The sequence below is a fragment of the Saccostrea cucullata genome, unplaced genomic scaffold (assembly GCF_032062105.1).
Source record: "Saccostrea cucullata isolate Sc308-1 unplaced genomic scaffold, CSIRO_AGI_Scuc_v1 ctg175, whole genome shotgun sequence".
Classification (NCBI taxonomy): domain Eukaryota; kingdom Metazoa; phylum Mollusca; class Bivalvia; order Ostreida; family Ostreidae; genus Saccostrea; species Saccostrea cuccullata.
Window position 1 is genome coordinate 439,019 of NW_026934326.1, and position 144,179 is coordinate 583,197.

The 144,179-nt window shown below is 35.1% G+C and overlaps 8 protein-coding genes and 1 long non-coding RNA gene across 9 annotated transcripts in view; 6 read left to right on the forward strand and 3 right to left on the reverse strand.

Annotated features, from left to right (window-relative positions):
- Positions 1–2,717: 2,717 nt before the first annotated feature.
- Positions 2,718–37,629, forward strand: LOC134240515 (laminin subunit alpha-like). Its single transcript, XM_062722616.1, has 73 exons — positions 2,718–3,279; positions 4,648–4,884; positions 9,198–9,368; positions 9,517–9,730; positions 9,843–9,961; positions 10,234–10,324; positions 10,416–10,512; positions 10,750–10,925; positions 11,043–11,186; positions 11,354–11,491; positions 11,717–11,851; positions 11,971–12,108; positions 12,272–12,448; positions 13,603–13,761; positions 13,878–13,977; positions 14,143–14,299; positions 14,533–14,799; positions 15,009–15,103; positions 15,375–15,543; positions 15,718–15,878; positions 16,012–16,123; positions 16,292–16,374; positions 16,971–17,109; positions 17,383–17,515; positions 17,672–17,817; positions 18,013–18,128; positions 18,404–18,609; positions 18,738–18,871; positions 19,012–19,082; positions 19,202–19,349; positions 19,710–19,850; positions 19,985–20,140; positions 20,941–21,039; positions 21,197–21,280; positions 21,435–21,556; positions 22,040–22,232; positions 22,371–22,484; positions 22,701–22,819; positions 23,017–23,100; positions 24,440–24,651; positions 24,828–24,928; positions 25,043–25,223; positions 25,384–25,521; positions 25,731–25,882; positions 26,112–26,216; positions 26,316–26,427; positions 26,752–26,922; positions 27,233–27,429; positions 27,685–27,801; positions 27,938–28,095; positions 28,240–28,378; positions 28,660–28,753; positions 28,964–29,080; positions 29,454–29,639; positions 29,849–30,003; positions 30,173–30,343; positions 30,571–30,698; positions 31,079–31,235; positions 31,428–31,552; positions 31,727–32,067; positions 32,332–32,425; positions 32,634–32,751; positions 32,886–33,032; positions 33,229–33,374; positions 33,543–33,719; positions 33,853–33,977; positions 34,605–34,770; positions 35,104–35,464; positions 35,617–35,770; positions 35,931–36,067; positions 36,264–36,363; positions 36,478–36,600; positions 36,819–37,629. Exons 1-73 carry the CDS (start codon positions 2,905–2,907, stop codon positions 36,977–36,979), a joined length of 10,986 nt encoding a protein of 3,661 aa, XP_062578600.1. The 5' UTR covers positions 2,718–2,904; the 3' UTR covers positions 36,980–37,629.
- Positions 37,630–39,870: 2,241 nt separating this feature from the next.
- On the reverse strand, positions 39,871–42,581 carry LOC134240530 (cilia- and flagella-associated protein 95-like). The gene is made up of 5 exons (XM_062722629.1): positions 42,445–42,581; positions 41,573–41,678; positions 41,324–41,448; positions 40,376–40,508; positions 39,871–40,140 (listed from the first exon to the last, which is right to left on the reverse strand). Exons 1-5 carry the CDS (start codon positions 42,537–42,539, stop codon positions 39,952–39,954), a joined length of 648 nt encoding a protein of 215 aa, XP_062578613.1. The 5' UTR covers positions 42,540–42,581; the 3' UTR covers positions 39,871–39,951.
- A 20-nt stretch (positions 42,582–42,601) lies between these two features.
- Positions 42,602–48,944, forward strand: LOC134240508 (uncharacterized). The gene is made up of 2 exons (XM_062722602.1): positions 42,602–42,669; positions 47,897–48,944. Exon 2 carries the CDS (start codon positions 47,905–47,907, stop codon positions 48,445–48,447), a length of 543 nt encoding a protein of 180 aa, XP_062578586.1. The 5' UTR covers positions 42,602–42,669; positions 47,897–47,904; the 3' UTR covers positions 48,448–48,944.
- A 7,718-nt stretch (positions 48,945–56,662) lies between these two features.
- Positions 56,663–63,968, forward strand: LOC134240531 (uncharacterized). The gene is made up of 3 exons (XR_009986463.1): positions 56,663–56,996; positions 63,355–63,540; positions 63,893–63,968. It is a non-coding gene; the product is annotated as an uncharacterized LOC134240531 (long non-coding RNA).
- A 42-nt stretch (positions 63,969–64,010) lies between these two features.
- On the forward strand, positions 64,011–73,343 carry LOC134240532 (arrestin domain-containing protein 3-like). Its single transcript, XM_062722630.1, has 7 exons — positions 64,011–64,322; positions 68,126–68,248; positions 70,563–70,795; positions 71,078–71,257; positions 71,347–71,547; positions 71,661–71,772; positions 72,330–73,343. Exons 1-7 carry the CDS (start codon positions 64,211–64,213, stop codon positions 72,878–72,880), a joined length of 1,512 nt encoding a protein of 503 aa, XP_062578614.1. The 5' UTR covers positions 64,011–64,210; the 3' UTR covers positions 72,881–73,343.
- A 1,305-nt stretch (positions 73,344–74,648) lies between these two features.
- On the forward strand, positions 74,649–76,692 carry LOC134240533 (uncharacterized). Its single transcript, XM_062722631.1, has 2 exons — positions 74,649–74,706; positions 74,917–76,692. The coding sequence occupies exon 2, from the start codon at positions 75,288–75,290 to the stop codon at positions 76,356–76,358; it is 1,071 nt and encodes a 356-aa protein (XP_062578615.1). The 5' UTR covers positions 74,649–74,706; positions 74,917–75,287; the 3' UTR covers positions 76,359–76,692.
- Positions 76,693–85,958: 9,266 nt separating this feature from the next.
- On the reverse strand, positions 85,959–90,484 carry LOC134240509 (uncharacterized). Its single transcript, XM_062722603.1, has 2 exons — positions 89,819–90,484; positions 85,959–88,235 (listed from the first exon to the last, which is right to left on the reverse strand). The coding sequence occupies exons 1-2, from the start codon at positions 90,177–90,179 to the stop codon at positions 86,107–86,109; spliced, it is 2,490 nt and encodes an 829-aa protein (XP_062578587.1). The 5' UTR covers positions 90,180–90,484; the 3' UTR covers positions 85,959–86,106.
- Positions 90,485–92,659: 2,175 nt separating this feature from the next.
- Positions 92,660–113,837, reverse strand: LOC134240510 (uncharacterized). Its single transcript, XM_062722605.1, is given in 10 exon segments — positions 92,660–94,765; positions 99,276–99,450; positions 99,672–100,049; positions 101,290–101,355; positions 101,443–101,769; positions 102,672–103,007; positions 103,088–103,179; positions 103,269–103,384; positions 103,607–103,819; positions 113,641–113,837. Coding segments are annotated over 10 exon segments (3,543 nt in total). The 5' UTR covers positions 113,788–113,837; the 3' UTR covers positions 92,660–93,072.
- A 28,403-nt stretch (positions 113,838–142,240) lies between these two features.
- Positions 142,241–144,179, forward strand: part of LOC134240517 (translation initiation factor eIF-2B subunit gamma-like) — a 7,769-nt gene continuing 5,830 nt past the window's right edge. The window contains exons 1-3 of the mRNA XM_062722618.1: positions 142,241–142,421; positions 142,551–142,706; positions 142,972–143,126. Coding sequence (XP_062578602.1) covers positions 142,559–142,706; positions 142,972–143,126 — 303 coding nt within the window. The 5' untranslated portion in view covers positions 142,241–142,421; positions 142,551–142,558. The remainder of the gene's footprint in view (positions 142,422–142,550; positions 142,707–142,971; positions 143,127–144,179) is intronic.

Genomic DNA, 144,179 nt, shown 5'->3' on the forward strand with positions numbered 1-144,179 from the left:
ATAGGGGAAAAAAACCACTAAATTTAACATGAATCATAGTGTTTCTTTAATGGCGTGGTATATACTAGTATCTATAGAACAACCAGATTAACCTTTTTTTTTAAATTAAAAGTTTACAATTATAAAGATAACTTGATTTAAATTGACATCTTTCTTACAGTAATTTCTATTATTTTTATTTTATTCAGCTCAATACTATACAAGGTTATTTGAAATCTTGGATACGGACTTGTAAAAAAGTTGAAATCTGTACCCCTTGCAGGTACAACAAGCAAATTCAAAGAATTGTGTTCCCCCGCTTTCGGTGTCTTTTTGGGTGAGATGTCATTTTTTTAATGACATTTTGTGTCTAATATGAACGCCCTATCATAAATCATCTATTCAGAAATTATCACTGAACTCCAAGGTCAAAGTGTTAACGTTCTTGGTATCAAATGAAAAGTCTTCTCAAAAGGATTACATATGTGAAGTATGAAAGCCCTAGCCCTTACCATTCAAAAGTTAAGGTCAAGGTTAAAGTTTTCTCATAAGTACTAAAATCTCCAAGGTCAAGGTCAAAAGGTCAAGTTTGTTGGTATTAAATGAAAGGTCTCGCCACAAGGAATACATATGTGAAATATGAAAGTCCTAGTATCTACTGTTCAAAAGTTGTGGCCAAGGTCAAAGTTTTTTAAAAGTAGGTCAAACTCCAAGGTCAAGGTCTAAGGGGCAAAGTTCTTGGTATTCAATGAAAGGTCTTCTCACAAGAATTATATATATGAAGTATGAAAGCCCTAGCCCTTACCATTAAAATGTTATGGTCAAAGTTAAAGTTTTTTCATAAGTACGGAAATCTCCAAGGTCAAGGTCAAAAGGTCAAAGTTGTTACATGTAGTATCCAATAAAAGGTCTTGCTACAAAAAATACAGATGTGAAATATGAAAGTCCTAGTACCTACCATTCAAAAGTTATGGCCAAAGTAAAAGTTTGGAATTTTTGTGTAAAAGTGAGTCAAACTACAAGGTCAAAAGGTCAAATTTGGTGGTAATCAAAGAAAGGTCTTGTCACAAGGAATACACATATGAAATATGAAAGTCATAGCTCCACTAAATCAAAAGTTATGGGCAAGTTACAGTTTTTGTGACGGACGGACAGACTGACGGACAGCTAGACAGACGGACAGACGAATGAGATTATATGTCCCCTCGCTTTCGCGAAAGCGGGGGACAAAAATATGTACCCAATGCCCATGCATTAGCGTAGTGAGAGTGATTTGTAATATCCAGAACTCAACAGGTGCGCACTTGCTATAGCCAAATCATTCCAGAAAACACGGTTTCTTTATAGGAAGGTCAATGTTTTAGCCTGAATAAAAAAAAATTAAATAAGCGAAAACACACTTGCGCAAAATGTGACTCTTTGACGAGAGGAATACTCACCCGTCAAAGTTTGTGCTTTACCAATACAAAAGTTCTAAATATTGTGCTAACATACTCACAGTATTTTTGGTATACATTTATGTGGATGACTTTCAAAGCTTCATACTAATGACTTTTCATATACCAATAAAACATAGATCCGTTTTTTCGAGGAGGGGTCATCGCTTTCGGGGGGGGGGGGGGTTCCAATGTCAATTTTACTTGGTTTTTTATAAACTGCAAATTCCAAACTCTATAGTGTATTGATCCGCGCATGTATATTGATCATATTCGGCCATGTATAACTTGCGCTTTTGCTTGATATCGAGTCTTTTCATGTCAAATCATTATCATAGAAAAAGTACTTAATATCACGTAATAAATATTTATTCTTTTATAGTCCATTCTTGGAAAAATGAAATGATGTAGTTGTTTCTGTATCCAAGATATATGGTTCCACAACTTACAAGTTTACATTCAGTGTAAGGAAGATGCAAAATATACGAAATGCAAAGTAGCCAGGATTGCATTGCATGCATTAAGACTGTCTGGTACTTCGTTTTCCAGAAAAATTTATACCTTACCAATGCTTTAAGGTAGTAATTTTTAACATATACACAACATGTCGAAAATATCAGTTACACACCCAGGTCAGACTGTCATTTGGAACTATCAATTAACTTTTATACGTTTTACTCAATGCAATAGAGGCTGAGTTAATATGCGATATTATGCTCGGCTTGATGTACTGTGATATGTTTTTCATAAAATGTAATTTATTTCATATAATTATAGTTTGACCGATGTGCCATGATCTACGTAATACATACGTTATATATATCTTTTTCTGTTTTTGTTTATTTAAATTTTGTTCCACGGTGAGGAAATGTTGCATATAGTGTTTGACTCAGAGATAAATGTATTTATTAAGCTCAACGAAGGTCTTCAGAAAGGTATACATAATATCGACTAAAACATTTACTTTCCTTACCTTTAATGCTCGATACTTTGAGATTTAACTAAAACACGAATTGAGGATTTTTGAGATTAGTTTGAAGGACAATTTCTTATCCATGCAGCGGACCATGTCACTATGATATGTCGATCATCTCTTCTTAGTCCATAACTTTTTTAATGATCCAATAAATAGCCCTAGCTGTAGCATTTATTCCTATCTAGAGTTTCCAGTGTCAGGTAACATTAATGTCTCTTGCAAAAAAATTGTTATTGTAAGACATTATCTTTTGAGAAGTTTCGTACACAACTTAACCTATGGCGCTCTCTAGACGAATTTAACTTTAGTACAGAAAAATTACAAGTGCATTAGTGTTTGACATTAGCATACACCCCACTTTGTGCACGTTCAAACTGAATGGAATGTTCCACTTAGGTCGTTCCGCGTGACTGGGGGAGTGAATTTGGCGCTACCTATTAATAGAATGGGATACCCCATTAGTCTGCAAGATAAGTGTTTGCCCAGTCTGTGAAACTGATTAGTTTGCGAAAAATGGCGGCAGGGAGAGCGTATCTCCTGGTTGTGCCGATTTTATTATTTTATCAAAAAATTACAAAAGGGGAAGTTTTAACCCCTCCCTACTTTAACCTCGCCCAGGAAAGGAGGATATATGCCAGTTCAACGTGTGGGGAGGAGGGACAGGAGTTGTACTGTCGTCTGACAGGGGCCAGCTCAGAAAATGGGTTCGCTGACCCTTACAGGGAAATAATCCAGGGACAGTATTGTGACGTGTGTGACCCCAGCATCCGCGAGCATCGCCACCCCCCGGAGTATGCTATCGACGGGACGGAGCGATGGTGGCAGAGCCCGCCTCTGTCCCGGGGGATGGAATATAACCAAGTCAACCTCACTATCGACCTAGGACAGGTAATAAGCCTTTGTACATTATGCAACGTATTTATTTTTTTATTAATTATTTTTTTTTATTTTTTAAAAATGCTGAATTAGGTCAAGTTTTAGTGAACAAGTGCATGGATGTAAAAGTCTTTGATAACATCGCTTCAGGCGCTGTAGCGATCTGGCAGCTCTGCTAAATCTGTTACCTTGACAACCAGAGATAAGGTGGTTTTGGCAGAAGCCGTGTTATCAGTGGGATAGATTAGTATGTATACAAGCTCTCGGCTAATACTGACAAGAGTGACTCTATATGAGCCTTGTATAACCACTCATTACTGACAATTGTACTCAGGTTCACCTAGTCTCACCACAAACTCAAAGTGTGAAATGAACACCTCTCAGTCCTAAATGTCACACCGTGGGGGTCTCACTTGAGTTAATGTAATTAACACTGACCCCACACATTATCCCACTGTAAAATGGGTTTATGATTTGTTTTCCTTTGATGTGTGATTATCTATTCATTGATTGAAATATAAATAAAATCTTACATAAGAAGTCCTTGTTTGAGAATTAAATGGCCCTCAAGTCTGAAGTATGTGTTTGTTTAACTTTGTGAAATGTCACAGTATGTTTAAAGGGATTACACGGTAGTCCATTGTTCAAATAGATGGAATTTTATGTGGCATCTTACATTACAACCTACATGTACAATGAACTAGAAAATGAAGAGAATTCTTCAGATTTACGGCATATTATGACATTATATTTTTGATAAAATGCTTCATTAAATGAATTGTTATAATGATACTCTTAAAAAAATGCCAATTAACCTACAAGCATCTGCTGATACAACCTTCTTTAAAAATTGTTAGGTATAGTTGTATCAAAATTCTATTTAATGTTTATAAGAATTGTTTTCCAGACATTTATATAAAATTATATAGAGGGATTAATGAAAGTCATTTCCACTTTGAAAATAACCACTTGTCAATTTCAAGGCCTAGCTGTGAGGAATACAATCTACAACATTTGTTATCTGAGCAGAGAGTTGCTCCCAAAGCCTAGCTGTTCTTAATAATTTGAAATAATGCAAACTACTTTATCCTTATTGCAAGGTTCTGCATAATGCACACTATGAATTTGATGCAACACTTGAATATATACATAATAAATATGTAAGGAGATATTGTAACTATTAATATAGGCAAAGGCAGAGAAAATAGGCAAGTCTGTATGATCAACATAATTGTATTCATTACTTGTGAATGTTCAAAATTAAAAAGCACTGTATTCCTACAATTATATGAGTTTTAACGGGTCCAGTTTTAACTGTTATCATGATTATTGCAGATTGTATCAAGATTTGAGTTTGACATAATCTGTACATATTTTCAGGAATTCCATGTTGCCTATGTGTTCATTAAGATGGCTAACTCCCCCCGCCCGGGGGTGTGGGCTCTGGAGAGGTCTACAGACTTTGGCCAGTCCTGGCGAGCCTGGCAGTATTTTGCGGACACACCCAGTGACTGTATGAAGTTTTTCGGAGTACCTGCTGACCAAGAAATCTATTCTGATGATGCTGTCATCTGCTCCACGGAATTCTCCAAGATCGTTCCTCTGGAAAATGGAGAGGTAACTGCTGAGGGAGTTTTATTTTTGCTTATTTAAAAAGATATTGTTTGGAATAAGGTTCACAAGTTGTTATCAAGCCAAAATCCCTTATCTGGCCACTTCAGACAAATGATTTTGATAATATTACAATGGTAGAGGGCTATACACAGTGTAATAGGCTTTGCTTGCTGCCCAATCCTATTCACTTTTTGTGAAAAAAATGATGTATAAAAAAAATCAAATATAAGAATGTGGGAGGATGATTGGGGGGGGGGGGTGTTCACGGTTATTCAAGCTCAGTAAAAAGCCCCGATAAAACTTCCTATTTTCACACAATAAATGCTACAGCTTGTCCTACAAACTTTCACAGCTGTGTTCACAGTGTGTGGAAAATGTATGATTAAGTCGAGACTTATTTTCCTTGAGAAGTGTGGTAAATAGAGAGGGGCCTTGTGTTATGATAAGTAAGAAATGCCAGAGATTATACAGAACAGCTGTGTGTCAGATTCATTCGTGTAAAACATTCCAGCCACTTCTTCAACATCTTGTACTACACAATGCCCTGGTTGTGTGTGTCAGTCAGCTGAATGGGGACGCTGTACCCCTGGTCACCTGGTGCAGTAGTTACAGACCAGTTAACTGACCGGGGTCTGTGTGTCACTGAGACCAGTCTACATATACAGCTTAATTATTAACCACACATCATGACCTTCCAGTGTGAGCTACTTATGTCTGAATCAGTGAAGGGTACGCGTCTTAAATATCACCCTTCTGTGTATCACCTCCCTAACAATGCAGTAGAATTTAAATACTTTCCTAAATAGCTGGGAGGAATTTGACATTAAAGCTCCAATGAAGTTGAGGACAAAGCATTGATTGATAAATAAGGATCCTTTAACAGTTAAAGCGGTAGACTTGATTATAGTCTCTGTACTGTATATGTAACTGAGTCGTAAGCCATTTTGTGTGATTGGGAGATAAGGCAGAAGTGCTTGATCCCAACTTGATCCCAATTGAAGATCCCCAGATAAAGAATTTAATTTTCCCATTTATCATCTGTGTTAACTACAGGGATATAGTCAATTACATCTCCAAATAATAAATTACAATTTAGTTTTACCTTCAATTAAATTCCAATCAATGAAATAATGATTCTTATTCATAAGTGTAATTCATTTAATGGCAGTTACTTTATATTTTATGTAGATACATGTAATTTCTTTAAATTACAAATTACTTTTCTCTATCATTAATATGACCCCCCAAATATGTTTCAATTTATTAGGGTCCATTTATTATGCAAATTGAGATATTTACACTTTCTGAGGCTGTGTTTGTACTTTTATGTAAATGACAAGTTTGTATTATCAGCAGGGTTCGACACTAACATTTTTAGGCTTTGGTCCAGCCAGACTAGTGCTTCTTTACTTTTACTAGTCCGCGGGCAATTTTATTAGTCCGTCAAAAATAAAAATAAATAGAATTAATGTTGCAATGTACTTTTTATACATTTTTGAAATTAAAACAAAGCATTTACATGAAATGTTTTATACCAAGAATTCGTTGATATCGCGCAATCAGGAACTACGATCGTATTCCCAATCTCATTCGTTTTTCTCTATACATGATTACACATCATCTAAACATCCGACATCTCTATTTATGTGTCATACTAAATCATGATCACTAAAATGTTTAATTTCATACCAGTGAGACCTAATATTAAGCGCTGAATTGACTCAAATTACCTAGCTTCCCGCCAAGAAGCTAGAAAGCTAAAAAATATTGCCATAATTGGTTTTTCCAGTGAAAGTTGTCAAAAAATTTGAACATCGGTAAATTCTTTTTTTTTCCCAAGAAAACTTTATTAGTCTGTTCGTACTAATTAGCTACAATTTTTATTAGTCCGAATGAAAATGTATTAGTCTGAGACTAATGGACTAACGTTAATGTCGAACCCTGATGAGGGCCTTAAAAATCTTTCAGTACCTGGAACTATTACCTAGCTGAAATCAGGGTTGTACGACCCAAATATCAGAGGGAAAAAGATCAATAACATTCACCATCAAAATCACTTCTATTTTAGAGAAAGTACCACATGTTTCTGTTCATCTTTTTGAAAACTCTGATTTATTCACCACAAACAAAATACTCCTGGTACTGCTTTTTCAGTAATGTATTATACATTTTATACAAAGTGATAATACAGGTACATGTACAATTCAGACAGAAAATAAATTAAACAAATGACAAAGTTGTAAATATATCAAGAAGGACAGAGAAGCATCATTAATTTTAACATCGAGCATATAATTTTTTCTCTTAGGATTTTTTAATTTTAAGTTGACATTAACTTAATCATGTTAATGTACTTCATCCTACTTAAGTAAATTTTTTATATAAACATAAATAATATTAAATATAAATAATAAAATGTCTTTCTTTTATGTATCATGTATAAAATCAGGTATCTCATGAGTCTCTATGCTTAAAGTGATTATTTGAACTATTGAGCTGATTTAAGTTAAATGTTACTTTTAAGTTATCATGGTTATAAAGCAGACAAATTTTTGTTGAATTTAACATGGTTCAGAATTGGTTCTCACATGTTTACATGTTGTGTAATGTAGTATTTGAGCACATTCTAGCTTAGGGAGGGTGTGTGATAAGAGGGGGAGTTGGAGACTACCGGTTTGGTAATCCTCTTACAGAGAGGTGTTAGTACTGATAAGACTTTAATGTACGTATCTACTGTGATTTAGTAGTCTGTCTGCAGCTGCTCATGATGTAATAATCTCTGATTAAAAAAATAGATTCTTTTGATATAATCATTCATTCTCAGAAAAAAAATGTATGGTTGAAAAAACATTAGTTGAAGAAGTTTATTTCTTTCTGAAAGCTGGTTAGAATGTGCATATCAATTTCTGCTACAATTGATTCACTATATTATATATATATATCCTCAATGTTTTTAAAAAAGCACCAGATTTAGCAGTCAATGCTACACTGGTTTCTTATCCATTGTACTATCTATGTTATAGACTGCATTTCATTTCAAGAATTTTTTGAAATTTTTTATTTCCGACATTTTAAAATTTACATCTCCAACATTTTTCAGGTAGTATGATTTTTTGCAAAATTCCAGAAATGAAATGCTGTGCTGCAGCCTGCGATGAAATCATGTTTAAGGGGGCCGACTATAGTTTTATTGTGTGAAAACTACAATAGCGAAACTCTTCATTTTTATACCATTTATAACTTACATTAACTTCAGTGTACATGCAAAGTTTGGGGGAAATCTACCGTCCAGGTATTTTTGAGGGGCCCTCTCAAAATACAGGTACATTTACTATAGGATTATATAGGAAAATGCCAATTTTTAGCACTTTAAAGCAAATTATACGAATACTACAATAGACATTTTGTTCAATCTATAATATTTGATGGGTAATACTATATTATACCATATATGTAAGAAACACAAAATTCTACCTTCTTGTTATCAGAGGGGGCATCTCAAAATGCAAAAAAATAGCAAATTTTACTATTTTTATAGAGTATTACAAAATATGACGTACACAATGGATTCCCATGAAAACATAATAAAAATATTGGAGATATTCTCAAATTTCTTTGTTTTAAATTTCAAGAGCGTATGTTTATTACTTTTTCTTTAATAATATTTTTATTACCCCTTTCTTTAAGAGCTACAGATAATCATAACCTCAAAAACACACTGCAACGACGTCAACATACTTATCAATTGCAAAATCGGTTTAAAAAATCAGTTATATCAAATTGTAACTACATTTTTATACCTATCGTTTCTTAATTTTGTTTGATTTTAATAATTAAGCGAAAAAAGTTGCATTAAAACAGTAAATATGCTTCATTTTACTATGATGCGCGAAATATTGCGCAATGGAAACTGTAGTCGGCCCCCTTAATTACTATCACAGTGTCAGATTTGGAATAATAATGAATTTTGTCCATCAGCTTTGAAAAAGGATGAGTTACAAGCTTTGAAAAAGAGTTGTACATGTACTTCATCATATCTATGGCAAGCCAAGATTTTCAATCTCCAACAAAAACTAAGATTCATTTCCTTAAATATTTACCCTAAGGAGTATACAGCAAGGGATCTTTAACCTATGTGTTCTTTCAGAAAACATTTTTCTGAGACCACAATTTTAAGTTCAACCTGTCTTAAAACAGGGACAGTGTTGCTGAGGAGCCAGTATATTCTTGTTATGATTCGTAATTATACAACAATAGGCTTACGCACATAGAAAAATATAAGCTATGTGGTAAACCTGTGTTTTATTTGTCTACAGATTGTGGTGTCCCTTATAAACAACCGCCCTAATGCCCAGAACTTCACCTACGCCAACCAGCTACAACAATGGACGAAAGCGACCAACGTCCGACTCAAGCTGCTGAGGACTAAGACATTACTGGGGCATTTAATGGCTGTAGCTAGACAGGACCCCACCGTCACTCGCAGGGTAATAAACCATACAAAATTCTGTACTTGTCAAAGTCCATGGAAAAATTTACTTAAGAGATTGAAGACTTTATCAATACATGTTTTACAGAAATAAGATACACTGAAATGCAGGAAAATGTGAGTGAGGCTTTCTGTTTTTTTTTCAGTATTTCTACAGCATAAAGGATATTTCCATCGGGGGTAGATGTGTGTGTAATGGCCATGCCAACACGTGTGATAGGAGTGACTCCAGCAACCCTAACCTACTGGTGTGTGCCTGCCAGCACAATACGTGCGGAAACCAGTGCGACTCCTGCTGCCCTGGGTTTGTACAGAAGAAATGGAAACCTGCCCGGGCTGACAAAATCTTCATGTGTGAACGTAAGACATTTCATACCTTTCATGAGTAGCAATAACACAATAGTTTCTGAAATAATGCTTAAATTGTGAAAAATTTAAATTGTTTTGAATTGTTGTCATTTTTGTTGTCCAGGTTGCCAGTGTTACGGCCATTCTACGGAGTGTGTGTACGACGAGGAAGTAGATCGCCTCGGTCTTAGTGTTGACACGTACGGTAACTACGAGGGAGGCGGAGTCTGTCAGAACTGTCAGGTCAGCGGACATTTCCATTGCTTGTTATTTTTGTTAATAACCATTCATTAAATTTTTTTAAATGTTAATTTACCATATTCTATTGAATATGAAATCTTAATGAAAGATTTTGAAGTTATTTGAAAAAAACTCAACTTTTGTTGTATTTAAGGCAACATGTTAGTTTGAATTCTGTTTACAGACCAAGTTGTGAAATTAATAAAAACAGCTCTATTGAAAAAGAATTAGATGAGTCAAAATGTTGGTTTGATGATCTGATCTTTTATTTACAGCATAATACATACGGTGTGAACTGTGATAAATGTGTAGCTGGCTACTACAGACCTTATGGTGTGGCAAAGAATGACACTAATGCTTGTAGACGTAAGTGTTAAGACAAATGTCATAATGCTTTCATACATCAGTGGTTGTTAGTAGATGTGTAATGATGACCTCTTTCACCTTTAACCTTCAGCCTGTCAATGTGACCTGAATGTGTCCACTGGTGAGTGTGAGGAGGGGTCAGGGCGATGTCTTTGTCGAGTGGAGTACACCGGCCTCAATTGTGACAGGTTAGTGACGACATTTCAATTACTGTGCTGTCAGTATGTAAAATAAATCGGCATGTTAAAGGAGAGATAAGCTGAAGTTGAATAATTAACCATTGAATAAAATTGACATCTGTCACACAGGTATATTTGTCTTTACATAAGAACAAAATAATTCAAAGGAAGTAAGCTTTTAGGATTATGCTTAACATGTATGTTTTAGTACAAGGTAAACATACTTACTTGTATACTTTAATCTAGATGTGCCCCTGGGTATGAGGGCTACCCCACTTGTGTCCCCTGTCAGTGTCACATGAACGGTACAGAGGGCGCTGTCTGCTCCGTGGATGGCCTCCCTTGTCCTTGTAAGGAGAATTATGCTGGAAACCGCTGTGACATGTGTGCCTCTGGATACTACAACTTCCCAGAATGCACTCGTAAGTTTACTTCCTGTCATTATCCAAGATTGATAGACTAGTTACTAATCTGAATTTTTTAACTGATGAGAACATTGACTCTCAGCTGACTTTGAGTACATTTTCCTCCATTTTTAGCCTGTCAGTGTGATACGACCAATGGAGGCTCCATTGACAATAACTGTGATGTGGAGACTGGGCAATGTACCTGTCAATCTAACTTCGCCGGCAAGGAGTGCAACCAGTGTGCCCATGGCTACTACAATTACCCAGCATGCACTGGTAAAGATCATAAAGTTTTATGATGACATTGATTTATTTTTTATTGAGAATTTTCTTTGTCATAAACATTTAAACATGTAAGTAAGAAATTGTTAGATGCATTGGAGTATAGGTTTGTCTGACTATACATGTATATCTGCTGCATTGAGGTTTCTGTGTATTTGTAGTGTGTGACTGTGACCCCTCGGGAACCTCTGAGGAGATCTGTGATAAAGAGACCGGTCAATGTTTGTGTAAGGAGAGCTTCCAGTACCCTCGCTGTGATCGCTGTGCCCCCGGATATTACAACTACCCCACTTGTCAAGGTCAGTCTTATTACAAGGTCAAATGTTGTTTAAAGTGAAGTTAAATAATGTGATAATTGATGTTTTGTGAATCTAGCTGTTGATTTTATTTTGATACCATTCATATTAATTATAATCACAAAAAAGTAAAGTAAGATTTAGAAAATCCAGGTGGAATGTAAAACAAAGCTACTATGTAGACAGTGTCACTGCTTTGTTTACATATCTGACCTATTTATATCGTAGAGTGTCAGTGTGCTGAGCCGGGCTCTATAGAGAAAGTGTGTCGTGCTGATGGACAGTGTCCGTGTCGCGCCAACTTTGGAGGACGGACGTGCAGCCGGTGTCACCCTGGCTTCTTCAGATACCCCGACTGTTCACGTATGTATCTGATATCAATTTAATAGAGCATGAAGCTGTACTTAGATGAAATTAATTTCAAGTTTTGATTTATTGTATTTTAATTCCAAAGTACTTATTTGGTTAATGTTTTTTTCCAGCCTGTAACTGTGACCGTTATGGTTCATTTGGTGAGACTTGTGAACAGCTGACTGGTCAGTGTGAGTGTCGGGCCACATTTGACGGTTTGAGCTGCAGCAAGTGTAAGGAGGGCTTCTACAATTACCCCATGTGTGAAGGTAAAAAAAAATGTTATTGTTTTAAGAAGATACTTGTAACATTATGGGTATCTTCATATACGTTTTATGGTGAGCATGTGGCTTTATACAAAGGTTAAGATCTCATGAAGGTATAATTGATTTTGTTCACTACGGATCCAGATGCAATGTTTTGTTTTTGCAGAGTGTAACTGTAATCCTGCGGGGGCTAAGCAGATCCCTGGGTACCCCCTGGGAGGGTGTGGAGAGGTCATCAAAGGTCAGCTGTGTGAGTGTAAGGAACGCGTGATGGGGAGGATATGTGACCAGTGTATGCCGGGATATTACAACCTGGACAGAAACAATCCTCTGGGATGTGATGGTAAGATTATTACATAGAAACAACCCTCTAGGATGTGATGGTAACATATTTTGTTTTCAGCATTTTTTTGCATGGAAGAACTTTGTCTATGTTATCTCCCATTTATAATGCTCCTGTTATGCTCTGGTTACAGTGGCAGGTCTAAACATGTGTCTATTATCTCCCATTTATAATGCTCCTGTTATGCTCTGGTTACAGTGGCAGGTCTAAACATGTGTCTATTATCTCCCATTTATAATGCTCCTGTTATGCTCTGGTTACAGTGGCAGGTCTTAACGTGTGTCTGTTATCTCCCATTTATAATGCTCCTGTTATGCTCTGGTTACAGTGGCAGGTCTAAACATGTGTCTATTATCTCCCATTTATAATGCTCCTGTTATGCTCTGGTTACAGTGGCAGGTCTAAACATGTGTCTATTATCTCCCATTTATAATGCTCCTGTTATGCTCTGGTTACAGTGGCAGGTCTAAACATGTGTCTGTTATCTCCCATTTATAATGCTCCTGTTATGCTCTGGTTACAGTGGCAGTTAATATGTGTCTGTTATCTCCCATTTACGCTATGTTCATCAATTTGTAGGAAGTAGAAAGTAAAAATAAGCTTGGTAATTAAAAATCTGCCCATATAAGCAGCGTTAATGCTCCTGTTATGCTCTGGTTACAGTGGCAGTTAATATGTGTCTGTTATCTCCCATTTATAATGCTCCTGTTATGCTCTGGTTACAGTGGCAGTTAATATGTGTCTGTTATCTCCCATTTATAATGCTCCTGTTATGCTCTGGTTACAGTGGCAGGTCTAAACATGTGTCTGTTATCTCCTGATATGCTCTGGGTACAGTGACAGGTCTACATATGTCTCTATTATCCCCCTTTATAATGCTCCTGATATGCTCTGGATACAGTGGCAGTTAATATGTGTCTGTCATTTCTCTACAGAATGCTCCTGTTATGCTCCGGGTACAGTGGCAGGTCTACATATGTCTCTATTATCCCCCTTTATAATGCTCCTGATATGCTCTGGATACAGTGGCAGTTAATATGTGTCTGTCATTTCTCTACAGAATGCTCCTGTTATGCTCCGGGTACAGTGGCAGGTCTAAACATGTGTTTCATCGGTGACTCAGTGGTTACAGAGAATGGCTATTAATACTACAGAATGCTCCTGTTATGCTCCGGGTACAGTGGCAGGTCTAAACATGTGTCACTCAGGTACTGGTCAGTGTACCTGTAAACTGGACGTGGTTGGACGACGATGTGACACGTGTGCCAGTGGATTCTTTGGACTGTCAGACGCCAATCCATTTGGCTGCACAGGTAGGCAAACTTAGCAAAATTATTAGTCTCCTTCCCCAGTCATTAATGCCCATTTGTAAGAAAGCTGAATTTATTACTTTAATTTTGTAAATGAATTGTATCATTAAATATTTTAGAGTGTGACTGTGACAGTGGTGGATCCATCAATTTGAGGTGTGAGCAGAGAACAGGACAGTGTCCTTGTAAACCACGAGTCGGGGGACGCAGATGTGACATGTAAGTCTAGGCTGTCTAGGCTTTGAGAAGTATCCTTATCAAGTAGAAACATTTGGCAATTACTACTTTGCAAAGTTTAGCATATACATTCAAATGTAAAGTTTGCATAATTTCTATGGAGCAGAGTTATGAGGTAGTTGGCATTTTTGGTCCTATTTTATTCAGACCTGAGAAGAACCACTTTTACCCCACCCTCCAGCAGTTTAAGTATGAGATCGAGGATGGAATGACTCCTGAGGGTTCCAGAATCAGATATGGTTTTGATGAGACTTATTTCCCAAACTTCTCCTGGAGAGGATACGCAATTCTCACAGCTATCCAGGTCAGTACAAGATTTACACACGTAATATACATGTAGGTAGATAAAAAAGCATTGTTTCTTTTGTCAGTAGATATAAAACTTAATATGAGTCAACACAAGGAGATTGGATGCAGACTCAGAATAATTTTATCATCAAAATATAGAAAGAAGCATGGATTCTTTAACTCAGAATGTATTGTAGAAGTTATGCTTAATTTGTGATAAAAACACTTCAGTTGTACTATCTTTCTTAGCCTGAAGTGGAAATGGACATTCAAATAAAGAAGCCGAGTTTGTACCGCCTGATCCTCCGCTACGTGAACGTTAACGACAAGGTGCTGCGTGGACAGGTGATGTTAAAACCCCAGAACCCGACGGACGTGACTCAGAACAGCGAGGTCTTCTTCCAGGTGGCCACAGATCCGATGTTTGTCACGGTGGGGAGTGGGCGGGACTACGAGTTTGTCCTCAATCCCGGTCGCTGGAAAGTATCCATCAGTTCTCCCGACATCCTGCTCCTGGTAAGTTGGCTATCGTGTCTGTCAGATGGGTAATTATGTTTATGGAATAAGGTTGTACATTCTTTTTACTGAGAGGCTACATTTACAGGAAAGGCAGGTCAAATTTTAAATAAATCTGTGTTGTAACTGATCTAGAAATGATATGGGATATGTAAAGTAAATTTTTGTTAATACTATAATACTTTATATTTTGATCTCATTGTTTATAGGACTACATGGTGCTGGTACCAGATGCGTACTATGAAGCCACAGTTTTACAAGAGAAAGTGACCCGCCCCTGTAGTATCCCCGGGGATCAGGGACCGTAAGTTTCAGATTGATTCAAAACTTATACATGTGTATTTTTATACACAAAAAAGTGAAATAGGTCTTTAAAAAAGAAAAATGTCATCATCACATGTAATGAGACCGAAGAAAAGTTATATTTTCCTTTGACTTCAGTTTCAGGTGCTCTGAATTGTTGTTTTATCAAAATAGCATGTGTACACAAGTATGAAATATTTGAAGATGTTTTGGACTAACATGGCTTATTTTCTGAGATTGTATAAACTAATATGACTCACTACTGTTTACAGGTGTGTAGTGTATGATTACCCTAACCTAGAGAAGTTCCCGAGTGTGATTGGAGGTAATGGATTTGTGATAGATCGTAATGGCAGTCGCTTCCCTACTCAGGTTTTCCCCAACCAGATCATTCTGGACGAGTTAGGAATCCCCACCCTGGCCCAGCTCGACAACACTCAGGTAAAAACAACACAGTATCCAACGAGGCATTTGATTTTATCACTGAAACTTCAAAATGACAGAAAGTCATGCTATCCAAACTTGAGGAATCATAGAAGACCTATTTATTGCTCAAGTTTATATGACAGTACATGATTAAACAGCATTTTACATTGAAAATTCCTGTTTTTACAGAGGGAGTTGAACCTGAACCTGACCGTGCCCCGCCCTGGGGATTACGTGCTCGTGTTTAATTACTTTGCCCTGTCCAACAGAACACAGGAGTTAGACGTTATTGCTAATGTTGATGGAACGACCACCACTGGAACTGTTCTCTTGTACAGCTGTAAATACAGGTAAAACGAATTATAACACTGTCCATTAAAAACAGCTGATAATGCTACCTACATTGTATTTCCATGAGAGTTCTTTGTTTATTAGGAATTAAGCTGTTGAACATTCACTAATTTAAATTTTTTTTTGTTACAGTGTGCTGTGTAGACAGGTGATGAAGAATATTGATGACATGCCCTCAGTTATAAGTGTTAATGACGTCGTACAAATCCAGGTCACCGGCGATGAAAACATTGATGTCGCCATTGTAAGTTTTATATTGTACTTTAGGTTCTTCTTTGATTTTTATGAATTTAACCATGAGAAATATCTTTCTGTGACTTTTGTGAACAAGTGACACATACATGTATTTCCTCTCTCTTTGTATGATTTTATGTTTTATAACCTCATGTGATGATTGTTCCTCTGCCTGTAGGGTTCTGTGGTTGCCATTCCTTATGATGAGTGGTCGCTAGGATACATCCGACCCAGCATCATCTGTATCCGCATTAATGGAATGTAAGTATACAGGCAACTTGTCTATATCCACAGTACATACCTATATTCTTATACACTGTACATGTATATAGAAAACTGAACTTAAGGTTCATAAACCCTCTGCTCACTCATATAAAATTTTTCTTTAGCTTTTATGATTTTCCAAGGGAAATGTATATGCTGAATAAAATACAAACATTTATAGCATGGCTTGCGGGGCAAAATTTGACAAAAAAGGCACTTCAACTTGAGAAATTTATAAGGGAATAATAGACATTTGTGTCATTAAGAGTTATCTCTCTTATCAGAGTATCAGTGTACCTTAATCTAGACATCCTGACAATACTGGACAAGTTTATCATCAAGTACTAGTGTTATTAAAAAAAAATTATTAATGAACATAGTAAAAGAAAAACTAATAAAACTGGACTCAGCTTTGGCTCTTTGTGGAATATCGGTATATTAATTTAAAATTAGGTTCAGTAGAATTTACATACAATGTATTACCGTAATAATTAACCGAAATATTTAAGTTTAAGTGACAAGTCTTTGTTACTTACTTCATGGATGATGGGTTAGTGAGCAATAAAACATTAACTACATGTACATTTATGTAGATGTGTGACCTCTGGATACACAATTCCTTCTGGTGGAGTTAGACTGGACTTTGAAGATCCTCCAAATGATAATTTGGTCGCCACCACATTACCTAACTACATTACTGATACTGGACTCATAGAACTCAACAACACCAATGTAAGTCTCTCACATAAATAGAACTCAACAACAGCGATGTAATTTGTGTTACGTAAAGCTCAATAACAGCGATGTAATTTGTGTTACATAAAGCTCAAGTCTGTCACATAAATAGTTTCAATTTTCTTTGAGAAGATACTGACTGGTCATCAATAGTCAAAGAAGTCTTAAAAGATTTACGTTATTTTTAATGACAATGAATTGACTGTTATTACTTTTTTGTGAAATTACTTATGGGATTATGTGGTGAGAGTTGTGTGATTATTTTGGTAGAGAATTGTGGAGCTGAATGGAATCATCAGACACCCAGGGCAGTATGTGATCTTTGTTCACTTTTACATGCCATCAGAGGCAGGGGCTGACCTTCCTGTGACCTTGCAGACAGACGGGTTCCCTCCAATCTCAGGTACAGATAGCAGCCGATGCTGTATCATTCTTATCATTGGAAAATCTCATGGCAAGCTTTTGAGATTGAAAAGATTTGTTAAATTTAAAGAGTCTTATGAGTGTTTGTGATTGACAATGGTAGTTTTTAGATGTTATTTTGAGGTGTTGATTGTAGGAACCTTCAAGCCGCGGTTTTGTCCCACGGTGTCCGGATGCCGTAGTCAGATTGTGTTTGACGGAACCGTTAGGAACGTCATCTCACTGCAGCCAGGAAACTTCTCCATCTTGTTCAACAATACCATGGGTCGAAATGTCCTGCTGGTCAGTTCTCCGATTGTTTTTATGGCACCTGTTATATAACTTACCTGTATATATTGGACTATTTCTTGATAGTGCTCGTTATAACTTACCTGTACATCTTCTCTAGGACTACCTGATGGTACCTGTAATATCTTACCTGTATATTTATGTAGGACTTCTTCATGGTAGTGTTTACCTTTATGTTTTTGTCTCTAGGACTACCTGATGGTGGTACCTGTACAGCAGTTCTCTCCATCAGATTTGAACCTGCAGCGCATTGACAACTCGGCCAAGTTCCTACAGTGGTGTGTCGGGCCAGGATTTGTCCTTGTGTATGTAAATATACAATGTATATGGATTGATCCCATGTTTTTATATCCCAGTATAGCACAGATATTTTACTTAATATGAGTCTGACCTGAAATTAATACAGCAAGTATAATAACCAAAAGTGTATTTTTATCATAAAGTATTCCCTGGAAAATTAAATATATCAATTTCAAAGTTAATTGTGAGTCATCCTTTTCAACTAATGTATTATGAATTTTGTGATAATGCTTTGGAGTTTGTAGTGATAATGACATGATGTGCATTGTACATTTTACAGCAATGACACCGAGTTCTGTCGTTCTGGAGTCTACACGATTACGACAGACTTTAACAATGGTGGACTGGCTTGTGGCTGTGACACGGACGGGTCGCTAAGCTTCGAGTGTTCTAACTTTGGAGGACAGTGTCAATGTCGGGACAATGTGATTGGTCAGAAGTGTACACAATGTCGCGAGGGCTACTACGGGTTCCCACGTTGTAAACGTAAGGAGTTTTCCTCATTCTTTAGACAGAATTTCTTGAAGATTTTCATATGAAGTACACATATGATTTTATTAAATGATATTCTTTATCTATGCAGTATTTAATAAGCAATAAATGTCTGATTTCAGCTTGTAACAACTGTCCATATGGTATGTGTAACCCGGTGACTGGAGATTGCATGTGCCCCCCTCGAGTGATGGGGGAAAGGTGTAATACCTGTGTGCCTGCTACCTACGGTTTTGATCCTCTAGTTGGATGCACTGTAAGTTGTTACCAATCTTCAAGAAGACCATTAGGTTTATAGAGTAAAAACTATGATAGAAATTCAATTTTTACATAAAATTTGAAATCCTCTATTTGTTTGCATTTTTTATAAATATGCTGATAATTTGCTGCTGACAGGACTGTAAGTGTAATGCTGAGGGAGTTCTGAATGAGGACATGAACTGTGATCAGACCACGGGCCAGTGCACGTAAGTCACCTCGACATCCAGAGACACCAATTCATTTGTTCACAACCTGTTTTAAGAGCATGTTCATCAATATTATTGTCTTTCTATGTTACTATGGAGTTTTTTGATTTGTCTTGTAGATGTAAGGACAATGTGGGAGGCCGTAAGTGTGATTATTGTCTGGCCGGCTTTTACTCCTTCCCGAACTGTGCTGAATGTAGTAACTGTGATAGCAAGGGAACCCAGGAGCAGATCTGTGACACAAGCAATGGAGCGTGTCTCTGTAAGGTAAGCTATATATAGTAACACTTTAGATAGTAACACTACACTTGACCCAGGAACAGATCTGTGACACAAGCAGTGGAGCATGTCTCTGCAAGGTTAGCTATATATAGTAACATAACCCCTCTAGCTTTAGATTGACCCAGTAGCAGATATGTGAAGTAAGTAGTGGAGCTACAGTATATATAGTTACACAACATTCAGACTTCTTTGGAACTTGAGATGCATCTCAGCAAGTTATTTATAGTAACGTCTCAAAGGTTAAAAATCTTTATCATCAGAGAATGTGAAGTGAATATAGGAATTGTATACACATACATATATCAGAGTTTTTGTGTTACTTAAGCTTTTTGTTGGTATTTGCAGGAGAATGTAGCGGCCCCTGATTGTAGTAGTTGTGAGTCTGGCAGCTTTTACCTGGATCCACGGAACCCTAAAGGCTGTACCAGGTGTTTCTGTTTCGGGACAACAACCCGCTGTGACAGCTCTGTATTTGTCTGGGCCCAGGTATCAGTTATAGTCAGAAAATAAGAAACCACTGGATTTTTTTTCACTAAACAAAGAGTGTGGTGAAGTTTTTCATAATGATTTTGTTATTGAATTGTCAGATATATATCCGAGATAATTATATATTTCTGCAGCACCAAGACATGCTGGGTTGGGATGTAACTAACACTGCGGAGGAGTCCCTGAGGGAGTCCCAGACAATTATAGCTGTCCTGGAGGCGGACACCAAAATCACGGACCCTAATCAGGCCATGTACTGGATAGCCTCGGACTCCTACCTTGGGGATCAGGTCAGTCGGCAAATCAGTGCTCTAGTTCTCTGTATATTGTCTAATGACACTGTAAATACAAGTATCTGTCAGCAAAATAAAATCTCAAAAACCATATGGTTTAATTTGTTTAAAAAAGAAATTGTGGATGATTGAAACTTAAGTGTAAGTTTAACTTTCCTTTTTAGCTCACCTGAGCCGAAGGCTCAAGTGAGCTTTTCTGATCACATTTTGTGCGGCGTCCGTCTGTCTGTCCGTCTGTCTGTCTGTAAACTTTTCACATTTTCGACTTCTTTCAAGAACTGCTGGGCCAATTTCAACCAAACTTGCCACAAAGCATCCTTGGGTGAAGGGGATTCAAGTTTGTTCAAATGAAGGGCCATGCCCTCATTCAAGGGGAGATAATTGGGAATTAATAAAAATTTGGTGGTATGTTTTAAAAATCATCTTCTCAAGAACCACTGTGCCAGGAAAGCTGAAACTTAAGTGGAAGCATCATGGGGTAGTGTAGATTTAAGTTTGTTCAAATCATGACCCCCAGGGGTAGGGCGGGGCCAAAATGGCAGACCAAAGTTTGACATAGAAATATACAGGAAAATTCTTCAAAAATCATCTTCTCAAGAATAGCAAATCCATGATTGGTCATGGGACTACTTTTGGATTTAAACTTTTCAATAATAAACCAATTTCTACTTTTCCTAGCCACAGTGCTCAGGTGAGCGATGTGGCCCATGGGCTTCTTGTTTTTTTTGCCTGATCATTTCCATACTAATTAAGTTCAGTGATTATGTGTATTGAACACCAGGTAACAACTTTTACAGGTGAAATCGTACGGAGGTAAGCTTCAGTTTAAGGTGTACTATGTCACTCCCAGAGGAAATGAGACCAGGCTCCCCAGTGGACCAGACGTCATCCTGAAGGTAAGAAAAAAACAACCATATACTCAAAAAATTTAAGTCAATGAAGATGACTGTTCAATGATTTTCTGGATATTATTGAACTATTGTAGATAGATAAGCTCTTTTTGTTAACTTATTTGTAAGGAATGTAGAGCATTATGTGAGGTTGTAATTGTAGGGAGGGAATATGACTCTGCACCACCGATACTCTGACATCCCAGAGGCCACCACCACCAAACCTGTGGAGATCCGACTTAATGAGGTGAGCTTATTCTTCTATTGAGCTTCTCTGGGTAGAGTACTAAGTGATCGTGTATCTGTTAATTATCGTAAGTATGTGTTGCCCAGTTTTACTGTTTATGTCTTTAAAATCACAGAAACTTAATATCACTATATTATTTATACTATGTTTGCAGTATAACTTTGTCCGAGCTGAGGATGGACTTGGGGTATCCAGGGAAACCTTTATGATGGTCCTGGTGGATGTCACAGCTCTACACATCCGGGCCAACTACTTCACCCCCACCACAGAGGCCAGGTAAACCCCCCCCCCCCAAACAACTACTTCAACCCCACCACAGAGGCCAGGTAACTCTCCCCCCCAAACAACTACTCCCTCCCACCACGGAGGCCAGGTAAGTCTGACCCCCCCAAACAACTACTTCACCCCCACCATGGAGGCCAGGTAACACCCCCTCAAACAACTACTTCACCCCCACCACAGAGGCCAGGTAAACCCCCCCCCCAAACAACTACTTCACCCCCACCATGTAGGCCAGGTAAGTCTGACCCCCTGTACAAAAATAATAGAACTGACTCTACTGCTGAGTGCCCTATAAAGGGTGTAGTATTACAAGTTGGAAGCATTTTATTCCTTGAAATGTATTGCCTTTAATTGAGTGTTCTCTTTTAAAAGGGTTTTATAATGTTAATAAATGATTTCATGCCTTAAAATTGTACATAGCTTATATGTTCCATGATTTTAACAGATCTTGTCATGTTTCCTGATTTTGATTTACAGGCTGATGGACGTTCAGTTAGACCAGGCTGTGGAGAGACAGGAGGAAGGGACGACGGATGAGGACGGAGGAGATGGAGGATTTTTTGGATTCTTTTTTGGTGGAAGCGATCAAACCACTCCTGCGCCGGCCCCCCTGGCCCGCAGCGTGGAGCAGTGTCAGTGTCCAATGGGATATGTAGGCTCCAGTTGTCAGGTAAGACATGATGTAATATTTTAAAAAAATGTTTTATATAAGTGAAATCTAAAATTTCAAGGATCTTTCTATCATTATGTTAATTACATGCATTATTTATTGTAAATTATGGACATTTTTTGTGTTGTACCATTGTAGGACTGTGCCCCAGGGTACTACCGTTCCTCTAAGACTCCGTACCTCGGCGTGTGTATTCCGTGTAATTGTAATGGTCACTCAGACACTTGTGACAAAGAGACAGGGGAATGTCAGGTTTGTCTAGATTACCAGATTACCATGTAGATACATGTACTGTAAATGACTTTTTTTAAGCAAGAACTTTATTTTTGCACAGCCACACAAATGAAAAATTACTTCACTAAGACATGGTAACTATTCTCTCACAAAAATAAGGTAGGGCAAAAATATAGTGATCTCCAGTTAAATATTCACAGGATTGGAGACTTAAGTTGTTGTTTTTTTTTGCAGAGTTGCCGAGATAATACAATGGGGAAACATTGTGGAGAATGTTTACCTGGTTACTATGGTGATCCTATGACAGGTGGTTGTCAGATTTGTAGCTGTCCAATGCCCATCGAGAGCAACAAGTGAGTACCATTCTTCACATTGTGACCTGCAACACAATCTCATTTCTATGTAGCGAAGTTTCCATCCTAATTTTGATAAGTCTTTTAGGTTAAAACTAGAGAAGTAAAAAAGATTATGTGATTAAAGATTATTTTATATGATACTTTACAGCTTTGCCACTGGTTGTAATGTGTATGTTTTATTTGATGTTTTACAGCTTTGCCACTGGTTGTAATGTGTATGAGGGCACGGTGTACTCCTGTGACTGTCTGCCGGGCTACACAGGCTCACGCTGTGAACAGTGAGTTAACTCCTCAGTCTACCATTCTATAAAAATTAAAAAGATACAGCTATGCATCATATTCTGCTTTCATACATGCCAACTTTCCCGATTTAGGCGGGATCCTCCCGATTTTACCCTTTCATCCCGCTTTCCCGATCGTGAGAGAAAAATTGCCCCAATTTCCCGATTTGAAAAAAAAATCACCAAAATTTCCGATTTTATAAGTTTCCCTACCGCTGAATTTTGACAATCGGGATAACAATGTCAGACTTGTTTATTCAATGCAAGTTTCACTGTTTATTTAACCAGGTGTTAATCATGTTAATTAGCCACAGGAAATCACTTCACGCTTGAACACACGCAGTTGTCCACGTACAAGTAGCTTATAGCTTGGGGATTATCTTGACAGTTTTAAGGGGTATGCAAGGTGAAACACATAGATTACCGTGATAATTGTTAGTTCTTTAATGAAAAACATAAATTAAAGACAATAAAATACAAATCAAACCATGAAATCGGAATCCAAAGAGATCGTTTTTTGAAAATGAAAGTAGAAAACTACAAAGCATAACTGCTGATTTTATCTACCTATCATGAAAAATATTGTAAAGTTTGCCAGTCAAAATATTATGAAAAAATTAAGATGAAACAATCAATTAGAATTTCTTTCCCCTCCCTTCTCCCAAAAGTAATATGTTAGGTATGTGCATAATACCCACATGACACCATCAAGCCTGACAAATTTCATGACCGTAAAAAAAAAAAAAAATTCTCTTTTGGATAGGTGGTATAAATTTCTGTAAATTTAATATCTTATTAGAATTTCTAATTAATTGAAATATAAATATAAAATCTCAAAAATGTTTCCAGAAACAGGACTTTACAGTATCAAAACCTCATATATTATTTAGCCTTTGAAAAAAAATAAAATGATTTAAAAGTTGTACAATTTTCAATTTTTCACTAAATAAAATATGTGTCCTGGTAGAAAAAAATGTTGTTTATATATGTAACTAAATACCCCTTCTTTAGTGAGAGAGGCACCTGTTTTAGAAAAAAATATTTCAATTTTGGAAAGAAATTAAAACATTATTTTTTGTGTTAAATTAATCCTTAAGTTGTATTGATAAGTGATATTAATATTATAAATTAAAAAAAAAGATCATTTCATATCATTTAATTTCACGACAAAATGTAGCAAATTTAAATCTTTGAAAATTGTCGTCACGCGCTAAATCCCCCATGGGAATTTTCAAAAGTTGGCATGTATGTGCTTTTAAAATCCATGTTAAAAAATAGAGGAATATGCTGGAAACAGCTCCCTTGATTTTAACTTTTTATAATTCCTACAATTAAGGTGTGCCCCTGGTTACTATGGTGACCCGACCGTTGAAGGCGAGGTGTGTCGTCCGTGCCAGTGCTCGGGTAACATTGACATGTCTGACCCCGAGGCCTGTAGTCTGTCTACAGGGGAGTGTCTAAAGTGTCTAAACAACACCATGGGGCCGGCGTGTGCCTACTGCCAGGACTGGTACCACGGCGACGCTGTCAACCTCAAAAACTGTCAAGGTCAGGCGTCTTCTTAGTTAAATGTTACACACAGTTTATGAATTCCACTTCTATGGTTCCCATTTTTACGTAGATTAAGTATGTACTGATTTGTGTTGTAGCTTGTACTGATTTGTTTTGTAGCTTGTACTGATTTGTTTTGTAACTTGTACTGATTTCAGTGATTTGTGTTGTAGCTTGTACTTGTGATCAGTGTGGCTCCTCGTCGTGTGACAGGGACACGGGGACTTGTCAATGTCTGCCCAATGTAGAGGGCCCCGACTGTGACAGGTGTAAGGTCAGTGTCTCAGGCTCTACTGGAGAAATCAGTTGTCAGTTTTAATTCTGATCTGTGTTGTATGTAAGGATACCTGTGTAATAATCACCTGAGATTCTGTATTTATCTACACAGGCTGACACGTTTGGATTTGACAGCTGTGCTGGCTGTCAGGAGTGTAACTGTGGTGCGGCCTCAGTGAGCTCTCAGTGTGATGACGTCACGGGTCAGTGCACATGTCAACCCGGGACAGATGGGCGGTATTGTGATCAGTGTAGTGAGGGGTACTGGAACTACACCGCAGCAGGATGCCAGGGTAAGGGCTGAAAAATAAACTTAGTTGGGAATAATTCATTCATTTAGTAAACAACCTGTGATTTACAATGTTAAAAAAAATTGTCCTCACTCAAAATAGATAAATTTGTATTAATGTTATTTCTACACCTTTCTTTATGACTGACCTTTGATATTGATAGCTTGTCAGTGTGAAGAAGATGGGGCCATTACCTGTGACAGGGTGACAGGTAGATGTCAGTGTTTACCTGGGGTTACAGGAGATAGGTGTGACAGGTGTTTACCCAGGTATATCCTCGTGGCCAACAAAGGATGTCAAGGTCAGTATACATCAGGAATCTGTAAATGGATGTAACCCCCCCCCCCCCCCCCCCCCAAGAGTTACAAAAATCTCATCTGACACAGACCCCCCATCTACAAATCTGTAAAAATGATGTATCCCTTGCCCCCTATCTTGAGTTTCAAGATTTTAAAAAATATATATATATGTATATGATTAAAAAAAATTTAATGAGTGCTGTATTTACAGCCTGTGACAACTGTATTCATATTCTGCTGGATGATGTGGAGGCCCTCCAGAGAAATATCACTGGCCTGTCCTCTACCCTGGAATCCGTGTCTGTAGGGATGACCGCTAACAATCGACTAGAGGAGATCAACCAGGCAGCCATCAACCTCAGGGTAAACATCATCAAACTTGTGTTCTTCTACCCAAAAATTAAAGGGAACAATTTTTTTTTCATGACATTGAACAACTTTTTCATGTCAGTGTCACTAACTTTTAAATTATTGGATTCCAGCAATTTGACTCTTTTTGAGGGTTCAGATTAAGCACTGTATATCAGCTATCCAGTATAACATAAGTAGATTAACTCAGTATTTTCAGATACACATGTTATATATTTTACAGCCCGAGGTGGATGCTCTGTTAGCAGGACCACAGGACGTCTCTTTGGATCCACTGTCCATAGAACTGACCGCTATACAAGCTCTGGCCGACAATGGAAAGCTCAAGGTGAAATCACAATATGGCTGTGTGGAGTAACAAAAAAGTTTATAGCTATGTGTATTTGCACAGTTTGTTCATGTATTATAATTTTGTTTTTTCCTTCAGTCTGACAGATTGATAACACAGGGACAGTTTCTGACCGATGAGACGGTGCAGCTTGTCTCCGCGGCGAACGACATCGAGGCCAAGACGACGGAGGTCAAACGGGAGACAGATGGTAAGTATTCATAGACAGAGGTATCAAGTCTCTGGCTCAGTGGCATTGCTTGTACCTAAAGAGGCAGGGAACCAAATTAAGCTCTTTGATTAGTTCTATGGCGTTTGCTTCTCTGTTGGAGTTCTGGGTCTTACTTTGAATTGATTTGACCCCAAATTGTTCTATTTGGATCCCACCACTGTAACTTTTCATGCTTATCCTGTAATGTTTCAACTTTTTAAACGGCAGAAAATATACCCTTTCCCTGACTGCTTGAGTTTTATTTGAACCTTTTGTACCATCATGCATTGTAAAACATTTGTTTTTATTTGTATGGTTATTTAGATGTTGTCCAGTATGCCCAGAACATCCTGAGGCAGATCCTTGAAGGAATCAAGGTCACCAACATTGAAACCATCATCCAGGACTCCATGAGAATCCTAGAAAAGATAAACTCCAGGAATTTTACCGGTAACACTGAGGAGTGCAATACAGAGGAAGATTTAGCCAGAGAGTGTAAGTTCATCTTTATATAGAGTGGGTCAATATTATCTTGCCTTCTGTAGGTAGAACATACAGTAAAACACACTTGTTATGAACATGCTTATATTGAATTGACACTTACAGCCACATGATTTCCATTCCCTGTGGCTTTATATATATTGTGAACTTAACATACAATGTATATGATGAATTACGTGTATGATTAAACAAAATTGATTGTTCCAGGTGTTTCATTATAAGCATATTTTAATGTACTCCATGATGATAAAAAAGATATTTTTTGATTAAAATCATGTTTTACCTGTGAGAAACCTATTTTCAGTGCTGGCTAAGATGCGTTTCCTGTTTGCGTCTGGACAAAGACAATCCAATGAAACAGCAGAGACACTTAAAGAGGTCAAGGACATTAGTATGAGGTTGTACGACCTTCAGAGTAAAACCCAGAACTCGGACAGAGAGGCTGACGCCGCAGAGGAACTGATCAAAGAACTCAACCAGGAAACTCTCAGCTTACTACAGGTATCTGTATATCACAGGGCAATTAGTATCATACTTGTTTAAGTTAAACTTGAAATTACATATTTCAAATCAGTTTGAAAATTTTGCAGGTTTTAGCCAAAATATCAATTGCACACATATTTACATACATGTATATAAATAATCATTGTTTACGAATTTTTTGAACATTATACATGTATATTAATAATATGAATGAAATGCATGGTATGGTTACTTACTGGAAGTTACATTAATTATAATAATTGATGACGTTAGATTCGACTGGGAGGCATAGATATGTCCAATAAGGACATCAAAATTTTACATTCCATGTCTGACGGACTTCTGGCGGACGCGAGGAATGCCCTGGACAAATCTAGGAAGGAGGCCAGTGTAAGTGACCAGTGGAATCTGTAGAACAAAAATCTAAATTGCCTTATGATACCTTTTCAATTCTGTGAACTAAATTAATAGCCATTTTCATACTTGACATGACATAAAGAATTAAAAAATAACCCTTGTTTTGTAGAAGGCAGAGGTTCATGCTTCTCAGATTGATAATGCTGTGGTGACGATGAGGGAATTTGTTGGAAATTTGAGCAATGGCCTTGAGGAAGCCATTACCAAGGTCAACGAGAGTCAGGAACATGCCCAGGCTCTGTCAGATCAAGCCCACTTCCTAGAAAAGTAAGGCATTGGACATCAGTATGTTTGGATGGGAAAATTCGTCTAAGGGAATTTTAAATGTTTTGATTACTACTTTCTTTGTGAATGTGAACAGTCAATATATTTAAATAATGTATAACAATTTCTACATTTTTTGGATTTCAGTATTTACACAGACACCAGGGAAACCTCTGCCAATGCACTGAGTGCAGCAAGTGCCTTCCAACAGATTGTGGACGCCATTGATGATGCCAACAATGCCTCCAGTACGGCCCTAGACGCCGCCAATAAGGCCCTGGGCAAGGTAAGAGTACAAACTTTAGATAGTTACCCTCTAATGAAGTCCTGGGACTGAAATTGAAATAGATAACCTTTAATAAATCCCTGGTCAAGGTTAGAATACAAATAAATGCTTTCTAATGAAGCCCAGGGAATGAACTTCCAATGAGGCCCTGAGCATGTTGGAGAAAAAAAATACACATGCTAAATAAATGCATTTTCATGAAGCTATAAGCAAGGTCAGGGAAAAACCTACTAGATCAATTTATGTGTTATGACTTTGACATTAAGTGTATTTTTTTGTAGTCCAATGGAGTTGGTGAGAATTCAGAGAACTCGAAGAATATCAGCATTGCTTTACTGGAGTCTGCCAAAGCTCTCTATGATACAACAGAAGTGGGTAAGTGATCAAGGATTATTAAAACAGTTTGGTGGTATTTGCATACTTTCCATCAATTTTGTAATCCTTGAGCAATTTTTGCGTTTTATATTATTAGAGATGTGAATTTTCGGGTCTATTTCTTCTCACATGCACCACATCTGTTGGATAACGTAATGCTAAATTTAGTTACAATTTCCTATTAAACAAGCAGTGGATTTTTTGTTCCAGCTCTGGCAGGAAGGTTACAGGATGCTAAACTGTCAACAGATGAAGTGGAGGGAATGAATGACAGACTCAGTAACGAGATTAACGACCTCAACATCAGGATCCAGGATTTTAGCAGAAGTAAGTACAGGAACTTATCAGTGATGGTATTAATGTGGAAACACAAAGGTCTTTTTTCTTCTTGTAGGCAATGACAAATATGTACAGACGGCACATTCATACAATGTGTATCTTTGTAAGAGCTGTCTACAAATTAAATGAATCTAATGTGATACTAATGTTAAGGGTTTCATGAGTAATTCTTACAGGCAGGTTTATGTCCCCACAATGAACTTCTTCAACCTATTTTTTATGGAATTTTTTGTACGAATGAGTTGATCATAACTTTATGTTCCCACAAACCAGGAAAATTTCGCTTGCCTATGAATATTGACCCTACAAATTGAAACGATTCCACAGCATTTTTACAAGTGTTTATACATGTATTTGCAAGGGCAATTTGGAAATCGAACAAGAGATGCCAGTAACCAGGCAACAGGAGCTGGGCAGCGGGCTCTGAGTGCCCAGGAAAAAGTGGGCACGATTCTGAGTAAGCTCCCAGAAGACAAGAACAAGATTGACAGACTGGCCAACACCGTAGCCAAGACAGACAAGAGCATCAAGGACGCCAGAAGTCAAGGTAGGATGTGTATCTAGGACCAGAACTTATTATCCTACAAATTTATTTATGAAGGAGAAAAAAAACAAAAAGAATGTGAGAAAATGTTAATGATAACACATTTAAATTATTTTTATAACTTCAGAAGACTTTGTTGTTGGGACATTGAATTAACATTAGTATTAGATGTTGATTGTTTTGTAATTGATTTTAAATGTCAATTTTAACAGGAGACTTTGTTAGGGACAAATTACCCCAGGTGATAACCCAAATTAACCTGCTTGGTACGAGGAATAAATCTGTTCAGGCCTTGCAACAGGGTGTAGCTGTCAATCTTACTCTCCTCAAAGAACGAATAGAGCTCGCTAGGGATGCTGCCAACAGGGTATGTACATTTATCTGGTAATGTTCTTCAATTTGTACGTCTAGTGTTAAAGTTTTGCTTTGAGATAGTACCTTGATCACTTAGTAATATCTAATGATTAAAATGCAGTAGGTAATACCACATTTTTATTCAGTATGAAAATATACCTAGTTTCTGTTTCTTTGCGTAGATCCGTGTTGGACTGGACTTTCTCGGGAACACCACGGCAACCCTGCGTAACCCTGCCAACATTGACTCGGCGGGCTCCTATTCTACTCTGTCAATGTACGTACAGACGCGACAGAAGAGAGCTATCCTGGCTTATGTAGGGGCCGACCTGATTCCAAACCGAGGCACACCAGTGAGTCCGAAATGTTTGTCATTGTATACAAAATAATTCTGCTGTAAACTGCTCTTTGTTTACACATTTATGAATAAGCAGTGATGATTTGTTAATTTCATCAGTTGATGGTTTATATATCGATGATGATTTGTATCAGTTGATGGTTTATATATCGGCAATGATTTATATCAGTTGATGGTTTATATATCGGCAATGATTTAAATCAGTTCTGACTGTGATTTTAGGACTACATGGCCCTGGAGCTGAGGAATGGATATCCAGTTCTGAGATATAACCTAGGATCTGGTCCGGCTGAGATTGTTTCAACTCGAGATGTCTCAGACGGTAACTGGTATCTCATCAAGGCTAAGAGGTGAGTATAAAAATATTTTAATAGTTACCTGTAGGATTTAATTTACATTGTTTACATGTAAGATTAAGTGTTTGTTTTGCCTATAGGATATAGCTTTACTTTGTTTTACCTTTAGGATTAAGGTTTACTTTATTTTACCTGTAGGATTAAGGTTTACTTTATTTTACCTGTAGGATTAAGGTTTACTTTATTTTACCTGTAGGATTAAGGTTTACTTTGTTTTACCTGTAGGATTGGTAAGATTAACTTTGTTTTACCTGTAGGATTGGTAAGTCTTTGTTTTACCTGTAGGATTGGTAAGATTAACTTTGTTTTACCTGTAGGATTGGTAAGTCTTTGTTTTACCTGTAGGATGAAGGTTTATTTATTTTTACCTGTAGGATTGGCAAGTCTGGAGAGTTGGTGGTGGAGGGAGACAGGGATAAGGGTCTATCCCCAGTCACAAGCACCGGGGAGTCATCAGGGACCTTCACTGTACTGGAGCTCAACCCCCAGACCACCAAGTTCTACGTGGGAGGGGTCCCTAGTGATATCAGAGTAAGTATGACAGCTTCACTGATCTCCAGGCTAAAGCTGTTCAGGAACTACATGTAAATGTTTCTGAGCATTCATAGAAAATTTTCTTCAGAGTGTTGATAGTTTTTTCTGTTGCACTGGAGAGTTGCTCTAGACCAATCAGATTGACTGTATTTTTCTTAGGAATAATGATATTACTTGTGTTCTATACAGTTACCTGGTGAGGTGGAGTCGTCGTTCTATGAAGGTGTTATGGAGGAGGTGATGTTTGATGGCAAACCATTAGGACTGTGGAACTTTGTCGCTGGAGAAAACAACTTTAAGGGAGCCATTGAGAGGTATTTAACTGAACATTTATAGTTACAGGAAAAAATAAAAATACTGTAAGATTTTGGTGGAGACAAATTGGGTTATGACTTATGAGTTGATGATAGAAATCCTAAGAATTTACATAATTTTTTGTATATAAGGGTAGTATTATCATGTGACCCTTTCATGTTTTTGTTTTACAGAGATGTTATGCAGTCGGTTATTTCAAATGGCTTCCGGTTTAACGGTAGAGGTTATGTAAAATTGAGTGTGTCTAAGGTCAACTTCAAACCACGCACAGATTCCAGCCTCATCCTGCACTTTAAGACGTACGTGGATACAGGACTGCTGTTTTACATGGGTAAGACTCCCGACTTCATGTCCCTGGAGCTGAAGAAGGGCCGCGTGTTGTTCCAGTACGACCTCGGGGGCAGCAGGAGAGCCGAGCTGATGACAAACAAGACGTTTAACGATGGAGAGTGGCACAAGATCCAGGCCCAGCGACAGAACCAGTATGGGGTACTTACCGTGGACGATGAAGAAGGTAAAGCAGTAATGATCGGTACATTCTAATCAAACTGTTTAAGAATTGTTCTCCATTAAACATAGAAATTCCATTTTCATATACTATATCAAATAAAGAAAATCGGTCTTCATTTACAATATAGTCCCAAAACTTGGAATTTTGTATATTTTTATGTAATTTGGTGTTAATATTGATATGAAAAATTTTCATTATTGTATCAGTTGACCAGCAGTAAGTTCTTTATAGCTTTAGTTGTATTCCGTGTTAACTGTATCTTTGTAGACATCAGAGGCCAGTCTCCGGGAAGCATGACAGAGTTGAGCTTTACTGACGACATGTTTATTGGAGGCTACAATAGAATCTTCCTTCCCATGAGGTGTGTAAACTGACATTCAATCCTTATTCCATCCCCAATCTCTCTACAAAGTTCTATCTGCTGTCAGAAACTTTCTTTTTTTGTTGTACAAATATTTTCAAAGAACAACATTTGCTATGTTTATATGAACCCAGTTTTGAATTTGGTAACTTGGTACAGTACTATTTTACAAGATTCTAGGTTTTGTAAATGTTTTCTTCTGTTATAGTAATGTTACTTCCCGGGGATTTGATGGTTGTATACAAGATCTACAATTTAATATCAACAAATGGGATCTAAACAAGAATGAGGCGGCCAAAGGGGTAGTCCGAGGATGTCCAGAACAGGTAACTCACTATTGCTTCTATAACATTATGTACAGGTGTTATAAAAAGTAGCTAGATACATCAGTATTTGTTTTCTACCTATTTCTATGTACTGTTTGATTTGGATATTCAATAGCAATTTCTTTCGTTTTTAGATCTTGAGAACTGCTACATTTGACCAAGATGGTGGATATATTGCCAGAGCCATGGCCAATAGTGTTGGCGAAAATTTTGATGTGACGTTTAGGATTAAGACCAAATCTGATTCCAGTATGATCCTGTATACTTCCAACAATGACCAGGTGAGGGGGGAAGTTCAGAGAGTATTTTTCTTGTAAGATTGGAGAATTCAAAACTGTACCTGTACTTCTTATTTACAAAAATGTAAATATTGAAGCTTGTCTCCTTACGCTTGTGTTTTTTCATAATTTAAAGGTATTTTATCCGTTTTGAATCATTTTATATGCAGAAAGTTTTAGAAAATTGTTTTAATTTCAGACCTCTGGATTCTCAGTGGCCATTGTGGGAGGTCGTTTGATCGTGACCTCTCACCCTGGTGGTGACCCAACAGTTCTGGAGAGCACAGTCAACACGTACAATGATGGAAACTGGCACTATGTCTCCATTATGAAAATGGGAGGAAAGTAAGGCCTTCAGCTGACCTTGACATTCAATGAATATTCATGTCAACAATTTGATACAGTTTCATTTTAACAGATTTAACATGTTGAAGTGAATGTGTCACATAATAATTGTTTCATTTAATTTATTAATTATGTTCACTTGTTTTAACTTTGTGTGTTATTTTCTAGGTTGATGATGAATATTGATGACCAGGAAATGGTCAATAAGACTGGCCGGTCAGGTACTGCTGTATTTACAGAGCGCCCCCTGTATATTGGAGGGACGGACTTCACTATGTCTGATAGCCTAGTATCATCCACAGCCAGGTTCACTGGATGTGTCTCCGATTTTACAGTCAATGGAGTGTAAGAAACATTTTAAAATATATCATTAACAGTACAATTTCAGAGCATAAATACATGTATCTTACTGAAGTCTGTGGTCAAGATAATGTACTTTTTGACATTTTGATTAGGATTAATTTTTCTCATTGTACAGATTCCTGAACTTTGCCACCGTTCCGCGACAGAATGTGCGAGGCGTCTCGTTCAGTGAGTGTCCTATTGAGGACTCTGAGACTCCCATTGCCAGGACAACTGTCCGCCCTACATTCCCCCCAGAAAGTGAGTATTCAGTCTCCCATTAAACTTATAATGGAGTCAGTCTTCTGTCTCCCTTTAAACTTTTAACTTGAGTTGGTCTTGAAATTTTCAAGTACATGTATTAGTGAACATTTGATGTATGGGCTGTATAGTATAAGCAAATATCAAGCATCATTTTTCTGCATTCAGAATTTTAACTGAATACATGTATTTCTAAAATATTTTCTACATCTTGTATTTAATTTAACCTTTCTACCCCATTTAAGTTATCTTCATATTTGCATTAGAATGTATTAAATAGACAGTGCTCCTATATTCAAATGTAGACTAGAAATCTTCATATACATGTATGATGAGATCCATAAAATTCTCATATGCTGTGCAATTACATTCAGTGAAATCCTTGTGTGTTATTCAATTTCATTTTGTAATGCCCCAAATTTATAATTCAGCAGATAGGATTCAAACATATAAAAAATAAATCTCTATACAAGACTATCTCTCTATTTAATATATTTTTAAAACTCCAACTTTTTAAAGTACTTTATGTAAACCATACAGTTGACCAATCATAAGCCCCCAGACAGAGTTAACATTGCAAGATAGCTGCTGAGATTTTGTACACCTACTGTTTTTACCTTGTGTCAGGTGAAGAGAGATCCACCACTGCACCGGTGCCTGTGGAGGAGAAGTGCCGCTTACCCTCCAATGTGGATGTAGCTACAATTACCCCCGGAGATGTGGAGGGCATCAAGTTTGGAGACACCTATACCAGTCGTTACGAATATACCAGTTGGAAGAGTCTACGAGTCCAGTAAGAAAAAAAAAATCCTTAATTTCAAGATTTATTCTCACGATATGGTTAACTCAAATTTTACAGTTTGATATACACATATGTACTTGGATTCGCATAAGGGCACCACAAAGCTGAGCATCCCCTTGTAAAGAACAAATCTATAAATCAAAGGCAGCATTTGACATCGATCTTGATACAAATTACATCACTTCTGTTTCAAAGGACAAACCAATTCACATACAGTGATGCACACACGTGCTTATTACTACATGTATATCCCATCCAACTCCATTGCGAGGGGATAAAATGGTGAGCTGTACCTAGGTACTAAGACTGATGTGATCTTTACAGGTTTACAATCTCACTAGAGTTTAAGACAACCAGCAGTGGAGGAATTATACTGTACGCCGTCGGCAGGAGAAAGATAGACTTTTTTGCCCTCACTATGAAGGAAGGACGTCTGATCTTCTCTTTTGACTGTGGCTCTAGGGCTCTGAATCTGGAAACGGACAAAACCTACAATGATGGTCTATGGCATACGGTAGACATTGGTAGAGTTCAGAAAACGGGCAAAATTTCCGTGGATGGAGAAACTCCGAAGGAGGGAGTATCCCCCGGGGCTACGCAGGCACTGAATGTTGGAAGACCCTACTTTTTGGGGGGTATAACTCCCCAGCTTCAGGGACATGATAAAGTCAAGGGACACCTACAGGTCTGTTTAACTTACACACATCCCAAAAATGAAGTACAAATGTCAATAATCATAAATTTAACCATTGTGGAATCATATATTTTCATGAGGTCAATTTTTTAAGGATTAGAGAAAAACATTGAAGTTCATAGCTCTCTGCTTGTGTTCCACAGGGTGTTTTGGGCAGTTTTGATGGATGTATCCGTAACATGAAAATTAATGAGAATAGCTTCGGAGACCCGGTGAGGGAACAGAAGGTCAGTCAGTGTGTAGCTAACCTAGAGCGGGGAACCTTCTTCAATGACCAGGGAGGATACATCAATATGAGTAAGTCTGACCAAGATTTAATTGGATGCTAAAGAAGGAAAAACAGTTTTGAAGCTCTTCTAAAGATTTTAACATCATTTATAGGGAAATCTGTCTTGTGTGTAAGAAAACTGTATACCAGCTTGAACTTTGTAGTAATTGTCATGATTTTTTTTTATAGTTGATGACTATGAAGTGGGTCTTGACTTTGCATTTAACCTTGACATCCGGCCCAGAAATCTGAGTGGTGTCCTGTTGGCGGTGCACAGCTCCAATAAGAGTGACGATTTTATCCTCTTGCAGTTAGTGGATGGAAAGGTACAACCAAATGTTTCATCACATCACTGTCAAATCATTGTCTGATAAAGGTGTCTTAATCACATCACCCTAACTTGCTATTTATGACCTTAATGTCTGAATATGATATCTTCATTACATAATCATGATTATGTTAGCTTTGTCCCGTCAATGTTTATTTAGGTCTCCAATGAGGTTTAATTCTTTTTGTATTTAGGTTATTGCAACTGCTGACAATGGTAAAGGGGAGGTAACCACCACATACATCCCCCGCCAGGAGAACGCACTGTGTGATGGAGGATGGCATAAAATCAGCGGTGAGTTCAATCTGTCAGTAAGGAAAGCCAATATTAATTTGTATAAAACTCAAGTTTACATACAAATATTCTTTTTATATGGATATATTTTTACGTGGTTTTATTCTATTACAGTGAACAAGGCTAAGAATCTCCTGTTGCTGACAGTGGATGGAATGAATGCTCCAGCTGGAACCGGGGCAAGAGGATCCTCGGAGATTAATTCCCGCGACCCGTTATATATTGGCGGAGTTCCAGGTACCTTTACTCTGCCTTGATCAGAGTTTTCAATATTTTAACAAACCCATACTGTTCAAGTGTTTGTACATTTAGCTGGACTTAGTATTACCAAATGCTGCCATGTGTAATTCTCATCCCTTAAGAACAGTGCAAAAATAGAGCAAAATGTGGTTACCTTATAATGAGAAACCATTTTCTTTGGAATTCTTATTTTATTCTTGTTTTATTTTTTTCAGATTTTAACCGGCGTGGTATTTTGGTTGACAGAAATTTTTCAGGATGTATGCGTAACTTTGAGATCAGACGTGGTAAAGATGACACTTACCAACCAAAATACTTCTCAGGAGCTAAGGATATAGTGGGAGATATAACACTCAACAAGTGTCCGCTAAACTAAACTCAAAAACCATAACATTCAAGGGGATTTGTTAAACTAAACTCAAAAACTAATCTCAAATGTGCAATATTTAAGACAACAGCATTTTTTGCTTAATAACAGGGTAATTTTTACTGAGATTCAAGTTCACTTAAAAGACTTCAATAACGCAAAAAAAAAAAAAACAAGTTTTTGCTAGAAAGGTTCACTTCTTATTAAAATTTATCATTTGATCTGTATTTAGGTTAAGGATAGAGTTTCCTGATCATTGTACAATGAACCATGAACATCACATGAATGTACAGTTTATGTATCCTGATCTTGCAATATTAGTATAAATGAAATATTATTGTGGAAAAAAAATGTTTGGCTTAATTGTTTAAAAGATACATGAATTTGGACATATTCTTAAGGTAATCAAGAGAACTTTATTTCTAGCAAATTTTTTTTTACTTTTCAAATAAAAGTTAAAAACTATATTTTGCTGAACAAAAGATTTGACAGAATAATCTTTTTATTTTTATTTCCAAGGTTGATAATTCAAATCTGGAATTTTTATATACATTTATGTATTTTTAAGCCATATGCCATCTTCTTAGAAATCCTTTTTAATTAAAAAAAAAAACGTTTCTTTGTATTTTTATTTAGAGACTTTTAAAAACATTTTATCAGATATACATTGTGTGTGAGTATTGATGTTTTTGATCTTGCAATATTAGCTCTAAAAAATATATATTGATAGACCGGAGAGCTACAGTGCCACCCAAAAAAAACTGTATATTTATTGCGCACAAAAAAGTACATGGTTTTGGATTTATTTCTCCATGTTCTTAAAACTGTAATCTCAAAATATTACTAACCGTGTGTTCCTAACATATTCATTTGACTCTTTCCACAACAAAACATTCGTCATAATCGTTGTTAATAGTTGTCCTGACCCTGATATTGTAATAATCGAACATTTCGCTTATTTATGCTGCCATTTTGGTTTCAAAGGTAATTCGGTCCAATATGCTTGATAGATGTCAACTACGAGAGTTTTTATATAGGAGAGAGAACATTTTTTAAATCTTTCCTTTTTTGCAGTTGAGGTAAGAATTTGGAAGAGTTGATTATAGAACTGAGCGCACTTTTTTGTGCGCAATAAATATACAGTTTTTTAAAAACAGCTCTTTTATCAGATATATATTGTGTGTGAGTATTGCAGCTATTTTTAGAAATGAAATGTATGCACTGTTAATCTTTTGTTCAGCATAATTTCAACAAATGAACCTCATCCCTTGTAGAAATATCCCTTGTTTGGTAATTTCCTTTAATTATGAAATAGTTTGTTATTCATTGCTTAAAACAATTATTCTTCACAAAATGTCCTTTTTCAAACTAGCCTTCTTTTAACATACCCAAAACTTTCCTTCATTTTCATATATGTTGAAATCAAAGCAAAATCAATGAAAAAATAAATGAAATGAAATAAATCTGGATTTCATCTTATTTAACCATGAAGCAGATTAATTTGAATCTAAAAATTAAATATAAAAAGTTAGATTAAGCTGTAACTGTCTTTGGATTTGGCTTTCCTATCATCAAAAACTAACAATACATTTTGTCAGTGATGTCATAAAAGGGGATATTTGTAGAAGTGATGTTTCTTTTCAATTTTAGGCCTTATGTGTAATGTCTGTTTTCATGTTTTTGTACATTTAGATCTGAATATAGTTGCATATCAGGAGGTAATGTTGAGATGTGCACTTAAATTTATTTGTATGAAAATATTAAAAACAGAAAATGAACAATGTGTTTGTTCTTCCTAAAAAATGAAAATCTCACCCAACTGAAATATACACATTCTTTTTTTTGTCCCCCGCTTGAAAAGTTGGGAATATTAATTTGGGTCTGTCCGTCTGTCAGTCATTCTGTCTGTCTGTAACGCTTTTGTTTCCACAAGATATCTCGAGAACCCTTTGAGCTTTCACAATGAAATTTTGCTTAGCAACTCCCTGTGGCCTAAGGAAGACCCCTATTTATTTTGAGGTCAAAGTTCAAGGTCGTAAATTTATATATTATGTCTGTGTGTAACACTATCCTTTCCGGGCGATATTTCAAGAGGATTTTGAGCTTTTACAGTGTAATTTTATACCAAAACTCCCTAGGACCTCTCTCAAAGTGTCCCGCCCTGTTTGTTTTATTAGTATTTATTGTATTACATGTTGCTATTTTTAGCACAGGGGCATGAGGAGAGTTATTACGTATAAATCAGGTTCTCGGCGGACTTTATGTTCTTACTACATTAGAACTATTTAATAAAGGTTAAATTAGACACTATGCATTGTGTAAAATTTTGACAATATCGAACGTGAATATATAAATACATGTATGTGACTTCATCTTTGCATATAATTTACACTAGTGTAAAGTAGTTCCGTGGTCTAGTGGTATGTCTCTCGCTTCACATATGAGAGGTCTCGGGTTCGAATCCCGGACGATCCACTTTCTATTTTTTTTTTCGGAATACTTTTTTTTTTAATAAATGATAGTATTCAGCATGTGAAATGAAAAATAAATTTATGAGGTCTGGCTTATGCCATCTCATAAAATCATCATTACAGTGTGATAAATATTCCATATAAAAAGAATCTTCTATACAATTACTAGTAATAAAGAATAAGCAATCAAATCTTTATATGCATATTGACATACATGTATTTTATTTGCTTCAGTATACATGTATACATTCAATAATTCTACAAATTCAGTCAGGGGGATCCGACTTTTTCCCTAAGCGGGGGACACAAATTCTCTGAATTAGCTTGTTATAATTAGAACAATATATCCAGATGGAAGAAAAGAACAGATAAAATACATTTAGAATAAACACTTATGTGTGGTTCAATAGACACAAAAACTCAAAGGACTTGTAAATAATTGGACTTTATTGCCACTAACATCTAGAGATTATGTACACAGTATATACAGAAACAGCCCCGCCCCCCGTCTCAGGAGATCTGGGGAGGAATGGGATTGGTGCTTTTGATGACTTGTCGTTTGTGGTGGGTATTAGCGTACACTCCGGTCTCGTCCTGCCAGGTGTTACGACCGGGGCGCCGATAGTCAGCAGTGTCTGTAAACTGAGAGTTACATTTCCTGTACGCAGCTGACAAGTCGGGGAAATCAGCAGGCTTCTCCTGTGGGAATTAGTAAAAGTCAAGTTTGTATAGAATCAATGTCCATCATTCATAAGTCATTATACATAGATGTTCGTGTTAATCACGTGGTAACACAAAGTAGCAAGACAGATAGAAAAATATATGAACATCCTCTCTTGAAATATGACCCCCATCTTAACAAACTTCTAATTGATTAAGTAGATAAGGCGTAAAAACTTGACGTTTAGATTGTTAAAGTGAGCTGTTGACTTACTGGGACAGGTGTGTACTCTGAGTCTGGGGACTGATAGTCCGCTCTGTGAGTTGTTTCTAAGTGGCACTTGTTGTACTCGGGATTGTGCCTCGGTAAAACTGCACCAAAGCCTCTCTGGGGTGTGCTTAAATCTCTAGAAGATAAAAGATACGTTTATTAATGAATTGTATCTTTAAGTGTGCATGATGACAATGAGTTTTGGGTAATCCAGTAATCTCAGTGAGATGGGTAGAGACTAAAATTTTGGTCAGACCAAAATTTCAGTCTCTACCCATCTCGCTGAGATTAGTAATCCAGTACTGTGGAATCTTCAGATTTTGTGGTGTCTCAATTCTTGGAAATTCATGGGTACCTCTTATCCATGAATTAATATCCTCCACAAATTAATAAACTAGGATTATTAAGTCATGTTTCCTTTTTTAGGTATAAGAGAATACAAAAAATTACATCCCCTCAAACCTGCAAGAATTAAGTAATCCATGAAAATTGACCCCACAGATTCACTCGGAGATCCTCGGATGACTCGTACCTCGCACATAAGACGTCAACGGTTTAATGCCGATTCCATGTGATCTTATTTGAATTTCTTTCAAATGTCATACATTTGAGATTGGAGTTAGAGTTTCTTCTTGCTTTCAAAGCCTATTAACATGAGGATGTAATCAAAATACGATAACGAATTGCACAAATTAAGAAACATTTTCGAAGAACGTTATGCAGAGCGAGATATGAAATGAGTGATAATCCGGCGGAGAAATGTAAGGATCTATTCATCCTCCACTAATCACATCCGAGGTTTGAATGGAGCGTAGCGGAGTCAGCCGAGGATTGCCGATTGCCACAGATTTTAATGATTCCAAGGTATTCAGAGGTTGCTTACTTGTCATCTGTAAATTATAAGACATGCATTTATTAATGGTTACTATTCATTACTACCTGATTATTTACCTGTCAAGGTGAGCATGCTCCACAGTATTCATGTTCATCATCGGTGTCCTTACAACTTGCTCCTCAAAATCCTTCTTCAGATTCGTTTGTTCTGCATGATCTTGATAAGTAGTCTTGTTCAAGGACTAAAAAACAGGTTTCATCAGCATGAGAGTGATGAGTTTGTGCAACAGAAAAGGTATAAGTGGCCATGAGTCTACAGCTGTTTAATAAAGTATACATTACTTCCATATAAGTGATCTAACTAACCCCATCAGTGACATCTCCTATCCTGTTGTACGTGGCTTTACACAGGTTACGTTCATCTCCCAGACTGATGTCGTAATCTTTTGGCTCTGCCTCTCGGGCTTGGTGCCTGTAAATACAAAAAAAAAAAGTATAAAATTCATATTGTTAAAAAATAAAGCACTAAAGTAAAACAAGAGGCTTTTTAGCTGGGATGAAAATGAAATGGAAATGCAAGAGTTTTGATTGAATATTTTTAACAGACTGGGAAAATTGGATCCTGCTTCCAGGTTTGTCAATTATAGGTTTAAAACCATAAAATAAAGTGATCAACTACAATTTACAATGTTTTCTGCATTAAACACAGGGATTTCTAAGCAATATCCAAAGGAAATTATCCCATTCCAGACAAAAATAAAAACTTCAAGGTAAAATAAGGATATCATATAAGTAAAGAAGACATCATGCTTGCTGAGTTTTGAGTTAACTTTTCTCAAGGCCTAAGAAAAAATGTTTGTTAACATTCTGTAACTGTAATCCAACTGACCCTAAACTTTAGCACAGATCCATTTTTCAGTGGTCTTAAAACTTAATTTGAAAAAAATAAATAAAAGAGTTGCCTAACTGTTAGATGTTGCATTGAAGAACAACATTGGTATGTAAACAAACATTTCTTTTTAGACCGAATACAATTTTATTAGAACTTATACAGTCCCATCATTGATAAAATGTGTTCTGTTAAAGTCTAGTGAGATTTTTTAAATTACTTTGCACGAACACTCAATATGAATGTGAAGTGTTAATGTCGAGGAAATTCGAAATAAGTTGCACTGAGAGGGAAAATGTAAAATAAAGCTTATAAATGCAGGCATCTTTTTACATACTACATAACATACCAGTTTGAGTTTAATGTAGCCCTTCCATAGTTCATATGATTTGATCTTAAGAACAGGGAGCCTTTTCTCTCGATGTAGTCTGGTACCCCAGCCATTTTGTATTTACATTAACAGCGGAAGTTGACACACCATTGCTTGGTTACGGTGAGGCTAAAATCAGTCTTGAAAGTGAAACTAGAAAGAAAGACTTGAAATGGAAATATGAACTTGGAAAGTACAATATAGGTAATAATCATTTTTTCCTTTTCAAATAAATCATTTAGATTATATGAAACTTTTTAAACTTTCAAGAAAATTGTTCAGCATGTAGCATAATCTTTCTTTATATTTAGGAACTAATTAACTTTCTGTCTTCTGATTGTCGACTATGGAAGGGAATTACCGCCAAAAGTCTATGTATCTTGCTTTTATTCTTATTCTGCCTACTTCTTTATGCTTTGTTATTATTGTAATTATATGTCACTTTATTGTTTTCATATTCGTCTTTATTACATTTCACTTTTGACTTTTATCCTTCTTCATTTTGTCCCTACTTCTATGTTGCTTTATTCTTGTAAATTCATTCTACTTTCTTTTAAACTTAAACAGTTTCTTTAATAAATTATTATTATCTCTACTACGAATTTTAATTCAATCACGCTAACAATGAAGCATATTCAATGAAGACGAATGGAAGTTGTCAAACCGTCAAAATTTAGTGCGGCATTATAACGCTAGGTGGTGTGGTCTTCGCTACGAGTGTTGGTAAAACTAGGTAAGCAAACCCGGGTCGGGTTATTTGAGATTCTTCAATACGCCTTAATACTTTATCAATCGAACTTCTGAAGGCCGGATCCGATCTCCCGATCCAATGATGGAAACTCCATATTTATTTTCTCTAGGCACACAGGAATAGCGGCTTCTTTTTTCAGACATAACTTTATAATATAGATCTACTATGTTCATTTAAAGGCCGATTCCCTTTTAGTAAGAGTAATGGTCAATTAAGCAAATGTAGTACGTATAGTAGGAAGAAAATTTAAATTTGATTCTAAAGAATAAGTTGAATCTAACTCAAAACCCACCCCGCCCCCGAAATAGGATTCCATTGGCGTCTGAAGCTAATTGAAAGTTTTCACCTGTAAGAATTTTTTTTAGACCTTCAAAAAAAAAAACCCTGACAACCAAAAAAAAAATGTCTATTTTCCAAACACAAAAATCCTATTTCGTGAGGAGGGGTGGGGTCGGGATGAAGGTTCGAACTCCAGTGCCAAAGTTTTTTTTTTCCCAAATACCACCACTTTCCCCATTTTATACCTTTACTGCATCGTGTCCATGGAAAGTGGGGGGGGGGGAGGGGGGCTAAAGCTACGCAGGAATGTTCAATGTCTACACTAAGTCTATCTTTGGAAAGAACGTTAACTCAATCACAATCCTCGGTTCCGACGCCTATGTATTTTCAAGTTTGGACAATATCATGGGGGATGGGGTTTATTTTGCGCTAGTCAAGTTGTTTTCAGCTGGGTAAATATTATTCTCTTGTTGCCCCCTCCCCACTTTCAAAAACGATGCTACATCATTGTTCTCTTGTCTGAAAAATATAACTCTACTAAAGTTATTTGTTGGATATTTGAATTACAGTTTAATTGTTATAAAAATGTTAAAGATTTTGAAACTAGTTAACCCTTATAAATTGGGTTGTTTTTCAGAACCTTCCACTGAACTGAACTTTATTTCACGACAGATAGTAACTGCTGATGCGCGTGATTCTAGGGACAGGGCTTTGCAAAGGAGTGGGAAGCGTTATGGGTAGGCAGGCGCGGATCCAGATTTTTTTTCCAGGGGTGGGGGGAAACCCAGTCAAAAAAAAAATCCAATCCCAGAAATTTCTTGACCGGCATAAAAAGAAGAAAAAAACCCAAACTTGCTCAAAATTCTATTCATGGCGGGGGGTTAACTTTTTTTCCTTGTTTTAGTATCTTGTTAATTCGAAGGGGTCCTACCCCCCCCCCCCCCCCCAATCTAGATCCGCGCATGGAAGGCGAAGTCGGAGTCAGACTACATGCACCCAGGCATGTAGAAACACACCGGTCTTTTTTTCTGCGTTAATATTTTATACTAAAATAGCACTTTTCAATAAAAAGAAATATCTTTAGTACGCACCGTGTTTGTCATCAATAGGAGAGCTAAAAAAAAAATCTTAAAACTCGGAAATTCTATTTGGTGGTGGTAAAAAAAAAACTTTTTTTCAGTAATAAATTTTACTCATATGCCACTAAGTACATGACTTTTAATACTAAGTATATAAGTTGACTATATATGCAACAAAAAGTGTAAGGGATGGGGGCAACAAGCCTTTTGCTGAACTTTTCCAGTTAGTAAAAAGTTACGTTTAGGTAAATGTCTCGTGGCCACCCTCCCCTCTACCGATGAAACTTACCCCATAGGAGGTCGTCCACCCGGAAGTCAGTATATATATTGAGACTTTGGTGGTGTGATTGTACATTGTATAAAAATTTTTCACTCAAATTGAGAAGCCACCTCTTGCCGGTGGAGAGCTGCAAATTTGTCCTATATACTCGGCACTTCTCTCTCTGAGGGATCCTTTTTCGTGCCAGCACCTACTGCGACACGGGACCTCGGATAATACGGTCTGGATCTCATCAGAAGGACCGAACTCCACGTCTATAGTGGTATTCGAACCCACGACGTTTTGGTCGACTCCTTACTCCTTCCTCCGACTTCGTGACTCTATAAAGAGCAACGCCGTAACCACAGTGCCACGCTGGCGACTGCATCCAAAGAGAGATAGAGAGAGAGAGAAAGAGTCATTATCCATATGTACTCGTGAAGATTATCTATGTTTAACTAAATGGTTAATATGATTTAATTATAAAACACTATTAAAATGATATTATTTAAATATTTATTCATATAGAACCTGTATACTAGTACATAGGTTCCTGATAGAACGGATTTCTTCAAAAACTGAAAACGTTAGTATATTTAAACATTGTTTTACGATTTAAAAAACTATTCGGGGTAGGGGTTGCTAGGAATGGTGGCGAATTGCTATATATTTTTAAAACTATATTGAAAAAAAAATATATCTATGTAGCTCTTATCAGACTTCCGAGGGAATGGCATGTATCGGGTACATACCTGAACTTATAACAAACATCAGCCTTTTAAAAATTTATATTAATATTTTAAAAATTTAAGTTTGATTAATAAAGTATTAAGACACAAAATTGAAAAAACTCGAATAACCCCGGCCCGGGTTTTTAATTTTACCAACACTCTTAGCGAACACCCCTGCCACCTAGCGTTATAATGCGGCACTAAATTCGGACAACTTGTATTCGTCTTCATTGAATATGCTTCATTGTTTGCTGTTAACGTTCGTAATAGCTATAATCAATTAAGGAACTGTATCAATTTAAAAGAAAGTAAAATGAATTTACAAGAATAAAGCAACATAAAATAAGGGCAAAACGAAGAAGGATAAAAGTCAAAAGTGAAATGTAATAAAGACGAATATGAAAACAATAAAGTGACATATAATTACAATAATAACAAAGCATAAAGGTAAGAATAAAAGCAAGATACATAGACTTTTGGCGGTAATTCCCTTCCATAGTCGACTCATGTAACAGTGATTATATAACATAAGTGTATTTATTCACCAATCAAGGGCCCTCAGGGGGCATATACAATTAAAAACAAACAATATAATCATGATTATAACAACATTAGCAGGTAATGGTTGCATCAGGTGCAAAATTGACTTGATCCTCACTTGTAAAAGTTCTCAGATTTGAAATACTGGTATAGTTCACAATGAAATATAAGCACCAAATATAATGTAATAATACAATATAAGGGAAAAGAAAAAAAAACCAAGCTACTTTATACTGCAATGATCAGACGGATAATAGCAAACAAGTACATGTAATCATATTATTAATTATAATATTACAAAAAGTACGTATTTTGATTATATAACTTTCTATCTTATCATTGTAAAAAAAAAACTTTCATGCCGTATGAACCCAAAATTGGACAATAAAATTATCCTATATATAAAACTAGAGTGTGTTCCAAGGAACGCATATATGTCGATCACCTGCTTTTAGCTTCATTAAGAGAGATATAGAGACAAAAAACATGATTGGCCAATGGCGTCTGACTCCTCTCTCTCTCTCTAGCGATCGTAGAGTTAACCAAAATCGGCCCAGCTCTCTGTGGTTGAAGGAGAATCAACTGCGCAAAGAAAATACTGCTGCTCTTATTTCAATTAGAACAAAACAAAGTAATTAATTTATCAGACGGATTTCATCTAGTCTAATCACATGCTAGGTGTTCCAGCTAAGGCGTGATGAACAAGGGCACTTTTTCACAAATTGATTATCGTAACAGTTCATCGTGAGCTTTTTTAAAACATATTAAAAAAATATATCAAGCTTTATCAATCTAGTATATTAACTTAGGGAGAGAAAAAAAGAAATTCATCAGATAAATAACACTTTTCTACTGTTTAATAAAAATATTTTCTCTTCCTACTTCATTTTCAATATATACCGCCACGATATAGCTCAGTCGGTATAGCTCCTGGCCCGTGATTTGAAAGTCATGAGTTCGAATCTCGGTCGTGATTGACCTAAGTCTATAAAAATACATTACAACTGTTCTTTCCCCAAGCGCTCGACAATTGGAAGTGAAAGTTGCATATCCTTTGGATGAGACCTTAAAAATCGGGGCTTTGTATTAGTACCTCGCGGGTGTTGACCTTCACTGCTCAATGGCCTGAGTGCCGAGTAAAATTCAAAATGAATCCATTCAACGAAATATGATGACGTCTCTATATAAGTAAAGAATTCTATTCTGAAACGTTAAACAACATAAAAAATCAATCATGCAATCAATCATTTTCAATAACATTAATTATTTTACTCCAGCGGACCTTTTATAGATTCAGAAAACTAGTGAAGGATTGAATCTATGACTTATCTAGAGACTAATGATATTAGTGTTCATAGGATTTTATCTCCTATAGATCCAGATACTAGAAGCGTGAGCTATGTACAGATAACCTAAACTTTTAACAAAAGAAATCACACCCAAGTGACACAACTATATCAAAACTCTGTCTAAATTATAAGTAACGTCGTCGATAATATATTTAAATGTAGATTCGAAGAAAACAGACAAGATTTTTCTTCTTTCATATACTAATATAAGGTTTTGAATAAATTCTGCTTCATTTAATATAAACAATGATAGGTCTACTTCTAACCGGGCGTAATTGGTACCCACGGGGATTCCAAAAAAATATTTTATTTTAATAGATGACGTCACAAAATTCTAATCAGACTGATTTGAGTTTATTTTGTATAATCTGTACTGTTGAAATAGCTCATATAGAGCTAGATATGAATCGTATGAATAGAATTGATGTACATCTTATTTATAGATGAAGGTATGGGGAACCAGCAGGCCATTTTGAGTGATATTGACATACAGGAGTTAAAGGAATCCACCCCTCTCTCGGACAGTGAGCTCAAGAAACTAGAACAGCGTTATCAGGCATTAGATAAGTCACCGGAAGCCACCGACGGAATTCCGTACGACAAAATGGTCCTTCTTCCAGAGTTAAGAGGCAATGAGTTGTGTTCCCATGTCGTGGCAGCAAACCTAGATGGTCGTTCCGGACGAGTATATGCAAAACAGTTTGTACAAATCTTTGGGATTCTGAGTCCAAAAGCAAAACCTGATGAAAAGAAAGAATTCTTATTTGAGATTTTTAATATTTATGGAACAAATGTATTGATGCATGATGAAATGTTCCGAATTTACAAAACTCTCTTTGACAGAACTATCAGCGACGACCATATCTTAGCTCTAACGTACCGCGCCCTCAACCATAAAGCTCTAAAGAAAAAGGGGGAGATAAACAAGGAGGAGTTCCTACAGCTGGTTCCAGATCACGAGATAGTCAATCGAATGTCAGTAGAATTATTATGACGATCGACATGAAATTCTTCACATCCCAACTGTTTCGAAATATAGATCGATGCAGTTAAATTTCATGCATTTGCGACATAAGATAAAATGTTAAGTAGATAGGGAAAAGTACTGGTATTTCAGCGAATGCAGTAGAAAAAAGTCGAATATGTTTTTGTGTGAACGTTTTATTACTATGAGTGTCTAAACTGATTAGAGGGAACTACGGAACAGACAAATCTTTATTGTAATCTGCGTATTGCAGCTTTGGAATCTGTTCCCAGTCAGGACGTACACCCCACATGTCCGGACGTGTTCCTAAAACGTTAACATACGGCGGAGGTCTGGGACCGGAGATATGAAGAGAGATTGATTCTAATTTGTTTATTCTGTTACAAAACAAACATACCAGATGTAATGATGTAAACACATTTAAAATTTTTCCAACTATGATAAATTGGAAAAATAAATTTTATGGAGATTAACATGACTAACAACCTTTTCAATTAAAAACTTAAAACCCCGAAATATAAGAGTTTGAGGATGTGTGGTATTGTTACGTGTCGGACCTGAGCGGTCAGTAATCCCGTCTCGGATTACCGAGTTTTCCAGGTGGTATGATTTATTCAATATATACAGATATAGTATGGCACCTGCCTGGTGTCTTTAAATCAAGTGACCAAAGATTTTTATATACAGTGAATACTGGTACCTGCCTGGTGTCTTATGACAATCACCTGACTGTTTTACTGGCTAAACAAGTCAGCAGACCACTGTAGGAAAGCGGGTGACCGTAATATATATTATACGGTCATCAAAACATGTCGGCTGAACCGATCGGTTGAAATTTTTCATTCAAGTTTTAAAACATTTGTTAGCACATCTGTGTAAACTCCGCTGAAAATTGAATGTAAGCCAATGAAAACTTGCTGTTGATTATTAAAACTTACTTGAACTTAAGGAAATAAAGCTGTAATACGACCTAAAAGTTTTTGAGAATGATGACCGTAACAAACCATTAAGATGACCATAATCTAAATTTTACCAGTGAAGTGGGATGACCGTAATGTACCGAATTTAATTTGTTTTCTTTCCTGTTAAAGAAGCAGATATATAGAGGATATTTATATTGACAAAGACATAAATATCATTTTCAAACATTATATTTCTAACCATATGCCAACCTTATTTCTCAAACGAAACTTTTAATAGTTGAAATGTTCATTGAAAGGTTGTCAACTCCCCCTTTTTTGCTGCAACATAGCCAAATAATATGGTGTTTTGAGAATAAGGGATGACTGCACTTAATTGGACAACGAACAGCATTTAATCTCAAAGTCCATAAAACAATACAAATTTTGAGCAGAGCGACCTCCGAAACATCAGAGGTGGGATCAGGTACCATGGAGGAGTGAGCATCCTCTGCTGACTGGTCACACCCGCCATGTGCTCCTTGTCATGATCGGGAAATAACAGAAGAATCCGTCGTCAATTCAGTGTATAAATAATGGACTAACAATTAGTATGAAAAACGTCAGTCAGCATTTTACTCAATGATAAATTGTATTTGCTGACAAGGTCATTGTATCGACCGTAGAACTTACGAAATGATGACTTTAAACGAGACTGCTGTGGTATCTTTTAATTCAAGCTCACCAGAATATATCGTGTTAACATAAGAATGGAAATAACAATTGTTAATTGACAATACGTCCTCGATATATCTAAATGTCGAGTTGAAGGCCAAAGCAAGCGTTTTCTTCTTTTCACGCATAAGATTTTGCACAAACTCTGCTTCATGTGAATACAAAAATAGGTCTGCTAATCACGGGACGCATAGGAATTCCAATTATTTTATTTTATATTGCAGAATTTTTGTAGAAACGGTAAGTTTCGACACAAGAGACTTTGGAAAAAATGCTATTTTAAAGTTGCTGAGGACCAACGTCTGAGTAACACCACTTCTAGAATATGCATTAGTCTGAAGTTTCTACTTTACATCAGTTAAGAATTTTTGTAAGGGGTTGGTAGAATATTTACTGGTCCCAGCATCTTTGTATTTTTGTTTGAAAGGATTTTATATGAAGTTTACGATTCCAGTAAAGATAGGGACTTTAGTATATTGCAAAATATAAACACTTAAATGTTATTTTGAAGAATTTCCTTGAAAAGTGAACTCTAAATTAAGGTGGGTTTAATATAAATATTCTAATGCATTATATAAGATAATGAGTATAATTTTTAATAAAATGTCAATTCTAAGTTTTGTTTATTTTGTTTTTGTTCTTTTTTCCCGGATTTTTTCACATGAAATACATAGAGAATAATACATACCCTTTTCCATATCACATCCTGTATCAGCCCGAGACACCAATATCAGCCAGGGGATGTGATGTGGAAAAGGGTATGTTGTATTATGTTTATTACATATTTAGTAATAAAATACAGTACACAATAAGTTGAGAAGAAAATAAGTAAATAATCATGCATGGACTTCTTACATACATGTACATATTCTAATGTCTCATACGATTTGGGTTTGTTACTACTTCTATTTCAATGCACTTGATCCGTAATTTGAAAATATTCTATAGCATTACATGTATTTGTAATTTAAGATTAACCTTATTTTCAAAAAGTTAAAATTAAGAGAATATGAACCCACCAAAATTGTGTATGATCACAAGTACTGTTATTGTGGTTTAATTTACTAAGGGTGTGATATTGACGTCACAATAGCCGTATAAGCCCAGCAGGGCTGATATGGATTTTCAGGGCTGATACGGATATCAGCCCCGCAAATCCATATCAGCCCTGCAGGGTTGATACGGCTATTGTGACGTCAGCCATATCGCATATGCAAAAAACCTGTATTTATTACTAAGTGTGTAATAAATTTACGTAAAATGATTACAAAAATGTTGATGGCCCCCATTATACTCTATGAGCAGAATTTTTTTTTCTTTTGTTATTAACCATTAGGTTCCACCGTATTAACTAGTCTGCATAATGTACATTCAATTCCATAGACAACGTTCAAAGATTTACAAGTCAAATTTTCAGTAGTCTAGGTATATAAAAAATGTGCAATAAGACTGTTGTAAAATTTGTTATCAAATTCGACAGGTTTTGCAACTTTGTTTTTAACATTTGGAAATGTGTTGACTTTAAATTCTTTATCGTCAATTTCCCTTATTTATGTAGCAATACACCCTTATCAGCTCCATGTGAGGTTTATGTTTCTCAGCTAAATGAACATGCAGGAGAAGATTCTAGGTATTCATGAATGATTTCTAAAGCAAGGCAGCTATTGACAAAAAAAGTTAATGAAAAAAGAATATCAATAGTCCCGTTTAAAGTCATCTTTCGCAAGTTCTTTCGTTGATACATTGATTTTTTTTCAAATGCAATCTGTCATTGGTTCAAATGCTGACTGTCTTTTTTTTCATACTAACTGTTAATGTACACTCTGAATTATTTATGTGTCTCCGTACTTCCCGACCATGACAAGAAACACTGCATGCAAGGCGCTAAATACAATAGTGAATACACAGCCAAGTATAATGAATACAGTTTTGAGACATACCTACTATTTAATCAATCAATCAATTTATTAATAAAATATTAAAAGCCAATCCAAAAGTACAATTTATTTTCAGTCACATTTATCTACACATTTAGATTTATTATATTTATTAAAAGTAAGCATAATACGTGAAAAAATCTTATCATTTCAATTACTGTAAGAGGGATATGTATGGAATTGTATCGACCATAAAACTTACCAAATGATGACTTTAAACGAGACTGTTGATATTCTTGTATCATCAACTTGCTTGTCAATAATTTACCGCGTTTTAGAAATTGTTCATACGTAGAGCATGCTCTTGCGTATCGAATCAACTGAGATATATATACTCCGTATACAGGTAATGAAGGTACTAGTATATTGCTACATAAGTAAGGAAAGTTGACGATAGAAAAGTTAAAGTCATCACGTTTATCATATAGCTTGGTTGTTAGATTACCATTAACGTCTTTTTCAAGTAAAATATCCAAGTATGAAACACATGTGTCACACTCTGTGGCATCTTTTATCTCAAGCTCTCCAGGATATATCGTATCAATATAGGAATGGAAATTACCATTGTTAATTGATAATACGTCGTAGATATATCTAAATGTCGAGTTGAAAGCCACAGCAAGAGTTTTCTCCTTTTCACGCATAAGACTGCACAAATTCTGCTTCATATGAATACAAAAATAGGTCTGCTAATAACGAAGCACATTTGTTAACCATGGGAATTCCAATAGATATTTGGAAGAATTGGTCTCCAAAAACCACACAGATATTGCCGATCAGAAGCTCAAGCACTTTTTTGATGTCATCTTCAGAGTACTTGTGTGTGCAATCAGAATGTGTTAATAATTTTGAAAATGACCAATGACCAGGTAAGTATATTTATGAGTTCCATTTTTATTGGAAAAGCAGATGTCAATGATATCAAAAAGCCCGAACTTTAATTCATCGTGGGTAATGGTTGTGCATAAAGTTTAAAAGTCGTAAGTTTTTAAGCTGTTGATTTTGGTAAAGTCGTGTGATTTCAAATTGTCAAAAGTGCTTTGGAATTTTTGAGTATTCACCATTTTTTGAATATATTGTTGCACAGTGCTCTTGAACTCTTCACTACTGTCAATATCTTAGTGAGGAGTAAAGAAAGAGGCTTGGTTGAACATTTACTGGAACCCGCGATGTATCTTTGTTTGTCTATTATGTTAAAACTTTTTTAAAGACTTCCTTAAAAATTTCTTTCGTATTTTTTAAATTTTTGCTAAGGTATTTGATAAAATATTTTCTTCAAACTGAACAGAGAAACATTGTATTTATTGTTTAATTTATGTGATATTTACTTTTTTCTAATATCATTGTGTATTTCACAATACTAGACTAGAGGTACTGTGAGCGATGAGCTCACTAAATGATACCCCCCGCCTCCCATATGAATAAAATGGCAGTGTCCATGTTTTGCTCTGGAAAATCCAAAATATATGTCAGATCAAAAAGTAAAATAGGAGGTGCACAATGGCAATATGTAATAAAACTGTGAAAGTTTCATCAAATTTCATCAGTGGTATGAGAGGAGTTGCGGATAAGAATGGGTACCCCAAAGCGTAACAGACGGACGGAAAAGTACAGACGGACGGAATTAACGATTACTATATACCCTCCCGCTTTTCAAGGGGGGTATAATAAAGCGAATTTATTTACTGAACAAATTTATTTTTAGACAAAAAGTACAAATTTCTATAGTTCTCGAAATCTTTCTTGATTTCCTTCAATAAGAATGTCTATTTCCAGATCATGACTTGATATATATATATATATATATATATATATATATATATATATATATATATATATATATATATATATATATATATATATATATATATATATATTAAAAAATGGTAAAAAGAAAACACAAAAATGCTTTCATTTTCAATCTTCAGAAGCTTATAATAGTATCATTAACAGTGATTATGACGTCATGTTAAGCGGAACGTTAAATGTTTATTATGACGTCATAGATACAATATGACAAAAGTACGGGGAAATCACAAGTAATTTATAAAACACTATTAAGTTTTTGAAAAATACTAATAAAATGTTTTTCTTTTTCCCGTCTCTGGATATCAGTGGCACAACTGAGTTTATAGAAAGGGAAAATTCTGAATTGTTTTTTACCACACGCCTCCAGGTGCGAACTTAATTGAATTTGTCTGTATTCGGGTGTACTAATGTGTTGCTTATGTACACGTACACGGGCACGGAGAGTGTCGCCGCTTTCATCAATATAATTAATATTCCTTGCATCCAGGACATGTGATGGCGTATATGACATTATTTGTATCGCATGACATGTTTTTTTATCTCTAAATTCACTCTCATTGAAATTATAGCTGGTCCCTTCTGTAATGTATTCACATGTACCGCATCGAGGGTTCTTACACTTAGAGACTGTATAAGTATGGTCGTTTTGGAAGAACAAAGTATTCTCTTTAGGTATATATATATATATATATATATATATATATATATATATATATATATATTTATCCTGCAACTACCCCTTGCATTGACCTAATAAAGGTAACCTAATAAACCAAAGCTTTATCCGGTCACTGCCCTAATAAAGCCTCGTGCATGTATTCCGACATTCCAAAAGCATCGTGACGTCACGTATACTGCAATGTTTACGCCATGGCGTCATAGTTTCAATTGCAGAGATGTGCCTAAATCTGTCGGAAATAGCTTGTTTTGGACGTTCAAATGTAAAATTTTGTTGCAGGATAAACAAAATACATGATAACTGTCTTGAAATATAAGCGATATTTGTCGAAAACGTAAGAGGGTCGGCAACTCGCCCTTACGTTTTCTTAATTCGCCCAAATATAGCTTATATTTCAAGACAGTAACCATGTATTTATATATATATATATATATATATATATATATATATATATATATATATATATATATATATATATACTAGTATATGAAAATTATTCTAAACTAGAGGTACTGTGAGCAATGAGCTCACTTATCAGCCTCCATATAGTAACATGTATAATGGCAATGTCCATGTTTTGCTGTGGCCGGGAAACCCAAAATATGTGTCGGATCTAAAAGTAAAATAGCAGGTGCACTATGGCAATATGTAATAAAGATTCTGTGAAAGTTTCATCAAATTTCATTCAGTGGTATGAGAGGAGTTGCGGATAAGAGATAGGTACCCCAAAGCGTAACAGATGGACGGACAGACAGACGGACGGACAGACGTACAGACGGACGGAATTAACGATTACTATATACCCTCCCGCTTTTCAAGCGGGGGGTATAATAAATAAAAACACAGAGAACGAGTAAAACATAAGCGCTTTCATTTCTTCTTCATGATGTTTTACAATACTCTATTGTGACGTCATAATAACTTAACGTTAACATAATTTACATGTAAAGAAACAATTCTTTTACATTAAACTATTTAATTTAGGTTTGAAAGTCCTTATAAAATGTCTTTCTTTATCACGTCTTTCGATTGTGTTAGAGTTGTGCAGTTTATAAAATGGAAAGACAGTAAAAGTTCTATTTCCGCACACGTCTAAGTGTTCACTGACTTTTTTGCGATATTGCGGTACGTTTATTTGTTGTTTGTGTACTCTGATCCTTTCCCGTAAGGTACTTCCCGTCTCGCCGATATATAGTTCCCCGCAACCGGAACATGTTATAACGTATATAACATTTCTAGTTTGACATGACATGTTACAGTAAACTGTTTCTCGTTAAAGTTGAAACTTTGTCCTTGTCGTATGTATGGTCAGGTACCACAACGCGGATCCTGGCACTTGGTCACATGAAATTCTGTCGTTTCTTTAAAAGAGGACTTTGTGAGAATTCGTCTGAGGTTCTTCGGCTGCCTCCTACTGTTTATGAATTTCCGATTTTTAAATATTTTAGACATAGTTTCGTCGGTTTTCAAAACGTCGTCGAGTTGGTAAACAATCGGTGCAACGTTTGTATTCTGGGGATTATTTTACTAAAGGCAAGATCCTGGAATCCGTCTTGGTTTGTTGCACAGGGTTGAGGAGGTCCCCTCTGTCTAAATCCATGGCTTTTTTAATAGCATTATCAATAATTTTTTCGGGATAACTTTGTTTCCGTAGATACTCTTTCAGTTCTTGTAGTCTTTGTATTTTGGTTGTTTCCTTATTTACGATGGTGCATATTCTCCTTGCTAAATTATATATATATATTTATTAATGATAGAATCTATACAAGGCTCACTTATAATTTTTACAATTCGAAATCGGTATGGTTCAGAAAATGATTTAAATATATAATGTAGCGTTGAATGACACTTTAAATAAACAATCTATACTAATTTAATTAGATTGACATTTGCTTTCTATTGGTTTGCCTTATAGCAATTCTCTATGTAGAAGATTGTACACTGATTTTATACTGGAGGGGATTTAGAGTGTTAATATAAACATTGTGACGGTCTGTAAATTAATTTCATTTCTCGATATCGATTCCCATTGTCAGCCTCCCTAACTAGGCCATCGACCAAATATATACATCAACACGAGCATCTTGTAAACTGGGGCGGGTCAGCTGATACCCTCCTAACTCGAATAACTCTTAAATGTCTTATCACCTCAGTCGTGTTCACCTTCTGATTAAGGCCTGATGACGTAACTGGGTCATCATCGATCGTCATTGGCTGCTGTGATCTCCAGTTCCAGCAGAACTAGCACTTTTATGTAACGACTTATGTGACACCTTGCAGAAAATGAGCAGCTAATTTTTATGGACTTGACTGCTGCGTAGTGTCGCAGTTTTGCGGATTTCTTAGTGTCGCTGTTTTTCACCTAATCAGGATTCAGTCTCTTATGCAATAATTTCTAGTGTTTTTGGTTTGTCACAACCAAAACATAGAGAGTTTGATTCCAGATTCCTAGAAGCTACATCTGCAGTCTGCGAATCATTTTATTGGTTGTTAATCTAGGTAAGTAAAAAAAAATTCTTTAAACGTGTAATTTTTTTAAGGAAAATTGTACTTAACATCAAGATTTTAGGTGTCTATATATTTTGGCAATAAGCATTTCGTATCCATCCTCAATTGCACGAATCAGTGAATAAGACAATGAATTGCTATGGATCCATGTATTTGTACCTTATAGAATACAATGGTTTTGTACTATATCCTCATCGCAGCTTATCCGAATGATCCAATACCCAGGGCATGATTCTTTCATAAAACTAGTTTTATATATGCCATCTATAAGTTTGGCTGCAGATGTATTGATTATAAATTGTTACTATCTTAGTTATTGAGGAAGTTCAGATGATAATAAAACGGATCATTTACAGAAGACACATTATAACCCTTTCTTTGCTGTCACTTTACGGGGACTTGACAGCAACTGTGTTGAATGTGAACCAAAAATAAAAAGGGGGGGGCATAGCAAAGTGATTTCAATGTAAATTACATCACTTCCGTTCCACACAGGACATAGCTCAACCATGCACAACCACACATACATGCTTGCATTACTATCGGTATAACACCTCCGTTGCATGGGGATAACTAATTATCGGGCACATCATTTTTATGGAAGTTAACCACTTTTACACTTTCCCCGTATTTTATGTGATTTTCATAAAAAAAAATGTTCATGTCAAATACTGTAAAATGACATATTTTCGTGGGGTTAAATTTTCGTGGTTTGAGGCAAAAAAATTGGTTCGTTGGGATTTGATTTCGTGGAATAGAAATGTATGAAAATTATTCATTTTCTCATTGGCAACATCTAAATAGCTTTTGGAAACCAGTCTTACAACAGTCTGAGAATTGGAGTTGACATGGGTACTAATTTTGCTTCGTTATTTACATACCCGTTTTTGTATTCACATGAAGCAGTATTCAAACACTCCTATACAAGAAGATAAAAACACTTCAATTCCACATTTAAATCAATCGATGACATTTTATCAATGAACAACATTCAGATTCATTACTACGTTGATTTGATACATCCCTTGAACTAGAAATTAAATACACTAGAGGTTATGATACGTCTGTTTCATATTAAGATGTTTACTTACAGAAAGGCCTTGATGACAATGTGATAGCCAAACCTAATGATAAATGTAAGCCTTTAACATTTTTGTTGTCAACCTCTTGGATGCAATTATTACCTGCATAATGAATTACCTTGATACACAATGACATGTTCTTCGTAAGAACTTTGTAAAATTGATGCAGACTATTGACAAGTTAGTTAAGAATACAAATTTGTCAAAATAGCCAAAATATGACCAAATGATAGGTAATATTTGTTCACAATGTCATTATAAGACCATAGATTAAGTACCGAATACGTTAGAAGACATAATCAACATATGCAAATGGTGACGGAATATAACTAAATAAATAATGAAAATAGACAATGAAAAAGACTGTTTCGTTTGTTATACAATTTGGCTCTATGGTGATTCAACATCTAAATATGAAACAGATATGGCAAACTCCGTTGAATCTTTTAGTTTTAGTTCACTTGGATATATCGAGTTTACATATGAAGGGAACTTATTATTGTTTATTAAAATAGTTCGTTGATATAAATCGGAATTTCTAGTTGAAATATACTCTGCTTATTTTGCTTTATAGAAAAATAAAATATGTATCTCAAACATTGCAGTATTTGATCTTTTCCATTTGTATTATATGATCACAAGTTGATGAAATGAAGGATATAGATAACGAACAGTATTCAATATCAAAGTCCATAAAACAATACAAAATAGCATAGCAAACCCGAACCTCAAAAACCTAAGAGATTGAATCAAGTGCTATTAAGAGTGATCATCCCCTGTTGACCGGTAACACCCGCCGTGTGCTCCTTGTCATGATCGGGAAATAACGGAAAAATCCGTCGTCAATTCAGTGCATAAATAATGGACTAACAATTAGTATGAAAAACGTCAGTCAGCATTTGACCCAATGATAAATTGTATTTGCTGACAAGGTCATTGTATCGACCATAGAACATACGAAATGATGACTTTAAACGAAACTGTTTCTTGTTTCATCAACGTATCGGCATAGGAATGGAAGTGACCATTGTTAATGGACAATACGTTAATTGACAAGATTTGGTCTGCAAAAACCATATAGATATTGTCAATAAGAAACTCAAGCATCTTTTTGATGTCAACTTCAGAGTATCAAAATGTGTTTTGATAAAATAATTTTGCAAATGAACAATGGCCAAGTAAGTAAATTTACGAGTTCCATTTTTATTGAAAAAGCAGCTATCAATGATATCAAAAAGCCTGGACTTTAATTCATCGTGGGGAATGGTTGTGTATAAAGTTGAAAAGTGGTAAGTTTTAAGCTGTTGATTTTTGGTAAAATCTTGTAATTTATAATTGTCCAAAAGTTCCTTAGAATTTTTGAGTATCCACACCTGATTCACACCACTTCTTGAATATATTGTTGTACAGTTCTCTTGAGGTTTTTTCTTCATTTCTACTGTCAATATCTTAGTGAGGAGTAAAGAAAGAGGCTTGGTTAAACATTTACTGCAGCCTGCAATGTATCTTTGTAAGGATTCTTACGAATTTTCGGAATCCAATATATATATGTGGTAGTTCAAAATCATTTTGGTTCTTTGGGATATTAAAACTATTCAAAACTGACATATGATTTTGAAGAATTTCCTCCTTCGAAAGGGAACTATGAGTACAAGTTGGATTACCACTTGTAGAATAAAATCTAAGTTCTTCGAAAATATAATTTATATAATGAGTCTTACAAACGAAGACATTGTTGTTACCTGCTTTGTCAGCAGAGACCATAACCTGCTGATCATGAAATCTATCTAATTATTGTTCTCACTTCTGAATTATGGAATACAGAAGGATAGATGGTTTTCATATTGCCCCTCGATCTTTAAACATGCGATTTTAACATGGATCTGATAAATATAATCCTTTCTGAGGAAGTGTCAACGTCTTATTTTTCAAATTGGCCCATCATCTGGCGTAATCTTCAACAGAATCCATAATATTTATAGATTTCCGATGCCAGTTGAAGGATCGGGGTTCCCTATATTTAGAACCTTTTAAAATAAATGATCTAAGGTCCTCATTATTAACTATATTTACGTTACCTGTAATAACGTGTCCAGCAGCAAAAAGTTTTGAAGCAAAGGTCGATGTATATTTGAAAAAAGAATATTAGCAGTCTCGTTTAAAGTCATCATTTCGTAAGTTCTATGGTCGATGCAATGACTTTGTTAGCAAAGTTAGCACAATTTATCATTAAGTCAACGCTGACTTATGTTTTTCATACTTATTGTTAGTCAATTTTTTATATATTGAATTGACGACGTATTTTCCCGTTATTTCCCGATCATGACAAGGAGCACACGGCGGGTGTGACCGGTCAGCAGAGGATGCTCACTCTTTCATGGAACGTGACCCCACCTCTGATGTTTTGGAGATCCGTGTTTGCCCTGCTCTTATTTTGTAATGTTTTATGGACTTTAATAATGAATACTGTTCGTTATCTCCATATGTTTCATTGAATTGTGTTTTTTTTTTCAATAATATTCCATTTGTATTCAATAGTCTTCTATTTGAATTGTACATTTTTTAACTGTATTGTATCATTTTCCATTTGTTATATATCATTATATGCGAGTTATTTTTTTTTCTTTCTAAATTTTGTATTTTTATTGTATGAACGATATTGTATTCTTTATTTTTTATTAACTTTTTTTTATTTTTACAATACAAATGTAAAATTATACAATACAAATGCATTATTCAGTACAAATAATAAAGTATACAAATGAAATGAAAAGTTGTACACTACAAATGAAAAAAAAAATTATACAATTGGAAAATTTCACAATAAAAAATAAGAAATATACAACATAGAATTAAAACTTGTACATGTATAATACAAATTAAAAATTACGGAATTCAAAATGAATTAAAAATCACACAATAAAAATTACAATTTATACAATATAAATGGAATTTATGCAAGTCAAATGAATTTTTATACAATATACAAATCTTTAAATATTTCAGCAGTTTGTCACCATAGACTATGAATATTTCAGTCGTATTATTTTACTTTCCATTTGCATTCAACACACTGCGATTTGTTTTCTTAATTTTATTTGTATAGTTGAATTTTCTATTTGTACTGTATAATTTTCCATTTGTATTGCACATTTTTATCTGATTTTATATAAGATTTAATAATATTTTATAACGTTTCATTTAAAAAAAAAAAAAATATATATATATATATATATATATATATATATATATATATATATATATATATATATATATATATATATATATATACATAAATGTTTATGCAAATTATCACACAAGCCAATCCATTGATCACTTATATATATATATATATATATATATATATATATATATATATATATATATATATATATATATATATATATATATATATATATATATATATATATTCTTTTTTAAAATTAGTTTTGTGTAATTTCAGAAAACATGGCAAATTTTACAATATAAAAATGAAACTTATGCAACACAATTAAAAATATACATAAAATAAATGAAAAGTTACATGTATCAGCAGGGGATGCTCACTCCTCCATGGCACCTGATCCCACCTCTGATGTTTCAGAGGTCCGTGTATGCTCTGCTCCTATTTTGTATTGTTTTATGGACTTTGATATTGAATACTGTTCGTTATCTCCATATCCTTCATGTATGCACTACAAAAGATAAAGTGTACATTACAAATGGAAAAATATACATATAAATTAACATTAAACAAAACAAATGAAAAATTGTACAACTCAGTTAGAAAAGTATACAAAACAAACTAAAAGTTATTTGAAATTAGCAGAATACAAATGGAAAGTTATATTAATACAAATGGAAAATTGTAAAATGCAAATAAAAATATATACAACAGGAATGGAAAAGTTTCAATATTGCAACTTTTGAAATGATAATGGGTTAATCAAGAAACACAATTAGTGCCCATTGGAATTCCTTTGTTTCCAAAAACTATAAATGTTGTCAATGAGAAAGTCCAGGATTTTTATCGTACTTCTATGTAAAATCAAAGTATTTTTAAACAAAGTAATTTATTCTTATACATATATGTATAATCATTATTACTATTTATTATAGTTATTTATTTATCACATGGATCAGTTACATAAAGATTAGAAACGTTTTGATGTTAATGCATTTGGAAAAATTAATTTTTTTTTATTTCTAAAATTTTTTTTGGAGTTTTTGATGATCCACATCTGATTTACACCAACTCTTGAATATGTTTTAGGAAAGTATGTGTGAAGTTTCTCTTTACATTATATAGAGTTTTTTGTACGGAGGAAAAATAATGTTCGAAGGGCAACTGATATATCCTTTTAGGATTTTTATGAAATTAGAAATCATGAAAAGGTCGAGTAGGTCGAACTCATTTTCATTGACTGGAAAATTTAAAAGTTATTGGAAGTTATTTGATTGAAATTTTGGGATGGTTCATTTTAAAACGATATTTTAAAGGTTTAACTGCTCACTCCTCCATGACACCTGATCCCACTTCTGATGTTTGAGAGGTCCGTGTTTGCTCTGCTCTAATTTTGTATTAATTTTTGGTCTTTTTTGCTTGAATACTGTTCGTTATCTATATCTTTCATTACTACCTAGTTTTGCACTTCGTGACTTGACTTCTAAAACACCATCTTTACTACAGTTGTCAGGTTAATCCTTGTTTTACAAAAATCTTAGTTGCAATATGAAGAAGTGGATGTGTGAAAGGTAGAAAAGTTATGGAGGTCCTGATACACACAGACAATATTTATTTAATTGTATACAGTACCTGAAATGAAATAATGTTTAATGATAAAAAGCTTGGTTTCGGTATTGGTAAAACTGAATATACAATTAGATATAGCCCATAAGGTTTAATTCACAATGAGTTACCAAAAAATTCAATTATTTTCTCAAAAGGAGGCAGGGATTCTGGTGATTTCCGTTGTAACGGATATTGGAGCAGATTATCACACCTTAGGACAGTGATAATAGACGATTCTACTGTAAGTGGGAGATCGTGAGGCACCTCGCGAGCAGTCTCCTTTAATAACCGCGTGGTTTTGTGGGTTTTGGTCTGACATCAATTCCACCGCCTCAGTCTCGGCGTAGGAATACACATTATGTGCGGACGTTAATGCGCGCTTTTGTCATCTAATTCGTTTACGAAGTAAGCTGTATTTTTCAGTGATTGCATGTAATGATTTTTAATTCTTCAGTTTGATGTGTTTTTTTTGTAGTCGGCCGTGAAGGATGCGGAATGCCTCTGTATTGATCGAGAGAAAATGAGGAGAATCGATCGATCACGCCGCCACTACTGACGCTCAACTGACAAGAAACAAAAGTCCTGCGAGACGATCGCTCAGTGCGGAAACCATCAAATTTCATTGATTTATCATTTTGCTGTGACTTTCATTCGTAAACTGGTAAGTTGATCTCATTATCTTAATATTCATTATTGAAGAGCATAACTAATATAGGTGCTTATTATGACACAAATCCGAGTGGTTCCGATTTGTCATCTAGAGCACCCCCTAGTGACCGGCGTCTCTTGTGACGTAGAGTCCCCCGCGTGCAGAAAATGTCGTCTGCTTCTATTGAATGAGAAAGATGGACAAAAATCTGATCTAATATCTTTTCTTGTGTTTGACATTTATAGATTATTTAGAGGTAATAAGCATAATTTTCCTGCATGACATGTGTTAGTGCCATTACCATATTAACATTGTACAAATAGACTGTTGTAAAACTTTCTTGGTCCATGTATTTCTATTGCAGGGACAGCAGAACACGTCTGTTAAAAAGTATCGGAATATGATGTTATTCATATCATTTGAAGAAAACTGATAATAACATTGTACAAATAATTAAAACTTCATGTATTTCTATTAACACGTCTGTTAAAAAGTATCGGAATATGATGTGATTCATATTATTTGAAGAAAACTGATAATTACTTCAGTAATCACAGTGTCGTATTGATCCAATGGCGGACTTCTACAAATTAAATGAAATAGTAATTACCGTGGACCCATATGTTCAGGGAAATCACCTGTTGTACAAGGGTATGTGAGTGTGTGAGCTTATTACGATGAAATGGATGACGTGACAAAATTTGAGATTGAGTTGGACAAAGACATATACTACGCAGGGGAAACACTTACGGGGCACGTCATAGTGCAAAATACTGAAAATATCAAAGTTCAAGGTAAGTTTACTACACGTGCGCCATTGTACAGTATATAAGTGCAAATGTTATTTCGTTTTAGGTTAAGTGAGGATAAAATTTGATCTTTGATCAAATTGAAGGTGAAAAATGCATTATTTCTTAGAAAATCTTTGTTAATGGATATTATGTAGCAAGCTAATACCAAGGGTATAACGATCAAGGGTGTCTCTTCCAAACTTCATATAGTTATAGGAATTTTTGGGGTGTAAGGACGGTTCCTATTAATAATATGGAAAATGCATATTATGATAAGCAAACAATTGCAAAATATGTGGCTCCTTGGTCTGAGTTTCTGTTGTTACGGCTTGGCTTTTTGGTATTAAAGTAAAAATGCAATAATTCTTTTCTTTTCTCTGCCGCTGGATACATAGCAAACAAACTTGGTGTTTTTTTATGATTTGCAAGAATGCCTCTTTTAAAAAATATGAATTTTATGACATGACATGAAGTTTCAGGGATTATTGTGTAACGATCGGGGGCTGTGTTGAGCCAAAAGTAAAGTAGAAAAGAAAATTTTTATTATTTAACCTTATATCTCTGTCTCATGGTAATTAGCAAAGTTGTGATTATTAAGTGTGTCTCTTTCAAAATAGTGAAATTGATGTTCCCCGGGTCAGACGTTATAATGTTAGGGTTGTATTGATTACGGTATGTATCGAGACATTTTTTCTTTGAAAATCTCTACCTACGGTTAGTACACGTAATAAATGCACATTTTGATTTGGTTAAGTGTCTTTTCCGATATTTTGAGATTTATTGCTCTAGCTTTTTGTGGGTTTGCTCTGTCGATAGTAAAATGCAAGAATGCCTTCTCCAAAATTGTAAAATTAAATAAACAACAGGCTTTGGTTAATTTTAAAGAGAGACTTGTGATTATATTTTGTGAAAATGCAGTAAAAATGCATTAATACTTTGAAATACTTTATTCCTATGCATCTGGGATACATGTATGCAAAGTTGAACTTATACTCTACTGGGAAGAGTAATTCCCCTTTGCTATTCACCTATGATAATTAATTACTGTAAAAATATAATTTTCAATATACACATGTATAATACAAAAAGTACTCGCAGTTTTTTCATGGTCAAGTTCTCTTGTAAGTAAACTAATAGTACAAATGAATAGAAATGATACAAAAAAGCTCATTTTTTCTTCAAAGACGAGAAAGTCCAATGTGTGATTGAATATATAAGACGGGATTGAATATGTGACAAATGGGAGTGTAATAGTCTGGCAAGTTAATAGAGATACTGTATGATTAATTACCAGGTACCAGACAAGCTATTATATGGACCATCCTATAAACTTTCTCTTTCTTTAACATGTCTTCATCTCTCAGTTTATTTTGTTTCATTACAAACTTTAATTAATCCTGTAAAGTTTGCATGATTATCAGGTGACAGGTAAGGCTCTCAGGCCTCTTATTTATACTCCATTTTTATGCCTCCGTTATCGAAGAGTTTTTGCCCAACTATATGTCCGTCTGCTTGTTGTTTCCAAAAGCTTTATGGTTTCTTGCGCTTTTTTGAATGCATATGGCTTTCACATTTCACATGTGTATTCCTTGTGACAGTGCCTTTCTTAGGATACAACCAAATCTGACATATTGGCCTTGGAGTTTAACCCTATTTTTGAAAAAAACTTTAACCTTGGCCAGAAACTTTGAACAGTAAGTACTAGGGCTTTCATATTTCACAGGTGTATTCCTTGTGACAAGACTTTCCTTGGATACCAACAATCTTTACTTTTGGAGTTTCACTTTTATTTTGAAAAAAATCCTCGCCATAAGCTGCCATACGGGGGCATCAGTGTTTCACAATCACATCTTGTTGAACATATAATGTAGCTGAACAGAGTATATCGCTGAAAAGACGACTTTAGTCAAGACGAGAACTTAAACTAACAGTTGTAGTTCATGAGAAAATGAACTGCACTTTATTTTGTAAAGAATCATAGGGGAAATTTATTGGAAATGTAAATATATAGACTTGTAACGTACAATAAGTCTGTAACAGACGATTTACAAACTAGTAGAAATGGCTATTACATATGTACCACGAATAAGCATGGATATCTCCATTGTTACGTCATAATACCGCACTTAATATCAAAAAATATAGTGCACACTGTTTTGCTTTAAAATTACAGCTTAATGACGTAAATTTAAGGCAAGTCATAAAAAAATGTAAATATAAGAAATGAATTTAATTTTTGAAGATTCATGAGGTATATGAACTACAACGCTTCACGTCGGCATATTTATCATGAAGCGCGTTATGAAATATGCCGGCGTGAAGCGTCGTAGTTCATAACCTCATGAATCTCCAAAAATTAGATTCTGACATTTCTGAAATATCGTCTGCTACAGACTTATTGTACGTTACAAGTCTATATATCATCTGTTTCAGACTTGTAGCACTTTACAAGTCTATATATCGTCTGCTACAGACTTGTTGTACGTTACAAGTCTATATATATATATCGTCTGCTACAGACTTGTTGTACGTTACAAGTCTATATATATATCGTCTGCTACAGACTTGTTGTACGTTACAAGTCTATATATATATATCGTCTGCTACAGACTTGTTGTACGTTACAAGTCTATATATATATCGTCTGTTACAGACTCATTGTACGTTACAAGTCTATATATCGTCTGCTACAGACTTATTGTACGTTACAAGTCTATACGAGGGATGATCAAAAAGTTCGCAAACTATCTCTATATCTACAAAACCACAATTCAGATTAGAATGAAATTCGGTACACACATAGCCATACACAAGGTCTATAAATAGCATATGCTGAATAAAGTTTCTCTCCTTGTTTGTGACGTCACAATGTGAAAATGACGTCACTATTTAGGTCACTTGTGACGAAAAATGGTTGTCTCAGTCGAACTCGTTCAACAAACGACTGTACAATTTATTGTAATATCTTAGAAATCCCTCTGCAGTATCATATAATAATTTGTTTACTGAGATAAATGAGTTCCCATAAATTCAGATAATGATTGGATTAATTGTTTTAGTGAAGGAAGGCTGATGGTTAAAAATGATACTTGTCATCTTGCCCAGTGAAAGCAAGTTTGAAAAGATATGTATTTTTAATTAAGCAATTTTCTATCAAAGACCTCCAATTAGCACTTTGAAAAATAGTTGAATATTTGAACAATGATATAAGTATTAAATACCTAAGATATAGTTTACTTTAGATTTTAAACATATTAGATATGATAAAAAGGATGCACCCATTCTCTATCCACCTTGAATAAAGGTCTCTCCTGAGACAGACGATTTGTGTTTTAATGGTCGCCATGCTTATTTTTGGAAAGGATGTTATTATCCGCCCATTCTGTTGCCGAGATATGACCATTTCTGACAAATTAATAACTGTTCTTGTCATAAAAATTAACTCACATGGAAAGAAATATAAAACTCGGAAAAATCTTTTGACTTTTGTGACAGAACGCTACGAAGGGGGTCACGTGACCGCCAATATCACGTGATTCGCGCATGCGCAGAACGGTGGTTGATGTGCATTAAAATTGGAGAGGATTGATTTAAAATATAATCAACATTAAAACCAAATATTGTTTCTTTTATGGAAGTTATTCAATTAGTTTGCGAACTTTTTGATCACCCCTCGTATATCTTCTGCTACGGACTTATTGTACTTTACAAGTCTATATATCGTCTGTACAGACTCATTGTACTTTACAAGTCTATGTATCATCTGTTACAGACCTATTGTAAAGAACATGTCTCGTCTCTTACAGGAATACGGCTTCTGCTGCGAGGGAAATCCCACGTGGAGTGGAAGATCACGAAAGCGGGAGAGAGACGGAGCGTTAAAGATGACGAGTATTACATCGATGAGAAGAAAGTCATATGGGGGAAAGGTGTGCATAGTAATGTAAAGAAACGCTTCATAGGGCTTACAGTGTAGATCATGAATGGGAATGTATCGATGGAATTAAAAAAAAAAAAGAAAAATGGTTTACGTTTCCATTTTTCTCATTAGCCTATATGTTTGTTGGTTTGCTTCCGTTTAAACTACAAACCCTTTTAAACTGGTTAATACTTTTAAAAAAAACTTTAAGAACAAAGGAAATTTTTGATATATCCTTTTGAAAGCTTTTTTTCATGCCTGTTTGAATCAGAGTCAAATATTAACCACATGCAGCAACAGTGAATAACATTCCTGGATTCTATACATTAAAAAAGTCTGTGGTAGCTTAAGAATATGCGATCATCAGCTAGGATAGATAACTCTTGAAGTTATAATTTAATTCAAACTGGAAGTCTCAAAATGAAGCTTGAAATTGAATTTTTTCTGCAACAAATTTTATTTTATGCGTCTTAGTGTGATTCAAGTTTCTTAGAAACGGTCTTATAATAAGTTAATATTTGTGCCTCATAAAAAGAATTCAAAGAAAACCAAAAAAATTCAAAATCACATTTCAGTTTTGAATATTTTTGTATATCCCAACAACATGAATGAATTTGAATTACCTTATCTATATTGGATTCCAAACTTCATGAAAAATTCCTTACAAAGATACAAAGTGGGTTCCAATAAATGATCTACCAAGTCTCTTTCTTTACTCCTCACTATAACATTAACAACAGTGGAGGAAAAACTTCAGGAGTACTGTTCAACCAGTATATTCGAATAGTGAAAACGGATGTGGATACTTAAAAATTCCAAGGAACTTTTGAGAAAATTTACTAAATTCAACAGCTTAAAAAATTAAGACTTTTCAACTTTAAACACAAACATTCCCCATGAAAAATTTAAGTCCAGACTTTTTGATATCATTGACAGCTGCTTTTTCAATAAAAATGGAATTCGTAAATTTAATTACCTTGTCATTGGTCATTTGAAAATCATTATGTTAAGACATTTTGATTGTCCACACAAGAACTCAGAAGTTGATATGAAAGAGATGTTTGAGTTTCAGATTGAAAATATCTATGTGTTTTTGGAGACTATGTCTTCCAACATTCTATTGGAATTCCCATGGGTAACAATTGCGCCCCGTTATTAACAGACCAATTTTTCTATTCATATGAAGCAGAATGTGTTCAAAATTTATTCATGAAAAGAAAAAAAAAAACACTAACTGTGGCCTTCAACTCGACATTGAGATTATACGACGTATTGTCTTTAACATTGGCTATTTCCATTTTTATGTCGATACGATATATCCCGTTGAGCTTGAGATAAAAGATACCAGAGATTCGGGCACATTTGTTTCATATTTGGATATTTTACTTAAAAAAGATGCTAATGGTAATCTAACAACCAAGCATTATGATAAATGTGATGAATTTAACTTTTCAATCGTTAATTACCCTTATTTATGCAGCAATATACCTTCATCACCTACACACGTGGTTTATATATCTCAGATAATTCGATACGCAAGAGCATGATCTTAGTATGAGCAATTTCTAAAACAAGGTTAATTATTGAAAAAAAGATGAAACAAGAATATCAGCAATCTCGTTTAAAAAACGTCATTTCGTATGTTCTATGGTCGATACAAGATTATCACCTTTTCAGCAAATACAATTTACCATTGAGTCAAATGCTGACTGAATTTTCATACTAAATTGTTAGGTTATTGTTAACACACTGAATTATCGGATGATTCTTCCGTTATTTCCCGATCATGACAAGGAGCACCGGTCAGCGAGGATACTCACTCGTCCATAGCATCTGATCCCACCTCTGATATTTTGGAGGTCTGTGTTTGCCCTGCTCCTATTTTGTATTGTTTAATGCATGGATTTTTGAGTTTGAATACCCGTACCGTTCGTTATCTTCATATATTTCATATTGTTCGAACAGCAGTGTTCTTTGATCAAAATTTAATTAAATTTTAGAAAATAATTTGTATGTCTATTAATTAAAAATTTTGTTTGAAGGGGAAAATTGTTATATGACAAATAGGTTACCAACATTGAGTAGGAAGATAGCTTCACTTTTTATTCTAGAGTGACTGGTATTTCGTACTGAATAACGAGCATTGAGAGACGACCAACTACATGTGCAGTGTATAAAGGAAAATACGGCATACTGAAAAAAAGCGTAATCTATCTATAATTTCGGAAAGAAAGAATGAACATCAAAAATGTAATATGTTCCCAAGGCTTACAAAGTATTTAGGAATTTTTTGACATTTAATCACAAAATCTGTGTTTTTATAGATAAGAAAGAAATAGAAGGAGGCGTACCCATCATGCCGCGGGGCAACCACAGATATAACTTCCAGTTCAAACTTCCGGAGAGCACACTTCCGTGTTCCTTTGAAAGTAAGGTCGGCACTATTCGATACTACATCCGGGCAACTATGGACATGCCCGTATCCTCCTCCCCACAAAGTAAAAAATACTTCACAATCATTGGTCCACATATAGACTGCATGGACGAGCGTTACCTGGTAATAAAAACTTAATAATTTCTTTGTGTGTGTTTTTTTAACATTTGCAGAAGGTACAAAGAATCTTTTATTCCACTGTATACTCTTCCATGCAAAGATAACCTCTATATTTGGTTTTGTATTCTTCAAAAATCTTCACATGCATTATACATCCCAATTAAACCGATCCCGAACTTGCAAATTTACTCGGAAGATTTCATGACTATAGTTCTTTGAGTAAAATATCCCTAAATGTAGTAGCTACGCCATTATCACAGTAATTGTTGCATACCCTTTTTACAGACGCCCACTCGAGCTAGCGATAAGCGGTATTCCTGTTGCTTCTGTTGTTCTCAAGGCCCTGTTTCACTGGAAGCAGTCCTAGAGAGAAGTGCCTACTGCGCAGGCGAGAACATCAAGCTGCGCGCAGAAATTCAAAATGGCAGCGATCAAGACGTATGGATCGTCTGTAAACTTGTGCAGGTAATATTTTTACTTGATTAAATACTGAATTTCTATTTTCCCCTTTGAAAGGCATGGTAAATACATAAGGTATTGTTAATATTTTTCAGCATGTTGAGTTTTTCATCAATAAAGGAGTACTAGGTTTATGCAAAGAAGTGTCTCACAAAGTATGGCAGTACCGAGGGGAAACGGTGCATGCGCACGCAACCGAAAAGTTTGACGACCTCCAACAACATCTTCAACTTCCGGTTGTGCCGCCATCAATGGTGGACGTTTGTAGTTTAGTACAGATCTACTACACCCTGAAGGTCAGATATGCTCTGTATCGCTTTACTTTTTTTTGAGTGGATTTTATTTAGTAATTTATTAGTATTTTATATATTTTTGTGAATTTTGAAGAATGTAAGTTTCCGTTTTCTAGGCCTGTCTTGTAATGGAGGATTCGGGAGAGGTTCTGGATCTTCATTTTCCGCTTACAATTGCGACAACGCCTTATAGAATATCGAACGCACCTTATCCTATCCTCCAGTATGGTATGAATATTTTATCATCAGGTCCATGTAGATATATAGCTATAGGATCACTGAAAAAGAAGCTGGCAAAGTGACCATTGTCCGTCTGTCAATAGCTGTCTGTAAAAATTAAGTTTCTAAACATTTCCGCAATTTGGTCTATTTGCACTTAAAATTGCCACACAGGTGGACTACACCAAACTAAATTGATATCATAAGCAAAACAGTCTTCTTGAGAATATCTAGTTACAATAAACCGACCTCTTCACTTTTGAAACTATGAAGATTACTATACTAGAAGATTAAAAAACATTGAAGTTCATAATACTTTGTATGTAAACATGAAAAAGTTGTAGACAAACTGCAACTTTCAAAGTAAATTGCAATCAAAAATGTGCAGCATTAAAATATTCTCACCTGAGCTCTCCGATTTCAATTCTATTGCTAATTCAGTTGTGAAGTTTCTTTCATGCTTCGAATGAATCGCAAAACGGTAAATAGAGCAGCATTTTCTCTCCTCCGTGAGTTTGCACCTTGTTACAGAATGTACAGATACGGTTGTGGACTTTTTATTGTAGATCACTGTGTTCCTAATGTAGAGGGAGGTATGTACGTCAGTTCCGAGTTCCAGCTGGGTCAGGTTTACATGGGGGACGGGGAGGAGGAGACGGACGAAGTCATCCTGTACCGCCCCCTCTACGTCTGTGTACCTCACGAGCGTGTTCAGGTCAACAACGTGGATAAAGAGGGCACTGTCAGTCGCGCCCCCTCCCGGATGTCGATGACGAGGCTGAGCGACCGACTGAAGTTCAAGGAGCCCCGGGTCACAGCAATATCGATATCCTCCGAGAAAATAGACTCTTCAAAAACCGACAGTGAAGAGGCGTCCCCATCAATAGTGACAAAGGACGGACTCTCACCTTTATTTGCCCAAGTTGACCTTGAATCACAATTTAATCAAAAACCACCAAATGACGTCATAAAAGGACAACTTGAAGATCTTTGTGAACAGGAACCGGAAACAGAAGTATTAGTGAAAAAGTCGGACATTACAAGTCCAAGTCCCGAGATTAAGGTTCAAGTGGATGTGACAGACGGAACTGTGGAAACATCTCAAGAGAGTTCATGATGGACACCATGACGTCATTAATCTTACAAAGTATCTCTATGCCATCAGTTGAAAAGTATTATACTTGACAAGACAGATCTTGCCTAACTTTATTGCAAGAGAGTTTATTATTTTTGCTTCAAATCAAACGCACATTTCAACAGATAAAATGTATATGATGCACCTTTTCTATTGAAATAGTGAACTTTTTACAGTTTTAAAAGTAGACATAATTCTTGAGGAGAAAAATATCCTTTGTATTCATGATGAATATGTGATTTCGTGTATATTTAACTACATGTAATTTAAAACAAAATAACGTGAGCACTATGTTCAGAGCTACCAGTCACGTGATGAAGATATTGTGCCATGTATAGGACTGGTAATACAAACTGGAATATACATATCCTTGGTATACACAGTGCAAAATGTGCATGAAAGTAATACACATTGAAATGTAAACAATCAAATTAATAAATTATTATCTGGTTATACAAATGTATATTGGTCATTCAGGGTTTCGAATTTCTAAACATAGCTTTGGACTTTGTAAGGAATTGTATATGTTTATTTAATTTTCTAACGTTTCATCCCTGTAAGATGGGAACGCCACTGATTGCCGGTGAAAGTCTACTGTATTACGGTTCAAAATGATCTTTTTCGTACTAGCACTTTAGTTGGTAAGTCTTACCCGATCATGGCACGGATAACTACTTCAATGTCAATCAAATACAAAGGTGGCAGAACATAGTTAGAAGAAGCTATGGGACTGCTGCTCATTGCAACGCAGTAGTCGGAGCACCTGTTCAAATATTATATATATACATATGAAAATTGTAAGTGAAAAAAAAATGGTGTAGGAAAAAATATGAAAGGATATTATTCCTACAGAGATTTATGTTGCTCTTTAAACTTTTTAAAACTGCTTCCATTAAGTCTAGTTTTAAAACAATATCAAGGGAAATTCCATTACGTTCGGGAAAATTTCAAAAGAATACATTAACCAAATTAGATTTTAATAAATTTCACAACCATAAAAAGAGTCATTACATGCAAATTGTATGGTGTGGAGGCACGTTGTGCTCGAATGATCTATAAAACGTGTCGATTTTAGAGGAACATCGACATGGAATACTGGGTAACTGTAACCATACATCTTAATCAGTGGCATTGATTTATTTCGGTAATTGAAAATAACACAAGATTGATATGAGCATTGTTGAGGCTGCTGCAAATGCCAAATACCAACTTGGCAATGAATACTGAGCTAATTTTTTAAACTTTAATTTCTTTTTATGGACACATAGTACTACACTATTGGTAAAAATAAAACTTGGAAGTCTTATTAACAAAACCGTGTTGCACTATTGTAGCATTTAAATTCCCTTAAAAACAATTGGATTCAATCTTTTGATCCTCCTTAAGCAAACAGCGTGTACAGTTTTGATTATTTGTTTAAGCTAAATTCAATCTGTCGTTCTACTTTTATATTTCGGAACAGAAGTAACGTAGTAATGTTCTTGTAGCATATCTCTTTAATCTTCCTTTAGAGGCGACAGTCTTTTTGAAAAATAACTGTATTTGATAGAACTAGCTACCCTGTATAGGATTACCTAATGCAACACAATGACAATCTGTGTAGATTATCTCATGATCGTACGAGGTTCATTATTTAACCAGCCCGACTGGAAATCGACAAATTCACAATCCCACTAAAGTTGTCTTCATGATAGTGCTGAAAATCTTCTAATGGAGCATAAAAAGTTCCATCGAAGGAGTCGTAAAATTCCCGAAGCACTTCTGTTCAGCAGCAATATTTGATCTATAACTATTGACAAAGCTCTTGGGTAATATTTACTTGTAATATTTGTGATTGCGGTTAATTATTGAGAATGCGTGCATCTTCAATGCCATCCTTTTCCATTGGCCGTTTAAAAAGCCAGGTATATTTAAACTCTCTTACACATTTAAGACAGGGTGCCGAAACAAGAGGTTTAAATATCAAAATATGCAGTAAGCCTTTGTAGAAATAATTACATATTTTTCGTTTTCAATAGAAGTATTTGTATCGGTTGACAGCCGCCTTTGGCAGCGAGGACTTCTATTGGCCAGGTATTTTTGTTCATTTAATGCAGTCCAAGTTATATACACAGTATATAAACGGGTACAAAAAGAGGCAATGCTCTAGGAAAAACGGTATATGGACACACACAGGAGAATGGTTAAAGGGTAGCTAGGCAAACTATCGACCGACTCTACCTGTCAAGTACACCGTTAATTACCGACTAAACGAGAGTGAAAATAATGAACAACTGTGAAAACGAAATATTATTCATTAGACAAACAAAGATGGACTTGATATTTTAAAGGGAATTGTGAAATGTATTTTATTGGATTATGTTTCAAAAAGACGGCGTGAACTGGTCAAATGATATTAAAAGAAAAAGAGGAAAGCTTCATGAGCTCCAAAGAAGCGCGTGGGACAAACCGGACAGCTCTGTCACCTGTGGGGCGGCCCGTGTCGTCTGCCACCGGGCGGCTGTCGTCTGCCGGGAGGCGGAGTGAGGTGAACATTTCCGTGGCCTCTGTCACTGATGAGGAGCTCTCGTTCTCCGACTCGGACGATGAGGGGGTCACTCCATGTCAGAATACAAACGACAAATTTTGGAATTCCTTCGGTGAATCTCTGAAGAGAATCAATGATGATAGTGCAAAATTCCTCATCCGACCTAAACCGAACTTCAAAAGCAGTTTTATATTTCAAGGAGCTATGACAGAGACCTGTGGAAATACTCAATATGGGAGTAGTAGAGGATACACCAAACTGAAAGAGACTCTGAACAGACTGACTGACGTATCGGGGGCAGCCGCGAGGATGTTCGTCAATGCCGCCAAACCAAAGGAGGATGCTACTTCAGAAGAAACACAAGAAATTGAAGAAGAGAAACCGGAAACCGGCATGAAAGAAATAACATCCGCGCTAGGTGGCGCTAAAAGAAGTTGGAAATTAATTAAACGAAATGTGAATGAGACTGCTTTGGAAAAGAAAACCGAAAAGACTAAGCTAAATTGGGATATGTTGGCCCATCACGCTAAGGGATTAACAGACCTGGAACGTTCGAGGCAGGATTTGTACCAGAGGTACGGCCTGCTGCCGATGCTGCACAAAGACGGAAGTTATGAATGTCGAAACATAATGTGGAGTGAACGGGCAATTCGCTTAAACATGACAAACCCTATACAGTACAATGTTATTACTTACGACAAGCGACGGGCCCAGAGCGCTAAACCTCGCAGCAAGAAACCAACACCTAAAGTTACCATTCAGCGTCCCGCTTCCGAAAAACCGCGTTCTCTGTGCGCTACCTCAACGACCCCTAGCGGCAGAGTACCATCAGCGGGCACGTCCAGTAGAACAATTACAAGAACTGCCTCACACAGACAAAATGATAATCTGTTAACTCCGGTGAATACATTAAGAAACAATTTCTTTTCATGACTTAAAGTGTTCATTTATTTTTTTTTCGTTTAATATTCGCTAAAAACTTGGAAATTTGTCATTTTGACTACGTTTGAATTGTTTACAGTGTACGTGTAAAATACTTTGAGAGTGCTGAAGGCTTAATTGAAAATACTAGTATGTAAAATTATATATGGATGTTAAGTCCTATTTATCAAAATTTTACCAACCTGTACCCAAGCCCCAAACTGCAATAACAAACGTTCTAATGTTATATATACATGTACAAATTTATTATTGAATCGTTTCTTTATTATGTATTCCATATATTAATGAAGTCTTTTCTATTTAGTAAATATGTATTTAAATGGCATTGTTTGCTTAAGATATTTTTTCATGTTTGATATGAATTGAACGTTTCTTTCTGACAGTTCTAATTCACCCAGTACAATAAAGTTACTCAGAGGCTAGCCTCAGAGAGGTTTCATTCATATTGGGGGAAGTTTAAAGCTTATATTACATGTTCCTTACAAGATCTATTCAGTTTAAAGATTCAGATATTCCAAGGTTTAATAACTTCAAATCAATGTTGTCAATAGACGTTCAATATATTCAACAGGATCTCAAAACAGGTGCTTGGACTACTGCGTTGCAATGAGCAGCAGTCCCATGGCTTCTTCTAACTATGTTCTGCTACCTTTGTATTTGATTGTAATTGAAGTAGCTGTCCGTCTCTCGTCAGTAATACTTCGCCTGATCAAATAGTCCTCTGGCAAACCATTAAATTCCCGTCATAAATACGCTATTTGCTCTTCCCAGCTGTCCTACAAGAGAACAGTGTCGAATTTAATTGCAGTCGATTCGAGAGGGATTATGATGAACTGGAACCTCGATAAATAGCGTGTTTTAGAACTGCTCCTACTCCCCAAGCCTAGATTGTGTGGTAACATGACGGAATCTTACTAACAAGTCGTCTATTGAACGACTGCTCAACAACGTATTACTCAAACGTTTATAATAATAATACTTAGGGTGGGAATTGCTTTAAATTAAAATTGAAGATCAACAAATTAATAAGAAGTGATTAAGTTAAGAGGAACATTGTTTTCCAGAACAAATGTGTAATTCAGGGGATTACTGCGCGGAGTCAGGGGGCGAGGGTAAAAGTCGGATAATCGGGAAAGCCGCCAATTTCACGGCTCTCCGAAAACTGGTGTCATAATTCTTGTAAGCCCTAAGCTACGAATATTCTTTTTCCAATAAGTCAGGGTTAAACAAATTGACCAAACTTTTCCCTAATCGGATTTTAGGCTCAAAGTACTTTTATTAACACAAAAACTTTATATGTTGATGAAGCTTTATCTGTTGGGATTGCATGTGAACGGTTATACATTGTATAAACGTCTGCTTATGACAAAACATATAAATTTCTCTGACATTTTTATGTAACATAGGTTAATTAAGAATAACTAAATGACGCGACTTTTTAACTGTATCTAAAACGTTGAAAATATTTTACTATTGTATTAATCATTTTAGAAATACCATTATTTTCATGCAACGTACGTACTGTTAATAAAAAAGGAAATATCCATGGTCGTTGGATGCAAGGAAATATTTAACCTTGACAAATATTCTATCAAGGGACACCGGAAGTCGTATAGTAGGAGATTATCAGTATCAGTGATGACGGCTGTAGATTTGCATTTCCAATTGTTCTCTGAGTTAACTTTTTGAAAGGTATCCAAAGATTTTTTTTCATATGCACAATCGAAGATTCGGGGGCAAATGGTTTTTGCGCTGACTGACTGTTTGTCCGCAAAAACTTTAAGCATTGTCCTGACTTTTGGTCTATTGGAGCTGAAGCTTTCATATTAAACATTCCTTGTGTCAAGACATTTCACTGGGTAACAAAATATTTTGACCTCTTAACCTCGTATATGGACCCACTTTTGCTAATTTGGCCATAACTTTTTAATATTCAGAACCAGAACATTCTTATTTTGCATGTATTTTCCTCGCGAGAAGACTTCCTTGAGGTAAGAACAATAATAGCCTTGAATTTTGAGCTTGACATACTTTTGTAAAACTTAAAACCTTGGTTAAAACCTTTGAAGGGTCGGTGCTATTGCTTTCATTTTTTTTTTTTTTTTTGTGACATAGGTACCAATAGTATTGACATTGGCGTTTGTTTTCTTTTGAAAAACTTAATCTTTGTCTATAACTTTTGAATGGTGCATGGAATAGGGTTTTCATATTTCACAGATATATCCCTTTGTGGCTAGACTTTGAATAAGTATCAGCATTTTTTTTTACCTTAAGTTTCATCCATCTTTGGACAATTCTAACCTCTATCATAATTTGGCAAGGGCTGTCATATTTTACGGTATGTTCCTGGTGTAACAGGAGTATGGAAATAATCGACAACTCCTGTCAGGGTTCTTTATATTTATTCACAGTGGAGTGACATGGCGTATTACATCAATTTTAATACAGCCCTGTAAATATCATAAAACAATAATAAATAGGATGTAAATATTACAAACATAATGTTCAGTCATTACTTTTACATGTAACATGAAGATAATAGATTATCATCCTAAGTTTACACAATTATCATCAAAGGGAGATAACTCTTGAATATATAAATCTTGACATATTTCTCCCAAAATAATCATAAAAAGATATCCAAGATAAAACATATAAATCTCACCATTCTGTGGGAACAGGCTTTCCCAATAAATTGTCTGACTGACAAAATGTATATCTATATGAATGGTGATCTGTAATTTAATACAATAATGCTTAAAAATATAATCTCTTAAAAATGTACCAATTGCTCACTTTGAAAATATAATCAAAAATATCTTTGATCATCATAAAAACATATAATCTGATTAACTTCAAATTACTTCTAGAAAATACTTCATATTGATCTTGTAACCAATAATAAATATGCATCATAAAATAACTTTCTCTCAAAATCATTCATTCACTTTAGTAAGTGCAAATGGATATAACCTTTGCATTCTATAGGATGAACATTTAAAATAAGAAAATATTAGTAACTTACCAGAGAAGGAAAATCTTCAGTCTCAAGTCTATGTATATAGGTCTGGCCTGATCAACCATAGAACAAAGAATACTCATACAAAGCGGGAAAAATCCAGACTAACCAAGAAAACCAATCGAATCAGACCTTTCAAATCAATAACCAATAAAACCCAAAATAACAATGTCCACTTCCAAAATACCTGATCAATGCCCTGGGGTATATACACATATGTACAGGTAATACAGGTAAGGGAGAACTAAGGAGTGGATCTAAGTTTTTAATAAGTTAAATAAAAGTTAAAATAAATATTCTGGCAAGTTCTATAACTTTATTATACAAATCTAATACTATTACACTGGTGACAAGATCCACTTCCTTTCTTTGATTTAGCTCTGAAAATTTGACCAGACGACTTTTTAAAATTTTTTGTTTATTACGGGGCGTTCGATATTGTTCGAACGCTCGTATTCGGAATGTTTCGGGCATACTCGTAAACTTAATACAAACTCAACGTTCAATAAAACGTCAAGACATTGAACGCTAAAATTCTCTAGATTTTTGGTAGTACTATTGTTTGCAGCTAACTGTAAAGTTTCACGTTTCGTCACGATCTTTTTCATCAGATGCATCCAGCGTAAACAATTCACGTGATTGGTCATCTCAAATTATCAACATTGATACGGAAATAGTCTGTTGCACGAGCAACCAATCAGGGATAAGAAGAAAGTTCCAGTCGTAAAGCTTGCGGTTAGGAGGCGTGTACAATTTACCTTGAGTGCAGCTGTCAACTAGATCGTGACGTAACGTGAAACTTTACAGTCAGCTGCAAACAATAGTATTTTATTAGAGACTATTTATCAGCTACATAACAAGTATATTTATCATCCGTAGTTTCAGAAATTAATACGGTGTCAAATTACATGATATCACTTTCAATTTAATAAATTCATGAACAGTGTTGATAGACTACTACAGAAAATACTCACAGATAAAACCAACAACAAAATTATTGGAATACAATGTTAAGCCTCTCTTGCTTAAATACAAATGATAAGAACCTGTCAGTAGAGATCTGTAGAGCTATGTCTCGTCAGAGACTTTTGGTTCTCACTCATATAAACGTTTTCTCTCTATTTCAAATGTTTGATTCTGTGGTATAAAGAAAATTATTGGCATGTCAGATGCCAGATTTCCTTGATGACTTAATAAAGTAAAACACTGATTGATAGCGCTATTGACATTACCATTGATTAACTATACCAATCGCGGGCGCTAGTGCCTTCATTAAAATACCATTCAAATCTTTAGAAATCCTTTTCAAATAACATTACCTCGAACAGATTCTAACAAAAAAGTATTATATATGAAAGAAAAAAAACCATTCTATATATGATTGCACATTAATTCATACAGACATTGTACAAAATTCCTGTGGTTATGATTTTTGTCTGTAGAAGTGCAAAGGCATGAGGTCTCCGATGTTTAAAAACGTTGACAGATTTACTAACATGGTTTAGCATCACTGTGTTTAAGCCTTCGAAAGATTCAAATTTTATGCAAAAAGGGGAAGGAAATCATAGCCCCTTGAGGAAACTTAGATGAAAAGATGAAAATACAATATCAATCCTTGTAAATCCCTCTTGTATTTATAAAGACGTAAATTCACACTTTAATGTAATTCAATGTGGATACTTTTTTTTTTAAAAATCTTAAGCTAGGTCTCCTTGAGAAAAAAAAGATTCACGACGTCAAGAGAGAACAAAATATTTATAATAACCTTTGATCTTTAGTAGGTGTCTGATACCACAAAAAACCTGATTTTATGATATTAAAATTGAACAATTATTTTTTTTATTATTATTATTAATTAAAGTGAAAATGATTTAAAACGATACAAAATTATGTTGTTATTGTAGAAAAAAAATTTATATATACTAAGTACTTTGAAAAAAAATCTCTCTCTTCTTCATTCCCATCTCTCTCTCTATCGCTCTCTATCTTCTCTCTCTCTCTCTCTCTCATTTATATACATAATAATAGGTATTTGTATATCGAAAGGATATAATGCCTATAGGTAAATTTAAATGACTGAGACACACACACAAAGTTTTTATCGCCGTAATCAATACACATCCTTATGTATAACTTGCACAAAAGAAATAGATACAGTTTTCTGGAAACCTTTAACAGAAATTGTTTTAGTATTGCTAGAACGATCCGACTTCTAGGTGTATTTAAAGATTTGCTTCAATGTAACTCGTACACACAGAGACAATACATCAATTAGGCAGATCGTGTTGTAGTATTTACACATCTATTCAATATCCCCTCTTCCCGTTTACGTTTCGTGTAGTTCAATGTTTGTCCACAATACAAAAAGGCTGAAAAGTTAAACAAGGAGCAGTAATTCCTGTAATCGAAACTCGCTGTTCATCCACTAATATAGTATTACAAATGAACTACTAATACGGCATCAAAGTTTGGTGTTATTATCTGAAAAGTTTATATTTTGAACATGACATTGACTGTGTCCAGAATTTATATGTATGTCCTTTAGTACAAATGTCACTGTTACTACGACATACATGTATTGAATTTTCGAAAATTGATTTTTCAATTCAAATAAAAATTTATATTAGGTTTTATTTGAAATTAATTATAAATTTACATCATAAGATACAATATCATTATTATGTTAAAGCATTATATATTTATTTTTGTATGTAATTTTTTTTAAAATTCCGAAAATAAGAATTTATTATCAGGTACTCGGTAATTGTCGCTAAACATTAATGTCAGCGCTAACTGAAACAGATTAAACAACATGAACAAAGAGCGAGAACTCTGGTTCATATTAACTTCAAGAATTCCAAACAATTCTTGTAGGTTTCGAAAATTACCGATTTCTTTTTAAAAAATAAGGACCAATACTGTAAGATGGATGAACTTGGTGGAGCCCTGAGGCGAAAGATGGCTGTTTTTCTGGATATATTATCTTCGTACGACTTGATTTTTCAACAGATTTAATTTTCAATCTTAAAAAAGTCGACAAAACGAACAGAGGAAAAATGGCAATGGCTGAAAATAAATAACACTATTTTCAGAAATTTGTCGAATTTTTTTCTTCTATTTTCTCTTGGTAAACAGAAATGGTCTTTAATGCATGCAAGCATTACTGCTCGTATTTTATCTCTTTTTTGCACTTTCTTTCATATGGTAGGGCTAATTTCTGTAAAAGGCTTGTGAAAAATACAAAGGCAAGAAATGCTTAAAATTAATACTGCTTGATTATCGTATGTCATTTTCTTGTCGATGATTGCTGACAAAGACGGCACAGCTTTTTGAAAACATACTTGTATCTTTCCTTCAGCTGTTCAGATGGGTATAAGTTTTCTAAAATCTCATGTTACAGAGGTGGCAATACATAAATATATATTATTATAACAGTAACTTGATCCGAAGGGTCGTATCACGTCGAGTTGACAGGCGCGGATCATCAGATCTAACGAGACGCGAAGCGTCGAGTTTGATCTGATGATCCGCGCCTGTCAACGAGACGTGATACGGCTCTTCGGATCAAGTTACTGTTATAATGATCAATTTATTATATACCCCCTTATAACTGGCTAAATATATTTAAATACACCTTTAGAGATAAATTGGATAATATTAATCCATTAAACACAGCATAATAACAAGGGACTTTTTAACGCGCAATAAAAATAACGTCATATTTCTGCGCACCACGTCATCAGTTTCAGAGAGTGGTGATATGGATTCAGAAAACAACATGTTGGTGATCCGGAAAATCGGATCACGACGTCACGTGATAGCGTAAATTCAACAGTAAAATTGGATGATACACATTAGGTATATAATAATGATCAAGAAATGGTTAGTTTTCTGTCCTGTTTGGATTAACAGATGCTCCTCTTGCCTATTAAGAGCCATTCTCTGTAATGATTTGAAATTTTATATAGGAGCTGTGGCACGCATAGTCTCAGAATTTCTCCAAACTCTCAATGATAAAAGTCATTGATACCCTAAACTGAAATCAGGCAAAAATTGGTTGCTATGTTTTATAGTTACCATGGCAACATGTCTTAAAGTTCGAAAAATGGCATTTTTTAACATGTTTAAAGCCCCATAGTTAACATTTGCGGCAAAGCAAACAATTGGCAATGACTGTTTCCAAAAGTTGAAGGTCAGATGTCTCAAATGCATGATAAACATATTTGGTAAATCAACTATTACATACGTTACTATGGTTACAAAGTATTCAAAAGTAAAAAAAATATTTATTGAATTTTATAAAGTCATACACGTAAAAATAAAAAGCAATTATAGGATGAAATGTGACCAAATAATAGAAAAAAGAGCCTTGAAACATATACCAAGAACAAAATATGATATTTCATTTTGGTTGGCAATGGTTGCCATGGTTTTTATACCACAGAGAGCCTTTAAAGTAACACTGTGTATGTTTAAATCTGATCCTATCTTTTGAAAAAGGCACATTTTCTCATAACTAATGATCAATTTTATAAGATGTTGGTATGCTCCAAGTTTTCCCATTTGAAAAAATTCAGATTACATTCTTTAAATAGAGCGTTGCTATGGATATAAGCAGAAAATACATGCTTAAATACCTGAAAAATATTTTCTTTCCTTGGATACGTACCCTTAAATGTAGATTCCCAAAACTTTTGTGATTGATATTTATTAACAGCTAACTTGACTTTTAATTTTGACTATCATCTAATCTCTAAGTGGATGCAAGAAGTTGGCACACAGGGTTTAATATTGATATAAAGTTCACAAAATCGAACATTTTCACTTCTTGGTAACCATAGCAACAGTGTTGTTTTATTCATCAAATTTTCTCAATATATGATATTCAACTTCAGTTCTAACAGATAAATACTATTCAAGCTGAGTCCTTTAATTTGTTGTTTGATTATATGGCAATTTAATTCTTAATGCAGCGAAAAATAATTCACTTTTAAGCACTGGTACTTTGTTTCCATGGTAACACTGCAAAGTAGCAATTATACCCAATTTTTCTTATGGTTTTGGTGTTGCAAGGTCCTAAGGATGCATATTTGCCAGTCTTGAATTTTCATGTTTTTCCTCAAGACAGTAGCATTAACCCAATCTTAGTTACTGGTTTTGCATGGTTACACTGTGTTACCATGGCAACCATAAAAGTTATTTTTAGAATAATATTGCTTATACTTATATACTTAAGGTCAAACATTTTCATTGTTTTTCCTAAGTCGTTGATTGAGTTTGAGCATGTAACACCTACCATTAGTGAATACAGAGTGTTTTTCAGCATATTTCAGCATTTTGAATGTATTCCAAATGTACCCTTGGTTACCACTTACTCAGAGATATATTCTAAACAGTTTCTTTACAGTATAAGTGACATCAAGGTGACATATTTTTGTGAGAATGGTTTGTTTGCTTTTTCTACTTTTTATTAAGACACAGTCAAGATTTAAAGTGGCTGAAAATCTCGATTTTTCAAACTTTTCCGGCTGTTGCCATAGCAACCGAGACACATAGCAACGAAATTTTGTTTGATATTTGTTTCTGGTGTCAAGTACTGAGCATGGGTGAAGTTTCATCAAAATCGGTGACCATGCGTGGCAACGAAGTTTAAGTGGTTACAGAGAATGGCTATTAATCCCCATCATTTGCTATATCGCACTGTTTTTAAATTCTGTTTTTTTTTTTTTTTGAGGGGGGATCATAGACCTGGGCCCATTTACGACTAAGACCAAGATTTAGTTCTGCTTCTAATTTTAAAAGATTTAAATTGAAAATGGTTTTAGTTGTTTTAGATGCAACACAGCAAAATATTTTTACAGAATCATTAGTTTTGTAGAATTTCACAATCAACTGTTTTTTGTCTTAGTTGTAAGTTCTGAGAAACCAAATTGTACCAGAATCTGAGAATGTGAGTATAGTAGGGATATATGAACGCAACTGGGGAGTATAGTACAGATTCCTGAAGGGAGAAAACAGAATCTGTAAATAATACCCATTTGAATGTTAGATCTAATACCTCTGTGTCTATCAAACTTAACCATAAGTCACGTTTCCCAAATAGTTAGGTCAAATTAAGTTTTGGTATTCAGTGTACTAAATAACAAAACCTCTTTACACTCTTCAGAAGTCGACAAAATTATCAACTGATGATAAAGAAACCAACAAAACAATAACTTTGCCTCCTGAAATTCAATCTAGAGAGAAAACAACGTCTTGTGAAAACTAAATATTTCATTTAATTTCGTAATAAAAAAAACATTGGTAAATTGGTTATACCTAAGTATACAAACAAATTTAATCAAAGCTGCATCAAGAATGTCATATAAATGCACTACCCTGATCATAATGAGACAAAGAATGGTTAACATGAGACAAACCTGAAACGCTGACAAAATAAGATATGTGGTATTAAGTTTGATGTATCATAAAATAACACCAAATATACTAGCTGCAGATCTGTAGCGTTATGGTTTTATATATTTGTCTTTGACCATAACGGTCAAAGACAAATATTTAAAACCATAACGCTACAGATCTGCAGCTACAAATATACATGACACGACCACAGCATCGAAACAAATAAATGGACTCGCATCTCTGATATGATAGAACGCTGCAAGGATAACAGTAAACACTTTGTACATATATCACAGACATTTCACACATAAATGGACGGGGTTACTTCTTTGGTCGCCAGCCATTGATGAAGTCTATTATCTTTTTGACGTCTAGAGCGTTCAGTTCCGGGAATCCCTCGCGGAGGAGGTTTTTATCTAGAGAACACAGTAACTGACCGTCTATCTGTTCGTTAGACAACCTCTTCACCACCCGGTCCTTCATTCCAATATACCTCAGAGACCTCGACACCTCCTGTACGCTAAGATTAGACAGGTCAAGAGGAGGTCGCCACCCGTCATCGAAATCCTCGCCATACTCCGCGTAACTGTACTCACTGTCGCCGTGGTAACCGTAGTCACCTGACAACACGGACTCCTCCGGTCGTGACATCATCTCGTTGATTCCCGTGGATGACATTGACCTCTGGTATCGTCTGCTGCCCGGCTCACTCGTGGCGTACAGAGATCGTCTGTCGTACTGTCCGGGCTCAAACAGAGACAGGCGGTGGTTAAATTCTCGGAGCGGAACGGAATCGTGAGGTAAGACTGGATCTCGCTGCTGGAGAGAAGAGTTAATTTCATCACAATTAAACACGCTCATCACATTGTTAACATGTCTCATGTTATGACTACGAACTGTTGCATTAGCATCCAACAGCAAATTCTTGTGGGACCGAGACCGCATTCGGGTTAAAGAATTGAATGGATCGCTGTCCATTTTATGTTCATCTGCACGCATGCGCCTATCTCGGTAAGTAGAACTGACAGTGGTCCCTGGGTTGATTGTTGTATGATATTGAGGTATTTCAAAATCTCGCGCAAGGGATCGCCCATCCTCAAATTCTGTATCCTGCCTAATAACTTGTGTTACACGCCCGTCTTCTGTAAAAGGAAACAATTTGTCAAAATCCAATGGGTCTTCCTTATGAGATCTATAAATTGGGTCTTTGGACTTTGTAGAATTCCTCGGAGCAATGGGAGGTTTACTGTACATGGCACTTCTCTCCTTGTTTCTTCTCACTTGCGCAGGACTCATGTAATCATCATCCTGTGTGTGAGTTTTATGACCATGAGTAATGTCATCCACTGGAGGGCGTGGCGCAACCGGAAGTTCTTCATACAATGGTTCTCGTTCTTCCGGGGATTTCGGAATGGGTGGGAGATTTCTGCTTTGATATGTAGCATCCTCTTGCGAAAATTGAGAGGGGCGGTACACTGGGTCGTTTTCGTCTGTGTAGTCTGGTTTTTGGGACTCTGTTGTCTTTCTTTGTAAATCATCTTCACTAACTTCCTCTTCATCCTGCGTACAAGATTCTAAATTAAAATCACTCTTTGTCAGTCTGGAAGAAAACACACCTTCTTCCTGTAACTGCTTCAGGCTTGCTCGCTCCTTTTTAGCTTTTGAACGTAGGCTTAGTTTATCTAATATACCTGGTCCTTTTGATTTTTTGCTCGTTTTGATACGAACTGGAAGTTCCACTTCCATTTCTAAAGGCGCACTATTCTCGTAAATACGTTCTTCTGTATTCATGGCTATATGGTCTGTTTTACGTTTGCTAGCATGACCTTTCGACACATCCTTCCTAAAATAGATTTTTGCATTGACTGGGATTTCAGCTAGTTCACTATCCTCACTGACCGGGTAAACCCCCGCCAAAATCGTCACTTCTTCCCGTACTCCTTCTATCATCACTAACCCACTAGGCAAGGAGCATGCGCCGGGATCTGCATGGATAAGCTGCGCTCGCACTGGGAGCGAGAATGAAGCCACTAAATCTTGAAGTTCGTAGACAGAATCAAAGTCATTATTCGTTAGATCTCCGACGGGACTGAATACGCCCGTCATTATAAGCGGAATCATTACTTCCTGAGCGTTTGAATCAAAACACTGGAGATACTTTAATTCTTGGTCCTTTTGAGAATATTTCGCCGGTTTGATAATTTTCTTGAAGAAGTTCTTTACATTCGATTTACTCTTTTTCTGGTCCATATAAACAATACCAGTGGTGAGGACCTGCCCTGGGGAGATCTCGAGCGGCACCCACGACCCCACCCCAGCGTCCACGCTCAGCTGATAGCCCACCACGGAGGTTCGAACCAGGAACCGTCGCGGCTTGACATTGGCGATCGCTTGTATGGAATCAAAATATTCCACTGGCCGACCGTCCTCTGGCAGAACTTCAAACCAACCTGAAATGTATGTCAAATTTCTTATTGATGAATGGTCAACCATCAAAAGAAGACTTTTTAATGAAAATCCTATGAGTACTGTAAAAACTGTGTGTAAAAACAGCAATATGTGAACAAACATTCACTTATTAAGGTTTGCTAGATTTGCTTGAAATAATCCTAATGCTGGGGAAATTTAAACCAGATCTGTGAAAACTGTCATGTTAACAAAAATATTGCCGATTTTATTTGTTCATAATGTGCAGTCATTTTACATGTTAGCTCTTTGTTTGACACCTGATTAATACCTGGAATTTGCTGATATGGAACTCATTTGAGAATACTAAGTACTTGATCACGAAGGTAATCTATAAAAGTTAAAACAGGTAAGTTGCACTAAAGAAGTACGGGTGCCTGGTACCCTTCAACATCGCGGATATCCAAATAGAGTTGATTTGAACTTTAATGAGGGGGACACTTTTTTGTTTTAGGCTGACCTTTAGCAGTAATTTATCAGTTAGATTTGATAAGGACTCAAAACCAAAGATTTACGGCGTCAGACTTCTATAAATGGATGTCGCACAGATTGAACTAATTGATATATAAAATATGCAGGATTTTTTAAACAGTGTATTTAAAATGATATGATTGAAGTGATACTCAATATGGATAATGCAAAGTTTTCTTCTAAACTTTAATTGTTATATGGTAATTGTTTCAAGTCAAACTTGTAAGATTATTAACTCTGCCAACCAGCCCCACATTGTATCACATATTGTAACATAATACTTTATACAATATCCATTCTACTTTAAACACTATTAATTATACTTTCACTTGAGATTCAGGGATTACATTATACTTCTGTTCTGATAGTTCCTGCTAAATAAATATTTTTTTTCAGAATCATATTGCTATGTGATGTTCCTCTTTTATGCTTGTACTTCTTTTGAAATGAAACCTACCGAGGGAATCTTTCTTTATTGGCCATATTAATCTATACATGAATCGTGAGAAAACCATTGCTTTGATCCGTATCTGTACAAAAAAATCCTTGGCAATAAAACACTTGCGTGTTTCATACTTTTTATACCTACCTGACAGACAAATGCTTTTGTGTTGGCCTGGAAAATTATGCTAATTTGTTTTTAATCATTTAAAACTCGCCAGTTTTTTTCTTTCTTTATTTTACCCTGTTTGCTGTGTAGTCAATATTGAGCCCAACCGGTTTTATCACGCTATAGCTGAAGTATTTAGATAGCCTGGAGACTTGTTTGGAGATAAAAGTTTTAAAATTGATCACTGTTAATTCCACTAAGAAGTAAAAACAGTGTTCTCCCATATCACGATTTCTGACAGATTTATACAAGATCTAGAGCGTATATTTATAGAAAGATCATAGGGTCCATCTGGTCATCAAGTTTTTCTTGAAAATTTTACGTATCTTTATTAAATAAGAATTTATTGATATTTTTGCATGCTAAAGTCTATATATTATATTATATTATATAAATCTGAAAAAGATAAAGAGAATCCCATACGCCAGGAACATGATCACAATGACAAAAGTTTTCTAGAAATAATTGATACATGACCACTGTTACCTTTTACACTGGACCGGATCTCCATCCTCTTGTTTGCCGTCACGTACTCGGAGGATTTCCGGTCCCAGACCATCTTTTTGCAGACGACCATTTGATGAGTCTTCGTGTCTACAAAGTGCACGATCTGGTCCTCGGTAATGTCGCTGGGACGTTTCCATGTTTTGATATATTTAACTAAATCCCCTTCATGATGTTTGGCCACAAAAGGCAGACGACTAGTGGACAGGATATCACGGAGGAGTCTGGGCTTGTCTTCCCATATAAACACCTTCTGGGGCCGGGGCAGGGCGCCTTGGGGGTCCATCCTGCCCCTCGACACACGGCTATCTGTCCCCTCAGTAGCGTCTTTTCCCGTCACCATAAGCTTAAGTGATCTTCCATTGATTGATAAACATGTACGCAACCATGTATCAGCGTGTGTAGAAAATATACCGATCAACCTATATATGTATGTCAAGACTTATTTACATTCCGCATAGTTCATGTATTTATCCACGTTCCGGTTACTACACAAACACAAAACCAATATAGAAAACTGCCGAGATCTATCCGAATGGCTGATTAATATCGACCGATGCCAGGTAGGTTCTCAGACCGGACAGTTACCTGGCTGATTAGTTAATCACAGGTACTGTGATCTACCTGAGAGCTCTTCAAGTCGAATTCTTGACACGATTTTTTGAGATTTAAATTCTTTTGTCGTCTGTCCATTTGCTGTGGTCATTGATCCGTGAGTCCAGTCAGTAGCGGTTACGGGTGGCCATTACGTAGGTACATCTTCAGTCATGATCACTCGGGAAGCTAGCGGCGATTTGTAGCGATGCTTGTATGCATTTTCCCTAAAACACCTGTGTAAAATAATACCGGCAGTTCAGATAACTGCCTTTCCCATTTTCTGTTAAAAAAGTCGAGACCCAGACCTAGAAACCTATATATATATATATATATATATATATATATATATATATATATATATATATATATATATATATATATATATATATATATATATATATATATATATATATATATATATATATATATATATATATATATATATATATATATATATATATATATATATATATATTTTTTTTTTTTTTTTTTTTTAATTTACCTACAACTAACACATAGAGTTCAATCATCTCAAAGATTGTATTGATACCATAACAGACTTAGTTTTCAGGAACGGTTGTCGCCATATTTCCACTCAATCATATTTTTTACTTGATTGATGAAGCGATTTAAACATTTCATATCTAAGTTTAAACAAAAAAAAATTAAATAGCATTTTCATATGCATGCCTCATTTCTTCAGGAGGTTCCATCCATTCAAACTTTCTCAAATGTATACAGTATATCACAGGTACTTCTGGACAGAACCTTCTCTCGCAGTAATACCCCCAGGATTGTTGGAATGATAATTATCATTAGCAATTTTGCTTTAAAAATGGCACAAGTCAAATCCTATGGCACCTTGTAAATATTACACATTGTAAGTTATTTCTTTAAATCCCTCCTTGGATTTTTTTTTCTGAAAACTCAGTCTTTCAATTGTACAAAACACGTCACATTTGGACATTTTAAAAAGTTTTTATATTGTAAATTGTAGAGTAAAATTTAGCTGACTGTATTATTTCTTTTTAGTAGAAAGTATAGAAGAAATAGATACATGTATTATCCTTTTGCCGCCGTCTTGGCCGGAGTTCAAACTGGTGAATTTTCCTCAATGAGCAACCAATTTTAAATCTTGCCTATCTGTTTACATTTTGAATCATTGGAGCTATGGGTTTCATATTTCACACGTACATTTCTTGTGATAAAAACTTTCTTTGGGTACCAACATATTTTTGACCTCTTAACTTTAACCTTGGAGTTTGACCAACCTTTGCAAAATTTAACCAAATTTTAACCTCCACCATAACTTTTGAACGGTTAGAGCTAGGGCTTTCATAATTAACTTGTTAATTTTTGTGATAAGAACTTTCCTTGGGTATGAATATTTTTGACATTTTTAACTTGACCTTGGAGTTTGACCAAGTTCTGGAAAATGGTGAAAAACTCAATATTTGCCGTTGGTAACCTTTGATTACCATCGGTGTCCATTAGTAACCAAGTGGTACCATTATTCACCTTTGACAAGCGATACAGCAGTTGGTTGTTTTGTCATTAGCTTATACCAATATGCCTTTTGCAGTTTAAAGGCAACCAATTGTACCATTGTTTAACATTGGTCCCAAAGACAAGCCAATGGCAAATCGATATTTGTACGAATGGAAGAATTGTGAACGCACCCAATGAAATCCTAGGTATCCGGGTGCATTTGAAACATAAAGATGTAAATATGTGAAAAGGAGTTTAAGGTACATAAACCCTCTGCTCACTCAATAAAAATGTTGCTTGAACCTTAATGATTTTCCAAAAGAGATGTATTTTTAAAGTAAAATACAAACAATTATAACATAGCTTGCGGGGCAGAATTGGACAAAAAAAAAACACTTCAGCTTGGCAAATTTATAAAGGAATAATAGACGTTTATGTCATTAAGAGTTATCTCTCTTATGAGAGTATCAATGAACCTTAATATAGGATTAAATATTTCTCAGCTCTCTTACTGACTAACATCCGATATTCTACAAATCATATCTTCGGTCTCCGTGAATATTGTGCCTTTCAGGTGGCTAAAACATCGTATTGACATAAAAAGAATAGCAATATTGTACAATATTGCATAAATCCGTCTAATTTCACACGGAAGTCAATAAAAACAAACTCAACTTATTCTTTATTAACAACACCATTAACAAAATAATGAATGCAAATAAGCAAAGCGAAGGCATTTTCAGAACTTGATGTATATTTACAAGAAAAACGTAGCACTATATCACATCTAGAATCCAAGAGGCAGAGACAGAAGTTTATTCCACATACGAGAGCATCCATAAATGCAATCAGTCCGTATTAACTTCCTTATAAAATTAATTCTTGTATTGGGGGGGGTGGGGGAAGACACGTGAAACTGTTATCTGAGGTAAAAAAAAAAATGATATGGTAAATAAATTGAAGGCACAAATCAAGAGCACACAAGCTTGCAAATGTCTCTCTGGTAAAACAAGATCATTCTTCAAAATCACTCGATCACTTGGTCCGACATGATGCCCGGTTGGAAAGGAGTTAACTCCGTCCAAATATTAATCTCTCGTTGATTGACCTACTGTGGGAGGTTCCTTATATCAGAATATTTGGCCGAAACATCACCTACAGTTTTTACACAATTTTTTACAATTATTGTCCACATACTGGTCAATCCCACACCACTGAGTCCATTGTGGACATCGAGCGTCCACATCTACACACGCGGAAGGCTGCGATTGCGCAGGCGTCGAAGAGTTCGTTTGTACAACTACATTTGGGTTTTCAAAAAGTTTTAAATTAAGGTCTAAGAGGGGTTTTGTGGGATAGGGCTCTGTAGGAACAACATTTGGTGGCCGCGTGGATACGGAGTAGTACCAACTGACGTCACTAGACGCCTGTACTCGTTGGTACTGGCCTGGCTGAGTCCCGAGGTTACTTGCTAGGTTAATGTTGGCTTGACCAAAGTTTGCTCTCATTAGAGCATTTTTAAACACGTCTTCAGATTTAGGTTGCTGGTATTGAACGTTTTGGTTTGCTGGTGCCTTTGTAAATTGGTTTGGTTGCTGAACCTGCTGTTGGTATTGTATGTTGATACTTGGTTGTTGTTGATTAGGGGACAAGATAGCAGAGGAAGAACGGATTGGCACGTTTAAGTCGAGGGATTGGACCTGAATTTGCCGAGACTGACCCAAAAAGTTGTTCATTCCCTGCGGGTTTGGCTGTTGTGTCCGATGCTGTTGAAAAATTATTGGCGCCGGTGTGTTTTGCTGTATCATCTGTTGGTTAAAAATCATAGGGGATGGTGTCGTCTGCATATAAATCTGTTGGCGGGTAGCAAAGTTTGGTTGGTAATTGTTATGGTTGTAAACTTGATTTGTCTGCATATGATTGGTTTGATGAGTTTGGTGCAATTGGGAGTTTGTATTTTGATAATGGATATTCTGAGCTTGGTAGTGGTTATTATACATATTGTTGTTAGGGTAGTAATGGTTGATGCCATATGCTCCCTGATTAAAGAACTGCGGAGGATGAGTGGTCGGTGGGCGTGTCGGGGGTCGCGTGGGCGGCGGCTTTGTTGTTGTTGTTGTTGTTGTCGTGGTTGTTGTAGTGGTGGGCGTGGTTGTCCTTAGTTCTACTCCCTCTGGTAGTGGCTCCTGCACCTTAATGTATGGACTTATCTCCCCTGCTGGTTCCCGCGGTTTAATTGGTTGTTTTTTGAAACTCGCTGTTGCTGGAGTATGCCCACGAAACTCTAATCTTATTGTTTCTGTTGGTTTGGGAGTTGGAGGTTCTGTGAATTGTTGGTTTCCTTGAATTTGATTGTTTGTTTGTTGAAAACCTACAAGCATGTTGTTACCATGGCTACTCTGATGACCAAGCATGCCGCCATGCCACGACTGGATGGCAGACGTTGGTTGTACGTAATCATAGGACTGTTGCTGGTTGAAGCCCATGAGAGGTTGCACACTTTGTTGCCCTTGAAACTGTTGAAAACCTGACTGTTGATACATCTGAGGTTGTGGCTGTTGATACACCTGAGGTTGCGGTTGCTGATAGAGAGGCTGAGGTTGCTGAATTATTTGCGGTTCTTGTTGGAAGCCTGACTGAGGTTGCTGCATCATGTATTGGGTCTGTTGATTGTTGCTAGGTTCCTGCTGAAAATTTTGGTCCAGTTGTACATTTTGTACAACATTAGGTTGCTCCTGAATGATCGTTTGTTGGATGTAGTTGGATTTATCTTGGGTTATTTGATTTTGCTGGATCTGTTGTGAAGTCTCTTGGTACTGTTGTTGCTGGTTGGTGTCAGAGTTTCTGAAACAGGATATCAAAGCTATGAGTAACAATAGTCCAAATAAGATTTAAACAAGAGATGTTTGTATAACACAGGATTTTTTATCAAAAGGGCTCAAAAATGATTGTACCCAAAACAGAACTTGACCTAGATAGTCATCTGATAAATCTGTATACTAAAAAAAATGCAAAGAAAATTAACGAAAACTGCAAATTATTGGAATTTTTCTAAGTCCAAGGGGCATAACTCTGTCAAAAATGGTGCCTCCAAAAAGAGATCTTGAGTATACCAAATTTCATTTCAGTATGTGTAACAGTTGCAAAGAAAATGAGCGGAAACTGCAAATAATTGAAATTTTTCAAAGGGGCATAATTTATATACAAAACAGAAACCTAGATATTCATGTGATATATCTGTATACCATATTTATTTCAGTATGTGCAAGAAGAAAATGTCTGCATTGTATATACGACTGCAAAGCATTACCTAGCTGTATACACAATTTTTATGGTGTTAACATCCCTGAAATTCATTTTTCTTTAACTTCATATTAAATCTAATCACTATATATCCCAAAGCTTTCCTTTTTAAAGAGATGACCCAAATCTCTACTGCTCTGCACTTACAATAAGAAAACAAAAAGAAGCACCTGGCCTCCACTTTTAATGTTTATGGGAACACCAATAAGCAAGAATTATTGTCACTTGTGAACTTAATTTAATTTAGATAAAAAACATAGAAGATTTTGGTATCTTAGTTCAGAATACTTTTTTACCAAGTCTGATTAAAATCGGACAAAAAATGTAGAAGAAGAAGTTTACAGAAATTTCTAATATTCAAGACAAAAAGGTTCACTAAAATCAAATTGTATATATTGAAGAGACGAAGACAAAACTATGTAGAGAATAAATTTATTTATTTATTTAATATTTAATCTACTTGTGTATAAATTCTGACTGAAATCCGACCAAAACTGCAGGAGAAAAGCGTTTGAGAGAATTTCACAGATATTTTTTGCTCGTAGCATCTATAGCAACATCGTTTGTTGAAATCAAAAACCCAAAGTATCGTTGAATACTATTGTTTATTCTTTCGGTTTTTAACCAATAAAATTTTCTTCAAAACTTGTTTGTTGTTTATCTTAAGAAAAGTAAATTCTGACAAGCCGAAGAAAAAATCAGTAATATCCAGAAAATATTTTTTTCAAATCAAAAACGTGAGAAAATAACGCACCATTACTTATGTAGAGTGATGTTCCTTGATTGCCCTTTATTGTCCCCCGCTTTCGCGAAAGCGAGGGGACATTAAATCTCATTCGTCTGTCCGTCGTCTGTCCGTCGGTCCGTCAGTCACAAAAACTTTAACCTTGCCCATAACTTTTGATTTAGTGGAGCTATAATTTTCATATTTCATATGTGTATTCCTTGTGATAAGACCATTCTTTGGGTACCACCAAATTTGACCTTTTGACCTTGACCTTGGAGTTTCAACTACTTTTACTACAAAATTCCAAACTTTTACTTTGGCTATAACTTTTGAATGGTAGGTACTAGGACTTTCATATTTCACATATTTATTCTTTGTGACAAGACCTTTCAATGAATACCAACAACTTTGACCTTTTGACCTTGACCTTGGAAATGTATGTACTTATGAAAAAAATATATCCTTGACCATAATTTTTGAACGGTAAGGGCTACGGCTTTTATACTTCATATATTTTCTTCTTGTAAGAAGACCTTTCATTGGATACCAAGAACTTTGACCTTTTGACCTTGACTTTGGAGTTTTAACTACTTTTTAAAAATTATAACCTTGGTCACAACTTTTGAACGGTAGATACAAGGACTTTTATATTTCACACAGGTATTCTTTGAGGCAACACCTTTCATTGGATACCAACAACTTTGACCTTTTGACCTTGATTTTGGAGATTTACGTACTTCTGAAAAAACTTTAACCTTGACCATAACTTTTGAACGGTGAGGATGAAGGCTTTCGTACTTCACATATATAATCCTTGTGAGAAGACCAATAACTTTTGCCCTTTGACCTTGACCTTGAAGTTTTAATTACATTTTAAAAACTTTAACCTTGGTTACAACTTTTAAACAGTAGATACTAGGACTTTTATATTTCACATATGTATTCCTTGTGGCAAGACATTTCATTGGATACCAACAACCTTGACACTTTGACCTTGACCTTGGAGATTTATGTACTTATGAAAAAACTTTAACCTTGACCGTAACTTTTGAACGGTGAGGACTAGGGCTTTTGTACTTCACATATGTGATCCTTTTGAGAAGACCTTTCATTGGATACCAATAACTTTTACCCTTTGACCTTGACCTTGGAGTTTTAACTACTTTTTAAAAATACTTAAACTTTGGTCACAACTTTTGAACGGTAGATACTAGGACTTTTATATTTTACATATGTATTCTTTGTGGCAAGTCCTTTCATTGGATATCAACAACTTTGACCTTTTGACCTTGACCTTAAAGATTTATGTACTTATGAAAAAACTTTAACCTTGACCATAAATTTTATACAGTAAGGGCTAGGGCTTTCATACTTCACATATGTAATCCTTGTGAGAAAACTTTTCATTGGATATCAACAACTTTGACCCTTTGATCTTGACCTTGGAGTTGACCTACTTTTAAAAAACGTTTTACTTTGGCCATAACTTTTTAACGGTCAGGATTAGGGTTTTCATCCTTCAAAAAAATCAACTTCAGAGTTACTATCTAAATAAATGACATATGATAGGATGTTCATATTACACACAATATGTCATAAAAATAACATCTCACCCACAAAGACACCGAAAGCGGGGGACCACAATTCTTTGAATTTGCTTGTTATCAAGCAAATTTTAATATTCCAAGAACTTGAACAACACCATTACTCTAAATGGTATACTGTAAATGTAAACATATGTTACCATCTAGAAACTGAGGGTTTACCATAAGGGGATGTAATCCATGTCCTACTTGACAAATAACTTTGCTCTAAAGTTGTCTCTTGTTTTTCTCTCAGACAACTCTGCAATGAGCTAAACTCGAACAGTAATGAAAAGTGATATTCCTAAGATCAAATTAAGTTTAAAATTTTATGCCGGGTAAATATTTTAGTATAAAAGTATATTAACAATCGAATTAAAGCAAAGAACAATCTGATAAGGGGAAGTAATTCAGGTTACTGCTCTATACATATAAGTTTAAGTGTTGGTGTATGGGGATTGAGGTGAGAGAAGTTATTCAGAATTAAAGGCTTTCTAAACATTAAAAAGATTTTTAATCAGAATGTTCTTTCCCTTTATAAATTACAAGATACATAATATATTTACTTCCATAACGTGAATCAGTAAAAAAATATATGTTTTTCATATTTAATATATAAAGTTTCTTATCTTTTACTATAAAAAAAACGACAGGTCCCTTTATTTAGAACATCGAATTTTACTTATCGCATAAAAACGTACTGTACACAGTTCGTGTTTTATACATGTATTCTTAAAGTAAAATACATTTTTGAATTTCTTGATGCATGTGTCTGGTTTCAATTTATATTTAATACAGTCAACATTTATTTGATGATTGAGAAAGTTTAAATGGGTAATGTTTTTGTTCGATTTTCATCCGACAATAAGTTTTCAAAATATTCTCGACTATCGTTTTCATCACTTAGACGCATGCCTTTTTCACGCATATCGACGCGCTTTGATGATCAAGACTCGTATCCATTGTTAACTTTATTTATTTCCCAGGCGACAATTGATTTTCTCGTTTAAATTGTAACTCGCACACTACAGTTCGTTGAATTCAGTACTGGAAATAATGTAGGACAGCTTATTATTGGAGAGAATATTATATGGAAAGAAACGCAATGTTGCCCAAACAACCAACACCGTAATAGTCGTACATGAGAAAAGAATTAAAAGTCTCGCGAAATTTGCACGACTTTTTCACTGTTTGGAAAAGTGATATAAAAAGGAATATCAAAATAATGAACAGAGTAACTGAAATATGAGATATAAAGTGTTAAACCTTGACAGTGAATTTTATTGACAAAGCATGCTAGGTGTAAGTTGAATCAATTGTATTAAGATGTTGGGAAGATTTGTTAGATTTTTAGCAAAAAATCTTCACAGAAAGAAAATATGTAGTTGAAAACGTGCATAGACTTTCATATTCTGCAAATATATGTGATATCTAAAACAACACAAGAGCAATGCGGTTGTATTGCATGCAAACAAAAAAATCCGTCATATTAAAATTGTAATCATGCAAATGTACTCACTCTGTGCTCTATACGAAACCCCAGACCTTAAAAAACAATTATCTACATTATACAAACGTTTCCCTAGATGGCAAGTTTGGATTTATATTAAAACTACTACTTTAAATGGGATATTAATGGCATGCATATAAAAGATTAAACAAATTTTGACTATAACCTATGACGCAAAATTCCAATATTAACTGACCACATAAAACTACTGATTTTACAAAGGGAGATAACTACTTACCCAGCGGAGGCTGCGGAATAACTGGCGGAGGCGGGACGTAGCACGACTTACACGTCCGCCGACAGTTCTCAAAAACATAGGAATTATTATCACAGTAGACCTTCCAGTACGGACAGTAAACATCCTTGTCTACACAGTCAGGCGGGATCGTGGTTGGAGGAAGAGTAGCTAAAATCAAACATTTTTGCCATAACGTATCTATAACAAAACCGTTTTTTTAATTTCAATCAATTTATGGCTATAATAATTTTTTACAAAGGTTCATTATATATTATAAGACTACTTCAGATATATTTCAATACCAATATTTTTACACACCGTGTACCAAACAAATCATAACATTTATGGAATATATCAAATCCAAGTCTACATTTCTAGGATATACTCACGGGATGCGGGTAAAAAGGAAGGGGCAGAGGTAGAGGGCGCTTTTGTTCGTGACGTAAATACAGTGCGTGACCCGAAATCCGGGCTTTGGCCCTTCTGGGTTTGCTGAACGCTTGTTACAGACGCTTGTTGCTTTGTGGCTTGTGATTGAAGACTGTTGACCTCAGATCTTCCCCAGGATTGTCCGCCACCGGAAATAGTTTGTTTCTGATCGGAAGTAGAAGAGTGGGCCTGTAGGAGACTCAGAGATGTGTGTTGGCGCTCCTTGGATCGCAAGTTGCCATTGGACGCTAGCTGGCTCTCTAATGACCTAGCACCCCCAAAACGAAAGTTGTCAGAAGCGGACAAATCTAACTTGTTCTGGCCGGGCAGCGCAGTTTCTGTAACAAAAAATGCGCACGCATGCTAACATTAACCTATTCCAACTTATTATATTTTCTTATCCACAATGATTTTATATGGTCACCATATTTTCTTTCCTTCCTGATAATTAAGGTTTATAAAAACGATGAAACAAACCACTATGTTCTTAGACAAAAAATCAGCATGTGCCAGGGGTTTTGTAAAGAACAAATTGTGAAAATTTTTAACAGGGTTATTTTCAAAAATTAAATTATATATAAAAGTATTGCACACGGGTTCTTCGTTTAGTGGAACTCTTCAACTCCAGGGAAGAACCCAATAAAGTTCAAACTATATTCCCTATGACCTTAACAGGGTTATTTTATCTATATTGCGTGTTTTGAGAAATTGTTTAAAGGTATGTTATATAACGTTCTCACTGAAGGTAATTATTACTTATCTTTTTATTTATTTTGAATTCTTTCCTTTTTGGAAAAAACATCAGAAAGCAAAGGTTCAATTTACATTCAGTTGAAGACTTTCATAAAACACGGATCGAAATGTTAATATAAAAAACCCAGGCAAATCAGGAACGAGAGGTTACCTGGTACAGGGGAGACCAAAGTTTGTTAGGAGGACAGTTTACTATAAAAATTGACAGGGGTCTTAACTTTATTACCTCTCTGTACATTGAATAAAACAAGAGAATAATGACGGAGAAAGACCATATTTTCTCCATTAAAACGTCCCACCGGAACATCAGACATTTTCCACTTAACGTGCTAAAGCTTAGAGATATTAAAATGATTGTAAGAAGTGCCAGTTGCGCATTGTGATTAATGACAACAGGGAAAGGATTAAGGTTTCTCCATTAAACGTGCCACCGCAACATCAGACATTCTCCTAGCTAGGTAAGGAAGAAATCAGTGCTAGAGTGCGCAGTGTGCCTTGGTTGTGGAAATTAGTAAAAAGGAGAGGGAAACCTCTACCTGAGTGTGAGATCGAATAAAAGAGAGAACGCATTAATTTGGAAATTCAGGAAGGTCGGGAAAAGGTTGGATACCAGACAGACAGAATATGCCCATACGAATTACCTGGTCTTCGCGACTTAAAGTCAGTTAACTTAATAGATGGACGAGCGTTTTCTCTAGGAATTGCTTTAACCCTTCTGTCTTTTAATGCCTTTTCTGTAATCAAAAATTCCTTTAAAATCAGAACAATTCCCGAGAACAAAATCATTGTTGATCGTGTACACAAGTCATATACAACTTATATTACCTCTTTGTGACTGTGTTACTAAGGAAGAGTTCGGTTTGTAGTTGAATTTCAAGGTGCTTCCGCTACCTGCAAAAAATGTGCGTAGTAAAATTTCTGGTTAGAATTCTGATCCACCACCATGTTAACCCTACTGATGTAAATGTCGTCTGTTACCTATGGTGAAAGAGACCCTGTTTTTATTGGGTTTAAGTGGCCTCATGCTGGTGACGGTTTTCTGTAAGGACGATATTTGGGGCTGGGGATTCAAGACAAACAGCGGCGCACGAGTCGTAGTTGGTTGCCAAAGTCGCACAGAGGAAAACTGATTTCGAGGACGATGAAAGGAAAAGAAAGACGCCTCCTGGACGTCGGAGACGGGTTTCCGGCGAGAGTCTCTGTCGCCGACTGAAGAGATTTGTATGGGCCGCCTGACAAGTTCTGTTTTGTCGTCCGTCGGTCCGCTGCGCGTCCCAAGCATTGACGAAGACATCATCCCATTTCCTATGAGACAACAAATAATTTTCAAAATAAAAACACGTAACAGAGCATGCGCAACATAGAGAAAAAAGTTAGAGTAACAATACACCAATGTTAGAAACACCAACACAGTCTCTATATACATAAAAGCAGTTCACCACAAGTCCCTGCCAGAGAGTTGTAGTAATGCGTCAAAAAAAATCATTTCTTTTATGGATCGCCAAAACTCTTTATCTGCAGCATTCAAATAAACCGTTTTCTGTGTAGTATAAACACCGCATTTTTTTCAAATCTCTGAATAAGCTGTCTGCGATGAATCAAAGACATTAATGGTGTATCACATCTTTGAAGTCTGGGACGGATGCCAACACGATTGTCCGTTTGTCTGTCCCTTGTCCGACTCTGGCAGGAGTTATTTCCCCTGAGAACCTCGCAGAACAGTCACCAGCATTAGAATGCTACTCAAAGAACCAATATATTACACCCCTACTTTTATGAAGGAAAAGGAATATAAGGTAAAATGATGCTAAGGATGAAAACCATTAAAAGCAGACAAAGAAGAACATGCAAGCACCCGATACTTATGTTACAGATGAATATAACCAAGACCAAATACTAAGTAGTTTAAGCTGATTATGAAATCTTGAAATAACTTTCAAATTTCTTACAATAAGATTTTTAACATTTCAAACAAGAAAAGATTTATTTTGGTCTTGGTCTTAAGAATTTTTCCACAAAATATCCTCAATATTAAATGAATATGATGAAATTTAGTAGATCTAAAGAGATGCTTGAAAATCACGATATAAAGATGTAGAAAGAAACATCGATGCCATGAATTTTTGTCTCATGTCTTTGAAATTCATAAAACATAATTTGAAGAAAAGAGCATGCTGTAAACGTTTAAAATAGAGAAATTTCCTTACTAGTGTTGGTGCTTCCTTGGTCCACATCTGACCTGCGGTTGACATCTGTAGGGAGACCGTTGCTCCACGTCACGCTAGGTTTGGCGGTGGTCAGGCTCTTCCCCACCAACAGTGTCTGCTCTATCAACTTCTGCTGAGTGCGCAGCTGCTGTTCTAACGCCTTCTGTTTCTTTAAGGTTTCTTGCAGAAGAGCCTGTTGCTTCTCCAGTGCTGTTCTGTGCTGGAGTTCGAGTTGCGTCAGTTCCGTGTTTGAGGATTGTGAACCAATCTGTATGCTCGGCAACGTCGGGGGAGGTGTTGTTTTGACTGGTTGCGGTGTGGTTGGTGCATATTTGTCTAACAATATAAAGCATTACATCAAGTATGTTTTTCTTTGAAAGAATATTTGTGTCTGTTTAATTAAGGTTGTACTGTACCTGCACATAACTTGTCGGAACAAACTTCCTTGGCTTCGCACTTCTCACAGGCACCGCCTCTCGAGTAGGGAAGATCCCCAAATGTGTTTCCTCTATAAAAAGTGATAAAGAATGTGTAATAAAGTATAATTATAATTAACCGTACAAAAATAAGGATCTCGGCGTAAAAAATGCATCTTACTTTGGATCATACAGACAGTAGAGGAACCACGCTCCTGGGATGAATTCTTCTGGCATTGTAAGCTCCGTGCATTTCTGGACAGCGCATCCGACACGTTGGGTTTTTGCCCAAACAAGCTGAGACATATACACAATTCATTGTTAAAGAAAATCATTTCTGTATATCAAAGAATATTGTCAACATAATTATTCCAAAGCTAGAAAAATACTGTCCAAAACCTTTTAATTTACAAAAGCAAATTCAATGGCTGAAGGTCGTAACAGATTTTCATACAGTATCTCAAATGAGTGGACTTTACAGGCTTCTATTTTTAGATTTTTTGAAAAGTCATGTGATACCTGTGTGTAGCTACAAGCCTCCGCGCAATCACCGGACATGCGCCATGAGTACCGTTCACTGTACCACGCATCTATGGCGCGTTCGACTAGCACATTGTCCGGAAGTCGGGACTCAAAGTAATACATGTTCTCCCCGTAGCTGCCGTACCGGAACTCGTATATACAGTTTTTGGTCCACGAGGCGGCTTCTGAGGCCAGATTGGCGTCCCATACCTGTAAAAAACGCAATCCTAGTTATTGAAGAGGTGAAAATGAAACAATTTGAGACGTCGTAAGTAGGAAAGTATCAGTTACTGAAATTAGCTTTAATATTGCTTGGACAAGGTTGTGACGGTATTGCAAAAATAAGGCTGTGACTACATGTATATTGCTTAGATAAAGTTGAGACTGTAGTGCTTGGATTGTGAGACGGTATTGTATAGTTGAAGATTTCACTTGAGAAAATTTTCAATTAAGGTTGTTATGGTATTTTGTTTGGATTTCCAATCTTAAAAAAATGACAAAACGAACAGCAAAATAGATTGCTATGGTGTTTTTTTGATATAAAAGTCTCTTTAATTTCATTAAAATATATACTGTTTCAATTTGTAATTACAGCAAAGTTCTGGTAGAAGTTTCGAAGATAAGGTTGTCTAATGTAGAAATACAAAATTCAAAAGATATAACATTATGTTGTTTTCGATATAGTAGTTACAAAATTATAAAATGGAACACAAGGTTGTTGTTAAGGATACACTAATGTATTTACTTTTTTGTTTTTTTTTTGTTATTTTGGAATAATTAGGAAGGTTATTAGGGAAAAAGTAACAGTATTTTTGTGATAACCATTGCATCGCGACCTTCAGATTACCCTGGTTTAAATCAGAATATATAGTTGTAATTGTGAATATGTGCTGACATCATTGTTTTGCTATTTTTTTTGATAAGGTTGTAATGGTAGGTGGATGATCATGATATTTTAGAATGAAAAGTAAGGATAGTTTTTATTGCAGTATTTATGCTCAGATCAAACATTTAGGTAGCCAGCTGTAATGATGGAGTGATTATATCATTAAGATCGGTATTGCATGGTACTGCATTGCAGGTTTTCTTGCGGTTTCAAGTTTCCACTAGTCGTGATCTAGTTTTCTTTGAGACGGAAATACCACCGGGGCCGGATTTCGGCCTACAAACCATTATAAACCAGTACAAACCAGTATTACTGAGTATTATGTTTTATTGTTATCTGGTTGACCGACCATAAAAATGGCTGCATATTTGTGCTGGCTTTAACGAACGGCTGTTGAGATTCGCTGTCCCTCTGAGGAACAGAGCACCAAACGGAGTCGTCACACGGACAGCTAGAAATCAGGAATCAAGACAAGCAGACATAATACAAACACCGGACTGACATCTTCACGGCTTTCCTTTCTCTCTGTCACAGTCAAAGCCTACTTGAAAGCACGTGTTTTTTACCAAGTCTCTTCCTTTCCTTTCAGAACAACAGTGTGCATACTTAGGTTCATTATTCAATTGATTGGTTATTTAATGTCACAGTCTGACATTGCTTGCAAATTTATTGAAATCAGGATCAAGAAATAGACGCGCCTATAAACCTACACTACATAGATTTTTATGTCTTCTGCTAGTCAAATCGTGCTCGCTGTCTGTCAGATTAGATGCTATAGTATCCGATAAACTTCAGTGAGATGAAAAGGTGAATATACATGTAATTTCTTTTTCACACTTTTATATTTTGCAGAATATCATATGTCCATTGAGAAGTTAGTAGAACTATAGAATGAATATTTGGAGATAACGAACAGTATTTAAGGTCAAAAGTTCATAAAACAATACAAAACAGGAGCAGAGCAAACGCGGACATCCAAAACATCAGAGGAGGGATCAGGTGCCGTGGAGGGATGATCATCCCCTGTCTACCGGCCACACCCGCCGTGTGTCCTTGTCATCATCGGAAAATAACCGGAAAATCCGCCGTCAATTCAGTGTATAAGAAAAGAAAAACAAACACCAACGGAGATTTAGACGATTGCTTTCAATGCGTGATAACATTCATAGAGTACATACTTCGTGTTTGTGATTTACATCTATAGATACGAGTAATAACATGTCAATTTCCTCGTAAGTCACCCGAAAAGGGAGATTCCATGCTCCCAGGTAGTCATTGACCTAAAATATACTTATCTAGTGTACGGAGTAATGAATCACCTCTGTCATATATATATATATGTTGTAAATTAATTTGTACTCAATTTGACGCAACATAATCATGAACACTATGGGTAATGAAGGCACTGAAATATCATCTTTGGTGTACCCCTCACTTCAACTTTAAAGAAATATTTAAAGGAAAGTATTAATACACAAGAAGGCCATAAAGATTGTTAATTTTTCACTTTGAAAGACATTAGATATATATGCACATCATAATTTCCAAGTCAAAATAGGTTTTTTTCTGTTGTTGAAACTGTGTTTTTGTGCCTTCTCAAAGAATTAGGTGTGTGTTACTGTATCAAAGTTAATACCTACCACGAATTTCTTATTAAGAACTCGCTGTAAATTTTACCTTGCTTTTTTGCTTACTAGTGTACATGTATCGGTATCTTTATGATTTTGTTCCACTTAAGAAAGTGTAAAATACTGAAAAAAGGTAACAATGCCAATGAGTATAAAACAGTGTTGCATTTTATTAATGTACGTGAACTCTATACAGAAGTAAATGCATACAATGAAGAAATTATTTCAAAAATTGGTCGTTTGTAAACTCAGATTTGTAAATCAAGTCATGTATTTTTATAGCATTGTTTTACATATGTACACATGTAGCACCAATATAGTAAAAGCATCTATTTTTTCATGTCGACTATCAGCGTATATATATTGATGTCTACCGTAAAAAAAAAACAATAAGATAAATGACCCAGTCGTTCCCTATATATATATACATGTATAATTATATCATTTATCATAAGTACGCATGTTAAAGGTATGGAGCAAACGGCTGATAAAGTAGATTTACTATAAGTAATGATTCAAAGTGACCATGGTTAGCCAGAAAAACCACTTATGTGACTGACTCTCTTAATATCATAAACACATGCACCATCCCAGATCATTAACAATCCTCAGACAGGACTAAGAATAACAGCTGATTGGTTCTGTTAGAGCAAAGGAATACATGATTAGCATGCAGTTGGATATTATTTACATCTAACAGCCTTTGATAATTTGTTGATACTTTTTGTTTTCACAATATAAAATGTACACAATGTAAATTGTTCAATCTATACGTTAAAAATTTTCTATCTGTTTATTATATTTAATACTCGTGTAGAATATATTCCAGTATTTATCTGTAAGAATTCGCTTTCTACGTAAAAGAAACCGTACTTATGATATTTACTCTGAAAGAAAGGTCTAGAAAATACTTTCAGTACTTTGATTTTAATGACCAATAAGCATAAAACTTTAATCTTGCCTATAACTTTTGACTGGGTGGAACTATTGCTTTATTATTTCACAGGTGTATTTCTGGTGACAAGACTTTTCCTTGGGTACCACCAGATATGACATCTTGACCTTGGAGTTTGACCAACTTTTACCAAAAAATACCGAACTTTAACCTTGGCCATAACTTTTTAACAGTTAGAGCTAGTACTTTTATACTTCACATGTGTATTTATTGTGACCAGATCTTTTAATTGGTTGAAATATGTTTGACCTCGACACCCGAGAGTTTGAACCATTTTGTAAAAAACTTTAACCGTGGCCATAACACTTGAACAGTTAGTACTAGGACTTTTATATTTAACAGGTGTATTCTTTGTGACAAGACCTTCCTCTTGATACCAACAATTTTGACCTTTTGACCTTGACATTGGAGTCAGACTTTGCATATGATAAACTTCTGTCATAAACTGCAATACGGGAGCATCAGCTTTTTTACAAGCACTTCTTGTTTTCAGTAGCCTTTGCAACACCATTCAATATATGTTTACTTTTGGTCACGTCTTACACATTGGATTATAATTAGGAAGAGTGGCAATTCCTAAAAAAAATATTGTTTTGCAAACGTTAAAAAACAGGTAAACAGACAGACGAACGAACTCCGCACTATCACTGTGTGTGTGGAGTTAGGTGATTAGAAGGCATGATGCATTGATATGTCAAACATTTAAAGCAATATGAGCTGTATCTTTGAGAATTTTATTTTTCTGGTAAAATGTGCTATTATGATTAATTTGTATGTAATTTGAACCCTTATAACCAATAAGCCCAAAATAAAGTTTTAAAATGTTTCAAAAGAAATATTTCTGTACAAACGAATACACAGTTTTATATAAGAAATCATTATTGTACAGGACGACAATACTAGTTATTCAATTTTGCTTCAATCAAAGCTAACAAAAATATTTCCATCGCAAATATGAGCAACAGAAGTTTATAAATGATTTATTTGTCTGTCATTCAATTAGTTAATTAAAAATTTGCAATAAAATTTTCTGATGTCAAACATGCAACTCATATTGCTTTGATTTTTTTTTTAAATAAGTACATTGAAGGATATTTTTAATTTAAGACCAAATTTAAATGAATATTCCTACACTAGATTCATACAAAAATAAATGTTTATATATAAATATGAAATAAACATGAACGTATATAATCTCGGATTACATTATTTCACGGAGTCAGTGATCAAATATTAGTCTGTCTGACTATAATGTATGAGACTGTTATAAATATCAAATGTTTCATATCTTAATATTTTTGTGGCGTCATCTTTATTCCCCCATTGACCAATAAATCGCTTTATCATACATCTTTGTGTCTAAACCGTTACCTGTAGCTGTCCGGTGATTTATTTGATGTAGATATACAGGTAAATGAACAAATGATTCCGAAACATTCTTAGAAATTCCGACTGTTACTACAAAAGTGATGAACAGGTAACTCTATACTGGTGCTCAGCGTCCGTAACATATACATGTAATGGATGGAGATAACGAATAGTATTCAAGATTGAAAGTCCATTTAACTGTACAAAAATGAAGCAGAGCAAACACAGACCTAGGAAACGTTAGAGCTGGGGTGCACATGTACTTATTTATCCGTTTGAATATTTCATGACACAGTTTTAGATTTTAACATTCTTTCCTATTGCAAATAATATTATTTAAAAATTGGTAAGGTTCCTTTTTCCTACATTGATTTTTTCGGAAAGATGTGCCTTGTCTGGTGACAACTGAGGTATTCTTAATATCCTATTTAATTTTTACTCAGCAGAATACAATGTATAGGAGTGTGGCCAAAAATTGCAATCCACAAAATTTGAAGTCAGCGTTCTATGTCTTTCTGTCGATGCTTTCATCTAAGGACTCTCCTTAATAGATTCCGATTTTACGTATAAATAAAAATTTCAAAAATTTCAAAGCTTTTTTTTTTTTTTTTTTTTGCTTAAGGTCATACGCAACGTAGTTTGAACATTATTGGGTTCTTCCCTTGAGTTGAAGAGTTCCACTGAATGAAGGACCTGTGTGCAATACTTTAAATTTCTATACATGGATTCATACACCTCTTCTAAAACAAATTTGATGGGGAAAAAATCTGGAATTTATGTTTTGTAATTTTTGTGTATTTTTCTTTGAATAATGCAACATTTTCATAATTTGATATCTTCCAAAAAACCCTGGTAATACATGCTGAATTTTTGTCTATGAACATTTGATGGCACTTTAATCTTAAATTAAGAATTAATATCTTGAAAAGTTATCAGTAGGTAAGGTACGTTGCATATGTCCTTGAGAAAAAAAAACTCTCGTGATTTTGACCTATGATCTAGATCTACACTGTGTGAATACGTTAATTTCACAATGTAGAAAGAACAAGGTAGGTTAAGATCCAATTTTAGCCTCTGATTTGGGGTGTTTCTCTTAAACAATGCCTCGTACTAATGAACATGTATCCACCTTGAAACAAAAAAAATATACGAGTATTCACGCTAAGTTATAACATACACAGTGGTCACAGGAAGGTTACACAAGGTTGGCCGTTTCCCTAAATGTCTCTCTTATATTGAAATTCTCATCACTTTAACAGCACATTTTGATCCATCAAGTTAAATCACAAGGTCGAATATCTCCAAATTTATACTTTCCACGCACCAGTATGAGATACACATTCAAGATTGTGTTTTAAATCCCCGATTGGTAAACTTATATATACTCTAATTTTTCAGAAATCAAAAGTGTCTCGGATTTGACGAAATTCCTTTAGAACTGATGAAATTCGGTAAATTGTTCAACTTTCTTCGCCTTCGTGTACGGTTTAAAATAAATTCATTGCTAGTATAAAGCAAGCATCATTTAGATTTCTTAATTGCAAGTCCTCACAATTATAACTGTGTTTTATTTTCGTTTCAAATAAGGGACGAAATCGGCTTTATCATGCCTTGTCATTTAAGCGCATCACAGAAATAGTTGTTATTTTTATTGAAAAATGCGGATTCTGATTGCAACATTTGCATCAATTTCATGGCTAGTCATTTATATTATTACAGAATTTAAAAAAAGAATCACATGATTTGATTTTAATGAATAACATATGAAGAGATTAAAAAGTAAATAAATGAAAAGTACAGATAGTAGTGAATTACGGCTCCCAATATGATCAAACTGGAGCAAATCTCAGAACATTCCCTGATCTAGGGCATATTTTTCTTCTAAAATTCCCAACCAGACTCTTATTAGCCGGGCTTATTGCTCAAAGAGCAATTGCCGGCTTATGTGATCCCGTTCAAGGCAGGAAGTCAACCCCATAGTCGCCATTTTAAAGTTACGTGCAAAAATATACTAGTAGTTCTTACTCTCAACCGCTTTTGAGATAATACAAACGTTATATAAAGCAACAAAAATAAAACGAAGTTTTATCTATATAAATAAACATTAGTAATAATGACTTTGAAAACTTTAGTCCTAAGTCAAAGAACATACCCAGTAGTTCAAGGATTTTTTTTAAATCAGTGTTATCGTAGTTCTCTACACATACGAGGTAAAGCAGGAGAGGGAACCAGACTGGCCTGTTTGTTTACATTCAGCTGCGGTACCAGATTAATTCTGATTCTGACAAAATCGGACCTTGGTATTAGGATTGAAAAACTCACTGTCAGTGTCTTATCATTTATATTGATAGTTTTAAAATAATTTTTTCATCAGAATATAAACATGATTCATGTAAGAAATTCATTCTACTCTGTAAATGAGCCCGGCTCTCTGTACTTCTGAGTATTTTGATATAAATTTCTGTGGTGGCGGATGTATGGAAGAGTTATAGCGGGTAAAGCTCGTTTGAAAAATAATTTTTAAGGTATTTCCACCCTCCTGTGGTTTTCGCAGAATCTGTTAAAAATTTAAATCCATACCAAATAGTAACACATGTATGTCTTTTTTGGAAAAGTTCAATCGGTGAAATAAGAATCATTGTTTATTAAAAGAAAATAAAAATAAAAATTTTCTTTATTTTATTAATAATTCAATCTTTAAAAAAATGCTAAGGGCAATAACTCCTCGTGTATCTTTATTCAGTATTTTTCTTCATCGTGCTTAAAATGTAGAATGCTTGGCCTGTTATTCACAATTCAAACATATTTGTACAAACAATTAATTAAAAACTTTCAGCATTTAGAATTATGTATTCTGAACCAGTTTAAATAAATTTTATCATCCCTTTCTAAGATTTAAATGATTTTTTAATGTTGGGAACTATATATACTTATTTTCGTTCGTGCCTTACATCTTAAAAAATATGGCAACCTATACGTTTCAAGCGATAATTAGTAAATAGTTAATTTTAACTATTGTCATTGAACATAATTGCAATTTTTCTACTTTGAACCAATAAGATTGCGAGGATGGGAATATCTTAAACCAAATAAAAGTAACTTTTTGTACATTGACATGATTTAAAGGCTTAAAGCAGCATTTAGAAGGCCATACCTATATATTCTTATGTTTATATCATCAATTCTAATACATCATTGACATGGCATTAACCTTAAAATGAGGTCAATATTTCATTTACTTCTATTTTGCTTCCTTTTACAATCTTAACGATTTTATCAAGGGCTTTCCGAGTTATAGAACATGCTTTAGTTTCTAATTCATAATTCTAAACGTCAGAACAATATTTCATTATGTTTCTTTTTATCCTTTATGTAATTTTATGACTGGGGGTCTTTATGACGTCACATATTTTGTCCGCAGTCTGCATTTCTGAGGACACGAAAACTGGTAACACTTTACGCCTGGGTGGTTTTAGAACAGTTCCGCATGGATAGTTTTTAGAATTTTCTCAACAGTAAATGTATTTTGGTCGTGACAGGGAACCATCAGTTGAGACGTAAATACTGTCAATTTCTCGCTGTTTCTCCGCCAGTGATTTATGGTTCTCAGATGACCAGGCCAATGGTCTTTCCTATCACAGAGCTTGGTTACAATCAAGTATTGCACATTTATTCATAAAGGAAATACATTTTTTGTGCCCCAAAAATCCAATAAAGAAAGTATGCATGTTAATGATAATGGCGCAGGGGTCCTTTGGGTATGATATAGCTAATGAACTTTTTCAAGAGTACGAGATTTTTTTGCTTAATATTTTGGTCCATTACACGACAGAAGTAAAAAATGGTACGTATGCTAAAATTTACAACTGATTTATGCACTTAAATGTGAAATATTGACACATATTAGTCTTTTAAAATATATTGTTCAATTGTCAAGAATTTAAATGAGAGAGAAAGAGATCTACAGAGTTATGATAATTTCATTTGAAAAGATTTGCTTTCCATATACTAATATTTACTGAACAGGTAATGCATTTTACCTTTATTTATTTTAGTAGATAAATTCTTAATCGTATTGAATTATTGTTAATCAACTTTATTTATTTATGCGTTTTTTTCTTCAATTTTTAGTTGTTTTTTTTTCAAGTTAATTTATCATAAGTCGACGACGTTGCGCGAGTCTTCAGAAAGCGTGAGAAGTAACACGCATTGTTTGTCGTTAGTGATGGACAAAAGAATAGCTTACATTTATTGTGATGTTAATTTGTTCGCTCTATATGCGAAAACATATGTTTTATGGGCAAATAAAGAAAACGTTATGAATTGTGCATTTGTATTTGTAACACCTGTGATGACCAGCAATAGTATTTCATTATCGTTTGTATCTTAACTTGTATTTTAATATGAGGCAAATTTTTTTAAATTGCTGCTTCGCATTTCTTTTAATTATTACATATATTTTTTGGTTTCCCAATTTTCTCTTAGTGAAACTGCTATCAAGCTAGTCTGATCCCCGGGTTCTAAAATCAGTTTTACAAAAATGTCTATGAATTCACGAAGTAATACGTGCATTTACCCATGGTTTTTCTTCAAAGTTCATCATTAAAGTAAATCACATTAAACAAGGAAAATTATCAAATCTTAAATATATTTCTGCAAAACGTATTGAGCTTATTGCATTGGTATCTAAGGATAGAGGAATTTTTTTCTTCCAAAATTGCATTTATTATTTTTTAAATTATTTTTATGGGATATAAAGTTAACTTTTTACACCGCCGTTTCTGAGACTTCGAAAAACTTTAATCTCATTTTTAGACCTTTTAATTTAAAAGAAATAATATAAAATGTTATCGTTCCTGGCTGAGTAGCCGATATTCTTAAGAATTCATATGTGAGTAGACGACAAATAAATTATATTTTTTTCAGTTGTCTACTGTAAATAGTAATCAAGATAGGATGGAAGAAAAATCACGAAAATTGGAGTGAGACAAGGAGATCCACTCTCGGAATGATTACTTAATAGAAATACAGTATAACTCGCAGCTCACGCAGATTATCATTTTGACATTACCCTTATTTTGAATTTATACATATGAAAATAACCTATTAAATCTTTATTTTCTCCTACTGAATTCAATCTTGAATAAAAATGAGCTTTTCTACACATCCACGGCATTCACTTTGTGTCTCTTACCAGTTTCTTCATGTTAGAAGCCATCTGAAGCCGCCTATATCCATTGTGAAGTTTAAGCACCGTGTCCTGGAGCGCAGAATCTTTAATTTGGCAGTTGACATTTTGTAGAATCAGAGATAATCCTGCAATTGAGAGGATGAGAAACATGTTGGCGCTCACAGAGCCGGCGATGGGACTGAGGCTCTGGCATAGAGTCACGCTTCATTGGGCGCGATATACATGTCATGATCTACTGTGGACAAAGTCCGTCATCCAATTGTCAGCCGAAATATGAATGTTCTGACGTCACCAACAGTACACAAATCCAATTGTTCTGAAACAACAGACTTTATCATTTTTCCTAAAATGCATGTTATTCAGTGCGAGTTGTTTAATGTGTCTGTCCCCTTAAAAAGGATTCATCTTAAACTGTGTAAAGGAAATACAGTCATGCTTAATCATTGCAAATCTAGAAATTGCATGTTAAAGGGCAAATTACTTTTTGATCTATGTAGATACTTTTTTTCTTATTACTAGTCGTCAGTGACAATGAATATGAATGACAATTTGAGCCTTGTAATCACTGATCATTTTACTCGACCAAAATAAATGAGAGTTCTTCATTTTTGTATATAATCTTACATGATGTCATCTTTCTAACTTTTCCTTGATAACCTTTCTTCTTATTTATAAAAAAGCAAAGGTTATAATGCCCATGTCAGAAAGCTTTTAGCTTCCCTTCATAAACCGTCAGAAGATTAAGGCGACATGTGCATGGATAAATATAAGGGAGGCAACTGAGAATATGTCATTTATGCTGCTGTCTAGTCTGCCTGAAGGTTGTAGATGTAGGGGGTGTACGTCTCCGTAACAGAAGAGCTACTCTCCACAGTCGAGTATAATTAATTTGAAGTGGAAGGCAATGCTTTATGGTTCTTAAGGTCCTCGGAAATGGTACGAAAACTCTTGTACTGAGTACGCTGGATCAACGAGTTCATATGTCGACAATAACTTATGCACTTAAGTAAAACACACACACACACACCGTAATCGAAGATTCGGGGGTATATAAATTTAGCTTTTGCCCTGTCCGTCCGTTTGTTTGTCTGCCTGTTTGTCTGCAAAAACTTTAACCTTGCTCATAACTTTTTACTGGGTGGGGCTATGGCTTTCATACTTCACAGGTGTATTCCTTGTAACGAACGTTCTTTTTGATACCACCAAATTTGACCTCGTGAAATTGACCTTTGAGTTTTCCCCCTTTTAACAAAGGTTTCCGAACTTAAACCGTAGCATAACTTTTGAATAGGTGGTGTTATGGCTTTCATGCATGGATAAATATAAGGGAGGCAACTGAGAATTTGTCATTTATGCTGCTGTCTAGTCTGCCTGAAGGTTGTAGATGTAGGGGGTGTACGTCTCCGTAACAGAAGAGCTACTCTCCACAGTCGAGTATAATTAATTTGAAGTGGAAGGCAATGCTTTATGGTTCTTAAGGTCCTCGGAAATGGTACGAAAACTCTTGTACTGAGTACGCTGGATCAACGAGTTCATATGTCGACAATAACTTATGCACTTAAGTAAAACACACACACACACACCGTAATCGAAGATTCGGGGGTATATAAATTTAGCTTTTGCCCTGTCCGTCCGTTTGTTTGTCTGTCTGTTTGTCTGCAAAAACTTTAACCTTGCTCATAACTTTTTACTGGGTGGGGCTATGGCTTTCATACTTCACAGGTGTATTCCTTGTAACGAACGTTCTTTTTGATACCACCAAATTTGACCTCGTGAAATTGACCTTTGAGTTTTCCCCCTTTTAACAAAGGTTTCCGAACTTAAACCGTAGCATAACTTTTGAATAGGTGGTGTTATGGCTTTCATATTTTACATGTGTATTCATTGTGACAAGACCTTTCATACGGGTTTAAGTATTTTTGACCTTGACCTCAGAGTTTGATCCACGTAAAAAAAACTTTAACCTTGACCATAAATTTTGATCCGTTTGTACTAGGGTTTTCATATTTCACTAGTGCATTTCTTGTGAGAAGACCTTTATTTGTGTACCAAAAATTTTGACCTTTTGATCTTCGAGTGTAACTTGCATTTGAGAAATTTCAACCCTCGTCATAAGCTGTCATACGGGGGCATCAGTGTTTTACAAACACTTCTTGTTTTTTCTTGTAATCACCATAAGATATCATTTTGTAAAATAATGTCTATTTGAATTTACATTACATTTATCTTTCTCCCAACATAATTTGTAACAGCTAGAGAACAGAGAAATCAATTCCACGTGATACATGTATAGTTTGAGAGTGAAATCACTCGTACGCATAATATTCTTGTTTCTTCTGGTATCTTATTACCAATTTCTTACCTATTATAATGACAGTCAGTTGCGTAACTTATGTCATTCAATCTGTAGTACGATAGTATTCTTTGAACAGTGCAACACTGCACCGGAAATTAGCTCGCAGTTGCTGCCGTGATTGGTGCTCCGTCGATTCTGTCTCAGTATTAATGAGACGACTTCTGTTGAGTGATATCAAATGTCGAACAATTCAATATCAATTTTTTTTCTACTGGGTTTTAGTAATAGAAAAATTAAAATAAAGACAGGTCTTCAAGTTTTTAGTTTAAAGTTGAACACCTAGCCTTTAGAAGAAAACCAATAATGGTTGCAATTTGCCGCCATCTTATTCCCTAGTTTTGACCGGAAGTTTCTGCGATTGTTTTAACGCTATCATTTCTTGAATGGCTAATAAATTTCTTGATGGTAGTGTCCTATCCCAGCAATAACATGGTCATACTTTTTTAAAATATCAAATTCTGAAATTTCAATAATTGCCTGAAATCATGCTATTTTGGTGGGTATGGAACATTTTTATGTTCCTGTATTTCAGGACATATAATTTTGATCTGTCCATCTGTCTGATTGTCCACTAAAATGCTAACCTTAGTCATGACTTTCGAACGGTTTGTGCTAGGGCTTTTGCACGTGTATTCTTTGTATCCTAGTCTCACTAAGTATAAAAAAAAATTGATCTCATGAACTGAATCTTGGAAACTGATCTTCTTCTGTAAAACTAATTTGCAAAAACCGTTAACGTTGACCTTAGTTAGTAATTGAAAATAAACGTAAAATGTAAACATATATTTAAATTCTTAGCCAAAAAATGTTCATTTAATATCAAATAATATATCAATTAAAAGATAGCTTCGTTGTACATATATTCGGGGATGTTTAAGCATCAGTATTCAGTGTCGGATTTAAGGGGGGGCGCACCCGGCCCCCCCCCCCCCACCCCTAAAATTGTCAAAGTTAACGTAAATCACAGTTTCGTCTAGAAAATGTAAATACGTCTACTTGGTAGACCTCATTTTTACCCTACAAAATCTCTAGAACCCAGGAGCCCTTGCCTACTTTTGGCACCCCCTCTTACTTCAATTCCTGGATCCGCGCCTGGTATTCGATATGTTTGTCAGGAAATTATTTTTCATTACAAAAATCTGTTTAAAAGTCAACAAAACATAAAATAAAATGTTTGAATTACAACCAATCTAGGTTATTTTATATATATAAAGAAATTATTAATTCAATTTTAATTTCAGGAGAAAAATCTCGAAATAAATAGAATCTATTTGCTATCTTATACACCAGTGTCGATCGTGTTAAGAAATCAATACCGTGACAATTGTGGCCTTGGAACTTGTCATTGTGCATCTGGTAACTGTGAAATTGCTTGTGGTCACAAAAAGAGAGCAGTATAGGTCCACTATTCTCAAACCCTCAATACTGCTCTGCTTTTAATCGAGCTGACTCAAGTGAAGAAATCTTATTGTTCATATTATGGAGGAGAGGATTGTAACATTATGATAATCTTAATTGAAATAAAAATTATACATTCATCAATATATTTAAAGGTTAAAATTAAGACGATGGGGGAATGCCGAACTATTTATGCATTTTTTTATTTTTTAAGTGTGACTTGAATTACACATAATGTTTTTTTTTTTTATTTCGAAATTATTTTTATTTTGAGGAATAATGTATATGACCTTGTGATGGGGACTGAAATAGCCACACGTCTTCTATCCCGAGTCCTCTTGGCAGCCCTGTTAACTACCGTCTATTATTGAAGCCTGTCTAAGGTAGGTCAAAGATTCGTGGGCGGACCGAAGGTCGTACTTGATGTCTTACAAACTATAGACTACAGATATGTTTAAAATCGAAATCTGAAGTTCACTTTAAGGCTATTGGACAAGTTTTGTCGCTTCAACTTTCAGGGATTTCGTGAAATATCTGGAAATACCAAGTACCTGGGTTCAGGTTCAAGTCTTCAAAAACTACCAAATCATGCACACCAAAGATTATGATGCAAAATTCGGAATATCAAAAAGCCATTACATCGTCAAGCCATACAAGTTATAGCAAAGCAATGCAATTTATTATTTTAAAAAAAATATCAGTATTTAAAAACAAGAGGCCCAGGGGCCACATCGCTCACCTGAGCAATTTGCTAGGAGAAAGCACATTTCAGTTCAGAACTGAAAGTTTACTGAGTTTGTGGGGGGGGGGGCGCTTGAATTTTAACCCCCAGGGGGTCATAGTTTGAATAAACTAGAATCTACACTACCTGAGGATGATTCCATATAAATATCACTAAGCATGAATTTGAAGTACTTGAGAAGAGGATTTTAAAAGGCTTCCCTATATATTCCTATGTAAAACTTTGATCGGCCATTTTGGCCCCACCCTACCCCCGGGGTCATGATTTGAACAAACTTAAATCTACACTACCTGAGGATAATTTCACATGAGTTTCATCTTTCCTGTCTCAATGGTTCTTGAGAAGAAGATTTTTATAGATTTTTCCTATATATTCCTATGTAAAACTTTGATCGGCCATTTTGGCCCCGCCTTACCCCCGGGGGTCATGATTTGAACAAACTTGAATCTACACTACCTGAGGATGATTCCACATGAGTTTCATCTTTCCTGGCCCAGTGGTTCTTGAGAAGAAGATTTTTAAAGAATTTTCCTACATATTCCTATGTAAAACTTTGATCGGCCATTTTGGCCCCGCCCTACCCCAGGGGGTCATGATTTGAACAAACTTGAATCTACACTACCTGAGGATGATTCCACATGAGTTTCATCTTTCCTGGCCCAGTGGTTCTGGAGAAGAAGATTTTTAAAGAATTTTCCTATACATTCCTATGTAAAATTTTGATCGGTCATTTTAGCCCCGCCCTACCCCAGGGGGTCATGATTTGAACAAACCTGAATCTGCACTACCTGAGGATGATTCCACATGAGTTTAATCTTTCCTGGCCCAGTGGTTCTTGAGAAGAAGATTTTTAAAGAATTTTCCTACATATTCCTATGTAAAACTTTGATCGGCCATTTTGGCCCCGCCCTAGCCCCGGGGGTCATGATTTGAAGAAACTTGAATCTACACTACCTGAGGATGATTCCACATGAGTTTCATCTTTCCTGGCCCAGTGGTTCTTGAGAAGAAGATTTTTTAAAAATGCCATTAATTTTTCTCTAATTCATAATTATCTCCCCTTGGAAAAGGGCGTGGCCCTTCATTTGAACAAACTTGAATCCCCTTCACCCAAGGATACTTTGTAGCAAGTTTGGTTGAAAATGGCCCAGTGGTTCTTGAGAAGAAGATGAAAATGTGAAAAGTTTACAACGACGACAACGACAACGACGACAACAACAACAGACAACGGACAAATTTTGATCACAAAAGCTCACTTAAGCCTTTGGCTCAGGTGAGCTAAAAATACATCTGGGTGAAATAAAAAAGGTTAAAAACTAGAGAAATGTTTATTCTGATGCTTTAGTATCGTGTTATTAGCCGTGAATACGGCGGAGATTATACATGCTGTTGAGGATCCCTGATATATCACCAGTATTGATGAACCTGCTGCCGATATGTAGATGTCGCCAGAGTTGACTAATTTGTAACGGGACACATCCACACTTCCTTCGTACAATAAACAGAACTCACACCCGGGGTGTGTTCGAATTAATCCGATTCCGCTAGCGGTCAGAGATTGTCAGGAGGTGAGAGAAATCTATCAGCTGTCAATCAATCTCCGCACGTGTCGTGTTTGTATAATACACAGGAATTTACATCACAGATCTAAACGTGTATGTGTGTGTGTCCACCAATTCTGTTGTTCACAGACTGACAGATTTTACAGCTGTTAGATAATGGAGACTTTATTGGAGACACGAATAGGAAAAAAGTAAACTCATTCCAAATAAAAACCAAAAGCATTATACAGCAGTTAGATGAGATCGATTTTCCCTCACGTTTTCCTTCGCTGCTCACCCAATTGAACTCGGAATATACAGACCTAATTATACTGCCGTACATGTATTTCTGTTAGATATATTACTTTCATCAGCACAATTTAAGGACAGACGAGACGTTCCTCAATAATATATAATTTTTCCTAATAATTTGCCATTGAAGAATTACTACTTTAACATGTTTACTTACAAAAAATTGAGATACCTTACCAGGCATTTGTGCAAGATGTATGGCATTTCTTACATAAACCTTTAAGAAAAAAAACGGTTTGCCATTTTTGGTGTTTCAAATTTTTAAAAACAATTAAAAACCGGTTTAGAAATCAGAAAGTCATTAAAATTTTGTATATTTTTCATATATTATTACCTGCCACGGTCGAATGCGTCTGGCTTGAAATCGTTATTCGTGGACAAATCTATTTATACGGCACATTTTATCGTCCTCCAAACTCACCTTCAAGTATATGGGACGACATTGAACTCTCCATAGATCAAGCTTACAATACTAATATAAGCAATATAATTATTGTCGGAGATTTTAATGCCAACTTACTATCACCTAACACACAGACCAATTATTTAATGAACATTATACAGACTTATAACATGTTTCAAATTATTGAAGAACCCACATACTTCACTGAACATTCGTCGTCACTTCTTGATATTATACTCGTAAGTAACACCTTACTTGTGGAGAGGTCTTCGGTTGGTGATTGTTTCCTGGACCAATTTGTTCGTTATCATTGTCCTACTTGTGGCCTCCTCAGTCATCCCCCTCTAGAATCTCACTGTTTTAAACGGAAAATATGGTTATTTGGCAAAGGTGACTACACTTCCTACCAACAAAATTTAGCCAACGTAAACTGGGACGACTTACTCACTGAATCAGACATAGATAACAGTCTTTATAATATAAATAAAATCATAGTTGAAAGTGCACAATTTTCAATTCCTAATAAAACTGTGATAATTCGGAAATCTGACCCACCATGGTTTAACAGTACTTTAAGAAAACTTATTCGGAAAAGACGTCGTCTCCATAAAAAATCTAAACGGACTAAGAGAGATAGTGACCGTGAAAATTACAGATGTAGTCGTAATCAGTGTGTCAGTCTTGTCCGTAAGCTTAGAGATGAGTATTACAGCAAGCTTTCATCTGAAAAAATATGATTCTAAAAAATGGTGGAAATTAGTAAACAAGTTAACAAACTTAAACTCGAAACAACCTTTTACAAATACTCCTCTTACTTTCGAAGGTAAAACATATGAAGATGACAAGGAAAAAGCCGAATTACTAAATACTTTTTTCCTAAAACAGTCATCAATCGATGATCATTCAACAACAACCAAATATAGCTTCTAACAATTAAACACTTTTTGACTTAACTCTTGAGGCAACCGAAATAGAAACAGTTCTTCTGTCCTTGGATACTTCTAAAGCTACAGGCCCAGATCTCATTAATCCCCGTCTTCTTAAAGAGGCGGCTGAAAAATTTCCATTATGTAAACTCTTCAACATGTCTCTTAAAAAAGCAGTATTCCCAATGGAATGGAAAAGAGCAAACGTTACCCCTATATATAAGAAAGGGGACAGAAACAATGTTTCTAAAAGACCCATATCACTTATTTCCATAACTGGAAAGGTAATGGAAAGATGTATCTACAGTCGTGTATAGCTACACTTATCCAACAATAATTTCTTTTGTTCAAATCAGTCAGGTTTCATTTATAAATCAATTACTTGATATATAATGACATAGGTAAAATTAATTCCGGAAAAGAAGTGAGAGCTGTTTTTTGTGATATAAGTAAAGCCTTTGATAGGGTGTGGCATCTTCTTTACAAATTAAAATCTGCAGGAATAACCGGGAATTTGCTTAATTGGTTTAAAAGTTATTTAACAAATAGAGAACAAAGAGTAATATTCAACTCCACCTCATCAAGCATCAAAGCTGGTGTACCCCAAAATTGTTATTTCTAATTTACATAAATGATATCGTATGTGGAATTAACTGTATTATTAAATTGTTTGCGGATGATACAACCCTGTATATAGTTGTTGAAAACGCATGTACAGCCAGTCAGATATTAAAAATGACCTTGAAAAGATAAGTGCATGGGCAAAGCAGTGGTTGGTCGATTTCAATCCTTCAAAAACTGAATGTTTACTTTTTATGTGCGAATCCCCATCACACATCCTCCACTTTTTCTGAACAACCAACAAATTGTAAATGTGGAAAGTCATAAACATCTTGGTATACATTTTTCAAAAAATGGCCATTGGGATATGCACATACAAACAACTCTCCTGAAAGCATCTCAACGTCTACATATACTAAGAAAACTTAAATTTCTTATTGATAGAAAATCGCTTGAAAAATTGTATTTTTCCTACGTTAGACCATTATTAGAATATGGAGATGTCATATGGGATAATATGTCTAGTGATCTAGTCAATAAAATCGAGCATATCAATATCGAAGCCGCTCGCATAGTAACCGGATCTACGAAACTTGTAAGTCTTAATCGTCTTTATCAGGAGACTGGAGAATCTTTAAAAGACAGGAGATATAAACATAAAATTATACATTTTCACAAAATGGTATACAACATAACTCCCCAATATCTCTCAGATCTAGTGCCACCGCAAAATCAAGATATACACAATCATTTAGACAAAAGTGTAACATAAAGCAAGTCAAATGTAGAACTGATTACTATAGTAATTCCTTCATCCCGTCAACCATCAAACTTTGGAACGAGTTACCTGATTCTATTAAACAGAACCCTTCGCTTTCTAATTTAAAACGCTATTTAAATGTAAACAATCCAAATCGCAAACCCCCTCAATATTATTATACTGGTAAACGTAAGGAACAAATTTTACGTCTCGAATGTAGCTCACTAAATAGTCATTTATTTTCTCGAAATATTGTCAATAGCCCTAACTGTAATTGTGGTGAGATTGAAACTTCTTGAACATTTTCTCCTACAGTGTCCCTATTTCAATGATCTCAGAGATAGATTTATCTATACTCTTCCGTATTACATAAACTCCAATATATTATTATTTGGTGACCAAAATCTTTCATTGGCAGATAATGTTCTGATCTTTAAATCTGTCCAAAAATTTATTGTAGCTACAAAAAGATTCATGTGATCAGTTTTCCCCATAGTAAATATTCACTACTCCATCTCTCTTGGGTATATATTACATCCTGTCAACTGCATGTAGCAAGCGTCGTTCATTTTTTTTCTTCTTCATTATATCCCCAATCTTTTATTGTTATATTTCCCAAAATAGTATTTATATTTGTAACTGCACCTGTAGTTATTCATTAATTATCTTCTACTTTATGTCAACCACTTTCTTTTGTTTGTTTTTTTTCTTCACATACATATTGTACATCTTTAAGATTCCTTCCGTATAATTAGAACGTGTTTCATTTGTGTAATTTAACATGATTTCATATTCAATATGTATGTCAATCTCAAATATTGTTGTAATACAGCTCAAAACCGTGTTATGTAACTATCTAATAAGGGTCTATATATCATTAATAATTAGGAAACGGATTAGTATAAGTTTTTGAAACTTGTTTCCGAATCCTTTTTGATCTTTGTACTTCTTGCCTGTATTTCTTGCTTGTCATGTTCAAATAAAATATGGTTTAAACTATATTATTAAGATATGCAAAACAGTTATTTGGGGAACGTATCGTCTGACCTTAAAGAACAAAATTAATACCGGTATATATATCTTCCATGACCAATTTTCCACGCAACAAATTTTGTTTTCATTACATATCGGAGTTACTTACCATTTATTTTTCAATAGCCTTCAGAACACACCTGGTTAAAGCTCGAATTCCTTAATTATTTAATAAAATAATTATTATATTAATATCATTATCATTAAACTAATAATATATCATTATTAACAATTGCAATAATTTTTGTTTTCTTCGTAAAATACGACAGACAAAATATGTTTGTTAAATTGTTTATTTGCACATAAAACAAGGCAAAAAATATTTCATTTGATAAAAAAAAACCTGATCATATATTTAATACTTGTTTTGCCAACATCATATCACTAAAAACAAATTGATTCATTAAATTAATTAAATGAATAAAACACTAGGCCCGAAGGCTTAATCGCTCACCTGAATACTTTGGTTCGAATCGTTTGACTTCAGTGATTAAAAAAACAAAAAAGTTATCAAATCAAACAAACTAATGTGAAAAAGATTAAATTTATAACTTAATATTAGAAAAATAATTGAATGTGTGCTGATTAATTATAGTTAAAAATAGTAAAATGAAAAAAAAAGAACAGTGATTCTCAAAAGATCTTAACAAAAACATTTTTTAAAAAATTGAAAATAATGTTCACGTAGTTCCAGTAAAAAAAAAAGCACGCGAAAAGGGGGAAATTTTTAACGTTTAATGTGCTTAAAATTTTCGCAGCGTCATCTTCTGTCATGCTGTCTTTTCTAGACTAAAATTGTCTAAATGACCAATTATAAACAGATGTCAAGGAGAAATTAAATCTTCTAAATCACATCAAAAGATATATCAAACTTACTGTCAGAACTAAATTATTTTTTAATAGAGCAATTTATAGTATTTCTTATTCGAAATCCCTCTTCTAATAATAAATTTTGAAATGAAACCCGACAGATGTTATTAGCACCAAATTTTCTTCTCTTTTTGATTGTATAAGGGGGAAAAAATACGAAGATTTTTGAATCGAACCTGAAGAATAAAGATGAGACCTGAGAAATTTCTTGGGGATGTTTTTAGTGCATTTCATACTATAAACATAAAATCATCAATATTAATGGAAAAAGGTATTAAATGACAAATCAACTAGCAGATACCAGGGAATGAGGATGGAAATATGTGTAAAAGAGGTCAGACTTTCTGAAAAACGGACTGTCTAGTGTCTGTTCGAAACGCGTCAGACATACTAGTATATATATAGTATTGCGTACGGATTGTATAATCTCCGTATTATATATAGAGTACAGATTGTCGATCTATTCTCTGTACAATAAAGATAAAGGATTGTCTATTCTGTGTACCATTTATAGCACGAATTTTATTCTAGCTTCTATACCATATAGAATAGAGATTATCTGTCTCTTAACCATACATAGTACGAATTATCTAGTCTTTATAGCATAAATAGAACAAATTGTCAATTCTCTGTCTCTGTACTATATAGATAACGGATTGTTTAGTCTTTGTACCATATTTTGTACGGATTGTTTAGTCTCTGTACCATATTTTGTACGGATTGTGTAGTCTCTGTACCATATTCAGTACGGATTGTCTAGTCTCACGCCACATATAGTGTACGGATTGTCTATATGTAAAGTCTCTGTACCATATTTAGTACGGGTTGTGTAGTCTCTGTACCATATTTAGTAATGATTGTAGTCTCTGCACCATACAGATTGTCTAGTCTCTGTACTATATATTAAGTAAGGATTGTCTAGTCTCTGCACCATATTCAGTCTCTGTGCCATATATAATGCACGGACTGTCTTTATGTCTCTGTACCATATTTAGTACGGATTGTCTAGTCTCTGTGCCATATATAATGTACGGATTGTCTATATGTAAAGTCTCTGTATCATATTTAGTACGGATTGTGTAGTCTCAGTACCATATATCGTACGGATTGTCAAGTCTTTGTACCATAATTTGCACGGATCGTGTAGTCTCTGTACGATATATAGTACGGATTGTCAAGTCTTTGTACCACAATTTGCACGGATTGTGTAGTCTCAGTACCATATATCGTACGGATTGTCTAGTCTTTGTACCACAATTTGCACGGATCGTGTAGTCTCTGTACAATATATCGTACGGATTGTCAAGTCTTTGTTACCATAATTTGCACGGATTGTGTAGTCTTTGTGCTATATAGATTTCATATTGTCTAGTCTATGTCTCTGTACCGTATTGTCTAGTTTTTGAAACAAAAAGTCCGACATATTAGTAATGAGTACGCATTGTATTGTCTTTGTAACCCATAGAGTTTAAACCAACAGACTATTATCCGCTAAGAGTTTTAGAGAAAGCAATATCACCAAAATAAAAGATTCTATTGTTTGTTTGAGAGTGACCAAAACTATAATGTTTTTTTAAAAATGAAATATATAGAGGTAACGAGCAGTATTCAGGCTCATAAGTCCACTCAAACAATAAAAATCAGGATCATAGCAAACCTATAAATCATTAGGGGGTGGGAACAGGTGCCGTGGAGGGGCGAGCATTCCCTGCCGATCGGTCACATCCGCTGTCTGCGCCTTGTGATTGGGAAAAATGGAAAAATCCATTGACAATTCCGTGTTTTAAAATGATCTTACAATTAGTATGAAAAACAAAAAGTCATGCAGCATTTGACTCAATGATAGATTGTATTTGATGATAATGTCAGAGAACATGCAAAGTGATGACTTTAAACGAGCCTGTTGTGACATCAACTTGTTTGTTAATAGCTTGCCCCATTTAAGAAATTATTCATACGTATAGCGTGTTCATGCGTATCGAATAAACTGAGATACTTAATCCCATTTGGAGGAGATTAATGTATATTGCTAAATGAATAAGGAAAGTTGACGATTAAAAAGTTGAAGTCATCATAAAAAAATGTTCTTAGGTAACCATGAACGTTTTTTTTTACTAGTAAAATATCCATATATGAAAAAGATGTGTCAGACTCTGTGGTATCTTTTATGTCAAGCTCCCTGGTATATATCGAGTCGAAGTAACTATTGTTGTTTGATAAAACACCGCCAATATATCTAAATATCAAGTTACAGGTCCATAGCAAGGTTTTCTTCTCGTGCACCTGCATATGATTTTTAAATGAGTTAATTGTGCTTCACGGGGCGCAATTGATACCCATGGGAATTCTGACAGATTGTTTAAAGAACTACAAAGATATCAGAAACACAAGCATCTTTTTAATATCAACTTCAGAGTACCTGTGTGTACAATCAAAGTGCTTTTAAGAAAATATTTTTTTGCATATGGACAGTGGCAGTTGCAAAGTAGGTAAATTTACGAGCAGCTGTCAATGATAACAAAGAGCTTGGACTTCATTTTATCTAGGGGAATGGTTGTATATAGTGTTGAAAAGTCGTTTTGATGTTATTGATTTTGATGAAATTTTGTGATTTCAAATTTTCTAAAAGTTTCTTCGATTTTTTATCAGGCATAAAGATTTAAGGACATTTTGTTTAAAATCATTTTTTTGACTTGATGACATTCATTACATACTATCTGTGAAAATGTAACTTTTCTGATTATTCTACTTCATGAACAATGTATGTGTTTTGTTTAAAGAAAATTTGTATTCACACACCAAGGTACAGGGTGTTTCACAATATATGTCACTGATAGGATAAGTTAAAAAAAACTTTATTTTCCAATTCCACAGATAATATCTCGTATCATATGTGTTTCAAAATTTATACATGTATTTCAATTATCAGAATTTTGCTAGGGGTGAAAAAAATATACACGTGTATCAAAACCACGTGGTTTTCTTGAAATGTGACATACAGTAAGAGGATAAGGACCAAACCATATGGGTTTTCCTCTACAGTTCTAAAAGTACATGTAGCAAGTCACTCTGATCTATCCCTTTTCTATTGTTTATGAGTAAGTCTTACAGACCCTGCTGTCAATATGTCGCCCTGACTGATCATATATATAAAGAAGTGAATACATATTATTATATTAATGTAGAAGTGAATATCAAATGATTATATAAATAGAGAAAAGAATGCTAGTATATATTAAATTAAAGGTCTGTAAATAGAAAATAGAACACTAGTATATAAATAGTAAAACAATGAATATCAGCATCTTCAGTGAGTGATTGTTTATATAGAAAGGGGAGGTAAACACCCGTATATGAATAGAAAAGTGAGTAATAGTATATTCAATAAATTATTCTTAAGAGGTGAACACCAGTATATTAATGGAAAAGTGAGCACTACTTTCTTCAATAAATAATTCTTTATTGAAAAATAACAGTATTTTTGTCCACTGAGAAACAACTGAAACCTTTAAGTTATCATTGTGTACAGGTTTAACTGCACTGAGTTTATTTCCTTGGTAATGTGAGCTTTCCAACAGTAACGCCTCGAATTACACTTCAATGACTGGCTTACTTTTTTAAAGACTTACAGAATGATCACTTACATGTTATATTTCAGATAATACATGTAGAAAAGGATCCCCCATACCCCCCCCCCCCCCGCCAAATCTGTACTAAAAGAATAAGATTTCCCCCCCGTGGGAAAATCTCACACAGCTATCTTGCCAAAAGATTACTAAAATACTTGCAAGTCTACTGAGTTTTTAGTTACTAATAAGTTCACGAACTTAATTAAAACACTTAAAACATTTGTCACGAGCTTCGCTGGATTGTGATTAGCCATGTTAGCGTGATTGTCTCAAAGGGACATGCTAATTAGATTTTTTTTATCGCTAGGGTTCGACCCCTAAAATTACGACCATTAAATTTTTAATAATAAAATCGTTTTGCTGAGAAAATTTCCCCTAAAATAGTTTTGTTTGTCATAATTTCAAAATTATCAATAATGAGAACTTTACTCTCATTACTTAATTTACAACCAATATAATTTTTATATATCTAATGTTATAGGCATTCTGCACGCCATGTTCGTCCATTTTCTTTTTCAATTGTATATCGGGTGGCTTTTAGTAATTTGATAATTCATTTGCTCTTAAAAAGCTCAGTATTTTTTCTATAGATCAATCCTTTCTAGTTTCTTCTAAGAGAGTGTGTGAGAAAATTTTTAACCAGAAGTCTCTGTCGAGACTGTAGCTCTACTGGTATGTACTTATCAAAAACCATTGCACTATTTTATGTATCTTTGTGTAGTCTACTTGTGTGCATTTTTGAAATCAAACTAGAACTGTAGAAGGAGTAGCGTTTTTAAGGAATTTCACAGAAAATTCTATTTTTAGTAACCATTCGTTCATCGAAATCAGAAAGAGAGTGTGTGACTTGTGTGAATTTACTGAAATTTTTTTTAAGAATTTCACAGAAAATTCTATTTTTAGTAACCAGGTTCATCGAAATTAAAAACCGATGCACTATTCTATGTATCTTAGTGTAGTCTACTTGTGTGCCAAGTTATATTGAAATCAGACCAAAACTGTAGAAGAAGTAGCGTTTTTAAGGAATTTCACAGAAAATTCTATTTTTAGTAACCATGGCAACATCGTTCATCGAAATTAAAAACCGATGCACTATTCTATGTATCTTAGTGTAGTCTACTTGTGTGCCAAGTTATATTGAAATCAAACTAGAACTGTAGAAGGAGTAGCGTTTTTAAGGAATTTCACAGAAAATTCTATTTATAGTAACCATGGCAACACCGTTCATCGAAATTAAAAACCGATGCACTATTCTATGTATCTTAGTGTAGCCTACTTGTGTGCCAAGTTATATTGAAATCAGACCAAAACTGTAGAAGGAGTAGCGTTTTAAAGAAATTTCACAGAAAATTCTATTTTTAGTAACCACGGCAACATGTTATCGAAATTTGGATTTTATGAAGTGTGGGCAAGTTATATTCAAAACTGTGGAAGGAGTAGCGTTTTAAAGGAATTTCACAGAAAATTCTATTTTTAGTAACCATGGCAACACCGTTCATCGAAATCAAAAACCGATGCACTATTCTATGTAAGTAATACTTGTGTGTTATTGACCAAAACAGGATTTAAAGGAATTTCACAGAAAACTATTTTTTAGTAACCATGGCAACACTGCGAAATTAAAAAATGACTATGTATCTTAGTGTATACTTATGTGCCAAGTTATATTGAAATCAAAATTGCAAAAGTGAAAGATTATCATTAAGGAGTGCCTTGAAATATTAAAGGAATGCTTTCAAAATATCCACCAGAGAGAGAGAGAGAGAGAGAGAGAGAGAGAGAGAGAGAGAGATTTGTAATGGTATATGAGAGAAAAGCCGATTGTAAAGTAAGTTAACAAAACATTGAAATATTAAAGGAATTTGAGCAGCCGATTGTCTCACAAAACATCGTTTTACCTTAATAAGACAAATATACTGCTCCGTTTTCATCGATCATAGATCGTCTGGATGTCACGCTAATAAAACATTGCCCCTGATATTGGCTATATATATTTTCTTAAGAATCTTCTCCTCTTTAAAATTCCCTTCAAGTTATAAATCAAGACTATCCATAAAACATTCCAAAATCAAGAAATGGAAACTGAAAAAAGTCTCGTTTTAAAAAAAACACCTAGTATGAATTGTACATATATATCACTGTCTTTATAAAAAATGACGGTAATATAAAAGGAATTGGAACTGAAACATTTATCAACCTTCAAAGGAAAAAAAGTAGGAAATTGAAATTGTTTATCTCCAAGGACTTTCTCCAATATTTAGGTCAAGGATTTCAAAATGTTAAGGAGGCTGGGGGTCAACATTTTAACCATCATATAAAACTTAATTTTTGAGATATATCTTAAGCTGTCAACTATTATTTGGCAAAGAAAAATTTCATTCATTTTAGGTTAAAAATTTGATCATTTTTGTTCTTTATATGGAGCTCTTCTTCTAAAGGAGATCAAAATAGTCTTTAAATGGTCACAACCACCCAGCCCTCTTAAATTGAAGAAAAAAATCTTTGGAACTAGTAACTACATCATGCACATAGTTTCCCTTTGGAATATTTTGTATGAAATCAGATGTACAACAACTTTACTCACCGTCCAGTGGTGATGCTCGGGAAGAAAAGTATCCCCTCGGCTGTCCAAAATGGGCGCGGGAAAACACGTGCCAAGACGTGTGTAAAAAAAATTAAGATGGTCTTGCCGAAATAATTACGTGTATTCTCAAGCAATAATATCTTAAGCGTGTATATTTACCCAAGAATACTCGCAAAGTAGCTCGGCTTGTAGCGGGACAGGGAACTGGTGAGGGTGGCGGTCCTCCCCATCAAATGTCGTCTGTTTCTGACGTGTGCTCGCTGTTGACTGGCCAGTGACGTCGGTTGGCCGTCTATCACTTCGTCTCGGCGATCTTCTGCTACCTGTATAAGCAGGGTGTGGCCTCAAGTGGAGTCTGCGCTCTCGCTTTGACAGAAATGAATGTTCTACAAGCCTGCTTTCTGATGTATTGTTCCCAATAACAATCATCATGAAATGAAATACAATACCCGACTTTCCATATCTCTCAATATTACCTATACCAGTAGGAGAAATTACAATGTGACTAATAGACCCCGTTACAGGAGACAACTTAGCTTTTCTCTAGTTTCTTCTGTTGCATGTCGAACATTAAAGAGGCTTAAGATCAATTCTTAAATTGCAATATTTTACTTCAACTCATAAAATTCGCTGCAGATTCCAATTCCAATTACAATATTTTGGAATCCAGTAGCACCTGTCATTTGACACACGTGCGCGTGTGCGATGGCGGCTTCTATACTTTGACGATTTGCTGGAGCTTGCTCGGGTTTCAGAATGTCTAAGATATTCGTAGGAAAGGTTATCGTTCTCTTAATGAGATTGTTAAGAATATAGTTATAGGTATTGATCTTTTACTATAGACTTCGACATGAAAGACCCTGTAATTTTACACCGATATAATACAGTACCATATACTCCACAGGAAAAAAGAGATGGCCACAGACTAACCACGCCGCGACACGTGTACAATAAAACCAGCTCAATAAGCCTTTATAAACACCTAGTATATATCTATAGATAAAATTGTACATCTCTTTCAAGGCCTCCCCACTCTGCTTAAAGCATATTTTAAGTATATATCAACTTTAACGGACAATACCCCCCATTTCCCAAGATTTTAATGAACCTTATACCTCGTTAATTATTTGACTATTTAACTTTGAAATGCTCAAAAAGTTAAAACAAAAAATATTTTCAAAAAGTATTCATGAATTAAAATAAGATTTTTGAAAGATTAAAAGCTTGCCTTTTTTTTACTGAAACAGAAATATCAGAAAACTGTTTTGGGAAGATTCAATGTAAGAAAGGGTATGGTATAACACTATTAAGCACATGAAAAGCACAGTAAAGCAATATATATACACGTAAAATGTACAACATGCATGTAAACTATATTTAGAAATATGAAACATACAGTATATATTGCACCGTTAAGCATACGGTATTACATTATTAAGCATATGAAAAGCATAGTAAAGCAAAATACATCATCCACATGAAATGTACATTATAAAGTATAAAGCAATATGAAACATATAGTAAGTACTAGTATACGGTATTACATTATATGATACATATGAAATCACATTAGAAATTTTTAACCAATAAAATATCGTAAAATGTTTCTTTTCTACATATGAAAACCATATCTTTAATAAAAGTTCTTCGGCTATTTATATAAAAAGCAGTTTTCTATAGGCTCTCATTTTCATCTTGTTGGCAGAGATAAGTTATAAAGAGTTTTCAGCTCAGTGTAGTGACCATGCTCAATTTAAAAATGAATTTCTTTGCGAGAAAAATATGACAACTCATATGTTTATAAGCTCTTTAATACTAGTACCCCGGCAGAACTTTTCAACTATGAAAAAAATAAAATTACATACTTTAACATTTGATTTAAAATTCAGTATATTGCATTTCTTATTGAACGACCCTCGTATACACCTTATAAGACTGGAAAGCAATATGAAACAAACAGTATAACATAAGTAAGTATTGTACAGCATACCTGTCAGCTATAGCACTAGAAAACAATGTAAAAGGTGTGGTCTAAATCTATAAAGCAGTAGAACTGAAGCAATATGAAACAAAGTAAAACACAAGAAAGCAATGAGAAACATAAAGCTATAACACTAGAAAGAATTGTGAAACATACAGCATAACACTAGAAAGTGATGTGAAACATACAGCATAACACTAGAAAGTAATGTGAAACATACATTATAACACTAGAAAGTAATGTGAAACATACAGCATAACACTAGAAAGTAATGTGAAACATACAGTATAACACTAGAAAGTAATGTGAAACATACAGTTTACACTAGAAAGAAATGTGAAACATACAGTATAACACTAGAAAGTAATGTGAAACATACAGTATAACACTAGAAAGTAATGAGAAACATACAGTTTACACTAGAAAGAAATATGAAACATACAGTAAACACTAGAAAGTGATGTGAAACATACAGTATAACACTAGAAAGTAATGTGAAACATATAGTATAACACTAGAAAGTAATGTGAAACATACAGCATAACACTAGAAAGTAATGTGAAACATACAGCATAACACAAGAAAGTAATGTAAAACATACAGTATAGAACTAGAAAGCAATGTGAAACATACAGTTTAACACTAGAAAGCAATGTGAAACATACAGTATGACACAAGAAAGCAATGTAAAACATACAGTATAGAACTAGAAAGCAATGTGAAACATACAGTATAACACAAGAAATCAATATAAAACATACAGTATAGAACTAGAAAGCAATGTGATACATACATCTAGAGCACTCGAAAGAAGAATGAAGCATACGGCTTAAAAAGCAATACGAAACACACAGCTATAATATTAGAAAACAAAGTGAAAGGTATAGTGACGTAGTATTTAAACTTCTCGACAAGCAAAGCGTCAGCACGTCACAAACAGTAAAATCTGTTAGGTGTTATGCATTTTACTCTAATACTAGAAAGCAACGAGAAACATACAGCATGACACAAAATAGCAATGTGAAACATACATTATAACATTAAAAAGCAATGTGAAACATAAGGCTATAGAACATGAAAGCAATGTGAAACATACAGCATAACACTAGAAAGTAATGTGAAACATACAGTATAATACAAGAAAGTAATGTGATACATACAGTTTAATACAAGAAAGTAATGTGAAACATACAGCATAACACTAGAAAATAATGTGAAACATACAGTATAACACTAGAAAGTAATGTGAAACATACAGTTTACACTAGAAAGAAATGTGAAACATACAGTATAACACTAGAAAGTAATGTGAAACATACAGTATAACACTAGAAAGTAATGTGAAACATACAGCATAACACTAGAAAATAATGTGAAACATACAGTTTACACTAGAAAGTAATGTGATACATACAGTATAATACAAGAAAGTAATGTGAAACATACAGCATAACACTAGAAAATAATGTGAAACATACATTATAACACTAGAAAGTAATGTGAAACATACAGTTTACACTAGAAAGTAATGAGAAACATACAGTAAACACTAGAAAGTGATGTGAAACATACAGCATAACACTAGAAAGTAATGTGAAACATACAGTATGATACAAGAAAGTAATGTGAAACATACAGTTTAATACAAGAAAGTAATGTGATACATACAGTATAACATTAAAAAGCAATGTGAAACATAAGGCTATAGAACATGAAAGCAATGTGAAACATACAGCATAACACTAGAAAGCAATGTGAAACATACAGTATGATACAAGAAAGTAATGTGAAACATACAGTATAACACTAGAAAATAATGTGAAACATACAGTATAACACTAGAAAGTAATGTGATACATACAGTATAACACTAGAAAGTAATGTGAAACATACAGTTTACATTAGAAAGAAATATGAAACATACAGTTTACACTAGAAAGAAATATGAAACATACAGTTTACACTAGAAAGAAATATGAAACATACAGTGAACACTAGAAAGCAGTGTGAAACATACAGTTTACACTAGAAAAAAATATGAAACATACAGTAAACACTAGAAAGCAATGTGAAACATACAGTATAACACAAGAAAGCGATGTGAAGCATACAGTAGTGTACACTTAACAATAGAAAGCAATATGAAAAATACAGTTAACACAAGAAAGCAATGTGAAACATACAGTATAACATAAGAAAACAATGTGAAACACATCTACCGCTCTTGAAAGAAAAAATGAAGCATACAGCTTAGAAAGCAATATAAAAACACACAGCTATAATATTAGAGAACAATGTGAAAGGTATAGTCTGCAACGCAGTATGAAATGTTTGTATAACACAAGTTCTAAGCAATGCTAAACGTTCCGTACAACATTATCCAGAAGCATTCAATTTCACGCTATGAAATAATATGAAACGTATAGTTTTACACTTAGCCAGTGTGTTTGCCATTTTGTTCTAGTGATTAACTTTTATGATTGTATAATCGTTAATGATGTGAAGAAATGTATACAATAATACAATGTCATAAAAAAGATTTTTATATACTGTAGATTAGAAAGAATAGAAGTTAAAATAATTATATTGAATCGATGTTATTCGTGAACTTTAACTACTGGTTTGTAACGGCTCGTAACATGACACAGACAATCAAAATCTGGGGAGGAAAACATTGGGCTTTTGTAATACACGTGGTTTCTCGCATTTTGTTAGATTTTAATTTAAATGAGTTTGTTCGAGTATTGTGGTATTTTTTTTATTTCAGGAAAAATATTAGAGAAAAGATTTAGGGAGAATAAAAATTGAGGCTGGTTGATAAGTACATTTCTTGAAAATTATTCGTTTTAACATTAATAAAACTTGAAAATTCTTATGACAATTTAAGTGTCCTATATCTTTAGATTTCATTTCTAAAGATACCAGTGACATAAAATATCCATGTAGATAGGTAAGGAATTTGTGTACCAGTGACATAAAATATAGATATCTAGAAGTACCTTTAACGTCTCGATGTTATGAATGCCCAATGTCTGATGGTAATAAAAAATATTTCAAATGACCTTTTTCCTGACCTCTTTGAAAGTAAGAAAGATAAGATGAATTGCCCGTGGCCCCACCTATCTGGCACACGGAAGCGGGGACTGAGTTGATTTCCATTGATTTGGCATCAGGTAGAGTATTACCTGTGATAGCTACCTTAGAATGACTTGTTTGACTGAGACACAGCAATCCTGTGCTTCATTTGCGGAGAGAATTCCAATTTACACGGTCTTGTCACCCGATATCAATACCTAACCTATACCCGTCACAGAGATCCAGCTGCAGAGGGAGTCGATTTACACAGCACTAACTCATAATGACGGCATTCCACTGAAGAATTGTTTCCGATTTTTTTCTTTTACTGTGGGTTAATACTGTGTTTTTTCTGACAGAAAATTCATATACCGCAATGTTGATGCTTCTTATTAAAATAATCAAAATATATGACGAGAGAGAGAAAAAAAAAGAAACAAGAGGCAAAGTATAAAAAAAAATACTTGACTTATACATGTACTATATTATTGTTTCCTACAAGCGATATTGATAAAACAAATATATAGAATTATTCGTATATAATTTGGGCACTTAATAGAACCACGTCAGATTAAAAGTTCCCTCCCAAGATATTGAATGAATGATCATTTAGAATTAGAAAAGCTACATAAAAAAGCAAAATTTGCAGTACCGGGTTGAGATGAAGATTTAGTGCCCTTGGGGTATTCTTAGCAAAATAGTCATAGAATTAATTTAAAAAAAATAATTAAATCATTTCCCTATCATCCATTGGCAATATTGAGCATAAATATGAACGAAAATAAGGTGTATAGTAAACGGATGGTTGAATAAATTTTTAGTAATGGCCCTAACCTCGCGGATCCGAATCCATTGGCTGTGTGACTCAATAAGACTGATCATGAATGTTAGTATACGACTTGGATTTGCCTCTCGTGTCGTGCCTCTCATTTCTTTTCGTTCTTGCTAGAAATGTTTATCACTATTTCATCTTACTTACTTAATCCTCTTCGTGCTGGTTACATGTAACACATAAGGCCATCACCAGAGACTTCCATGCTGGCCTGTCCTGTGTCCATCTCTAGATCTGTCCCCATGTCCAGCTGTTTTTCCCATCTCCTTCTCGGATCTTCTCCATGTTTCTTTTGATCTTCCTCTCTTTCTCTTGCCAGATGGTGTCCATCTCAGTGCAACCCTTGGGATGGAAGTTGAGTGCATTCTACATACATGTGCTATATACAGCCATTTTCTTTTCTTTATAAATTGAGGTAGAGGGGTGGTGTTGGTCTTTTTGTACAGCTCTTCATTTGAGATGGTATTAGGCCAAAAGATGCGTAGTATTCTGCGAAGGCAACGTGTCTGGAAGGTATATCTAGCTTGTTTGAAATGGTTTTGAGATCTGTTTTAAATTGTCTTGGCTCTTTTGTCTTAACAAAGGCATGCAATACTAGTAAATTCTACTGGCATTTTCAATCAAGGAATTGTTCTGATAACTGGCCAACAGCTACCATGTAGGAATAGTGGAGCTGATGGAAGATAGCCTTATCCCATGACCGACAAATTTTTCTTTGATCTTCGCAAGGGTGTATTTCTCATATCAACATAAGTGTGGTGATATATTAAATATCACATATGTGATATAAAGCTAGTGATATCCAACTGTTATACCCCGGATGTAGGAGGAGCTATGCAAATGAGACAAAAATTCGTTTCTAGATTTTAATGAACTAACAAAAACAAGAGAAAAACAAAACAGATAACACAGTTTAAATCAAAATGCACAAATCTTTACAAAAAAGTCATCGACACGGTCTGGCGGAGCATAATTCTCGAAGCGGATAACTTCATCTCCCATGATAGGAATTCGCACATTCAATAGTAGCATTTTCCTTCCCGGCATCCTCTGAAAAGTACCTTGCTCTCATGTACCGTAGAATATCGGAACAGATCGGATATAAAGTCCTCGGGGTAGGGGAATCCATATGCGCACCTGGCTTCAATTATAGTGTACAAAACGTGATATATAAAGTACGCAAGTTCTTGGTATTTACTAGTGAGTATTTCGGGAATGATTTTAAACTCACCAAGTTGCTGTTTTGCCGAGATTTCCAGTCGTTGAACACTTGAACCATGTTGACTGCCCATGAAGTGTTACGGCTCGTGGTTTTACTTTCTTGATTTTTTAAGCGCACTTATTTCAATGGCCGACACATGTTTTCCGCATCTTGTATTTTCAGTCCATTCCGTAAAATTTTCCCGTTGCAATTCCGGAAACTGTGAATCGAAATTCATAAAGTCCTGGCCCCATGGGCCATTTAAATCCGATTGCCCGAGTTCATACATCTGAACTGCTTGACTCGATTGAAAATTATCTTCGTCGTAGGCTTGCTGAAAAACGACGATTCTTTACGCTGGACCCCTTCTGCCATTTTCGCCAGATCACAGAACAAATGAATTGATTATCTCAAGAAATTGATCACGTGTTACAGTACTATGAAAATTACCAAATTTGTAAATCCCTTACTTGGATACCAAAACCCCTTCGCGTTAAGACTATCACGTGGTTCTGTTTCAGAGTCTTTATTAGTTGATGTAAAGAAAATACCAAATATGGGAAAAGGTCAAATGAAGGGTCATGGGATAAATCAGTTACATGATTGACAGCTCGATGATGCATACAAAATATCGTTTCGTTATTGCAAACTCGGAGGCTAACGCCTCCTCGCGTGCAATAACTCAACGATATTTTGTATGCATCATCTCGTGTCATCATGTAACTTTTACTTGTTTATGCCAATCCGTCTGATTCTTTGAGAGATGTTTTATGCATTATTTGTACTTGATGCTTCATCATCTTCATACAGTGTCTAGTCATGTTGACGATCGAAAAAGGATTCCATAATGTATTCTTGGTTGCCATAAGTAAATATCCTTAATATAAAACTTTTTTTTCAAAATCTTCGAAGTGGATGGAAAGTGATTAATTATTGTTATTCCATAGACTCTTTCTATCAAACCACTTTGATGTCTCTCTTTTTGCGGGATTAAGATCTGGTAGATTTAGTGCAAAATCAGACCTTTTTGGCTGCTTCTTTTTAATCTTAATTAGGATTGTTCGTCTTTACAATTGTTTGATCAGTTACACGTCTTTTTGTGATACAACTCCTAATGCTTCTGGTTGTATAAGACCCATTCCTGGTGCTTTCCGTTATTATTTTTTATGCCCCCGTAAACAAAGTTTCGAGGGTATATAGTTTTTGTCGCGTCCGTCCGTCCGTCTGTCTATCTGTCTGTTTGTCCGCAAAAACGTTAACCTTGCCCATAACTTTTGATTTAGTGGAGCTATGATTTTCATGTTTCAAATGTGTATTTCTTGTGACAAGACCTTTCTTTGGGTACCACCAAATTTGATCTTTTGACCTTGACCTTAGAGACCCACTTTTACACAAAAATTCCAAACTTTTACTTTAGCCATATCTTTTGAACAGTAGATACCAGAACTGTTATACTTCATATATGTATTCTTTGTGGCAAAACCTTTCATTAAGTACCAACAGCTTTGACCTTTTGACCTTGACCTTGGAGATTTCCGTACTTATGAAAAAACTTGAACCTTGGCCATAACCCCTGTGAGAAGACACTTCATTGGATACCAAGAACGTTGACCCTTGACCTTAGAGTTTGACTTACTTTTCAAACACAACTTTGAACATAATTTTTGAAGGGTTAAAACTAGGCTTTCATACTTCACATATCTAATCCTTGTGACAAGACCTTTCATTCTGTATCAATAACCTTGACCCTTTGACCTTGGAGTTTGACCCATTTTTACACAAAAATCCAAACTTTCACTTTGGACCTTGGACATTTCCGTACTTACGAAAAAACAATAACTTTTGAACAGTAAGGGCTAGGGCTTTCATACTTCACTTATGTTATCCTTGTGACAAGATCTTTCATTGGATATCAACAACTTTGACCCTTTGACCTTGGAGTTTGACCTACTTTTTACAAACTTTAACCTTGGCATAACTTTTGAATAGTAAGGACTAGAGCTTTCATACTCCACATATGCAATCCTTGTGACAAGACCTTTCATAGGATATCAATACCTTTGACCTTGGAGTTTGACCAACTTTTAACAACTTTTTGGCCATAACTTTTGAACGGTAAGGGCCAGCACTTTCATACTTCCCCTATATAATCTTTGAGACAAGGCCTTTCTTTAGAAACCAACAACCTTGACCCTTTGACCTTGACCCTGGAGTTTGTCCTACCTTTGAAAACGTTAGTCTTGGTCAGAACTATTGAACAGGTGGTGCTAGGGTTTTATATTTCTGTATCTGTATCTGTATCTGTATATATACGTCGAAGTGACCAATACTGGCTTTTCTACGACGGTGAGAGAGCTCGTGTCGGACTTATTGACACAAGCTGTCGAGGGCGGTCTTGAAGGCCTCGACAGACTTAGCGCAAACTATATTGTCCTCCAGTTGGTTCCATTTGATGACTGTGTCCACAAAGAATGATGAGCGGTATTGGTTAGTTTTCGTAGATGTTGTTTCGAGACACTTGCTGTTATTTTTGACTTGAGATGAAAGAATGTTTGTATTTTCACAATTATCGAATGTTTTTAATTTGATTTGGCGTCTAGGCTTAGCTTTTTGAATGAAATTGTGAGTTGGTAGCCCTGGCACCAACCCCTCAACCACCTTATAGAGCATAATGAGTCGCAAGCTGGTCCTTCTATGCTGGAGCGGTTGTAAGTCCAGTTCCTTGGCCTTGGTGGTGATGAAGCCCTCTTCCCTGTTGTGGTAGCTCGTTTTATGAAACGGATGGCTTTGCGTTGGACACGTTCGAGCTTATCTATGTCCTGTTTTTGAAATGGGTCCCAGACTATTGATCCATATTCAAGTGTTGATCGCACCATGGAGACGTAGGCTGTTTTCCTGCAGTTCTCGGTACAGTGTGATAAATTTCGTCGGAGAAATCCTAATGTTGAATGAGCTTTTTTAGTGATCTTGTTGATGTGAGTTGACCACTTTCAGTCTGACGAAATTTGGAGTCCAAGATAGGGGTTATTTTCAACCTCTTCCAGCACGTGATTGTCCAGTATATAGAATTTGCTGGTTTTTTGGCGTATGCTCATGATGTAGCATTTTTTGGCGTTGAAACGCATACCCCAGTCATTGGCCCACTTTTGCAAGTTGTGAAGGTCTTCCTGTAGTTTTTCCTGATCTCCATAGTTGTTGATTTGTCGGTATAAGAGGCAATCATCTGCGAACAGCCGGACTTGTGATGTTACGGAGTCTGGGAGGTCGTTAATGTGGCATAAAAAGAGCAGCGGCCCGAGGACTGTGCCTTGCGGCACCCCGGACTCCACTGGCACCGCCTCTGATTTCTCGCCCTCTACTACTGTTCGCATTGTCCTTCTTGTAAGGAATGATGTTAGCCATGATAGTGTACTTCCTCTTATGCCGTACTGACTGAGTTTATGGAGTAGTTTCTGATGTGGAACAGTGTCAAAAGCTTTAGAGAAGTCCAAAATTGCCATATCTGTTTGTTTTCCTTTGTCATAATTTATCAGCAGGTCGTTCATTGTTGTTAGAAGTTGTGTCTCACAGGAGAGCCATGATTAAGCGTTGTTAAAATTTTGTTTTTTTCTAGGTGTTTCAGTATGTGTCGACAGATGATATGTTCCAATAATTTGCTAGATATTTCACATTTGTATTTCTTGTGAAAAGGCCTTACAGTGACTTTAGGTACTAACATACCAGGTATTTGATCTGCATTTGAGAAAGCTAAACCTTCGCTATATTGCCATACGGGGGCATCAGTGTTTCACAAACACATCTTGTTCTGTAAGATTTAGTATCCCTGTAGTAAGGGGCTAACATTCACCGTGACCACACACCTTAAGCTCAATCCTAAGCCCCGCACCAAGCCCCGAGTTTGGCCCTCACTCTAGCCCTAAGTTTAGTTTCCACCGCCTACATTACTTTTTGTAAGGCGGCATGTACATGTAGTACCACAAGTTGATTTTAATTCCTTCTTGCTTTGTCAGTCTATTTTTAAGGTCTTTATCTCAGTAAACTACTACAGTTTATATATGTTTCACTGGTACTTCTTTGTCTCATTTACATATTTGTTCTTTACCAGAACGAAAAAAAAATATATTTTCGACTTTGATCTACATGTTTTTGATATTCTCTTGTTAGTTTTGCGATGTTTTATAACGTTATAGGTCTCTGGGGAATGTTCGAATCATAATATGCGTGAGTCCCCCTTAAAACCCCCCTTCCCTTTTATAACTTAGTAAATTTTAATAAAATGGAATAGATATTTTTATAAAATAAATTGATTTGGTCTCTCTTCCAAATGACCTTTAATCATTTTAAAACTCTTAGTACACCTTGGTTAAAAATCTTGTTTTCTTATATCTTTGCGAATAATCCAAAGAACGATCTACCCATAACTGAACACGCCCAAATTTCATCATAAACAGAATGAAAAACGTGAAAGTCGGAAAAATCAAAAGTTTGGGACAATTCTTGCGTTTTTATCTTTAAATACGCTCATTTAACATCCACTCTAGAATCTCTTTAACGCTTGTTAATGACAGACTCGTGAATAAGGTAATTATTTTATTGCATAGCAAGTTTGGAACATATGTCTGTATGAACTTGAAGGTCTATCTAGTCTTTGTATAATTTATATGCTAACTCCTCTCCAATTTCTTGGCTGATAAATTTATTTTACTTTAGTTTTAGTGATGGAGTTTCAGCCGATTATCATGGCTGCTGGCCCGGGCAGTAGAATGTCAGACCTCACGTCTAAATGTCCTAAAGCCGCCTTGCTGGTTGGAAATCGACCAATGGTTTGGTACCCAATAAACATACTGGAGAGGGCTGGATTTGAAGGTTGATGACGTAGATGAGAAGCACTGCTTAACATTTGATATAGCAAAATTTAATATTTTGACTTCAAGGTTTAATTTTATTAAAGCATAAAATTATTTCCTTGTATGTCTTTAATTAAGTTGAGCAATACTTTTGCTTTTAATATAATATTGGCTTTTTGATTATTTTTTCCTAAAAAGGATTCTATAAAGTTTGTTATGAAATAAATTAGTGCCTTTTCTGTCCTATATCATCGATCCTTTTTAATCATGAAATTCTGATACAGAGGCAATTATTGTGGTGGACTCTGACGACCAGCCAGAGATACAGAGGATGTTAACTGAGTGCTGCTCAGTGAAACTCCACCTGGACTATGTCGCCGTGTCAAGTCATGACGTCGGAACCGCAGATGTTCTCAGAGACATCAGACACAAAGTCAAGGTATAAACTGCTTACATATCAAGATATTTATAATTTTATATAATGGCATAATTATACCCGCACTTTCTAAAGAAAGTTCGGGTATATTGTTGTTACTCATGTCCGTCCGTCCGTCCGTCCGTCCGTCTGTCACACTTTTCTTCCCTAAACTCCTCTTACATTTTACACAGTAGGCTAATCATCTTTTGGGAGATGGTTGGTGGTGTCATGTAGATGTGCAGTAAGGTTTCGGAATTTTGATTTTGCCTTGGGGGGTCAAATGGGGGTCGAAAAATGACGTTTTTTATGCAAAAAGCCTCGTCTTCCCTGAACTCCTCTTACATTTTACACAGTAGGCTAATCATCTTTTGGGCGATGGTTGGTGGTGTCATGTAGATGTGCAGTAAGGTTTCGGAATTTTGATTTTGCCCCGGGGGGTCAAATGGGGGTCGAAAAATGACGTTTTTTATGCAAAAAGCCCCGTCTTCCCTGAACTCCTCTTACATTTTACACAGTAGGCTAATCATCTTTTGGGAGATGGTTGGTGGTGTCATGTAGATGTGCAGTAAGGTTTCGGAATTTTGATATTGCCCGGGGGGTCAAATGGGGGTCGAAAAATGATGTTTTTTATGCAAAAAGCCCCGTCTTCCCTGAACTCCTCTTACATTTTACACAGTAGGCTAATCATCTTTTGGGAGATGGTTGGTGGTTTCATGTAGATGTGCAGTAAGGTTTCGGAATTTTGATTTTGCCCCGGGGGGTCAAATAGGGGTAAAAAAATGACGGTTTTATGCAAAAAGCCCCGTCTTCCCTGAAATTCTCTTACATTTTACACAGTAGCCTAATCATCTTTAGGGAGATGGTTGGTAGTGTCATGTAGATGTGCAGCAAGGTTTTGGAATTTTGATATTGCCCTGGGAGGTCAAATGGGGGTGGAAAATTACATTTTTTGTGCAAAAAGTCCTGTCTTTCCTGAAGTCCTCCTTAATGTTACTCAGAAGCCTAATCATCTTTTAGGAGAGTTAAATATCTTGAAAATTATGTAAAACATTAACGTTAAAGAGTAAAAAAACA

Coding starts and splice junctions, on each gene's coding strand:
- LOC134240515 (XM_062722616.1), top strand. CDS start 2,905: ATGGCGGCAGGGAGAGCGTATCTCCTGGTTGTGCCGATTTTATTATTT. Junction 14,800..15,008: donor CTCCCGACATCCTGCTCCTG/GTAAGTTGGCTA, acceptor CATTGTTTATAG/GACTACATGGTGCTGGTACC. Junction 22,485..22,700: donor AAGAGACAGGGGAATGTCAG/GTTTGTCTAGAT, acceptor TTTTTTTTGCAG/AGTTGCCGAGATAATACAAT.
- LOC134240530 (XM_062722629.1), bottom strand. CDS start 42,539: ATGGCTGGGGTACCAGACTACATCGAGAGAAAAGGCTCCCTGTTCTTA. Junction 41,679..42,444: donor GCTACATTAAACTCAAACTG/GTATGTTATGTA, acceptor TTGTATTTACAG/GCACCAAGCCCGAGAGGCAG. Junction 41,449..41,572: donor TAGGAGATGTCACTGATGGG/GTTAGTTAGATC, acceptor CCTGTTTTTTAG/TCCTTGAACAAGACTACTTA.
- LOC134240508 (XM_062722602.1), top strand. CDS start 47,905: ATGGGGAACCAGCAGGCCATTTTGAGTGATATTGACATACAGGAGTTA.
- LOC134240532 (XM_062722630.1), top strand. CDS start 64,211: ATGGATGACGTGACAAAATTTGAGATTGAGTTGGACAAAGACATATAC. Junction 70,796..71,077: donor GCATGGACGAGCGTTACCTG/GTAATAAAAACT, acceptor CCCTTTTTACAG/ACGCCCACTCGAGCTAGCGA. Junction 71,773..72,329: donor TTATCCTATCCTCCAGTATG/GTATGAATATTT, acceptor TTTTTATTGTAG/ATCACTGTGTTCCTAATGTA.
- LOC134240533 (XM_062722631.1), top strand. CDS start 75,288: ATGATATTAAAAGAAAAAGAGGAAAGCTTCATGAGCTCCAAAGAAGCG.
- LOC134240509 (XM_062722603.1), bottom strand. CDS start 90,179: ATGGTGACGGGAAAAGACGCTACTGAGGGGACAGATAGCCGTGTGTCG. Junction 88,236..89,818: donor GATCCGGTCCAGTGTAAAAG/GTAACAGTGGTC, acceptor CATACATTTCAG/GTTGGTTTGAAGTTCTGCCA.